The sequence below is a fragment of the Gopherus evgoodei genome, chromosome 1 (genome assembly GCF_007399415.2).
Source record: "Gopherus evgoodei ecotype Sinaloan lineage chromosome 1, rGopEvg1_v1.p, whole genome shotgun sequence".
In the NCBI taxonomy this organism is placed as follows: Eukaryota; Metazoa; Chordata; order Testudines; family Testudinidae; genus Gopherus; species Gopherus evgoodei.
The window spans coordinates 217110103-217253577 of record NC_044322.1 but is presented as its reverse complement, the minus strand read 5'-3'; the positions used below and the strand labels follow the sequence as shown (position 1 = coordinate 217253577).

Below are 143475 nucleotides of genomic sequence, written 5' to 3'. Positions count from 1 at the left end.
TGTTCTATGTTAATGTCTGTATTCCTGACACCTGGTTGCAACATTCCAACATCTTTGCTTAAAGATACAGACAACATTTCTTTAATCCTTTCTGTTTTCACAATATAATTCATTCTACTTTCACAATCCCTCCTTTTGGTCAAGCGCACGCCATGACCAACAATTACTGGGTTCCACAAATTAACCGTTCCTTATCTCTTTGTTCATCAGTGATATTCAAAATCATCATATTAGCACTCTGTTTTGGGGCAGCCATCTGGGTGACACAATTCTGGATACAACAGGAGATTAACTGAAAGCATACAAAAATCACTAAGATTCCGAACAGGATAGTTAGGGCTCCCTGAAACAACCAGTTTCCTATGCCAGAGAAATTGAACAGGTTACTTAGCCACTTCCATAAAGAACTCAGCTCTTCATGAGGAAGATATGCGATTTGTTCTAAGTGGCTATAGCGATCTATTACCTCATTGGTATTGTATAAACATATAACATTGTTTTCCAGTGAGAGCACAGGTCCCTCCTTTGGCCGCCAGCACTATGTCCAATGCAGGAACTGCCAATAGCCTCTTCCAGGTGTCATGACTGTTCCATATTGTGTTAAACGGACAAGGTCCTCCAGTGAGGTCTGGGGAATTGAGCGGGATAGCCAGGACAGGAACACCAGTTTGAGAGTGGACTGGGATGTGGCTGCAGACCCAGCATTTAGAAATAATAAGGGTCTGAGCTATCCACACTTGCTGCTGGATAAAAGAATTGTCATTGTGGACTCCCCAGACCTTAAGATACCAGCAGCCGAAGAACAGGCACCACCAGAGGCGCATGTTGGAGGCAGGGCCCTTCTGGTTCTGACAACCTCAACTGAGGGAACTGCAGTCACAGTTTTATGTCCACCAGGCAGCAGGCGCTAAGCTCACTACTGCTTTTTCTTGGGCCTTGCTTTATGTAGTCATCTGCTTCTGGCAACCCTTACGAGAGCGTAGATTGTAAGTTATTGCAGGCTGTTCCTCTACGTCTTCTTCTGGAGTCAAAAAAATTGACTCTGCATGGTCCTGAGGTGGTGGTTGGTTCACTGGGGGTGGTGCATTCTTACACTGCGAAGCATGTATCCACTCTGAGATGCCAGACAGTTTAACAGCTGTCCCTTGACTCTGGCTGTAACAATGGTCTTCACACCTTGTCTTTTCCCGATGCATACATTCCTCATTCACACAAAGATTGAGAATACAAACAGTAGTATTTTATATAGAACAAAAAAAAGCATTGCAAATTAAACCTTGCTAAGTTTTACAATTGATAACTAAGACAATTTACATTGAGACCCAGGCCTTCAATGTTTCTCTAATTTACTTAACACAGACACAATAGAGAATCCTGTCTCTTACTACCTAAATCTTAAAACAAAGAGTTAGAGAGGGCCCAATTTGTAATGCATATGGGAAAACAGAATCTTATAGTCCCAGGGGGTCAGTTCTTTCTGCTATTTAAAAAAAAAATGGCTAGCAGGATGAAATCAAATTATACTTTAGTTCTTATGGGACATTATAAAAATCCTGCTCCTACATATCCCCCTTTTGACACTAAGATTATTAATCGCCAGTGTCACTTCTTATTTAGTCCACGTAATAGAAAATACTGGGAGGTGATTTGGGCCTATGGCTTTAGCTTTACATACATTTGTTTTATCCACCAGCACATTTTAAACATTTCAATTAAACACATACAATTTAACACCAAAAACAATTAGGGGTAGTAACATTAATATGCCAGTAGTTGTGGGAGACCATCCAGAAAATATGTTATACCAATGGTAAGCTGTTATGCTTTTCTGCAGTGGCAATTCTTAACATGTCCCCATTTGCGTGTATAATATGAATAGTCCAGTTTTCCACATTTTTGTTTTTATTTTATTTTTATTTTTTTTACTAGGAACTATGTTACCTTTTTACCTTTTAACAGATGATTGGTAACTGTTTGCCATTCAATGCCAAGATTGATAGAGAACTCAGCTAAATCAGTGCTTACAGTAAGCTGAGACTCTTTTGTTGTTGTTGTGGCAAATAGTAAATGTGATTATTGGTAAACACAGTACTTACATTACATTTACATTTGTCTTCTGGTGAGTTGCTAACACTTTTTAAACACTTTTCCCCAAGAATTAACACATACACATAGTCCATTATACAGTACTTTGGATTATCTGAAAGACAAAAAGAACAGTTTTCTACCCCTTTTGGGATGGCATTGATTATTGCTTAAAGATTCCATTCTTTTACAAATACCCTTCCTGACTGCAGGCAAAACAGAGGAATTATCCCATATTTTCCTGTGTTTTTTTTTTTTTTAATAGGCAGGCCAGGTTTTAATGGCTTCTACATTTTAAGGGTTATGCAAAAATTATTCCACTGTTTAGTTATTAAATTCATGAGGTGGTGTACCTCAAGTTTTGCCTCTTATATAGCAGACCGAGTTTGTAATGTTTTTCCTGCTGTGTTAAGCTTATTCACAGGTAATAGCTGAGAAGCATCATTACCATATTACTTTAAAGGATTTTTCCAAAAATCATACACACTACAAGTTGTTACAGGGGTACTCACTAACATTAAAGTTATTTTAATGTTTAATATTAACAGTAACATTAGCGTCAAATCTATTACAGGTATCTTGTTATACCATGCCTTTTATGTAGGCAGTTTGTTTGCTGACCAGGTATGTTCTTTATTTGCAGCTTCGTTTGTGCTGGCAGTTCTCACCTTTCTTTATCAGTTAGGTAATTTGCATCAACACAGGCTAGGCTTTTGGATTCAAAGCCATCAGCAGAGCTCAGAGACTCTGTCTTAACACACAGGGATCTGAAAAAGAAAACACAGCCTATTGCGGCTCTTTTTGGAGCCCTAATAGGATTTTAATTCAGCAGCATGTTTCATTTGCATTTTTTTTTTACATCCCTTTCTACAATATACGCTGCACATGTCCTACGGAAAATGCACATTCTTTCTATACTATAACTTTTCAAAAACATTAGCCATATTAATTTTTACATAAGGTATAACTGCTTGTTTTGTTTTTACAGAGTTTTCACGTACTTTTATTAAAGTGACAGTCTGATTACACAGAGTCATTTTAAGGCTCAGTGTTTTTAACATTGCTTCTTTTTGTTTTGTGCACCTCACCTCTGCTGTTGCTTCAGAGGGTCACTGTTAATTTCTTATTCTGTCATTACAGCTCTTATCTGCTATTGTTACAAAAAAAACAAACCAACCAAACAAAAAGACTCCAGAATCTCTACCTATTCTCCTGATTCTGACTGCCCTATTGCAGCCATGACTTGGTCTTTATTTAAAAACATTTTAATTTTTGTAAAGAATCAAGTTACCCCTTAAGGGTTAAATGCTAAATCCCAAAGCCAAACAACACTAATTACCTGTGTCTTGCAAAAAGGTCTGTCAGTTTTGCAACTTTGAATTAAAGAGTCAAATGAATTTTTAGTGGCATTAAAAACAAAAACAAAATCAATTTATCTTACACCTACAAAACAGTAGTTTTACAAACCAGATGTGTTGGTTTAGATTCTTAGAACTTTACATATTTTCACAGACAAATAGATACATACACATTTTCTTTTCCTTAACATTTTTTTTTACACTGCTTTGTTTTTGCATAGCTGTATATATATATATGGATTATTTACAGGCACTCTTCTGGAAAAGGGCCCATTTTCCCTTCAGAATGGCTGCAAAGAAACCAAGAATTCTCTCTCTTTAACATGGTCCTTTTTAACATTTTCCACAAAATTTAACTGCTTAATTCTCTCCAGCCTCTATAGAGTTAACTTTTACTCTCTTTCCTTAAATCACTTGTTTATGTCCCAAAACGACACCTTTATCACCTCAGATTTCACCATTTTAAGTATTGTTCCAGGGGTTCATGCCTGCACTTACTACTTTTCTTACTCCTGACACTATTCCCTTAGGGCTTTCAACCTGTTTCTTTATCTGTTGCTTGCCTGCTTGTCTGGGCCCGATCCTGCTTTTTTATTTTTTTTTTAACCATTTGTGAATGATATTGTGGTCATTTCACAATTTTGAAAGAAATGTTCAAGGAAAGGGACCAGGAAGGGTGGGGGCTAGTTGAGGAGCTCCCCCCGCCCCCAGTCTTGCTGAATTGGTAATGGGACACTATAAAAAATCAGTTTCTGAGGCAGACAACAAAGGGGAACAGAACAAGGGACTTTTTGTCCTTTTTACAATGAGATGGGAGTATGAAGGGGTTTGGATCGATCCGGGATTTGGAGAACGGGGTAAAGGGGAGCGCTCGGTCTAGTGGTGGGAGAGGAGGCTTTTAATAAAGCTTTTAACTTATTATTTTAATAAGTGAGAGAGGCCAGTTTTGATTTTGTCCACCTATGATTTGCCTCTTCCCACCACTGCATGAAACAATTAACCTCTCCTTTAGCCAATTTAGTTTTAGGTTGGCCGAGTTTGTCTTTTAAGACGTCCACTCAGTCTTTGTTCCAAGATTTTAACAGTGGCCACTGAGTTTTGGGATCCCCCTGAGTTAGCCTAGACCATTTTCCCAGAAATTTACAGGAGTCTGGACTCTTTTTACAGGAGTCTGGACCCATCCTAAATACATAAAATGAGCCGGCATTCATTTAGGGAACTGTCCCGACTTAGACGTCTGGTTACCAGTACAGGAGGACTTTCACACACCAATCACACAAGAAGGAAATTCAGGTTCGTCAGAGCGATGCCTGCTGCAACACACAAAAGGAGCCCACAGGCTACTGCCTCAATTGCCCTTGCTTTCACACTAAGGGTTTTACCCAAGGTGTGGTGCGGCTGCAATTGTACAGATTTCACTCACTCAGACCGCGGGGACAGGAACCCCTTGGTCGGCCGATCCCCAGACAGAGACGGCACCCAGACTCAAACACTCCACAAGAGGACAGATAGACACAGAGACAGGACAGTCCTCAGTCCGGACAAAACACAGAAATAATTACCTGACCAGATTCCTGATGTCAGATCCCGGGATCCCTACCAGAACAGAGTGGGAACCAACAGGTTCGATGGCGTAGACCTCACTGTGGCTGTGCGCCTTTCCGCTCTAGTGGGGGACCGCTTGGGCCAAACGCCCAGGTGCCGGCTGCCATGGTCATCCCACAAAAACAGTCAGGAATCACACAGCCCCAGTGAAGACGGTTGCCATCTCGGTGGAACCTCCAAATTGTCAAAGTTAGAATCAGGACTCACAATTTGTCAGACCACTCTGTTTTATTAGCACAGCGCTCTGCCAATAACATTCAGAATATGTGAGCACCCATGCAAGGCTCAAACAGTCTTATTTATACAGATAAAAGAGCGGGAATTAGACAAAGGGACAAAGATACCAAAACAGTAAAATTCACCTGGGGCACAGCATGCATATCCTATTTCCTTACTAACTGTTATCGATCTAAGGCTAATGCTTCACCAATTGCCCTAAAACGGTGCAATTGTTCTATGTTAATGTCTGTATTCCTGACACCTGGTTGCAACATTCCAACATCTTTGCTTAAAGATACAGACAACATTTCTTTAATCCTTTCTATTTTCACAATATAATTCATTCTACTTTCACATTAGCTTCTTCTGATTTTCTGGAAGACAAAAAGAATATGATTCTACCAGGGCCGCCCAGAGAATTCAGGGGGCCTGGGGTCTTTGGCAGTGAGGGGCCCCTGCTTCGGCGGGGGAGGGGCCTTCCACTCCGGGACCTGCCGCTGAAGTTCCCCGAAGACCTGCGGTGGAGCCCCCCGCCACCGAATTACCGCCAAAGAAGATCCGGGGGCCTGGGCCCTGAAAGAGTTTTCTGGGCCCCTGGAGCAAGAGAAGGACCCCACTCCAGGTGCCCCGAAAAACTCTCGTGGGAGCCCCTGCAGGGCCTGGGGCAAATTGCCCCACTTGCCCTCCCCTCTGGGCAGCCCTGGATTCTATCCCTTTTGGGGTGGCAGATTCTTGCTTAAAATATTCCTTTCTTTTACAAATACCTTTGTTGATTGCAGGCAAAACAGAGGAATTACTCCCATATTTTCCTGTGTTTGTTCTATAGGCAGGATGGATTGCAATGGCTTTTACCTTTATCAGTTAGGTAATTTGCATTAACACAAATGCTTTTTAGCTTGCATTTGGATTTAAAGCTATCAGCAGCTCAGAGACTCTGTCTTAAAAGGGACACAATCAACATTCACCAGAGTTTTGATTACTTTTAACTTTTAACTCCTGCTTCCAAAACACACAGTTATTTGAAACAGAAAACACAACCTTTTGTGGGTTCCTTTGGCAAAGTGACAGTTTGATTACACAGAGCCACTTTAAGGCTTAGTGTGGGGCATGGTCTTTCTCTCTTTAACTACAGCTCTTATCTGCTATTTTGTTACCAAAAAGCATATTTAAAATCTTTTCCCATTTTCCTGGCTTTGACTGCTCTGCTGCAGCCAGGACTTTCGTCTTTATTTAAAACAGTTTAAATTTTTGTAAGCATTGAGTTATCTTAAGGGTTAAATACTAAATACAGTACCAAAGTTGAACAACACTAGTTACCTGTGTCTGGCAAAAGCGTTTCTTGGTTTTGCAACTTTGAATGGAAGATTCAAATGGATTTTAGCGGTATTATTTAAAACAACACCAATTCATCTTAAACCTACAAAACACCAGGAGTGTTCTTTTAGCAAATTTGACTAACTTGTTTATAGTCAAATGATTTCACTTAGATAACCTCTTTGCCTGGATTATTTACAGACATTCTTTTAGAAAAGGGCCCATTTTCACTTCTGCATGGCTGCAAAGAAACTAAGAATTTTCTTTTCATAATGCCTTTCCTTTTTAACATTTTTACAAAGTTTCTCTGCTTAATTCCCTCCCGCCTCTTCAGAGATAACTTCTCACTCTCTCTTTTCCAATTTCTTTAACTGTTGCCTGCCTACTTGTCTGGGCCCGATCCTGTTTTTCTCATTGAACCGTTTCTTTCCATGGGCACAGGCTTTGTTCCACTACCAATTTAGCAAGGAGGCTGGTCTCTTTAACTAGCCCCCACCCCTCCTGGTACCTTTCCTTTTCATAATTACCCCATGTGGTGCTCTCCTCGTAGTTGGGGGTGCCATACCATACGTATGACCTTCCCATCCCCTCCACCCGCTGGACCTCTCCTCAGTCTTAATGAGGGCCGCTATAGGGGTGCAACAAGGTTCTGCCCAAAATTGAGGATGCTCACGAAAGGAGAGCTCAAAGCCCTCACAAGGGTCACCCAAATCATCCCCCATAAGGCTTGCCACCTGGACCGAACGTGCAGCCAATTGACGTTCTAACTGCTCAGTTTTCTTTTTGTGTCAAGCACACTGCCATTGGGGTGTCTGCTGAGCCTAGATGGTCAAATCTTTGACAAGCCTCTGAAGGACTGGTACTTGTTTAGCCAGTGCTTCCAGGCGGGTGTGTTCTGCCTTTTTCGCCTGGAAGTCCTGTCTCAAGGCTTGCAACTTGTCCTGGGCATAGGCCTTAGTTGCCGCCTGGTTAGTGATCTGCGCTTTCAGTTGCTCAATTTCCCTCTCCTCCCTTCCCCGCCCCCAGCTGTCGGATACACACCTCTTCCCTTCTTCCCAACTCCTCTTTCTGTCCTGACAACATCTGATACCACATGGCTGCTGCGGTCCAAATTAATCCCGCAGCTGCCCCAAGGTTTTTGCCCTTCTGCTTTTCATACTTGGCATACAAGTCTAACAAATTCTGCCAAGAATGCACACTGCTCTGAAGCTCCATCACAGAACCCCAGAGGTTATATCCCACCTTGGTGAGAACCTTCTCCAGCTGGGAGAGGTCCTCACTCCCCTTTTAAGGAGGCAGCGGGGTCCCGTCCCTCTTTGCCGCCTCCACCATGGCTCAGGCATCAGGTCCACCTGCCTCCCATGACACCAGCTGACCTGGCAGCCAGACTACCATGTCCACACTCCCAAATGCCCATATGTCTAGGCTTGAACCCATCACTGATGCCATTGCCCACCCTACCCTGGAAGTCATGAGACATTAGAGGTCTCAGAGCAAAGATGCAGTTACAGCTGTACATTGGTGTGCATGGTGTGGGGTGCATGGGGAGAGCGCTGTGGAATATTATTCACAGTGAAAACCTCCTCCCCATGGCACAGTGACTTTTATGGGGAGTCCAGAAGCTCTGAACCCACTTCCATGTCACTCTTGTTGAGAGGATTCATTCTTTGGCTTTTATTCAAATTAAGACACATTGATGCTCTTCTGACCCTTCTCCTCTCTGTGCGAACCCATGTGTCAGGCTTGGGACAAAAAAAAATGTAAATGTAAAGGCTTTCCTGTGGTGCTTTATAGTTCCACAAGCCCCCTGTGAAGCAAGGAAATGTATTCCCCTTTTTAAAGGATAGGAATCTGAAGTAAGAGAAATGAAATTAGTTGCTCAAGGTCACACAGTAAATCTATGGCAGAGTGGTGAACAGCTCCATCCACATACCTGATTCTCAATATAGGACTTTTACATATGACCATCTGTAAATTACATGGATGACACTGGCTATGCTCTTGTTTATTCTTCACAACAGTAATGACTAGGGGCTGGTTATTATAGTTCTCTTTTTAGTGAAGCTCTCAATACGGCATCTCTGCTGTAGCATGTTTGCTGTCTGAGTTGAGCAACCACCATTACATCACAGCTGCCTTATACTCTTCATGGCCCCGATTCAGCAAAGCACTTCATCACAGAGAACTGACTTATGTGCTTAAAATTAAGCCTGTATTTAAGTGTTTTGTTAAATGGGATCTTACATTTAGCATAATCAGTGGATTTTAAACCGGTCCCATTGTTGTTTTTAAATCCCTTTATGTTGTAGGCCCTAGGTGTATTCATGTTATCTCCCTCCTTGAACTTGTTTTTATTTAAACCTAGATTGTGCAACACTGGTGAGCCCTCACTCACACTCCTGCGGCCAGTATAGTTGTCCCACTAACTATACTGGCCTCACTGAAACTGCTCCTGTGACTTAGGGTTCAGCAATAGCAGGAAGAGAGATGAAAACTTTTCAAACTTATGTTAATTGAAACATATTTTTTCTGAATCAAATGTTCATAAAGCTGTTTCAGTTTTGTTGTAATTTTTAGTTTTTTCAATTTTTTTCACAAAATCTGGAGACGATGATTTGAGCATAGTGCCATTAAATGAAAAAGAGGTCACTTTCCATTTTACTTTCAATTTCTCTTTTGCCTTTGAGAACTTTGAATTGGCCAACTTGGTCACATATTGTTAAGTGTTATGTCTTCCTTTTTCCTGATTAAATGAGTATAACAATAACATATAAGTGGAGTGTGCAATTAAATTGCTCAACAACTGTCTTTGTGTTCTAAATCAGCCTGCATTGTCTTCATCATCACACACATCCATAGTCTGTTACTGTGGGCCCATGAGCCATACTAACAGTGAGTAGTTAGGCTTCTGGCTTGAGCTTCCTGTGACATTATCTGATTAAAATATGACCATGTAGATCATTGTCGCTAGCATTTTTATACGATTGCAACAAAACTTTTGCAAAGTATGTCATGTATGGTATCCATGAAAAAGTTATAGTTTGCTGAATATGATTGTCCTGTTTATATGCTGTGATGTTATGAGTATAATACAATATCTCATTGAAAGGTGACGGGGCCAGAAAGAGTTAATTAACTCACCTCACCAACTGACCTGACCCATGAGTGAACCTTAAGAATTGGTTAGCAAGGTATGTAAATGAATAGAGCTTTGAAATGCAAGTCTGCATTGTTAGAGGTAGAAGGGGAGATGTTTGCTCAAGTCTTGGGATGTCAGCAAACAAGTCTTGTCTATTGCTATAGTTTTAATTCAAAGATCAAAAAAGGAATATTAGCATTTAAGATGATACTTGAGTGAAATAGTATTATTGTCTCTGTGTCTCTTTGAAGGTTGTGGTAACCTGTATCTGAACTGTTTAATGGATAAATTACTCGGTGCTAATTGCCAGGATGTTTGGGAAAAGGAATTAAGCCTATTGTTTTCTCAGGCCAAAAGGCTGCTGGAAATGTATAAGAAGCCTGGGACACGATCCTTCTTCATCTCAGATCTGCTTTGGGTTTCAAGAAGGGGAAACCTTAAGCCACAAGGATTGAGATCCCCAGTCACTGACTGGAGTCACCCTGAATATGGACATTGGACTATAACCTCTGGACTATTTCTAAAAGGACTTTTGGCTACTACAAGCTCATCTCTACTATGTATCTGAACTTCAAGAATTGAATTCAAGTCTGTATGTGTATTAATCTTTTAACCAACACTCTCTCTCTTTTCTTTTCTAATAAAATATAGCTTAGTTAATAAGAATTGGCTGTGGGTAAGATCTAAGTTGTAACTGGACCTGGGTATGTGGCTGATCCTTTGGGATTGGAAGAACCTTTTCTTTTATATGATGAAGTAAGATTTTTAGGAATCATCATCATATCTGACAGGTGTGTCTGGACGGAGGCCTGAGGCTGGGCACTTTAAGGGAACTGCGTTGTTTGGACTTCTAAGTGACCAGTGAGGTACTATAGAAGCTGTTCTGTGCTGGCTTGGTAAATCTAAGTATTGGAATAACCACCAGCGTTTGGGGTTTGTCTGCCCCATTTTGTTTGCAGTTCACCCTGATTGAGTGACCTCAGCTGGCTCCCACAGGCAGCACCATCACATATGCACGTATCACTTTTATAACTAATGTTATGAATATTGACTGTATACCTGTATTTCAAGTATGTTTGCTTCTGGGTAACATCCACAAGGTATTTAGCCAGCACATTGTGAAGGGACTATTCAAGTTGAATGTCCCATCAAAGAAAACAACTCACAATGGACTATGGAAGAAGCCTACCCACACCTGATGGACTTTCCTGAGCTGTGGACGTTCTGGCTAGAATATGGATAATGACCTCTGCTATGACTCAGCGAAGCATGCATGGATATGTGACTTGTCCATGTGACTCTAAACTCCATCTTGTTACCTATAATTTTCCACAAACTAGAACAATGGCTTTCCCTTGACATGGCAGAAGCTATAAAAGGCCCTGTAAACATCTCCCTTTGGCCTCTTTCCTGCTCAAACCTCTGGACTATGAACTTTTACTAATGAGGACCTTCCAATGATTTGGGAGCAACCAGAGACTTAACAAGACAGCAGTTTATGCCATCATTGCTTCAAGCCTGATCCAAGAACCTTGCAATTATTGTATGCATTTGATTTCTTTAGCCAATTTTAACTCTCACCTTTTGTTCTTTCTTTTTATAAATAAACTTTTAGATGTTAGAGACTACAGGATTGGCAACAGTGCAATTTTAGGATAAGATCTGAGTTATATATTGACCTGGGTATGTGGCTGATCCTTTGGGATCAGAAGAACCCAAGACCAAGAATTTAAATGGCCCTTTGTTCAGCAATAGCTGAAACAATAGAGGTGACTCCCCAAAACACACGCCCACATGGCAAGGCTGGGAAGAAGCTGTATGATACGGCCTGAAGTGTTGATATAGCAAATGCAGGGGCTGGGGCATTAATTGGCGGCACTTTGTGAGTGACTGTGTTTTTGAGATAAGCAGAACTGCAGGAGAAAATACCAGAGAGCAGAAGCAGTAGCAAAGCCAAGGACACAGCCAGAATAAGCACTGGGAACATGGTCCTGAGAAAAGCCTAGAGAGAGAGAGAGAGAGAGGAAAGGGGGCTTGGAGCTGTGAGCAAAGAAATTGTCTCTTGTGTTATTCCTGCCATGTTCATGGAAAAAGGACTTTGTACATTCCTTGTAAATAAACAGGAATGTATCAAAGAAATACCTGACTCTATCTCCTAACAAGCCACTAAACCCCAAAAATAGAGATATTGCAAGCATAATGCTCCCTAAAGCAGAGATGCACAACTCCACCCACCTTGCTCAAGACTGGCTCTTTGCAGAGTGACCAACAGGCAAGAGGGTATCAGACAGTTTGCTTCAGAGGTCCCTGTAACAGGTTAGATCACAGAAACCCCCTTGGGAGCTGCCAACTGATGTGCCAAGACTACTTCTGCCCCTGCTTTCCTGCCCCATCAGCTTAGAACTTCAGTGCCCTTCCTGGTTTGAGCCAGACTCACTAGCCTGCTGCAAACCCAGACCCAGATCTGAATCACATCCCCTAACAGCTATAGGCTTGACTGAAAGCAACTTACAGAAGTGTTCCTGTCTTTAACACTCAGATGCCCAACTCCCAATGGGGTCTAAACCCAAATAAATCCATTTTACCCTGTATAAATCTTATGCAGGGTAAACTCATAAATTGTTTGCCCTCTGTAACATTGATAGAGGCTGTTTGCCCACCCAGGTACTAACACATACTCTGAGTTAATTAATAAGTAAAAAGTGATTTTATTAAATACAGAAAGTAGGATTTAAGTGGTTCCAAGTAGTAATAGAACAAAGTAAGTCACCCAGCAAAATAAAATAAAATAAAACATAAATCTATGTCTAATCAAACTGAATACAGATAATCTCACCCTTAATGATGCTTCGGTAAGTTTTTTCCTCAGACTGGACACTTTCCAGGCCTGGGCACAATTCTTTCCCCTGGTACAGCTCTTGCTCCAGCTCAGGTGGCAGCTAGGGAATTCTTCATGATGGCTCCTCTGCTCCCTTTGTTCTGTTGCACCACTTTATATATCTTTTGCATAAGGCGGAAATCCTTTGTCCCTCTCTGAGGGCTTGTCTACATCAGAAAGTTGCAGCGCTGGTGAGGGAGTTACAGCGCTGCAACTTTGAGAGTGTCCACATCTGCAGGGCATCACCAGCGCTGCAACTCCCTGTTTGCAGCGCTGGCCGTACTCCCGTTTTGTCTCGGGTGTAGAGGATCCAGCGCTGGTGATCCAGCGCTGGTAATCCAATGTAGACAGTTACCAGCGCTTTTCTTGACCTCCGTGGAAGGAGGAAGCCTCTGGTAATCAAGCTGGTTTCCTTTCCCGGTTTGGAGCCACCCAGCAAACCGCAGGGAAGGAGACCTGCTTGCTCGGGGTTCCGGGACCGAGAGAGCAAACCGGGAAAGGAGACTAGCTTCGCCGCGGTTTGCTCTCGCGTTCCCGGAGCCAGCCAGCAAACCGCAGGGAAGGAGACCTGCTTGCTCGGGGTTCCGGGACCGAGAGAGCAAACCGGGAAAGGAAACCAGCTTCGCCGCGGTTTGCTCTCTCGGTCCCGGAACCCCGAGCAAGCAGGTCTCCTTCCCTGCGGTTTGCTGGCTGGCTCCGGGACCGAGAGAGCAAACCGCGGCGTTCCCGGTTTGCTCTCTCAGTCCCGGAACCCCGAGCAAGCAGGTCTCCTTCCCTGCGGTTTGCTGGCTGGCTCCGGGACCGAGAGAGCAAACCGCGGGGAAGCTGGTTTCCTTTCCCGGTTTGCTCTCTCGTCCCGGAACCCCCCTTGAAGCCGCCCAACAGCGCTGCAGTGTGGCCACATCTAACACCACTTGCAGCGCTGGTTGCTGTAAGTGTGGCCACTCTGCAGCGCTGGCCCTATACAGCTGTACTAATACAGCTGTAACAACCAGCGCTGCAAAATTTTAGATGTAGACATGGCCTGAGTTCCCAATCCCTCCTTCTCAATGGAAAGACACCAGGTTAAAGACGGGTTCCAGTTCAGGTGACATGATTACATGTCACTGCAAGACTTCAAGCCTTCATTCCTCCCAGCCTGACTCACAGGAAGGCTTGCCTGCAAACAGAGTCATCCACAGTCAATTGTCCTGGTTAATGGGAGCCATCAAGATTCAAAACCACCATTAATGGCCCACACTTTGCATAATTACAATAGGCCCTCAGAGTTATATTTCATATTTCTAGTTTCAGATACAAGAGTGATAGATTTATACAAACAGGATGACCACATTCAGTAGATTGTAAGCTTTGTAATGATGCCTTACAAGAGACCTTTTGCATGAAACATATTCCAGTTACATTATATTAACTTATTAGCATATATTTATAAAATCATATAGAGTGCAACGTCACAGTCCCTATCCTAAAAACAGGACCTGGAGCCTCCTTACAAGTTAAGGTTGTAGTTCGTAACTTTAACAGTTTTCTGTACACTGCATAAGGAATGATACATTCTAAGTGATCCTTACTGATCACACAGGTTGTCCAAAGGCTTGGGTTGATATACAAGGACACATGGGTGCCATTTTGAGTGCCCTGCCAGCCTCAGGCCAGAATTAGAACTGATTTAAAAGGCACTAGTGCTGATACACAACTGCAAATTACATGCAAGTTCACCAGACTTGCTTGGCCCAACTACTTCTCAGGGGTTCCCTGTCCAACCTGTGACTTTTGTGCAGTGACAGGAGCTCTCAAACGATGAATTCTGGTTACCTATGACATTCTTGTTGTGGTACTCAATCCTTACAGGATGACACTGGAAACAGAGAGACAACCAGGGCCTCACAAAATGCTAGGAAAGAGCCTGCATGTTGGTTTGGTGGTACAGGGAGAGTCATGCAAGATACAACTCAAAGATCCTTCCGTTATACTTACAAAATAAACCAGCAGGATTTTATTTAAAGGATAAGGCAGTATGCCGCATTTATTATGAATACAGAAAAAATTAGAGTAAACAATGCAATCTGTTATAGCTATAACATTTCTCTCACTCCCATGTTTACTTACTTACACACAATGTTTTGCAAGGTTGTTATAGTTACCAGCCTAGAGGTTGCTCATGCCAAGTCACTGGCTAGGCGGCCTGGACACAAGGGTGAAGCAGAGCCTTGTCAGATGCGCATCCGATGCTCCTGGAGGTTGGTTGCAGAATTAGACCCAAAGTTCTTAGTTTTCAGGGTCTGTTTTTATAGGGATTTATTTTTATTTAAGTCTATAGGGTTTTCTTTGTTATGATGTTTTTACATTTGAAGTGATAATTAATCACTGTTTTTATGTTTGAAGAGATAGTCCATCATGCGGATGGCACAGCAGTGATGGCTTGTTATTATTTTGGTTTTTGGTTTTTTGGCTCCCCTGTCCTTGGGGCAGTTGGAGTGGATTCTGGTTTGCCCTTGGGGTTATTTGGTTATTTTACCCAATGCATTTTTGGCCTGTTGGAGGTTTTTTTTAGATGTAGTGTTATTTATTAGGCTGGCACTTTAACCTTTTATTACTTATTTAAACATTTAAACAAACATTCTCAATTACATTTTATTTCACGTAACATACCTTTTACACTTTATTATCTAAGCATTTTTTAACATAACTATTTTAAAATCATTGGGGCATGACAGACTCCAATGAATTTATCCGTGCCACTTGTTACACACGAAAAGAAAAAAAGAAAGATAGGAATTCAAGAGTGGAGAACTAACAAATCTTGTTCTTGAATTCAGAGAAACATTTGTAACAGCAGCTGTAATTTTATCGCTTTTAGAACACCTTTTGCCTCTGGATGTGCTCCACAATTAACATAGGCCTTGTAAGCTGGCAGGCTCCAATTAGCACAGTCTTAGCAGGCTGATTGAGAGACATATTTCTTTCTAATGGTCAGGCCAAATCCAGGGTCTGAATTGGACCATGCTTTTCCATAACATAAATGTATTAATTGCTATTTTAATTTAACACTTCCCTACCTATTGTGTTACTCGATAGCTATGAAACAGAACAAGAGCTGATTGGAAAACCATATTTCTGGTGAAAATTTTTGAGCAAGAAGTCTTCGTTCTAAATTTTTCAGTACATAAATATTGGTTTTCTGCGGAAAATTTTGAACTGATGCTAAGCAAATGTGCTTGTTTCAAATCAATTTGAAACAAAATGAAAATTTGCCCTTTTGTTTTGATTTTTTAAACCAAAATGCTGAAATAGAACAACATAAAGTCAAGATGAAATGAAAATTGTCAATTTTATATTTTCTGTGGGAAAACAAATTTTTCATCAGAATTGACATTTTTCTGTTAAAAAAATGTTTTTGACACAACCATCTGTTTTCGACGGAAAACTTTCCACGCAAACAATTCAATCATCTCTAATTAGACTTGTATGAGAAAAAGGGATATGTCTGAGCCTAATAATCATTGATGTTCTAGATTTGCAGCACCATTGTCAATAGGTCATACAAACATTAAAAGCCATCTCCTCTCATTTTGGTATTATGGAGAAAATAATCACTGCCGATGGGCCACAATTTGCCATCTCTGAATTAGATGGAATCTTTTAGTGGTATAATGAACAGGAGTACTTGTGCACCTTAGAGACTAACAAATTTGTTAGTCTTCAAGGTGCCACAAGTACTCCTGTTCTTTTTGCAGATACAGACTAACACGGCTGCTACTCTGAAACCTGTCATTAGTGGAATAATAAGAATATAGCAGTAGAAATATACTACTGACCACCTGACCAGGATGGCGATTGTGAAATGTTCCAGATTAGAAAGGCTATAAAAATAGAATATTCAATAATAATGGGGGATTTCAACTATTCCCATATTGGCTCGATATATGTCACTTCAGGATGGGATGCTGAAATAAAGTTTCTAAACACCATTAATGACCACTTCTTGGAGCAGCTAGTCCTGGAACCCACAAGGGGAGAACCAATTCTTGATTTAGTCCTAAGTGGGACACAGAATCTAGTCTAATAGGTGAATATAGCTGAACTGCTCAGTAATAGTGACCATAATGTAATCTAACATCCTCGTGGGTGCGAAAATACCAAAGAAGCCCACTACAGTAGCATTTAACTTCAAAAAGGGGAACTACACAAAAATGAGAAAGCTGCATGGAAACTATTTAAAAACACCATAATAGAGGCTCAAACTAAATGTATACCCCAAATTTTAATAAAAACAGTAAGAGGACCAAAAAATGCCACCATGGCTAAACAATAGAGTAAAAGAGGCAGTTAGAGGTAAAAGGGCATCCTTTTAAAACTGGAAGTAAAAATCTACAGAGGAAAATAGAAAGGAACATAAACTCTTGCAAGTCAAGTGTAAAAGTGTAATTAGGCAGGCCAAAAAAGAATTTGAGGAGCAAAAGGCACAAAAACTAATAGCAAAGTTTTGTGTAAGTACATCAGAAGCAGGAAGCCTGTCAAACAATCAGTGAGGCCACTGAACAATCAAGGTCTAAAGGAGCACTCAGGTAAGACAAGGCCATTCAGGATAAGTTAAATGAATTCTTTGCATTTGGTCTTCACAGCAGAGGTTGTGAGGGAGATTTCCACACCTGAGCCTTTTATTTTAGGTTACAAGTCCAAGGAACTGTCCCAGATTGAGACATCCATAGAGGAGGTTTGGGAACAAATTGATAAACTGAACAGCAATGAGTCACCAGGATCAGATGGTATTCACCCAGAAGTTCTGAAGGAACTCAGATATAAAGTTGCAGAATTACTAGCTGTGGTATGTAACCTATTGCTGAAGCATACCTCTTTATCACATGACTGGCTGGTAGCTAATGTGATGCCTATTTTTGAAAAGGGCTCCAGAGGCGTTCCTGGCAATTTACAGGCTGGGAAGTCTAACTTCAGTGCCAGGCAAATTGGTTGAAATGATAGTAAAGAACAGATTTATCAAACACACAAATGAACACAATATGTTGGGGAAGAGTGGCTAGTAGCCCAGATGGTCAGGGATGCAGCCCTGTGCTGCTTTGGGTGTCCCTAAACCTCTGACTGCCAGAAGCTGGGACTGCGTGATGGGTTAGATCATTTGATAATTGCCATGTTCTATTCATTCCCTCTGGAACACCTGGCATTGGCCACTATTGGAAGACAGTTTACTGGGCTAGATGGACCGTTGGTCAGATCCATTATAGTCATTCCTATGTTCTAGCTTCATATCCATTCAGTCCATGAATCAGGACCCGCAAAAGCATGTGATTGGCTAAAAAAATCAGGAGATTTCAAAAAATAATGAATTCTGGGTCCTTTTTCTTTGCCTCTTGCGTTCTGAGTGTTTAGAGGCCTTGCTCGAGGGGTCCTGCTATCACATGCTTTTCTGCAGCCAGGAAAGCTAGCAACTTGCCATTTTTAGAAACAAGGCCTTTGCTTTTCAGAGCTCCAGGATTTGGGGCTTTCATTAAAACACCAGATAGCATTAGATTTGAGGTGCAATCATGAGTGTTGGCAGTACTGCTGCTCAGCGAGACTGCTACCAGCTGGTATCCACAGGCATGGAAGCCATGTGGCCACGCTGGAGAGAGGATCTGTTTCCACTTTGGTTGGGGTCTTTCCTATTCACTGCTTTCTGGGTTCTTTTGATATTGGTTGCAATGAATGCCAGGAACTCCCCAATGTCTGCAGCCACGGGGACCGTGTGGACAGTGAGGGCAGCTATATCTGCATCAGTCGCAATGGGTTCAAGGCCACAGGAGAGTAGACCATGTGCATGGGTCAGTGCAGATGGCTCGGCAGCCCCATGGGCTGCTCTCTATTGCTTGGCAATAGATTTAAGCCCTTTCCAAAGGAAGTGAGAGCTTTCTAGGCCACTGGTGGATGAGCTTGCATGGGGAGGGTGGGCCATGGCACATCGTAAGGCAGGCAGAGAGCTGGGACATTGCATCTCCTCAGCCCCAGGTTTCTGAGTACTCATGCTCACCTAAGCAGCACCATACTGCTGCCCACACCATGAGCAGCACTGACTGACAGCCCCATCCCAGGCAAACGAAGACTCAGCCCCTGATATGCACTGATTTTCCCTTTTCAGATATCAATGATTGTGATCTGCAGCCCTGTGGAAATGGCACATGCAAGAATATAGTCGGCTCTTACGACTGCCTGTGTTTCCCTGGTTTTGAGCTGACACACAATAATGACTGCTTGGATGAGAGACTCCAGTGTCACACACAGTCACTGCTCTGTGGGCATGAGAGTCAGGTATCACACAGTCACTGCTGTGTGGATGTGAGAGTCAGATATCTCACAGTCATGGCTGTGTGGACATGAGGGTTGGTTGTAAACAAAGTGGCAGCTATGTGGGAACAAGGGTTGGCTGTCACAGCTGTGTGGGCATGAGGGTCAAGTGTCACTCAGTCACAGCTATGTGAGAGTAAGGGTCAGGTGACACACGGTGATAGCTATATCGGTGTCAATGTTGGGTGTCTGAGTCACAGCTGTGTAGGTTGGGTGTCACACATTCATGGCTGTGTGGGCGTGAGGGTTGGGTGTCACACACAGTCAGTTGTATGAGTGTGAGGGTCAGGTATCGCACTGTTACAGCTGTGAGATCGTACGTGCTGGGTGTCACACACAGTCACATCTATGTGGGTGTGCGGGCTGGGTGTCACACACTCACCCTGTGGGTTTATCCCATTGTACTTTTCTCTCCTGCTCTCTGGAGAGCAGAACGAGGCAAAGAATCTGCCTCTCTTTGAAATTCACTTACCTTAAATAATGTGGGACCTTCAGGCCAAAGTAGGTGAACAGCAGTGAGAATTTAAAGCCACTTGATGGCGCCAAGAGTCCATCCTCTGCAGAAGGACAGTAAAATTACTAAGGTACTGCTGGGCAAACAGCTAGGAAACTTTCAGAGATAAAGAAATACTGGAAAGGTATGCTGTGGGGTATGTGGGTGCGGGAAGGGCAGGGATATAAGGAAGGACAGAAACTTTCCTGAAATAGACAGCAGTGAGGGTTGACAGAGAGAAATTACAAGGAAAACTGTCTTGTTTTCCTGTCAGTTACAAAATTAGCAGATGAGAGGAAGGCATTACAGACCCTACAGCTGGGGTCTTGTTCCTCCTCTCCCTACCTTCCCCTTCCCCAGGATATTGGTAAATGCCTTAGACTTAAGCAGGAATATTGGTATCCTGCAGGGGAGAATTGGGCCCTTGGATGTCTGGACCGTTTAATACTGTCTGCCATAAAATCTTAACTGAACAATGAATTCCAACTTGCAGTCACAGGGTTTGAGAATTGGCTAAATGATTGTAAAGAAAGAGCTGTGATAAATGGCAGTGTATCAATGTGGAGCATGGTATCAAAGAGGAACCACAGGGAGCAGTATTGGGCCCTGTCTTATTTATCATCAGTCATGATCTGGAAGGGTGAGCAAACACAACACTGAAATTCACAAGTGTTACTCAGATCAGGAGGAACAGCAAACACTAACAAGGACTGGAAAAATTGTTTAGAAGAGACCTAGACAGCATAGGAGCCTGGGCAGAAAACAACAGACTAAGAAGCAAATTGGAAATATGAAATTAATACATTTGAATGGGGTTGGGACATACACAGTGGAAGGAAGGAATGTGCAAAGCTGTGATACTGAGAAAGACCTAGAAGTGATAAGACACCAAATAGATTCTATTTTTGATCATCCAGAAAAGTACTAGGCACCAGATAGACATGACTTAGCAATGTGATATGACTGCAGTGAGACAATCCTGTTCTGAGCTGCACATGCAAAGGCATCATGTCTATATGGCTGTGATACACCTGCATCTAGAATACAGTCCCTGATTCTGGGCACTACTTCTCCCACAAAGATACTGACAAATCAAGGTGTTCAAAGAACAGCAACAAAGTGATCATGTGCCCGGAGGAAGTGAGTGAGGGAAGACTGAAAAAATTGCTGAATATATGTCTATGACATGCTAACTATGTTTAAAAGACTATTGAGGCTTCACAGTCAGGCACTCAAATTAGGAAATGTCAGAATTAAGCTTTCCTGTGCAACCTTATTTTGGCTCATGTGTGTATGTATTTTGGCACAGTCTTTATTTGCATGATTGCATATTCTGTTTTCCACAGGTCCTGCTTCATTCAGTGAACAGGATGGATGATAAGGAAACATAACTGAACTTTTCCCTCCAACCATCAGAGATCGTTTAAGGGACTTGGGTTTGAGTTTTGGATGGTTGGGTTCATTTCCTGTTTTATATTAAACTATTTGCCCTCAGCCCAGGTCTTAATGTGGGGTCACAGAGTGTTTTGTTTCACTATCTGGGCATAACCTAAGATAGTGAGCTACTGGTAGAAAATATATACAAAGAGCTAGCAAATTCCAGCACTTAAAGCAACAGTAAAGCCACTTGATGCTATTCCTGGCATTATGCCACATACACTGAGGCCTGGTCTACACTACTTGTTTATACCGATTTTAGCAGCTTTAAACCGATTTAACGCCGCACCCCTCCACACTATGATGCCCTTTAAATTGATATAAAGAGCTCTTTAAATCAGTTTCTGTACTCCTCCTCAACGAGAGGAGTAGCGCTAAAATCGGTATTATTATATCAGATTAGGGTTAGTGTGGCCGCAAATCAATGGTATTGGCCTCTGGGCCGTATCCCACAGTGCACCACTGACCGCTCTGGACAGCTATCTGAACTCGGATGCACTGGCCAGGTAGACAGGAAAAGCCCCGCAAACTTTTGAATTTCATTTCCTGTTTGGCCAGCGTGGAGCTCTGATCAGCACAGGTGACCACGCAGAGCTCATCAGCACAGGTAACAATGCAGTCTCCTGAGAATAGAAAAAGAGCTCCAGCATGGACCACACGGGAGATACTGGATCTGATCACTATATGGGGAGAGGATTCAGTGCTAACAGAACTCCGTTCAAAAAGATGAAATGAAAAAACTTTTGAAAAAATTTCCAAGACCATGAAGGAGAGAGGCCACACCAGGGACTCAGTGCAATGCAGAGTGAAAGTGAAGGAGCTCAGACAAGCCTACCAGAAAACCAAAGAGGCAAATGGAAGGTCTGGGGCAGGGGCAAAAACATGCCTCTTCTATGCTGAGCTGCATGCAATTCTAGGAGGCTTCGCCACCACTACCGCCCCCCCCGGTCCTTGGATTCCATGGTGGGGGTTGTAATCTCAGCTATACCTGAGGATTATGCGGACGGGGAAGCTGAGGAGGAGGAAGAGGAGGACGAGCTTGCAGAGAGCACACAGTACTCTGTTAGCCCCAACAGCCAGGAGCTTTTTCTGACCCAGAAGGAATTACCGTCCCAGCCTTCCCAAGCCACTAGCCCAGACAGTGAAGCCATGGAAGCGACCTCTGTTGAGTGTACCCAGGGCCGTCCTTAGGCATAGGCAGAATAGGCAGCTGCGTAGGGCCTCACACTGCCTGGGGGCACCACTCTCCAGGCAGCCCAGACAGTGTAGAAGCAGGGCTGCTGGGTCCTAGAGAGAGCCGAATGCAGCACAGTCTGAGGAATGAGATTGGCTGCTGGGGTCTCTGGGAAGGGGAGGGGATAGGGGTTGGGGAAGGAGTTCACCTGTGAGTGTGACTCTTTCCCCCTGGCTGAGGTGAGGTGAGGCAGGCTCTGTGGTTCGGGAACCAGTATCCTTTGTTGTGCCCCATAACATCCATTCTTCTCCCCCCCTTCCCCATGGAGCACCCCCTCCTTTCTCCCTCCTCCCCAGGAACAGCCCTCTCTCTCTCCTCCCTCCCCTCCGTCAGGGCTGGGTTGGGTGAGGTGCTGGGGGATAGGTGGGGGGAGGGCTGGCTGGCTGCCTGCTGAGGAATGAAAGTGAAAGTAACTCACTTCCTGGGCAGCGAGCCAGGATTGGAATGTCACACAGGGCTGGGTTGGGGTTAGCCAGATGTGTGAAAAATCAGGACAAGGGGTTGGGGTAGGGTGAGCAGATATCCCTATTTTATAGGGCCAGTCCTGATATTTGGGGTCTTTTTCTTATATAGGCTCCTTTACCCCCCCCCCGCCGGCCCCCACTGCTTGTCCTGATTTTTCACACTTGCTGTCTGGTCACTCTAGGTGGGGGTAATTGGTGCCTATATAAGACAAAGCCCCAAATATCAGGACTGGCCCTATAAAGTCAGGACATCTGGATCTGGCCACCCTAGCTGGGGAGCGCCTCTCCCCGGGCTGGCAGCTGCCAGCGATTCGTCTCATCCGGGTGGAGCTGCACAGGGCAAGATGAGCTGCTGTGGCTCCATGGGTGACCTGTCTGAGATCAGATGCTGTGCTAACTTCACCATGGTCCGTAAGGCTGGTGGTGGTGCCCATTGGCGTGTGATTGCACCTGAGGGTTTGCTGCTGCTGTTGCCACTCTGCACCAAAAGAGGTGGATTTTAGGGTCTATTGCAGCTGTTGGACCAGCAGGCTGGGGGGTGAGCCAAGCATGAAAGCAGTACTGTGTTGCCATTTAGATTGTCATTTAACAACTTTGTTTGCCAAAAATTCTTGCTAACAATCCTGAATCCAATTTCAATATTTTTTTTTTTAAAAAAATCAATATCTTAGCCAAAAACAGAAAATTAAGTTGTTGATAATTATTAGTGACAGGTTTGGTTTGAGGCAGGGAGTGGGCCAGTTTTCATCAGAGAAACAAAAAATGTTGACTGACTTTCCTATAGCCTGTTACTCCTGATAAGAACCCTCCAACAACTGTAATATGCTCATCTCCTTACTAGTGTATAAAGCAGGGGTCGGCAACCTACGGCACACATGTCAAAGGTGGCAGGTGAGCTGATTTTTGATGGTATGCAGCAGCAGGCTGAGTGGCTCAGCCCATCACTGCTCTGGGGTTCCAGCTGCTGCCCTAATGCCAGCTGGAATACCAGCCATCGGCCCCACTCAGCACCTGCTGCTGGCCTGGGTACCCTCAAGGAACCCCAGGCTGGCAGTGGACTGAGCAGGCCAGCTGAACCACTCAACCTGCTGTCAGCCTGGGGTTCCATTCACTCAGCCGGCAGCGGGCTGAGCGGGCTGGTGGGCTGAGCAGGGCCGGTGGGGGGTTGAGTGGCTCAGTCTGCCTCCAGTCTGGGGTGCCAGCAGCACTCAGCCTACTGCTACTCCAGGGTTCCGGCTGCCGGCCCCTTGCCAGTCAGGAGCTCAGCCACCAGCCCCACTCTGCCTCCTGCCAGCCTGGGTGAGCAGAATCCCAGGCTGGTAGCGGGCTGAGGGGGGGTTGGTGGCCGGGATCCTGGCTGGCAGGAGTTGGTGGTCAGAACCCCAGACCAGCAGCAGGCTGAGCAGGGCCTGGGATCCTTGTCTAGGGTTCCAGCCACCAGCCTGCTGCCGGTTTGGGGTTTCATTTACTCAGTTGGCAGTGGCCTGAGCAGGACCGGTGGCCAAGACCTCAGATAATAACAATAGTTTATTTATATAATATAGACATAGAGAGAAACCTTCTGCAAACATTAAAATGTATTACTGGCACGAGAAACCTTAAATTACAGTGAACTTGGCACACCATTTCTGAAAGGTTGCCGACCCCTGGTATAGAGTGACCATATGTTGTACTAAGATTCTCCTGCTTTTTTTTTTCCCTGTGAGTCAGTATAACTTTTGCCAGCCCAGAAGTTGGGCAGCCAATGTTTTACGTTTTCACAATGTTTTCTCCAACTTTCATAAAGTAAATACATAGGCAATATGAGTTAAAAAGGCCAGGGACACTTCTTTGTGAAGAATCTGTACAGCAGATCATGCCCATAGATGATCCAGAAAAGAAATTTGAGGTTGAATTTTTTAATGTTGTGATGGATAAAGCAGTATCTGCTGTTGATGAAAGGTTTAATACCTTGCAAGTACACCATGAACAGTTTGGATTTTTGTATGACATAACTAAATTCAACAAAATAGGAAAACAAGAGCAACTAATGACAAAGTGCAAGAACCTAGAGAGCCTCCTGAAGCACGGTGATAGTTTTGATTTAAAGGGACTTGAAATGTATGAAGAATTGAGTACACTGTCATCAATGCTGCCACATGCAAAATCGGTGATGGACATTGTACAGTTTATTCATACCTGCAAACTTGTTGACATATATCCTAATGTGTACATTGCCACTCGTATTCTACTGATAATTCCTGTAACAGTAGCATCAGGAGAACGGAGTTTCTCAAAACTAAAGCTCATTAAAAACTATCTATCTCCGCTCTACCATGAGTCAGGAACGCTTAACTGGTCTTGCTATTCTTGCAATCGAACAAGACACGACTTTGTCTTTGTCATACGATGACATTATTACTGATTTTGCAGCCAAAAAAGCCAGAAAGATTGCTTTTAATTAAAAACAAATCTTTGTTTCAATACCTCTTCATATAAATTTCCAATAAATTTTTGATAAATTAAAAAATACATATTATTTGCATCATTCTGTCATATCAGAATTTTTTCTATAGTGCTGCTTCTTTAGTGCTAGTCCATCAGCATTACAGTGTGCTTAATTAAGTTAAACTGGTTTTAATAACATGAATGTGGCAAGTTTTCCAATACTGTAAGCTTATGTTTGTGTTGCTAAGAGCAGATCAGGCACAGGGGACCAGTTTAATAATCTCGCCTAGGGCACCATAAATCCTAAGGCCGGCCCTTAGTGTACCTTTGGTGAGTGTACCTTTGTAAATATAAAACAAGGTTTAAAAGCAAGCTTTTTTTAATGATTGATTTGCCCTGAGGGCTTGGGATGCATTCGCGGGCGGTAAAGTTACTGGAAAAGTTTGTTAACATGTCTGGGGATGGAGCGGAAATCCTCCAGGGACATCTCCATGAAGCGCTCCTGGAGGTACTCCAAAAGCCTTTGCAGAAGGTTTCTGGGCAAGGCAGCCTTGTTCCATCCACCATGGTAGGACACTTTACCACGCCATGCATGTAGCAAGTAATCGGGTATCATTGCAGGACAAAGCATAGCTGCGTATGGTCCCGGTGATTGCAGGCATTCAAGAAACATCCGTTCTTTATCTCGCTCTGTTATCCTCAGCAAAGTGATATCGTTCATGGTAACCTGGTTGAAATTCAGGAATTTAACTAAGGGGACAGAGATGGCCTTTTTCCTACAGGGGTGTTTGCCTGTTGCTTACAAGAAATCCTTCCTTGCATGTAGCCAAGCAGGGGGAGGGGAGGAAGGATAGTGCTGAGCTTTCTCACGTTTGGCTAGCAGGAATCTTCCCAGCTACCAGCCAGGCAGTGGGGGGGGGGAAGCGGGTGATTACCAGTGATCTTCCATGATACCAGCCATGCGGTGGGGGAAGGGGATAAAGCGATCATCCTAGAGAATTGGAGGGGGAGTGGGGGTGGCTTCTGTGAATGGAAGTGAAGGCTGCTGAAGCCGAAAGACAATGGCTTACCATGGCCACATGCAAGCTGAATTCTGATGCCCGGACCTGCGTCTGTGAGATCTGTAACACCAGAGCCCAGACACTCAAAGTTAAGATGCAAAATGCGACCTTGTAGTGAAATCACATGTGCTGTGTAAGGTGAATAGTGTTGTTCACTGTGAAAGAGTATAACCATTGTTCTGTAAAATGTATCTTTTTAAATACTTCTCTCCCTTTTTTCCCTCCCTCATGCAGCTGCACATTTTTCAAGCCTCCCTACTCCATCCCGAAGGCTAGCTCAGATAAGGCAGAGGAAGAAGAGGACGCGAGACGAAATGTTCTCTGAAATCATGGAAGTAACCCGCAGTGAAAGAGCTCATCTGAATCAGTGGAAGGACGTGGTATCAAATTACAGGAAAGATGCCAGTGAATGTGAGGACAGGAGAGACGCTCGAGATGAGAGGTGGCGGCAGAAAGATCAGAGGTGTAGGCAGGAAGATCAGCAGTGGCGGAATGAAACGCTGGGGCTGCTGCGTGATCAAACTGACATCCTCGGAGGTCTGGTGGAGCTTCAGGAAGGGCAGCGAGGTCACAGAGTGCCACTGCAGCCCCTGTGTCACCACCCTCAGTACTCACCATGTTCCATATCTTCCTCACCCAGACGTGTAAGAACACGTGGGGGAAGGCTTTGTGCACCCACCCACTCCACCCCCGTGGACAGCCCAACCAAAAGGCTGTCATTACATTGAAATGATTTTAGTGGCCTTTTCCTTCCCTCCTATCCTCCTCCCAAACCGCATCCAGGCTACCTTGCCAGTTCTCTCCCTCTTTTTATAATGAGCTTTTTAATAAAGAATACATGATTTTTAAACGATAGTGACTTTATTTTCTTAAGCAAGCTGTAATTGAAGAGGGAGGGTGGGTTGCTTACAGGGAATGAGTCAATCAAGGGGGTGGGGTTCATCAAGGGGAAACAAACACAGCAGTCGCACCGTACCCTGGCCTGTGATGAAACTCGTTTTCAAAGCTTCTCTGATGCGCATCGCTTCCCAGTGTTCTCTTCTAATCACCCTGGTGTCTGGCTGCGCGTAATCAGCAGCCAGGTGATTTGCCTCAGCCTCCCACCCCACCATAAAGGTCTCCCCCTTACTCTCACAAAGATTGTGGAGCACACAGCAAGCAGCAATAACAAAGGGGACATTGGTTTGGCTGAGGTCTGAGTGAGTCAGTAATGTGCGCCAGCGCGCCTTTAAATGGCCAAAGGCACATTCTACCACCATTCTGCACTTGCTCAGCCTGTAGTTGAACAGCTCCTGACCACTGACCAGGCTGCCTGTGTATGGCTTCATGAGCCATGGCATCAAGGGGTAGGCTGGGTCCCCCAGGATAACTACAGGCATTTCAACATCCCCAATAGTTATTTCCTGGTCTGGGAAGTAAATTCCTTGCTGCAGCATTTTAAACAGAGCAGTGCTTCTGAAGACTCGAGCGTCATGAACCCTTCCTGGCCATCCCACGTGGATGTTGGTGAAACATCCCTTGTGATCCACCACTGCTTGCAGCACCATTGAAAGTACCCCTTGCAGTTTACGTACTGGGTGGCCTGGTGTGCCGGTGCCAAGATAGGGATATGTGTTCCATCTATCGCCCCCCCACAGTTAGGGAATCCCATTGCAGCAAAGCCATCTACTATGGCCTGCACGTTTCCTAGAGTCACAACCTTTTGTAGCAGCAGCTTAGTGATTGCTTTGGCTACTTGCATCACAGCAGCCCCCACAGTAGATTTTCCCACTCCAAATTGATTCCCGACTGACCGGTAGCTGTCTGGCGTTGCAAGCTTCCACAGTGCTATTGCCACTTGCTTCTCCACTGTGAGGGCTGCTCTCATCTTGGTATTCTGGCACTTCAGGGCAGGAGAAAGCAAGTCACAAAGTTCCATGAAAGTGCTCTTAACGCATGTAAAAGTTTCGCAGCCACTGCAAATCGTCCCACACCTGCAAAACTATGCAGTCCCACCAGTCTGTGCTTGTTTCTCGGGCCCAAAATCTGCGTTTAATGGGTAGAACCTGCCCCATTACCAGCAGGATCTCCAAAGCGCAGGGGCCAGAGGTTAAGGAGAATTCAGTTTACATGTCCTCATCACTCTCGTCGCCGCGCTGCCATAGCTGTCTCCTCCTCCTCGCCTGGCTTTGCAGTTCATGGTTCACCATAGACTGCACGAGAATGCGTGAGGTGTTTACAACGTTCACGATCGTGGTGTTGATCTGAGCGGGGTCCATGCTTGCAGTGCTATGGCGTCTGCACAGTTCACCCAGGAAAAAAGGCACGAAACGGTTGTCTGCTTCTTTCACTTGGGGAAGGGTGAGGCTGTACCCAGAGCCACCTGCGACAATGATTTTGCCCCATCAGGCACTGGGCTCTCAAACCAGAATTCTAAGGGGCGAGGAAGACTGCGGGAACTATGGGATAGCTACGGGATAGCTACCCACAGTGCAACGCTCCAGAAATCGACTCTAGCCTCGGACCATGGACGCACAACGCCGAATTAATGTACCTAGCGTGGCTGCGCGCAATCGACTTTATAATATCTGTTTTATAAAACCGGTTTATGTTAAATCGAATTTATCTCATAGTGTAGACATACCCTAACTAGCTAAGACCCAAAAACCCTGTTGTTCAGACTCCCAATAGTTGGCTGGCTATGGCTGATGAAATGGCAACATAGAGAAATGACAGCCTTGTACAGGAGCCGTGGACAGGAAATTCCTGAACAGGTCATATCAGAGGGGTGGCTGTTTGATAAACTTGCTGCTAGAATTTCTGGAGTGTCCTTCTGAAGCTGTGAAAACACCATATACACAGACACACTTCTTACAGTGCTAAGGACCTGAAAGTGAGTCCTCAGCTCTCTTTCTTCTTCTCCCCCTGCTGTGACTTCTTCCAACTGTTGAACCCAACTAGAATTGTCATCCCCAGTGCAATCCCCCTCTCCTAATGCTGGTTCTCTCCATCTCCTCAGCACAATCTCTGTCTCAGGCCTCGTCTATAGAGGTTGCCCCAATTTCAGATACTGATGACCCACCTTTGGTGTAGCTGCGCCAGTGCAAACCCCTAGAGTAAGAAGGCAAGGTGCAATATTTGATTTGATGGAGCTTGAAATGGGTACACTCCATTGGTGTAAATTGCCTCTTTTCTTGTCTACACTTTGGTTTTACACTGGTGCAGCTGCAACAATAGTTGGAATGGGGCAAACAGCAATGGAGTAAAGGCCTAAGAGAGCAAACACTCTGGTAAAACTAGGTCAGGAGAGAGTTCTCCACCACCCCCTTCATTCAGCCTATCTGCCAAGATTGTTGCTATTCCCTCCTGCTTTTTGGCCTTTCTTACTGAGACACCAGCCCCATCTGCTGCTTTTGCTGATACCAGATTCCAGCCATGTACGACATTTGCCATCTTGGCCAATGCCAGGGCCTGAACCTGGGACTTGCAAAGATTAAAGCACATATATTGACAGCTAGAGTTAGGGTGACCAGATGTCCCGATTTTATAGGGACAGTCCTGATTTTTGGTTTTTTTCTTATATAGGCTCCTATTACTCCCCACTCTCTGTCCTGATTTTTTCACATTTGCTGTCTGGTCACCCTAGCTAAAGCTAATGATCAGGCTCAGTAATTGCAGCAGTAACAGCTACATTCTCTGTGGCTCAGCCATAAGGGGAGATGGTAAGAGACACTGACTAAAAGACATTGACTTGTTGCATCTGAAGAAGTAGTTTTTTACCCACGAAAGCTTATGCCCAAATAAATCTGTTAGTCTTTAAGGTGCCACCGGACTCCTTGCTTTTACTGACTAGTGGATTACCTATGAACAGTGCAAGAAAGTTTTGCATGATATTAGTGATTTGTGTGTTTAGAAACAGTCCAGGCATTCAAAAGGTTTCAATGTCATCCTCTGTGATTTATCTCCTTATTTAGATGTTCCAGTCCCAGTATCTCCTATAGGACACATTAAAACCAAATAAAAGTGGCGTTGTCTTTTTTACCTAGTGCTCTGTCAAGGAATGGAATACACTGACCAGCTAAGGCCCTTTCACTGAGGTCACCAAGAAGCAGCTGGAACAACTTTCAGGTTGCAGGACGCATTGTTTTAATCCGGGATGGGGGCTGTGGCAACGCTAGCCCAGAAGATGGCACCCAGGAGCCATGCATAACATTGGAGCAAAGGTCGGGTGGAGGAACGATCCCGGGAATAGGTGGCTGGCTGCCTTTAAGGTGGATTTATTTGCCTGCCAGATGTGAAGTCTGTAACCAGCCCCTTTAAAGAGCAGGTAAAGCAGCAAGTGGGTAGGGAGAGAACTGGCTTCTCCACCCCTCGCTTTGGTCTTTCATCATAACTCCGGGCCAGGCAGGCAGATTTTGCAATGTGTGCGCTCCCATCAGGAGGCTCCAGGAGCAGTTCACGCACAGGGAGCAAGTGCCAAGTGTTTAGGGCCTGAGCCAAGGAAGCAGAGACCCAGAGTGCAAGGGGCTGGGAGCAGGGCTTCCTCCCCGGGGACTATGGAACTGAGATCCCCTGGCAGCAGGACAGGTCTCTCCACTGGGCTCTTTCTCCTGCTTTGTGCTTTCCTGCCTCCTGAGACAGCTGGGAAAGAAGGTAAGGATAGTGCCTGGCCTCCCCTATCCCCCGGGAGCTGGGCAAGGCTCTGCCTCCAGCAACAGGAAACCCTACGGCTTGGCTGAGAGAGGGGTGGGAACAGAAGGTTCCTTGGGAGACCTGGGGATGTGGGGGATGGGAAGCAGAGACTTCTCGAAATAGAGAGGGAAGGAGTTGTAAAATTAAGACAGGGAATTGTGTGTGTGGAGGGGTGTGGGAAGACTGACAGGTGGGGTTTGCTCAGGAAACTAACGTCTGACTCCTTTTCTTTGTGACTTTGTAAACTATTTTCACACTCCAGGTGCTTGGGGAAACAGTCATGTTGCTGCAACTTCAGAGAACTGCACCTGCCTTCCCCCCAGTCAGTTTTAAGCACAACACCTTAAAGCATTTGTAGGTCCAGAAAGGATTTTTCTCCTTTTGCATTTAACACAAGCTCTGGGGTTACACGTTCAAACACAAACCAAATGAATAAATCCACTCCCCCTCTCCCTGAGGAATCTCTCTGGGGACTGGGGGGAGTTAACATTTTCAAAAATAACAGTTTTTGTTTGATTTGTAGCTCTTGTGGAGATTTCTGCATTAGAAAACCCATCAGTACTGGTCTCCCCTTCCACTTCCTTGTGGCAGGGCGAGGAACCTGTATGGGGGTTCATCTACTCTGCACAACTTATCTACCCTGCCCTGTGCCTTCCCTTTGATCCCTGTCTTCCCCCCTCCCATTTCTCTTTCCTTTCCACCTCTTGGCCTGCCTCTGCTCCACTTCCCTTTCCTGCTTAGCTCCTTCTCCCTCCAGTCCCACTTAGCTCCTTTTGCCGGATATAGAGATAGATACTCCTAGACAGTGTGGTGCTTGTGACGGATTCAGACCCTGCGTAGAACAGGGTGTGGGGGAATGATTCTCTACCTTTCTGAGAGGTTAAAGTGAACTTGTGGAACTGTCTGACCCTCCTTTACACTACCTGTCTCTGTCACCTTTCTCTGCACATTTGTATGAGGGGCTTCAGTGTTCTCCTCTCCTGGAGTTGCTCTTCCCCTAGCACTCAGCTAGAAGAGCCATCCACATCTGTGTGGATTAGGATATGGGCCTCTCTCTGGCCCTGCTCTGGGCTTTATACTGGATGCTGTTCTCAGACACACTTTAAATAGGGTTCCGGATAAATAAGTTTCTAGACAGGTTTGACTGTATCTGTCACCGAGAGGGCTAGATTGGATTAGAACCTAAATTGGGCTCCAAGTGAACTCCAGGAACTGGCTTATCTGTTGGAAGAATACTTGGTGATAACATTTTGGGGACTGGATAACTTGTTCAAATACATCTGCCATGCCCCCTTCACTAACAGTTCACCTGCCTCAGACTGTTTTGGTTTGGTTGTGGCTGTGATCCCTTTCTCAAGTCCAGACCCTAGAACATGTGTAGACATGCCCTGAGATGCTTTGAGCTGGGGTGTAAATTGCAGCTTGAGGAGACATATCTCTGCTGCTTCTGATCAAACTAGAGCTCTAAAAATAGAATGAGTCCACAGCAGCAGGAGGGGCTAGCCTCCCCGAGTATGTACCCATCCAAGGCACCAGGCATGGACTCAGGGCAGCTACAGTATATGCCTAGAGTCTCTGCTGGAGGGGTACTTGGGTCAGCTAGCTCCAGATGCCAGCCATGGCAGCTACCTTTTTTTTTTTTTTTTTTGTAAGCACACTACTTCAATCAGAGCCTGTGCAGGTATGTCTCCTTGCCCTGGGGATCGTGCCCCCAGCCGAAAGGATAGACATACCCTAACAGGACTCATCTACACTGGTCGTATCCCCTGACTATGTTTGGGTCCCAGTGTGGATGGGGCCCTTATTTCTTTTGGAGAGATTCTCTCCCTCACTATATGCCACCTAACAGTGAGACTTCCACATGTTAGGGGATGGGCAGCCAAGCTCTCTGTCCCACCAGTGTGCCCTCTGTCCCCTAATATCTTAACATTGCAAGTCAGTGGCTCAACACTACCTTCCCTCCCCCTCCATGCAGCATCCAAATTATGAGCCTTGTGGGTGGAGACCTGCCTTGCTGGTGCACTGTCCATGGGGGCAGGCAGTGCATGTATGTGTTCCCACCACAACTCACAGCAACTATCCTGTACTAGCAGATGGCACTCCAAGGCAGCATGAGCTTCCACACAGCTGGGTCCTCTCCTTGCCTAGAAAGTTCTTAAATCTCTCTTGCTCACTACTGTATTTTTCTCCTCACCCTACCCTTATAAAAACTGTCTCTTTCCCCTCACTTTATCCTGCCCCTTATTTGTGTGGGGTAAATATTGTGTCCTCTAGGAAGTGACTGGAGTGAAGAGCACCTCGTGCAGATAGGATTTGGGACTTCCAGTACTATGGAAGTGTTATCACCGCAAAAGTCCCAGAGGGAATAGAGTGAAGAGGGGAAGAAGAAGAGAAGGGTACAAGTATTCATGGCCCTATCTCTGATTCTGGGCCATGCCCTGCTTCCTCATTCCACTCATCTCTTACACGCTTTCTCCTGGACTTTACACTCTGCTGGCTGTAGAATCATAGAATCATAGAATATCAGGGTATGTCTACATCTACAATTTTGCAGCGCTGGTTGTTACAGCTTCGCCGCGGTTTGCTCTCGTGTTCCCCGAACCCACCTGCAAACCGCAGGGAAGGAGACCTGCTTGCTCGGGGATTTGGGGAACGCAACCAGTGCTGCAAGTGGTGTTAGATGTGGCCACACTGCAGCGCTGTTGGGCGGCTTCAAGGGGGGTTCGGGGAACGCGAGAGCAAACCGGGGAAGGAGACCAGCTTCGCCGCGGTTTGCTCTCGCGTTCCCCGAACCTCCCTGCAAACCGCAGGGAAGGAGACCTGCTTGCACGGGGATTCGGGGAACGCAAGAGCAAACTGCAGGGAAGGAGACCTGCTTGCACGGGGGTTCGGGGAACGTGAGAGCAAACCGGGGAAGGAGACCAGCTTCGCCGCGGTTTGCTCTCGCATTCCCCGAACCCCCCTGCAAACCGCAGGGAAGGAGACCTGCTTGCACGGGGGTTCGGGGAACGCGAGAGCAAACCGCAGGGAAGGAGACCTGCTTGCTCGGGGGTTCGGGGAACGCGAGAGCAAACCGGGGAAGGAGACCTGCTTGATTACCAGAGGCTTCCTCAGGTATGCTGGGATACCTGCTTATTCCACGGAGGTCAAGAAAAGCGCTGGTAAGTGGCTACACTTAATTACCAGCGCTGGATCACCAGCGCTGAATCCTCTACACCCGAGACAAAACGGGAGTACGGCCAGCGCTGCAAACAGGGAGTTGCAGCGCTGGTGATGCCCTGCAGATGTGTACACCTCCTAAGTTGCAGCGCTGTAACCCCCTCACCAGCACTGCAACTTTGTGGTGTAGACAAGCCCTCAGGGTTGGAAGGAACCTCAGGAGGTATCTAGTCCAATCGCCTGCTCAAAGCAGGACCAACCCCAACTAAATCATCCCAGTCAGGGCTCTGTCAAGCTGTGAAAGCCAGGGCTGTGTCAAGCCAGGCCTTAAAAACCTGTAAGGATGCAGATTCCACCACCTCCCTAGGTAACCTATTCCAGTGCTACACCATCCTTCTAGTGAAAAAGTTTTTCCTAATATCCAACCTAGACCTCCCCGACTGCAACTTGAGACCATGGCTCCTTGTTCTATCCTTGTTCTGAACTGGCAGGCAACACTGATCTAGTTAGGGGCAGCAAAAGAGAGATTCCGGCTCTTTAAATGGCACTTTATCACCCCTAGTTCTTTCCCAGTCCAATTGGATATGGCCCTCAGAGTGAAGCTAGTGGAAATTGACAGGGCATCTTCAGGGATTTTTCTCTGTGCTGCAAAAGTGTAATTCTCAGGCCAGGTTTATACTAGGAGAGCTTTGCTGGTATAGCTGACCTGGAATAGTGTGGATGCAGCTTACACCAGCAAAACTATTCTTTGCTGGTATAGTTTATTCCTGGGCACAATCCACACCCCAAGACAAACCAGTAGACTTAGCAGGATTCAGGCTTTATTTTTTGATCATTTAGATGGATAATAGCAATGTTTATTTTTAAGCAGTTTTTCAATGCTTATCAATTTAAATTTTCACAGTAGTAGAAAATCATTGTGGGGGGAGGGGTCAGACAATAATTATTTAGTGACAATAGATGTTGAGATGCAAAAAGTTAAAGCTTTATAATTGCTAAAACACACATTGTCAACATCACATAGCAAAATATAAAAAGTAAGTCTCCTGAAATCAAACTCTAGTAAATTCTCAAGCAGCATTTTTTTAGTTTGCCTACGTGAACATTTTGATTATCAATGGAAATATTTTTTCATCTGTTTGTATGAATTGTGACTAACATTGACCAATAAAAATCTAATCCTTCCAAGCCTAAAAACAAGCAATACATGGAAGAGTGCAGTTCTGCTGATATAACTATCTACACTAGGGGCTTTTAGGGAACACTCCTCTTCATACCTTGGCCAACAGAGCCAGCAAAGTTTTATAGTGTAGGCCTGGCCTCAGAATTGCCAACTACAAAAGCATTCAAAAATCATGAGCCAAGGCTCAAAAAATCATGAGACTGGCTTCTATATCCCAAGACTTTAGGGTGCACTCAGATGACATTTTCATTTTTTTCACAGCAGCCATGAGGGATGGAAAATAAACTGAAAGCAGGATTCTCACCTAATCACATGCTTTCCAGGAGTCAGGACACTAAGAAAAACACCAAACAGCTTGAGACTCATGAGAAAACCACGAGAAGTGGCAATACTGCATTCTGCAGCCCTTGCACACTTGCTGAGTTAGCTACTGCACGAAGCAGTTGAGGCAGTGCATTTGTAGAGGAAAAGGATGAAAGGTGGTGGTCATAGGATGCAAAGTCAAAGGAGAGAAGATAAGTTGAACACTGTGGGTATGAGGGATGGGAGATGGAAGGTTAGTGAGGGAGATATTGGGATATGGAGGGAAGTGAATGCTGAGACAAAGCTTGTAAATTTCTTTCTTATTCCCGTCCCTGAAAATGGAGGAGATCTTTGAGTTAAAGATCTCCCCATAGAAATACAGAGGGAGAGGAGAGAAACTGGGTGGTTGTGGACAGTCAATACTAAAACACAGCTGACAGAAACACTCCCACTGGAGTCTCAAATTAGGGCTGATACTGTCCTGTATCTGTCCTGGATAATAATTAGTTAATGTTAGTACAGCCCTTTGCACTTTCAAAGCACTGATAAACTTTTCACTGTTATAGGTTTCAGAGTAGCAGCTATGTTAATGCGTATCCGCAAAAAGAACAGGAGTACTTGTGGCACCTTAGAGACTAATAAATTTATTCGAGCATAAGCTTCTGATGAAGTGGGCAGTAGCCCAGGAAAGCTTATGCTCGAATAAATTTGTTAGTTTCTAAGGTGCCACAAGTACTCCTGTTCTTTTCACTGTTATATTTTGCCATAAAGAAAGAAAGCTCTATAATGTCAGTAGGGAAAAGAAAACCAGAGTAAAGACTGCAGGAGAGGGAGAGAGAATGGTGTTTGTCTCTCTGCAACCAGCTACATCTGGGCTGAATGCAAAATGACCGCTTCCCCTGCAGACAGGAAGACTCCTAGAAACTTAAATACAAAAACAAAATAACAGTTGGATGGCTCCATATGTAGGGGAGATGATACATCCATAAACTAGCTGCTAAAGGCTCCTGGTTGCTGTGACTGATGCAGTGGAGGTTACACTCTTCATGTGGTCTCTTTACACTGTACCTTCCCATGACCCTCCTTCCTCTCCTTCCCCAGCCTTGGCTAGTTCCCTGAGGCAACACTGATTGATCTTTTGTGGTGGTAATTTGTTCAGTCACTTCAGCACTTATCTCTTTTCATCCCTCTGTCTTTGCTTCTTCTGTTCTGAAGGGAGATTCTTGGAGAGGATTCCATTACCAGGCCACTTTGGGGGCATTGCATTCCCATTTTAATTTATCCCAGCGTCCGGTACCCATTTAAGGGAGTAGGGAAGCACTGAGAGGAAGCCTACTCTGATAGGCTTCACGAAGGGCTCCTCTTTGGATTTTTGCTGCCTAGGTTTGTGGATTGGAAAGAATTTTGGGTAGCTGCAGTGTTACTGAGATCTATGCTATCTTTCCTCTAGCTGTGCTGTTGCGTGGGTTGAGGGAAAAGTGTGGGTTTGGGCACAAAGGCAAAGATTCTTCATGCTCTTTTCCTGGTTGGAGAAGAAAGAACTGGGGAGAGATGATGTGGCTATGAATTGTGGGACAGAACTGCAGACATTGCTGAATGACCTGGATACGGTCACAGTGAATAGAATGGGGAAAGTCAAAAGCAGTAGTGACCTAAGAAGCAGTGACAGAATGGGAAGGCTCTCTATGTCTGTTCCATAAATTGTGGGATTTGGGTTTCTCATCCTTTCCTTCTGGCTTGCAGTGAATCTCCTGGACACAAGCACTGCACAGAGTGAACTGGGCTGGCTTCCGGATCCTCCAGAAACAGGGGTGAGTACGATGCTGGGGAAGGAAGGGCAGAACTCTGGAGTATTGTCTGCCATGGAGAGAAATCAAGGGTTAATTCCAAAAGGGGACTCTTAGGGCTTGGCTGTACTTGCGAGTTAGAGCACATTAAAGCGCCCTAGCTCACTACCCATCCACACTGGCAAGGCATGTAGAGCGCTCTGACTCTGCAGCTGGAGCGCTCCTGATACTCCACCTCAGCGAGAGGAATAAGATTTGATGTGCCCCCACTGGAGCGCTGCAGTGTTGCATTACTGCACCCCCACTGCAACGGGGTGTTGCATTACTGCACTCTGATCAGCCTCCGGAAACATCCCATAATCCCCTTAAGTCAAGTGGCCACTCTTGTCATTGTTTTGAATCACTGCAAGAATGTGGATATGCCCTTCGAAAGCTCCATTTTTGAGGGTCGGCTGCTTATCTGCTCGGAGACAAAGCAACCATTAGTGTGGAATGCAAAATGCAGTGTGTGAGAGAGAGAGGTGGAGGAGAGAGGTGGTCTGCTGCTGTATGAACTTACAAGGTAGCATGCTGACATGGTCTCAGCCCCCGAAAACCCACTCTCTCTGCCCCCACATACACACAACACACTCCCTGTCACACCTCACCCCACCCCCAACCCCCATTTGAAAAGCAAGTTGCAGTCACTTGCATGCTGGGATAACTGGCCATTATGCACCGCTCCGAATGCTGTTGCAAGTGCTGCAAATGTGGGCATGCCAGTGTGCTTTTGTGGACAGACTACAGCTCTTTCCCTACTGTGCTCTCCGAAGGTGGGTTTAACTGAAAGCGCTCTATATCTGCAAGTGTAGCCATGCCCTTAGTCTTAACCTTAGTCCTGCCTTGCAGATCCCCATAGTATTTCAGTGCTGGGCTCCCCACACAGCTCTGCCAATGCCCCTCAGTCCTGCCCTGCAGCCCCCCTGCTATTCCAGTCCTGGGCTCCCCTCACAGCTCTGCCATCGCCGTTCAGTCCTACCCTGCAGCCCCCCTGCTATTCCTGTGCTGGGCTCCCCACACAGTCCTGCCAATGCCCCTCACTCCTGCCCTGCAGTCCCCCTGTTAGTCTCGTGCCATGGATCCCATTACTAAGGAAATATAATAGTTACTTTTTAGTGATTATTGGCAGTTGGTATTTAAATAAGAAATCTTTCAAATGGATTCATATGTTGAATCTAAATACAGAAGGAGGAAGAATAAAACTGATGTCCTATCTTGTCTCCTGAGTTTCTCTGTCCCTTGTTGCAAGTGCAGTGTGTGCTTCCCACCCCCATTGAAATACCCATGACAGAACTACTTCCATTCCTAATGATTTTGAGGAATCTTGAACAATTTGAAAATAAGTGGGACTCTCTGTTCACTCCCTCTCGGGGGCTTACTGGTTGTAAACTGAACATATTGAATCATTAATTGACTGTGAACAGTCAGTTGAGAGACTGCCCCAGGGAGAAGCAGTATGGTCTAGTGCAGTGGTCTCCAACTTTTTTTATGCCCAAGATCACTTTTTGAATCTAAGGGCAACCAAGGATCTACTCCCACTCCTTCCCCGAGGCCCCACTCCTTCCCCAAACTCCGCCCCACTCACTTCATTTCCCTGCCCTCCCCCCCCCCCCATTGCTCACTCTCCCCGACCCTCACTCACTTTCACCGGACTGGGGTATGGGGTTGGGGTTCGGGAGGGGGTGCAGGCTCTGGGCTGGGGCTGAGGGGTTTACAGTGTGGGAGGAGGCTCTGGGCTGAGCCTGGGGCGTGGCGTTGGGGTACAGGAAGGAGTGAGAAGTGCAAGCTCTAGGAGGGAGTTGGGGTGCAGGAGGGGGCTCCAGGCTGGGACAGTGTTAGGATGCAGGAGGGAATGCAGGATGCAGGATCTGGAAGGGAGTTTGGGTGCAGATGGAGGCTCCAGGCTGGGAGAGAGTGTTGGGGTGCAGAAGGGGGTACAGGATGCTAGCTCTGGGAGGGGGCTCAGGGCTGAGGCTTGGGGTGCAAGAGGGGGCTTGAGATGCTGGCTCATGGAGAGGGCTCAGGGCTGGGGCTTTGGGTGCAGCCTCCCGCCAGACAGCATTTACCTCTGGCAGCTCCCAATAGGTGGCAGAAGCAGTGAGGCCAAGGCAGGGTACATGCCTACCCAGGTCCCACACCACTCCCGGAAGAGCCAGCGCACACCTGCAGTCCCTGGGGGAGGGGACGGAGGGCACATAGCTCCATGAGCTGCTGCTCTCTGCAAGCATTAATGGGAGCAGCATGCAGAGGGAGACCACTGGCTGCAGGGCCATGCTGGCTGCTTCCAGGAGCAGCGTGGGACCAGGGTAGGCCTTAGCTGCAGCCACATGGCACCGCTGGAGATCACGATCGACTGGGAGATCCTCTAGGATCGACCAGTCAATATGACTGACCTGTTGGTGACCACAGGTCTAATGAATAGAGCCTTAGACTGGAATTCAGGAGACCGGGGTTCTAGTTCTGCTTGTGCTACTGGCCTGCTGGGTGACCTTGGGCAAGTCATGTTGCTCTCTGCCTGAGTTTCCCTATCTGTAAAATGGAAATAGTGATACTGGCCTCATTTTTAAAGTGCTTTGAGATCTATTATTATTACAAATCATAATATGACTCTTCCAGTTGCCAGCACTACAAACTCTGACCTGACATTTACACATCTCACAGAGTGCTTGGTTTTCTTCAGCTCTTATCTGTTATGTACAAACAAAGCAATCATGTTGTGATGGGTTGGATGTGCCAAGACTACTTCTGCTCCTGTTTTCCCTGCCAGCTCAGGACTCCAGCACCCTGTCTTGCTGAGTCAGACACTCCCGTCTGCTCCAACAAAGATCCAGGGCCTGAATTACCTGCCCCAAAGCTGCAGGTTTACCTGAAAGCAGCTAACAGAAGTGTGCTTGTCTTTAGCACTCAGATGCCCAACTCCCAATGGGGTCTAAACCCAAATAAATTCGTTTTGCCCCGTATAAAGCTTATGCAGGGTAAACTCATAAATTGTTCGCCCTCTATAACACTGATAGAGAGAGATGCATAGTTGTTTGCTCCCCCAGGTATTAATACATACTCTGAGTTAATTCATAAGTAAAAAGTGATTTTATTAAATACAGAAAGTAGGATTTAAGTGGTTCCAAGTAGCAACAGACAGAACAAAGTAAGTCACCAAACAAAATAAAATAAAATGCACAAATCTATGTCTAATCACTCTGAATACAGATAATCTCACCCTCAGAGATGCTTCAGTAAATTTTTGACTCAGACTGGACACCTTTCAGGCCTGGGCACAATTCTTTCCCCTGATACAGCTCTTGTTCCAGCTCAGGTGGTAGCTAGGGGATTCTTCATGATGGCTCCTCTCTCGCTCTGTTCTCTTCCACCCCTTTATCTTTTGCATAAGGCGAGAATCCTTTGTCACTCTCTGGGTTCCCAGCCCCTCCTTCTCAATGGAAAGACACCAGGTTAAAGATGGATTCCAGTTCAGGTGACATGATCACATGTCACTGCAAGACTTCATTGCCCACTTGCCAGCACACACAAATACAGGAAGACTTGCAGGTAAAACAGAGCCATTTGCAGACAATTGTCCTGGTTAATGGGAGTCATCAAGATTCCAAACCACCATTAATCCTTCACACTTTACATAATTACAATAGGCCCTCAGAGTTTTATTTCATATTTCTTGTTTCAGATACAAGAGTGGTACATTTATACAAATAGGATGATCACACTCAGTAGATTCTAAGCTTTGTAATGATACCTTACAAGAGACCTTCTGCATGAAGTATATTCCAGTTACATTATATTCACTTATTAAATTTCTATAAAACCATATAGACTGCACAACATCACACATGTGCTGTCTGTAAAATGACTTTTGTTTTAGATCAAAACTAAATAAAAAAGAGAACAAAAATAAAGACTCTACGAAAAGACGGCATGGGTTTTTTGTCTTCTCCATAATGTCTGAACTGAACACAAAATAGCAGATGCCTTCAGTAGACTACCAGAAAGTTAAAGATGCACTATGCATAAAATGAAGTGCTGCATAGCCACATGTCATTACCACAGGAAGGGTGTCACTAGTTGGCACCAAGATAATATCTTCATCTGCATAGGATAAGCCTGCATAGCCAGCTTTGGTAATGACTATCCAAAGAGCAGCAATGAAAATAATGTCCCTTCTCTATGTTTCTCTGGAGCTGGGAATAGTTACAGGGCATGACAATTCCTATGCAATAACCCCAGCTCCATCAGTGAGATCCCAGTTATATCAGTATAAATGTGCTTGTATCAGTATAACTTATTCCAGTTTAAGAAGCAGAATAAACTAGCAGAACTGCATCCATACTAGGGCTTTTACCAGTATTATTATTTTGTTTAACCAAAATAGTTATGCCAGTACACTTCTCAGTCTTTCCCCCTGCCTTGACACCATCATGTGGCTTTGACTAATATAGTATTCCCAGCTGGCTAATGGGGAGTACTGAATCCAAATGTTCCACTCCAGTAGGTTGGTAGCAATATAAACCCCACTTTGGACTCTTGGACACTGAAGAAAAGGTATGCAGCCCCAGCTGTTGAAAGAAAAGCCTAGGATCAGGCAGCAGGGAGTGAGGAGTGCCAGTTTTGAGTTAGGGGATTGGGCAGATGGAGTGGTGTAGAGAGAATAAACTCTGTCTGTTAGTGGCAAAGTAATTTTTTGAGTAGGTGTCACAATGTTTGGTGTGGGAGGGGGAATTTCCCAAAGCCCCAGCTGCTTGCATCAAGAGAGTGCATGAATATCTCACCTTCCATTTAAAAAAAGTTTCTAGCCCTTGTGGTTGCAGAGAAATGCTGGAGAATGTGACCCGCTTGTACCCTAAAGGCTCAGAAATCAAAGGCAAAGAGAAGAGACCATATATTTTGAAATTTCATTATATCTGGGGCCTGACTCATGATTCTTGAACAGAAGGGGTTGGCAATAATAGGTTCATCTGTACGTATTGGGCAGCAAATATTCTTAGAGCACTGAGAGATCCAGGTTGCCAGATGGGTTTTATGGAGACTCTTACAGAACAGGCAACAAACACAAACTGTCTTTTTAGCCTGCCTGCTTGCAAAATGGCCTGTACAGTACAGCAGAGAGTGATAGTGACTTAACTGCAATGTGCATTCAAAAGACTTCCGTGGTTGTACTGGAGTTACTAATAGAGGCCTAGTGAGATAGGAGAGGTGAGAGGCTATTTTGAAAGGGCATTGAGCTCAGACTTCCTGAGACAAGGTACTCTATGATTACTGCTCCATGACTGTTTGATTACTTTTCATTTATGGAACTCCCTGATCTCTGACCTGTATTGGTTTTCAACCAACAAGATTGCAGGGATTTGCTTAATCATTGTGCTGTTATTTCTCAGTAACTGTAATGTGATTAGATGAAAAGTTGCCACAAGCACAAAAACAATGGGCAAAGGCATCCCTTAAAAATTAGAAGTTAAATCCTACTGAGGAAAATAGAATGGCGCATAAACTTTGGCAAGTCAAGTGTAAAGGTATAATTCGTCAAACCAAAAAAGAATCTGAAGAGCAACTACTTTTTGAGTCTTTAGGTAACAGCATACTTTAAAAAAAAGTATATCAGAAGCAGGAAGCCTGCCAAATAATCAGTGGGGCCACTAGATGATCAAGGTGCTAAAGAAACACTCAAGGAAGACAAGGCTGTTGCGAAGAAGCTCGATGAATTCTTTGCATCGGTCTTCATGGCTGAGAACATGAGGGAGATTCCCAAACTTGAGCCATTCTTTTTAGGTGTCAAATCTGAGGACCTGTCCCAGATTGAGCTATCAGTAGAGGAGGTTTTAGAACAAACTGATAAATTAAAGAGTAATAAGCCACCAAGACCAGGTGGTATTCACCCAAGAGTTCTGAAGGAATTCAAATGTGAAATTGCAGAACTTCTAATTGTAATATCTAACCTATCATTTAAATCAGCTTCTTTATCACTTGACTGGAGGATAGCTAATGTGACACCAATTTTTAAAAAGGCTCCAGAGGCAATTCTGGCAATTGTAGGCCGGTAAGCCTAACTCCAGTACCTGGCAAATTGGTTATAACTATTGTAAAGAACAGAATTATCAGGTACATAGATTAACCCAGTTTGCTGGAGAAGAGTCAACATAGCTTTTGGAAAGGGAAATCACGTCTCACCAATCTATTAGAATTCTTTGAGGAGATAAACAAACATGGACAAGGGTGAACCAATGGATATAATGCATTTGGACTTTCAGGAAGCCTTTGAAAGGTCTCTAATCAAGGTCTCATAAGCAAAGTAAGCTGTCATGGTCTAAGAGGGAAGGTTCTCTCATGGATTAGTAACTGGTTAAAAGACAGAAAAAAAAGGGTAGGAATAAATGGTCAATATTCAGAATGGAAAGAGGTAAATAGTGGTGTGTGTACTGGGACCAGTGCTGTTCAACATACTCATAAATGATCTGAAAAAAGGGATAAACAATGAGATGGCAAAATTTGGAGATGATACAAAATTACTTAGGATACTTAATTTTAAAACAGAGTTAAAAAGTGATCTCACAAAACTGGGTGAATGGGCAACAAAATGGCAGATGAAATTCAATGTTGATATATGAAGTAATGAACATTAGAAAACATAATCTCAAAATGATGGGCTCTAAATTATCTATTACCACTCAAGGAAGAGATCTTGTGGATAGTTATTGTGGATAGTTCTCTGAAAACATCTTCTCAATGTTCAGCGGCAGTCAAAAAAGCTAACAGAATGTTAGGAACCATTAACAAAGGGGTAGAAGATAAGACAGAAAATATCATAATGCCACTATATAAATCCATGGTATGTCCACACCTTGAATACTGTGTGCAGTTCTGGTCACCCCGTCTTAAAAAAGATATATTAAAATTGGAAAAAGTACAGAGAAGGACAACAAAAATGATTAAGGGTATGGAACAGCTTCTGTATGAACAGAGAATGAAAAACAGAGACTTTTCAGTTTGGAAAGAGACAACTAAGACGGGATATGACAAAGGTCTATACAATCATGAATGATGTGGAGAAAGTGAATAAGGAAGTGTTATTTACACTTTCACATAACACAAGAACCAGGGGTCACCCGATGAAATTAATAGGCAGCTGGTTTAAAATAAGCAAAAGGAAGTATTTCTTCACACAACGCACAGTTAACCTGTGGAACTTGTTGCCAAGGGATATTGTGAAGGCCAAAACTATAGCAGGGTTCAAAATAGAATTAAATAAGTCGATGTAGGACAGGTCCATCAATGACTATTAGCCAAGATGGTCAGGGATGCAGTCCCATGCTTTGGGTGTCCCTAGCCTCTGATTGCTAGAAGCTGGAAGCAGATGACAGGGGATGGATCACTTGATGATTGCCTGTTTTTGTTCATACTCTCTGAAGCATTGGCATTAGCCACTGTTGGAAAATAGGATACTAAGCTATATGGACCATTGGTCTGACTCAGTATGGCTGTTCTTGCTGGGAGAAATTTTCAGTTTACTTTGTGGATAAAGTAGCAAGAAATGCTTGCTGCCTCTATAGCTAAGCAGACAGAAGACAACTTGAAAGCTCCAGGTTATCCACCACTGATGAGACCTTTGAAGATTTATTGGTGGAGGCAATGAATCCTTTCTTTGCTCCTGTATAGATGTTAGCTTTCCAACATTCTTTATGCCGCAAGTCAACTTAGCTTAGGCCGCAGTTTCACCACAAGGTTCTCTAACCATCACCCCTCTCTTGTAACTATTTCAGAGTTAATTGTCTTTTCTCAAGGAGTTTTATCAGAGGGTTTAGAAATATATTGTCGTGTCTATGAGTTTCTGAGCTAGTGAATCCAGTAAAGCATTGTGAGGTCTGTTGTGATATTCTCACATGCTAAAGACAGATCCCTTGAATTCATCAGGACTCTTTAAATCAAGTCCTTTGTTATTTGTCTTGACTTTTCTCCTAACACTCTAAACTGTACAGATTGGCATGGGGTACTTGAACTGACATACTTCAAGAATGACTGAATTGATCCAGTCATGTGCTGTGTTATCTGTTATGAATTCATCTGGAATCCTAAAAGTAAGCAAACTGATTTACAACACATTTATTATCCTGCTACTTGGTGTGTTGTAGAATAACACAATTTTAAAAACAACAGTAATCTTTTTATTTAACACAAATAGATTTACATCAACTTTGGATCAAGGGTTATAGTTTTTCTTTCAAAAGTTTACAACTGAACATTGACTTAATTCAGCTTTGAAACTTTATTATGCAGAAGAAAAATGCTGCTTTTAACCATCTTAATATAAGTGAAACAAGCACAGAAACAGTTTCCTTACTTTGTCAAAGCTTTTTTTAACTTTCATTTTATTTTTTCAGTAGTTTACGTTTAACACAGTACCATGCTGTATTTGCTTCTCTTTTTTTTTTTTGACTTTGCTGCCTGATTGTGCACTTCTGGTTCCAAATAAGGTGTGTGTTTGACTGGTCAGGTTGTAACTCTGGTGTTCATAACTCTGAGGTTCTACTGTAGTTTTCTTTTGACATCCGGTAATAAGGGTGTGGACCTCATCCCAGTCATCTGAACCCGGTCAGAGTCACAAGGTGGTGAGCAAGTCACTATCGCTCATTCCAGCCATTACTGTTGTGAAAAGTTATGGCTTGATGCACGAATTACTGTGTGAAGTTGTCTGGCCTGAGTTACACAGGAGGTCAGACTTGATGATCTCAATGGTACCTCCTGGCCTTGGAATCTATGAATAGGACAACTTCAGCAGTAGACAGAATTGTCAGATTTTCTATGCCGCTGTTAGTCTGGTGTTCAGTCCCAGGCATTGCATAGACACTGCGTCGGTCAATTATTTTCTTCTGGTGGTAGGCGAAGATCAAGGATCCATGACCTGTCAGCAGCCTTTGATACCATTGACTACGAGGTATTTTTTACATGCCTGCTGACCTTGACAAGGGTAGACAGTGTCCTTCTAAAAGTGAGTCAATCCTTCCCTTTCTGAGAGGTCCCAAAGTGTAGTGTTAACTGATTTCTCGTTTGCCTTGAGGGTGCTCTCAAGCAGGATATGGGAGGGCAGTATAATCACTCCTGCTCAATAGGCAGACACTGTCATTAGGGGAGATAGGGAGGCAGTGTGGGCTGTGCTGCCTTCCCTATACAGCTAAATACCAGCTCTGTGCCTATTTCATCATACCTAGACAGTGCAATTAATCAGCTTTCTCAGTATCTTCCTGAAATAAGGGCTTGCAGAGGCTGGCCATTTGGTAGCTCATTCCAGATAAGACTGAGATAATATTGATAGATTGCAGGGGAAATAACCTGTGAAAATTCTATACCTAGTATTTGTCTGTCCCCCAGCTGATGAGTCTGTCTCCATGTGGCTCTGTGTGGAAGAACTAGCTCAAGGGGTGTGTGTAGGTGTGGGGTTCACTAAGAAGTCCTGGGTGAGGTTGCCTCCTGTGACTCCACTTGGTGTTAATGTACGGGGCTTGTCCGGTTGGCAGCTCCTTCATCTGAACTAAGTTTGCAAAGAAGGTACAAAACCTGGAATAAAACACTGGCAGGTTTTTGTTTGACTTGCAAAATCAACAGCAACTGGCTGTGGAAATGGAAACACTTCTGCCTTCTCACTCTTCCATTCCTGCTGCTGCTCACCTGCACCAAGTGGGGGAATGCCAATGTTCTTCCTCAGAAGAAATCTTCAGCTCAGTGAAAAATGAACTGCCTTTGCCATGGGCTGGGGAGGCAAGAGGTACTCTACACTAAGGTACTCACTGTAGGGATGAGAGGAGGATTGACAGAAGCACAAGTTGGGAGTGGATGAAAGAGCCATAACTTGAGTTCTCTCTGGTAAATTGGTAATTATTGTGTCTTGGGCTAACTAACTTTGGAGATGAACTTAGAAGCCCAGGATACAGTCATTACCCCATAAACAAGAAGCACTCAAGTTCATAGACTCATAGACTCATAGACTCTAGGACTGGAAGGGACCTCGAGAGGTCATCGAGTCCAGTCCCCTGCCCTCATGGCAGGACCAAATACTGTCTAGACCATCCCTGATAGACATTTATCTAACCTACTCTTAAATATCTCCAGCGATGGAGATTCCACAACTTCCCTAGGCAATCTATTCCAGTGTTTAACTACCCTGACAGTTAGGAACTTTTTCCTAATGTCCAACCTAAATCTCCCTTGCTGCAGTTTAAGCCCATTGTTTCTTGTTCTATCATTAGAGGCTAACGTGAACAAGTTTTCTCCCTCCTCCTGATGACACCCTTTTAGATACCTGAAAACTGCTATCAGGTCCCCTCTCAGTCTTCTCTTTTCCAAACTAAACAAACCCAATTCCTTCAGCCTTCCTTCATAGGTCATGTTCTCAAGACCTTTAATCATTCTTGTTGCTCTTCTCTGGACCCTCTCCAATTTCTCCACATCTTTCTTGAAATGCGGTGCCCAGAACTGGACACAATACTCCAGTTGAGGCCTAACCAGCGCAGAGTAAAGCGGAAGAATGACTTCTCGTGTCTTGTTTACAACACACCTGTTTATGCATCCCAGAATCACGTTTGCTTTTTTTGCAACAGTATCACACTGTTGACTCATATTAAGCTTGTGGTCCACTATGACCCCTAGATCTCTTTCTGCCATACTTCTTCCTAGACAGTCTCTTCCCATTCTGTATGTGTGAAACTGATTGTTCCTTCCTAAGTGGAGCACTTTGCATTTATCTTTATTAAACTTCATCCTGTTTACCTCAGACCATTTCTCCAACTTGTCCAGATCATTTTGAATTTTGACCCTGTCCTCCAAAGCAGTTGCAATCCCTCCCAGTTTGGTATCATCCGCAAACTTAATAAGTGTACTTTCTATGCCAACATCTAAATCGTTGATGAAGATATTGAACAGAACCGGCCCCAAAACAGACCCCTGCGGAACCCCACTTGTTATACCATCTAATTAATCTAAGTTATCATCTAATTAATCCATTGCTATGAAGAAAAGAGCTGCAGTGGCACTCCTGCAAGGATACTGTGTTTCACCATTGGCACAGAATTTCAGTAGCTAATCCTGTACTAAAAAGGAGATGACAATGTTGTCTAGCAATTTCTGAGAGGTGATTAACCCCTTTATGGATGTTTGTGCAACGTGCTTCTCGCTAGTGCTCTGTAATGGCACATTTCACTAAACTTCCTGTATAACCAGACTCCTCTGTCTTCTCCTGCTCTGTATTCTTCCAAGTGTACTGGAAAGTGTTTGCTTTCTTTTATAATTGCTGACAATGTGCTTGACCCTGTATGAGACACACCATGGAAACTCTTTGCCCTGAAGAATTTGCTTCTTTTGAGGCTGTGTCTGATAGGCTGTAAGTGAACTCTTATGTAGTGCATGTGTGGAATTTCATTATTCCACATGCTGCACCCAGTACCACTCCAACAGGAGAGGTATCAAAAACTAAAATTACAGGCAAAGTGGAGGTAAAATGCTCTAACACATGGGCACACAAGACTTTCCATGTTCCACTTTGGCCACAGGAATACCAGATCTCAGGATGTACACTTGGTATTGAGTCAGTCATGTTGTACCAGAGCAGCCACATGTGAAAATGAGTTTTCCATAGTAGCTTACAAATCCTAGAACAGTCACAGCTGGCTAACTGTAGATATTGCTCATAGCTTCAGGGTTGGATTTCTGTGCTTAATTCCTTCAGCGTTGAACCTGTTCCTGACATAGGCTACACCAGGGGTCTCAAACTCAAATGACCACAAGGGCCATATGAGGTCTAGTCCATTGGTCACTGACAACTCCCACCCTCACTGCCCCAGGCCCTGCCCCCACTCCACCCCTTCCATGAGGCCCCGCCCCTGCCCTGCCTCTTCCCACCCCTTCCCTGCCCCTTTCCACCCCCTTCCCCAAAGTCCCCACCCCAACACTGCCCCTTCCCTGTCACCAGGGGGTACAGGAGGCATGCAGGATGCAGCAGGGGCTCAGGGCAGGGAGTTGGGTGCAAGAGGGGTGCAGGGTGCGGCAGGGGGCTCAGGGCAGGGAGTTGGGTGCAGGAGGGGTGTGGGATCCGAGCTCCAGCCCGGCACCACTTACCTAGTATTACTTCCAGGCTTCCATCTTACTACCATAACAAGAACACTAGCTGCTTTCAGATCACTGGTCCGTAGTGAAGACATAAACAGCTAATGCACTAGTTGCACCATAGGGTGACCTTTTTATTTAACTTGCACTGGTCATTGTGGTGGCCAAGTCCATTAGAGACCTTTCCCACAACCAAATGGAAAAATATCCTCTTGCTCCTAGTCTAGATGATGGAAAAAGCAAGAGTGAACAAATGCCTCTTGGATGCTGATCCACAAAGGTACTCAGAGTTAGGTCCTAAATCTAGGGTTAGGTGCCTAAGACCCACTTTTAGGCTACTCCTGCTGAACCAGTAGGTCCCTAAATTCACTTGGCACCTAACTTTTCAGGGTAAAAGTTCCCCTGGCGCCTAAGTTTTTGCCTCTGGGCATGCGTAATGCTGCCTCACTTTAGCCATCTGAACGCCTATCTCCCCTCTGATCCCCAGAGCAATCCTTGAACCAGGGGAAAACATGCCCATCTTGCATATGAGGTCTGTTCTGATGAGGTGCTGCCTACTGGCTCAGGTCCCATTCAAAATTCACCAGCAGGAGGCACTGCTGCTCACTTTATAGTTTTTATCCCAGAGGTTACAGCACTCACCTGGAATGTGGGAGATCTGGGTTCAATTCCTCCCTCTGCCTGAGGGGGAGAGAGGATTTGAAACATGGGTCTCCTACCTTTGAGGCAAGTGCTTTAACCACTGACCTATGGGATATTCTGATATGGGATTTCCTTGATCTCTTCTGTTAAAGTTCCACCATGGTTAAATAATTAAAATATGATTAGAGAAGGCGGAATGAACATGGAGTCTCCCACCTCCCAGGTGGGTCCCCTAACTACTGGACTACAGAGTCACAGTCTCTCTCTGACCCAGTGACTGTTTCACTGTGAATAATTACTATTAAGTCAAAAACAGCTGTGTAAATGTTGCTTAGACATTGTGGCTCAGGCTGGCGCTCAGGCTCTGAAGCCACCAAGGCACATAGTGGGATATGTATGCAAGGCTCTTTCTCCTCTCTGAGGTGTGTTGGGGTTTTTTGATGGGGATGGGAGGTTGATCTTTGCCTGCAAAGTAGGCCAAAGTGGATCTATGTAGCAGGGGTAGATGTGTGTGTGAGAGAGACAGAGATCATGTGGGAAGGTGGTGAGGGACATTGTAGGTCAAAGTCAAGATGATCTGAGAGAACTCAGACTTGTCATGACAACTCGTTGGGCTTGGGCTATGACCTATTAGATAAGTTATCATTGTTCATCTAGACCTCTCCCTAGGCAGTTAACAGTGTTGAGTCCATTATCAAGTCTGGTAGAAATTTGGTTTCTGAATTCTATTTTTGCCAAATAGAACAGAGCCTTTGCCTCTTTCCGGGGCTTAATTTATAATGAAAGAAGTGCTGTGGCTCAAGCACTTTTTTACACTCAGAACTGATGCAGCAAGCCCAGTGGTACTGGGGCTAATTAAGCACTGCCTCTTTCTAAGAGTGTTTGTTTATAGCTTTACCTGACCCTAGAGCTCAGGACACAATTTACATTTTCTGCACATACCATTTTGCAAATTTTTTTAAAATGGCAACAAAATTTCCAGTGTCTGTTTCCATTTGGCTCTTTATGCCTTTGTGGGCACCGCCCAGATATAATTTTTTGCACACAGTCTGTACAACTTGTGCTTATGTAGTTCCCATACCAGTCTTTCTCCCCCCCTACCTCCCCACCCTCCACCCCTGGTCTCCACAGGTCATGTTGTGGGCTCTTGGGAATGTAGAGAACTGTCAGAAAGCAAACTGTCTAACTTCTCTTAGAATATTGTGGGCTGCAGAGCTTGAGAATAGTGCCCTAAATTCCCCTTAATGGCATTACACCACTCTGGCCCCATATCTGGGCCATGACCTGCTGACTCCCATGTTTTGAAGGGTGATCCTAATTCCACATCCATTCTTGATCTGCCTCCACTGTGATAATACCAGTTCTAGAATGTCTTTAAACCTGAATATATCCAGTGCTAGTCCTCAGTCAGTGAAAACAATGGGCTGATCTCTTTACAAGTCTTACTTTCTGGCTCCATGTTGCTCTATGATCAGAATTTTCAGTATGCCTGTGTAGAGCAGCATTATGCAGTTCGTAGATACTAAGGCCAGAAGAGACCTCTGTGATCATCTAGTTCAGAAGTTTTCAAACTTTTGTACTGGTGATCCCTTTCACACAGCAAGCCTCTGAGTGCAACCCCCCCTTATAAATTAAAAACACTTTTTGATATATTTAACACCATTATAAATGCTGGATGCAAACCAGTCGGGGTCCTGACCCCCAGTTTGAGAATCCCTGATCTAGTTTGACCTCCTGTATAACACAGGCCATAGGACTTCCCTGAATTAATTCCTCTCTGAACTAGGCTAGAGCCATATTTTTTTTAGAAAAACATCCATTCTCCATTTAAAAATTGCCAGTGATCAAAGTTAAATCATTAAATACCGTGTCTAAGGCTCTCCCAATTATTCGCAATGGCCAGAGTTCAGATTCAAGACCAGTCTTCTCCAAAGGCTGCCTTTGCTGATTTACTGCTCAGCTCACTGCTAATAATCCCCTGAACAAATTTACCTCGCGGCGATTCTCCTGACATAAAATCACACTTGCCCAGGGAAGCCCGAGCCTGTTGTGCTGCTTCTGCCTGTCTATGGGCACTAATGGTACTTTTGCTAAAATAGCTATCTTAAGAGCTATTCATTCACTTAGCACTCTGATGGTAACATTAAACCTGGTTTATCCTGGATTTGTCCTTTAGCTGACCAAATGCCTTTGGGCACAACAATGGCAAGAACTTGGCTCTCTTTCTGCATTGTTCTTAAGTTATTTAGCCAAGACTTGCTTAATTAGGAGTCTAAAGGTAGGTGCCTAAATAAGAGGGCTGATTTTTCAAAAGTATGGAGTACCCAATCACTTCTTTTGATCCCAGGTGGAGTGGGTAAGGTGCTTAGCCCTCTTTGAAAACCAGGTCCCTAATGTTAGGATGCTGTCTTGAAAATCTCGGCCTTGCTTCTAAAAACTCTTAGATGCTTCTCATGAGCTCTAATGCTCTCTGTAGGATCACAAAAGCATGATCCAGACTCACTGCTAAAATGGTCCTTTCTCTGTTTTTCCCTCTCTTCCTAAAGCAACATCAATTCTTTTCCTCATTGCCAACCTATGGTGATTGGAGCAATGGGGTAAAGAGTGTGGAGATGAAATGGAAAGATAACAACTGTATTAGAGGAGATTAATTCAATACCACCAGCAGGCAAGCTGGAAGGGCAAGTAGTTTAGAGTGATTGAGCCAAATTTCACCCACACAATTCTGCAAGGACATTGAATTAATAAGCATTGCATCAGAGGCACAAACTCTGATTGGCTGCTGATGTTCCAAGGACATGACACTGCTGCCTAGCAACTAGTGAGCTGATTAACCCTTTAATCAATGTTGCATACTTCACAGTTCGCTGAATTTAAATGTTGAACTGATTAATGGGGAAAATCGTGGGTGTTAATAGGTGATGGCTTCATTCTGCTTTGCTTTATCTATCAGGTCTAACTTGTGTAGGGTCTGTTGCCAGTTTCATTGTTATTTGTTTGCAGATGGCGTGAACTCGGTAGTTTTGTCCCAAACTTTGGGTAAAATTTTCAAAAGCACCTAAGGGCCTAAGTCATATTTGAAACTGTTCCCTTTGGGGTACACTTGACATTTGGGCTACAATAGAAAGTTTTGGAATTTCCCAAGCATATTTGTCGCTGAAGCCCCCTCCCCCCTCCTCCCAAGCATCTTCCACGGGACTGTCATCCAGTCCATGGGAGTCTTTACATAGATCTCATTTTAGCTGAGTGTTGTCTGTAGCTGGACCATGGCCTTTCTTCACTTATCCTTGTAACTAACTTCCTGTGCTTTAGAACATATCTTTTTTAACCTTTCCAGCCACTGCCACCCTTCCCTTCCCTCAAACATGTATGCAGAATCACTAAGCCACCTTATGGTACTCATCTGAAATGCTGTACTTAAATACCTTGCCTGTGGCAAACTGTGCAGCGCAGTTGCTGGGCCTCATATTCAGAGATTCCTCGGCTAATAGAGACCATTGTGATCATCTACTCTGACCTCCTTTATAAAGCATACTCATGTATTTTCCAACAGACACATGCAGGCATACAGCCATACTGTTTACCAGGGGTCGGCAACCTTTCAGAAGTGGTGTGCCGAGTCTTCATTTATTCACTTTAATTTAAGGTTTTGCATGCCGGTAATACATTTTAATGTTTTTTAGGTCTCTCTCTATAAGTCTATATATTATATAACTAAACTAGTGTTGTATTGTAAAATAAACAAGGTTTTCAAATTGTTTAAGAAGCTTCGTTTAAAATTTAAATTAAAATGTTGATCTTAGGCCGCCGGCCCGCTCAGCCTGCTGCTGGTCTGGGGTTCTGTTCACCTAGGCCAGCAGTGGGCTGAGCAGGGCCTGTGGCTGGGACCCCAGCTGGCAAGGGTCCAGCAGCCAGAACCCCAGACTTACAGCGGGTTGTGCGGGGCTGGCAACTGGGACCCCAGACCAGCAGTGGGCTGAGTGGCTCAGCCCACTGCTGCTCAGGGGTTCCATCCACCGGCTCCTGCCAGCTGGGATCCTGGCTGCCGGACCTGCTCACCCCGCTGCCAATCTGGGGTCCCAGCCCTGCCCACATACAGTGGGTACCGACCTTCTCCCTGGTTCTGGCCCATTCTCTTCCTCTCTCTGCACTGAGCTGAGGGTGGGAGTGGACTGAGGACAGGGCTGGGGTTGAAGGGTCTGGCCAGGAGCTAGAATGAGGGAGGGGGCTCAGGGTTGGGGCAGGAGGTTTGGGTGTGGGCAGCTCCCATTTGGTGTGAGGAGTGCAGGTGGGAATGTGAGGGTGTGTGTGCAGGAGCCCCTGTTTGGTGCTCAGGGTGGGGGTGGGGATGTAGGGGGTGCAAGAGTCAGGGTGTGTGGTGGGGGGTGCAAGAGTCAGGGCAGGGTGGGCTGGATGTGTGTGGGGGTGCCAGAGTCAGAGCTGGGATTGGGGGGACAGTGAAGGAGTCAAGCAGAGGGCTGGATGTGTATGAGGAGGGTACATGGCTCAGGGCAGGGGCCTGGAGGGTATATGGAGCACAGGGTTCAGGGCAGAGGGCTGGGTGTGTGTGAGGGGGGGTCAGGGCAGAGGGCTGGGGGGATATGCCCCTATTCCACCCACTGCCCCCACTTCTTCTCTGCAAACCTCAGGACTCTCATGCCCCATCCAACCCTCCCCTGCTCCCTGACTGGCCCCTCCAGAGACCCCCTGCCCCTAACCACCCTGCCCTGGATCCCACCCCCTATCCAACCCTCCCTGACCCCTGACTACCCCACCCCTTATCCAACCCTCCTGGCCCTGGACCTCTTACCATGAGGCTCCTAGCAGCATGTTCTGCTCCGCGCAAAAGCAGACACGCTGCCCCATAGGAGCGGGCACCCCCACCCCTCAGAGCACTGTGCACGCGATGGCATGGCTCCAGGGGAGGGGGGAGTGTGTCTGCCTCCCCGTGGAGCCAAACACTGCCCACGGGAGCGTGCAACCCCGGCCCCCAGAGCTCTGCGCACGCGGTGGCATGGCTCCAGGGGAGGGGGAATGGCAGGGGAGGGGCTGGCGACTTGCTGCGCTCAGCTGGGCGCTCCAGCCTAGGAGCGTGGACCCCGCGGCTTGCTGCGCCAGGAGAGTGAGCCATTTGCCCACCCCTGCATTAGGGTGTGCCTGGGCACACCCAGCATACCCTGTGCACACACCCATGCTTCTGACCCCTGCCCCTGTGGGGGGCAGGTGGAGGGTGGAGAAGAGCGGGCTGGGCTGGGCAGGATTTTTAATGGCACGTTGCTCCGGCAGGCAGCAGCGTGCCGTTTAAAATTGGCTCACATGCCACCTTTGGCACACATGCCATAGATTGCCAACCCCTGCTGCATACAGAAAACCTTCCAAAAGCCTGTTTCAGTGTAATGAACTTGAAAAATACATCACAATGTTCCCATGTCTCCCATCCACCCACCCATCCCCGTCCTCTACCTCATCATGTCTCCAGAGTTAAGTTCAAATCTATACCATTCTCAGTGTGTTTGCCTCAAATGGTGTATGACATTATGAAAAGCAGCAAAGAGTCCTGTGGCACCTTATAGACTAACAGATGTATTGGAGCATGAGCTTTCATGGGTGAATACCCACTTCGTTGGATGCTAAAGTTCATGCTCCTATACGTCTGTTAGTTTATAAGGTGCCACAGGACTCTGCTGCTTTTTGCAGATCCAGACTGACACAGTTACCCCTCTGATATATGACATTATAGTTATTGCTTCTCCCTGGGCTTTGCTGTTTCTCTTTATTCTTCATTTTCTTGCGCCTTCAAAATATTCCAGCCTCAGTTTCTTCTGTCTCTTTCAATGTCACTAGTGAGACCTCATCTGGAATACTGTGTGCAGTTCTGGTCTCCCATGTTTAAAAAGGATGAATTCAATCTGGAACAGGTTCAGAGCAGGGCCGCCCAGAGGACTCAGGGGGTCTGGGGTCTTCGGGGGTGTGGGGCCCCCGCTTCGGCAGTAATTCAGCAGCGGGGGGGTCCTTGTGCTCTGGAACCTGCCACTGAAGTGCCCCGAAGACCCGCGGCCGAATTACCGCCGAAGTGGGACCCGCTGCCAAAGAGTTGGGTCTTCAGCGGTAATTTGGCGGCGGGGTTTTCTTCTGCCCCAGAGCAGAAGGACCCCCTGCCGCCGAAGACCCAGAGCAGAAGAAGCTCCGAGGGCCCAGGCCCCGCAACAGTTTTCCGGGGGCCCCAGAGTGAGTGAAGGGCCCTGTTCCAGGGCCCCTGAAAAACTTTCGTGGGTCGCCTGTGGGGCCTGGGGCAAATTGCCCTGCTTCCCCTCCTCTCCCCTCTCCCTGGGTGGCCCTGGTTCAGAGATGGGCTACTAGGATGATCCGAGGAATGGAAAGCCTGTCGTATGAAAGGAGACTCAAAGAGCTTGGCTTGTTTAGCCTAACCAAAAGAAGGTTGAGGGGGGATATGATTGCTCTTTATAAATATATCAAAGGGATAAATATTAGGGAGGGAGAGGAATTATTTAAGCTTAGTACCAATGTGGACACAAGAACAAATGGATATAAACTGGACACTAGGAAGTTTAGACTTGAAATTAGATGAAAGTTTCTAACCATTAGAGGAGTGAAGTTCTGGAACAGCCTTCCAAGGGGAGTAGTGGGGGCAAAAGACATATCTGTCTTCAAGACTAAGCTTGATAAGTTTATGGAGAGGATGGTATGATGGGATAGCCTAATTTTGGCCATTAATTTGGCAATTGATCTTTGATTATCAGCAGTAAGTATGCCCAGTGGTCTGTGATGAGATGTTAGATGGAATGGGATCTGAGTTACTACAGAGAATTCTTTCCTGGGTGCTGGCTGGTGAATCTTGCCCACATGCTCAGGGTTTAACTGATCACCATTTTTGGGGTCGGGAAGGAATTTTCCTCGAGGGCAGATGGGCAGAGGCCCTGGAGGTTTTTCGCCTTCCTCTGCAGCATGGGGCACAGATCACTTGCTGGAGGATTCTCTGCACCTTGAGGTCTTCAAGCCTCGATTTGAGGACTTCAATAATTCAGACATAGGTTAGGGGTTTGTTACAGGATTGGATGGGTGAGATTCTGTGGCCTGCACTGTGCAGGAGGTCAGACTAGATGATCATAATGGTCCCTTCTGGCCTTAAAGTCTATGAGTCAGGTTTGCAGTTATTTAACCTTTATGGTCTTCCTCTTTCCCCACTCCCACTACCTTGATCCCTCAACCTACTTTTCATCCATTCTTAGTCTCTGTATTGCTAAAACACAGCCCTGTGGTACCCATGGTTGCTCCTGGACCTCTATGGCAGGGAACATGACTTGTTTGTGCCAGTGAGAAACAGTCACTGTGACAAACTCTCAGCCTTAGCGATTGTTTGATTCCTGGTAAATTCCCACACAAACAGCAGCAGCTCACTGAACACTTCACAGACAAGGGACATAACAGTGAAATCCTTGCTGATCTTAAACACAAAAAAGAAGCCTACAAGAAGTGGAAGATTGGACAAATGTCCAGGGAGGAGTATAAAAATATTGCTCAGGCATGCAGGAGTGAAATCAGGAAGGCCAAATCACAATTGGAATTGCAGCTAGCAAGGGATGTTAAGAGTAACAAAAAGGGTTTTTACGGGAATGTTTGCAACAAGAAGGTCAGGGAAAGTGTGGGCCCCTTACTGAATGAGAGAGGCAACCCAGTGACAGAGGATGTGGAAAAAGCTAACGTACTCAGTGCTTTTTTTGCCTCTGTCTTCATGAACAAGGTCAGCTCCCAGGCTGCTGCACTAGGCAGCACAGCATGGGGAGGAAGTGACCAGCCCTCTATGGAGAAAGAACTGGGTCAGGACTATTTAGAAAAGCTGGACGAGCATAAGTCCATGGGACCAGATGCACTGCATCCGGGAGTGTGATTACAGAGCCATTGGCCATTATCTCTGAAAACCCATGACGATGCGGGGAGGTCCCAGATGAATGGAAAAAGGCTAATGTCATGCCCATCTTTTAAAAAGGGAAGAAGGAGGATCCAGGGAACTACAGGCCAGTCAGCCTCACCTCAGTCCCTGGAAAAATCATGAAGCAGGTCTGCAAGGAATCAATTCTGAAGCAGTTAGAGGAGAGGAAAGTGATCAGGAACAGTCAGCATGGATTCACCAACGGCCTGACTAACCTAATTGCCTTCTATGATGAGATAACTCCCTCTGTGGATGAAGTGAAAGCAGTGGACATGTTATTCCTTGACTTTAGCAAAGCTTTTGATACAGTCTCCCACAGTATTCTTGCCCTCAAGTTAAAGATGTGTGGACTGGATGAATGGATTATAAGGTGGATAGAAAGCTGGCTAGATCGTCGGGCTCAACAGGTAGTAATCAATGGCTCCATGTCTAGTTGGCAGCTGGTATCAAGCGGAGTGCCCCAAGGGTCGGTCCTGGGGCCGGTTTTGTTCAATATCTTAACGATTTGGAGGATGGTGTGGATTGCACCATCAGCAAGTTTGCAGCTGACACTAAACTGGGAGGAGTGGTAGAAATGACGGAGGGTAGGGATAGGGTCCAGAAGGACCTAGATAAATTGGAGGATTGGGCCAAAATAAACCTGATGAGGTTCAACAAGGACAAGTGCAGAGTCCTGCACTTAGGACGGAAGAATCCCATGCACTGCTACAAACTAGGGACCGGGCGGCTAGCCAGCAGTTCTGAAGAAAAGGATCTAGGGGTTACAGTGGATGGGAAGCTGGATATGAGTCAACAGTGTGCCCTTGTTGCCAAGAAGGCTAGTGGCATTTTGGGCTGTATAAGTAGGAGCATTGCCAGCAGATCGAGGGACATGATCATTCCCCTCTATTCAACATTGGTGAGGCCTCATCTGGAGTACTGTGTCCAGTTTTGGGCCCCGCACTACAAGAAGGATGTGGAAAAATTGGAAAGAGTTCAGCAGAGGGCAACAAAAATGATTAGGGGGCTGGAGCACATGACTTATGAGGAAAGTCTGAGGGAACTGGGATTGTTTAGTCTGCAGAAGAGAAGAATGGGGGGAGGGCGGGATTTGATAGCTGCTTTCAACTACCTGAAAGGGGGTTCCAAAGAAGATGGAGCTTGGCTATTCTCAGTGGTAGCAGATGACAGAACAAGGAGCAATGGTCTGAAGTTGCAGTGGGAGAGGTTTAGGTTGGATATTAGGAAAAACTTTTTCACTAGGAGGTTGGTGAAGCACTGGAATGGGTTACCTAGGGAGGTGGAATCTCCTTCCTTAGAGGTTTTTTAAAGTCAGGTTGGGATGATTTAGTTGGGGATAGGTCAACTCTGATATTCTCTGATTCTATAAACAGGACTAAGGGCAAGTCTACACTTAAAACTCTGCCGTGATGCAGCTGCACTGCCTTAGTGCTTTCATGACGGTGTTGTAAGTTGATCGGACAGCTTCTCCCACTGACATATCTACCTCCTCTCAGGGAGGTGGATTAACTATGTCAATGGGAGAAGCTCTCCTGCTGACATAGCACTATCTGCGCTGGATGTTAGGTGGGTATAAGTGCGTTGTTCAGGGGGTGTGGATTTTTCACACATCTGAGTGATGTAGTTATACCGATATAGGTCTGTAGTGTAGACCAGACTAAAGGAAGGAGCTACCCATAGCTGCTGCAGACTATCAGAATAAATAATGTATGATTTCCTGTGGAAAGGTGGCTTTCAAATAGCCAACATGATGCTGAATCTGAGCTTTATTCCACCAGTGTAAATCAGGAATGATTTCCCTGAAATTGATTGAGTTACATCAGTGGAAATGAGAGCCAAATTAGGTCCCTGGGTATAGTAAGGCTGTGCAAGTTTCAGCAGCAGCAGCAGAATCTTTGTCTTTCAGATAAGACTTTGCTGCAGGTAATATGTATCTGTTACCAAAGTATAACTTCCTCCTGAAGAAATAATGGTTCGCCAACCTCTCCTGTGCTGCCTGCTGCATGAAAACTGTCCTCAAACCATCTCTCTATTATGGGGTCTCTTGTCTCTGCCTGTGTTTCCAGATGTTCATCAGATAGGTGCCATTGCAGCACCATGCTGGCTGAAAGGGTTAAACATTAATCATTTATGTAAGCAGTCTTCCAGTTTCCTTGAAAGAATTGAAACATATTTATGAAAAACAATAAGCAAGAGGAGAGTGTTTCTACAAGACTGCAACTAAAAACATTAGTCTAGATTGTCACTGACAGATTTACACAATTAATAAACCATCCAGTAAATCTTTTGCTTTCTTTTGCAGCATAGAAAATGCTTATTTACTTTAAAATTCCCCGTGAGCTAGCTGCCAGCCCAGACGCTAACTGAATGGTGTGGCAGCTGTGTGTTTCCATGCACAAGGAGTAACCATATACTTTAAATGGGTTATTTTAGACTAGGATTAAGAAAGAAAGCCCTGTGATTGACCCTCCCACAGTGAGATTCTGTGACAGACCCATGTCCTCACCCACTCTACTCTCCAAGCTGCTGTTGCCTTTATCGAGGGGGGATACGCTGGAGTCTGATACAATTTTCAGGGGCAGATGAGAGGCCCTAGACATACTGACTACATACCCATAGGTTTCAGTCAGGTTTGTACTTGGCACCGTGCAGCCGCTACCCATGCTGCCACAACTACACTGCTATTTATACTCATGGTAACTAAATGAGAGCCAGCATGAAGATGTGTACATAAGCAGGGTTATCACACCCCTAGCTTGTTGTGTAGACATAGCCAATACCCAGTCTTGGTTTACAAATTGCCAGTGATGGAGATTACACCACAGATGTAATCCATATTATTCCAAAGGTGATTACCTTCATTGCTAAAATTTGGTGTTTTATTTCCTGTCTGAATTTTTCATGCTTCAACTTCCAGCCACTGGATCATGTTACACCTTTCTATGCTAGATCGAAGAGCCCATTATCAAATATTTGTCCATCTGTAGGTACTTTTAGACTGTGATCATTATTCATTAACCTTCTCTTTGTTTAGCTAAATAGACTCCAGGAGCTCAATCTCTCACTAGAAGGCATATTGTTTAATCCTTTAATAATTCTCATGGCTTTTCTCTAAACCCTCTCCAATTTATCAACATCCTTCTTGAACTGTGGACACCAGAACTGGACACAGCATTCCAGCAGTGGTTGCACCAGTGCCAAATACAGCGGTAATATAACCTCCCTACTCCTACTTGAGATTCTCCTACTTATACATCCAAGGATCACATTAGCCCTTTTGGCCATAGCATTGCACCAGGAGCCCATGTTCAGGGGAAGTGGTGAGTCATTGTCAGCTAGACCTGAGTCAGACCCGGATTGCAGGTCATATTTATTGCTCCATGCTCACAGTGTTAAGGCAGGCTCAGAGCTCTGAACCAGAAGCAGATTTTGTTCATTGTTCAAGGCCTTGAGGTTGCTCAGGATCTGAGTCCCAAGTCTGCAGAGACTTGGATTTTGTGGGTCTGTTTTATTGCATATGTAAGTGTCATATGTCTCTTCTCTGTATAACATGAGTTTGTTTGTGTGTGTTTTCATTTCTTTTCTTTTCCTCCTGGGAGCAGTGGAGCGAGGTGCAGCAGATGATAAACAGTACCCCCATCTACATGTACCAGGACTGCAGCGTGCTCTCGGAGGGCGACACTGATCACTGGCTCCGGACCAACTGGATCTACCGGGGTGAGGCAGCCTCCCGCATCTACGTGGAGCTAAAATTCACTGTGCGTGACTGCAAGAGCTTCAAGGGTGAAGTAGTGACCTGCAAAGAGACCTTCAATCTCTACTATATGGAGTCAGAGCAGGACGTCGGCATCCAGTTCCGTCGCCCCCTGTTCACCAAGGTCAGTAGCAAAGGGGTTGGGGATCCTTTTGATCCCTCCGCCTCAAACTAAACAAGATGGGCTGGCCAGATGGGAGACCTCCAAGGAAATCAAGGGTCCCATAGGGAGCACAGGAAATGCTCTTTTGCTGCTGCCTCAGCATGATGGTCAGGGCCCTCTTTGCTGCAGGAGGTACCAATTGTCAAATGAGTTGTTGAATAGAGGGACTGAGAATATTTAATGTTGATGGTAATGCTTTGCATTTACTTATCCAAGGACTGTGAAGGGTTCTAACAAACATCATCATCCCCATTTTACAAATAGGGAAACTGAGACCAAGAGAGAACAAGTGACTTGCCCAAGGTAATAAAACAAGTCAGGACAGATAAAGAAATAGGATATAGGTCTCCTGATGCCTAATCCCCTGCTCTCATCACTGGTCAGAAAAGAGTGCATAGCATTTTCTTTGAGGGTGGAGGCAATGGTCTCATTGGCTGGACCAAATTCTTATTTGTGTCACTACACTCTACCGCCCTATGTTTCTCTTGCAGTTTCAGTTGGATATGGTACTTGTTGTCCCTTCTGCCCCAAAAGCAGCTGAATTCCAGTGAAGAGACTCTCAGCTTTCCTGTAAACAGTCTCGCATAATCAAGGCCCAGTGTGTTTTATGGCAAGCCATAGACTTATATTCTTTGGCAGTCCTCCCCTCTTCATTCTCAGCAACACATCATGATAAATTCTTCTTGAAATTTCTGCAGAAGCTTCTAGTAAACTCAAGCCCAGAAAGTTGCACTGAATTAAACAGGAAAATGAAAAATGCAAGTATTTTGTAACTTAATTTGGGTTATTTATTTTGATATTAAATTCATGTTTTTCTATTCATTCCCGCTGCCCTCACTTTCTGGAGATTTAGGCAGTTGGGGATTTTGATAGGTAAGAGGAAATTGGGGCTTCCAGTACTAAAGAGAAGGAGATCATCATCACCCAACTCTTATTCATAGATTACAAGGCCAAAAGGGACCGTTGTGGCCTCCTGTATAACACAGGCCTTTGAACGTCCCCAAAATAATTTGTAGAGCAAACCTTTTAGAAAAAACATCCAGTCTTGATTTTAAAATTGTCAGTGATTGACCAAGATCCTTGATAAATTGTTCCAGTGATTAATTACCCTCACTGTTCAATTTACATCATATTTCCAGTCTGAATTTTTCAAGTTTCAGCTTCCAGTCATTGGATCATATTATCTCTTTCTCTGCTAGAATGAAGACCCTATTATCAAACATTTATTCCCCATGTGGATCCTAATAGACTGTAAACAAGTTACTCCTTAACTCTTGGTTAAATAGATACACTCAAAGATCTCAATCACTATAAAACTGGTTTTCCAATCCTTTAATCTTTCTTGTGGCTCTTCTCTGAATCCTCTCCAATTTACCAACATCCTTCTTGAATTGTGGGCACATCTGGACCCACGGAAAAGAAGCCCTCAAGGAATTCCACCATGATTTTAACAATTTCCATCCCACCATCAACCCGAGCCTAGACCAATCCACACCAGCAGTCCATTTCCTAGACACTACTGTGCTAATAAGCGATGGTCACATAAACACCACCCTATACCGGAAATCCACTGACTGCTATACTTACCTACATGCCTTCAGCTTCCATCCAGGACTCACCACACGATCCATTGTCTACAGCCAAGCTCTAAGATACAACTGTATTTGCTCCAATCCCTCAGACAGAGATAAACATTTACAATATCTCTGTCAAGCATTCTTAAAACTACAATACCCATCTGCTGAAGTGAAAAAACAGATTGACAGAGCCAGAAGAGTACCCAGAAGCCACTTACTACAGGACAGGCCCAACAAAGAAAATAACAGAAAGCCACTAGCCATCACCTACAGCCCCCAACTAAAACCTCTCCAGCGCATCATCAAAGATCTACAACCTATCCTTAAAGATGATCCCTCACTCTCACAGATCTTGAGAGACAGGTCAGTCCTTGCTTACAGACAGCCTCCCAACCTAAAGCAAATACTCGCCGGCAACCGCACACCATACAACATAAACACTAACCCAGGAACCTATCCTTGCAACAAAGCCCGATGCCAGCTCTGTCCACAAAGCTATTCAAGTAACACCATCATAGGACCTAATCACATCAGCCACGTCATCAGGGGCTCTTTCACCTGCACATCTACCAACGTGATGTATGCCATCATGTGCCAGCAATGCCCCTCTGCCATGTACATTGGCCAAACCGGACAGTCTCTACGCAAAAGAATAAATGGACACAAATCTGACATCAGGAATCATAACATTCAAAAACCAGTGGGAGAACACTTCAACCTCTCTAATCACTCAGTGATAGACTTGAAGGTGGCAATTTTACAACAAAAAAACTTCAAAAACAGACTCCATAGATAGATTGATGACCTCGAATTAATATGCAAATTAGATACAATTAACTTAGGTTTAAACAGAGAATGGGAATGGTTGGGTCATTACACTAATTGAATCTATTTCCCTATGTTAAGTTCTCTTCACATCTTCTATGAGTCATCTCAATTATCACTTCAAAGGTTTTTTCTCCTGCTGATGATAGCTCATCTCAATTGATTGGACTCTTCCAATTGGTATGCATACTTCCACCTTTTCATGTTCTCTGTATGTATAAATATCTCCTGTCTGTGTGTTCCATTCTATGCATCCGAAGAAGTGAGCTGTAGCTCATGAAAGCTCATGCTGAAATAAATTTGTTAGTCTCTAAGGTGCCACAAGTACTTTTGTTCTTTTTGCTAGCACAGAACTGTATACACTATACCAGTCATGGTCACACCAATGTCAAATACAGAGGTATCATAATGTCTCTGCTCCTGCTCGAGATTCACCTGTTTAAGCATCCCAGGAACACATTAGCTCTTTTAACCATAGCATCACACTGGGAGCTCATGTTCAGCTGATTATCCACCACAAGCCCCAAATCTTTTTCAGAGTCACTGTTTCCCAAAACAGAGTCCCACATCCTGTGGGTATGGCTTATGTTCTTTGATATCTACCATGTTTCATCAGTAGATCTCAAAGCACTTTAAAAAGGACAGTATCATATTCCCATTTTACAGATGGGGAAACTGAGGCACAGAGCGGTGAAGAGGGTTGCTGAAGGTCACCCAGCAGGCCAGTGGCAGAGCTGGGAATAGAATCCAGGTCTCTTGAGTCCCAGTCCGGTTTTGTATTCATTAGGCAACACTCCCTGCATCTCCTCTTTCCCTCCCTCTTGGGGCAGAGGCAGAAGTGATTTGAAATTTTTTTGTGGAATTTTAACACCTACTTCCTTACAACCAGTTTTACGGCAACAGCTGTCCTAATTCCCCACCCCTCACATCTGCTGTTGCTTCATCCATAGATAGCAGTTGAGCCCACTTGAAGTTTCTGGTGAGCTGATTACCAATTAACTGCAGAGATGTTTCAGGCTGGGGTTTTAAGAGGAATCTAAGGCCTTGTTTACACTAAAGGGAAAAGTCTATCTAAGCTACGCAATTTGAGTTACGTGAATAGCATAATTCAAATTGACGTAGCTTAGATCTACTTATACTACGTGACGGCAATGGGAGACACTCTCCCATCGACTCTCCTTACTCGTCTCGATCAGGTGGAGTACAGGAGTCGACGGGAGAGCGATCGGCAGTCGATTTAGCAGGTCTTCACTAGATCGACCGCTGTTGCATCGATCGCTGCAACATTGATCCTCCTGTAAGTGTAGACAAGCCCTAAGGGAGTTAGGTGTCAAACTCCCAATGACTTCAGATTTGCCTCAAAAGCCTGTGTGCAGGAGCGATGCCCATCTAGCCAGGGACTGGAAACACACCCATTGTCCCCTGTGGATTATATCAACAGATGGGAAATATCAAAGGCACATGCAGGACTGCTCACAAGCACTGGACAGATGAAGAATTGTCAGCAGCAGTTTATTCAACATATAATTTCAACTAAACAAATCCAAAGACTATCACTGTTTATTAGTAGACAAATTGATAACAGAAAAAGAAACAATCCACCCCAGAAGAATGACTTCTTGCTGTAGTTTGTAAGTGTGCTGTGTCAGTGCCCAAAGGCCAACTGAGATCAGGACCTGTTATACTAGGTGCTGTACAAATAATGAATCAGTCACATGGCTCTTGAAGAGAAGCTAAGTGCAGAGCTGGGAGGAAAGAATAGAAATGAAGCTTGTGAGGCAGATGGGGGACGTCCATAGGAATTATATAAAATGAGGGAAACAATGGAGAACGAGTGCACTGGTTTGATGTGTTCATGCTTAGTCATCCACATGCAAAGATGGGCAGATCCTGGAGTCCAGAGCATCAGGGCTACGGAGAGGCCATAGAGAAAGGAGTTACAGTGAAGACTATAACAGGGCATAGGTTTTCTTCCCCCACACTTGATCCTTGATCACTGCAACAACCCTTCAGACTCTCTTCTTATAGTGTCCACTCCATAGAATTTATTCAAGTTGCCTCCACCAACACTTGTGCAGTGCAGTAACAGCAATTATAATATCTATATCCCTATTACCTGTTTTTCAGGGCCCTGAAAGGAAAAGAGACCTCCTTTTCTTGGGATCAGCTTCAGTCTGGGCATAGCTAGGCCTGTCCTCCCCTCCTGCTAATGCTTCCTTCCTGCCTTTTATCAAGAGAGTCAGCTGATGAGCCAGTTAGTTCCTTCACTCACCCAGATTCCCCATCTAATTAGCTAATTCCTCTATTTTCCTCAATAAACTGTCACTGGGGAAACTAATTGAGGCTACAGGGATCAGAGTGCTGGCCTATCTATTAGGCATCAGCACTTTTGTCACGGGCTTTGGGGTGAAAGATGCATAACAAATGTAACCTTGGAGGAAGATCTTCCGGTGCCATAGATCTTGATTCTTCCTCTTCTTTTCAGGTCAACACAGTGGCAGCAGATCGGAGTTTCACAAGCCGGGACATTGAGTCAGGCGTTATGCAGCTGAATGTGGAAGTGTGCCCCATACGGAAGCTGTCTCGGCGCGGATTCTACCTGGCTTTCCAGAACTCTGGGGCCTGTGTGGCTCTGGTCTCTGTCCGGGTATATTACAAGACCTGCCCAGAAACAGTGGTGGGACTGGCCCACTTTCCACAGACACTGGCAGGCTCAGAGGGGCTCACAGAGGTGCCAGGGGTCTGTGTAGAGGACGCAGCCGAAGAAGCAGGTTTCCCACCCAGGATGCATTGCAGTGCTGATGGGGAGTGGCTAGTGCCAATGGGCCGGTGCCTGTGTGCTGTTGGGTTTGAGGAGGCTGACAGAAGCTGTGTAGGTAAGTGTGGAAGGGGACAGTCAGGTGCAAGGGGAACGATGGAGAGATGGAGATCTGGGCAGTGAAACAATCCAGCAGTGTTTGCAGGGGGGTGAGAGGTGAGTTATAGTCACCTGACCAAGAGCTGCCCTAAATGCATTTGACTTTGCTACTGTCTCTCTCTATCTGTCCCCATCTCTCACCCCTGCTGGCTGTGCCCTGTCTGTCTCTCAGTGATTCAGTTATTCTCTCTTTATTTCTCTCTTTTATTCCTGTCCCTGTCAGGCGTAACAGTTGCACACATTCTTCCACTCCCTCTTGGTCTCCTTCCAGCAGCACTTCAGGTCTGGAGCTGGTTTCTGGGAGCTGTAAGTATATGAATGACACTGACTCACTCAGCAACTGGCTCCCAACTCTTAAATGGCAGCCTTGTTCTCTGGGGTGCAGCAGCTAGGTCAGGATAGAGCAGATGGACAGATCAGCTCCTCTGTTCCCCATGGCCAGGAACTTGGGTGCATGGGTGGGAAGGGTCAGAGCTCCTCCTGTATTGTGCACACGCATTCCCTGAGTGGAAGAGAATTCTGCTGTGTTGGAGAATGAGTATAGCGGCCCCTGCACGGCCCAGCTCAGCATTCAGGCAGAACAAGCGCATGAGAGACCATGGGCACACCCACTGTATTGGAGGGGAGTCTGAATTGGGCCCATCATAGCAGTAGATTGAGTCTCCCCTTGGCAGCAAGGGGAGAGAAGGTGCTGGTAGACCGTCTTCCAGCCTGTAGCAGCTGGGAGAGAAAGAGGATGTGTTGAGCCTATGTGGATGGCACATTGCTGATCCTATATTGCTCATGGGGGTGGTGACTGTGCCCAGGCAGTTACAGGGCCCACAAGTGATACATTCCTGCTCATGTGCTACATAGTTGCAGCTAAGGGAATGAAGAGGAAAGGGAGAATTGATGGGAGCCTAAGTGCACAGGGAGTCAGGCAATCCACAGTGGATTCTTAGGGGTCTGTAGGGGCCTTGAGCGATTCCCTGTCTCCCTGCCTTGCTCTCCCTCTGTTTGCTGCACTGTGGGGACTTGATCTCTGGATTGCTGATGCCTCTGCACTTCAGCCTTGCTCTGGGAGCTGGTGAAGGGTTAAGGGAGACTTCCAGCATGAGATCCCTGCCCCTCCCCTTTGCTCTCCTTCAATGGCCCAGCAAGTTTTTCCACTTAGCTGTTGCTTCTGAATTCTCCCCACCCTCCTGGGAGCTGAGCACACTCTCCTGGGAAGGGGCAGGGAATCCATCATGCCTGGGCTGGTTCTCACCGCTACCATGAAGTGGGACGGCCTCCAGGTCCTGGCTACTCCCCCTCCCAACCCAAATATAGCTGAAGCCAGATGTGTCCTCCAAAGGGACAGCAGGGATCAGGGTAGTTGCCCCGAGGGTGGAGGGTGGGGTTTGTTTGAGGGAATGGCAAAGCCTGAAGTGGCTTCTTGTTGGTGGATGCAAAGAAGGAAGGGTAGGTCTAGGGCACCTGTTTGTCTTCCCACATCTCCATTCCAGCTGATTTCCAGTGGCAAGGGGCCAAGTGCTATGCAAAGGATCAGAACTAATCTAGATCTCTCGCTGAACCCACCCAGTGCGGCAGAGGCAGGGATCGGGGTCTGACCTTTCCCTTTGGAAGGAGGCAGGGTCCAGATCAGAGCTCTGTCCTGGCATGGGGATGAGGAGGACTCAACTCTGGCTTTTGTCCTCTGATGGGAAGAGGGCTAGAAAGGCAGGGAGAGTCTTTCACTGGGATGGGATGGGATGGAATGAGAGTGGGGGGAGATCCAGCTGTGACCGGTACCCTCTGATAAGGGAGGAGGGCATCGCAAGGAAGACATCTCTGACCTTTGCCTTGGAATAGGAGGATGAGGAGGGATAGTAATTGGAGTGTGAGGGGGTCCCATCTGTGCACTAGTTCAGAAAACTGCTGGGTGACTTTTCAGGTACCGATATCAGAGTGTAAAGCCTTAAGGGGTCTAAGCCTAGGCACCTCACCCCCTTGCACTCACCATAGATCTATGCTCATGTGGGGATAGACGGCTCTGCATCCCAAAGATGTTGCTTGTGGGCACTGGTGGCATAGCTTTCCCAGTGGCCAGCCTGTACCTCTGGCATTAGCTCCTTGCGGTAATACAATTAATTATGAAGGTGCAGGATGCCTCTCTTTGCCCAAGCCTTCCAAACCAGTTGGGTCCCCTGGTTTCCTAGCTGGCTGGCAAAGCAGCAGGGAGTATGTGGGTTGGTCTCTTATTACTGAACTCTTGATTGTCTCAGCTTACTCTTTGTAAGGTGCCCAGTCACCCTAGTGACGTGCACCAAATAAATACTTGTAATAATGATGAATGAAGGGCAGGGCAGCCGGCTCTGATCTTTGCCCTCAGGAAGGCGGTCCTGGTCTTTTGCCTTTCGCAGAACCTGTTTTCCCCATTTGATTCCTTCAGACTTTAATTCCAAACAACAAAGCTGCCCAAACGCTATGGGGGTGCACTGGGAAGGCAGGGAGAACAGGCAGTTGGGGATGAGGAGGAGGGGCAGGGTACAGGAAGTCTGGGAATGGCTCAGCTGACGTCTCTAACGGGGAGTCACCTCCCATTCTGGGTGCACTGAGGGCAGAGACTCTCTGTTCCTCTTCCTGTTTGATGAGCCCACAGAGGCCTTGTTAAAGATAATTGCTGGGTGGGACGTGGCGGCAGCGATGGCAACAGCGCTCTGGGCCAGTCCCACACTCTGTACCGCCCACACAGGGGAGGGGTGCCTCATTTTCTGCTAATGTGGCGGGGTCACCCCAGTTTGTATCTGATTTATTTGAAACTTGTTCCCTTCTCATATCCTCCTTCCACATGTGAATCAGAATTCTCGGCTCTGGATGGGGACCTGGCACAGCTGCACCCCAGACAGAGGCAGGGGAACCTTGCTTTGAATGGGGGGCAAGGTTTGGGGCTGGCATGTGTGCCAGGGAGTTTGGGGTAATAGGGGTGGGAGGGCAGCAGTGGGGCAAACTCTCACCTGGGCCTCGGACACAAATGGTAAGTCGAGGAAATGGCACAGTTAGAGTGGCTGCAGCAGCTCAGTATCGCTCCCCGCCAGCCCCCTAGAGCAGCCCCTCACCCACCTTCCTGCTCCCACCTCACCTGCTGCTTTTAGACTACCTGCAGAGGTTCCTCCCCTGGAGTGGAAACAGCTCTCACCACATCCCTGAAATGACATGGCTCTGGCCACCCCATCCCACCTAACCTATCTCCAGCCCCCACCTCCTCTGCACCAAGGGAGCCCAGGCTGCCCCTTCTCACAATGCATCCTCCCCAGGGACAGAGGAAATATTGTGGGGACCAAAACATACATCAGGTCTCACAATATTTCCATTGCTGCTGCACTAGCCTGTCTTCCTCCCCTAGTTCTGCCACCCCTACCACCTTGCTTAACCCTTTCCTGGCATCCAGCCACCCCAGCCCCCAGGAACGGTGTGTGCAGGGGTCCCTGAGGACACCTGTAAGGGAAGCAAGCTTCCACATTCTGTGCTGCAGTAAGAATCTGCCTTCCTGGTGTGGTGCTGCCCCTTGCTGGCACTTGTTACCATTGCACCTTCCATCTCACCTGGGTTCATTCCCTTCTCTCCAGCTGGCTCGATGTGGTGACATAATCCTGTCTGTCTGGCATGCCTCTACCCTGTTAGAGCCTGGGTGTGTTCTCTCCCCTGCTCTTCAGCACACCCTCCACAGGCTCATGCTAAAATTTCCCACCTTGTTTTCATACCTTTAGAAGCAGCAGCCCGCTCTGTCTAGCTAGGTGGTCCTCATCCAGGGCCATCATTTCAGAAAAATGCAGGGAAGGAGAGGAGAGTGCCAGCATCCCTGCTTCCGCCTTCCCGCTGAGGCCGTGGCAGCTTGTGGGGGGTTAGTGGGCTGGTCCCATCCTGGTGGAGGGTGGAGAAGTAGCTGGCTGGTCCTATCCTGAGGAATGGGCAATGACGGGGCGGAGGGGGTCCTCACAAATGGTTGGCCTGGCACAAGGATCAGGGTCCAGCTTGCTCCATGCTCAGCTCTGGCCGTGGTTGCTGCTGCTTCCTGTCTGGCTGGTAAGACAGAGACTTTCTGTTCCTCTTCCTGTTTGGCCAGGCCCAGACGCCCTCTGTCATGACACAGGGACAACTGGACCAAATCTGCCGAAAAGTCTGGGAGCTGGGGGGAAGCAAGATCAAATGCCCTTTCTGCCACATACCAAATGATGCTTCATCTCCACCCATTGTCTTCTGATGGGCTTGCCAACTGTCACCAACACCAGCCGTGCTGGGCAGGAGAGAGGAGAACAGTGGTACATGAGGAAATATATCAGGACAGCGTAAGGGGAGGATATAAAAACACACTCATGCCACTCCTTAGCTGTAGCACTTGGAATCCCCTGGAGGCTGTTGCTTCACCAGGCCCTGTCCAATCCTGACAGCCCACCTAAAGTCCTTGCCACCTGGGGAAGGGGGAGAGAGACCCCCAAAGCTGCTTGATGGCAGGATTGCTGCAGGTGACGAGAGGATGCAGATGATATTGCTGGATAAGTGAGAGTTCAGAGGGAAGGAGGAAGTCAGGGCGGAGGAAGTCAGGTTTCTGGGGTAAAGTCAGAATGTAGAGTGGGTATCCCCTGAAGTGGTTGTTCTCCTCACTTGGTTTCCCCATTTAGCCCTTGCTCCCCCTAGCAGCAGGGACTGGGTATATATCCATCTCTACATACCTGGCAGGCAGTGTGGTTCAGTAAGCATGAGGAGACCTGAGTTCCATTCCTGGCTCTGCCACTGACTTGCTTGCAACTTTGGTAAAGTTACTTCCCCTCTGTTCTTCAGCTTCCTGTCTGTCTGGTGGGGTGATAGTGCTGCTGCTTCCCCAGGTTTGTAAAGGGTTTCAAGGTCCCTGGGGAATAAGCATTACAAAAGTGCTTTTGTCCTTCCAGTGCACGAACAAGAGGAGGTCTGTAGGGTTGGGTTGAGAGTTGTATGCTGAGAGGGTTGCCCCTTTTGCTGTGTTAGTGATCTGACTAGGGTTTGCTTAGAAGGGTTTTATTGTCGTATAGATTTTTGGGGCTCGGGCTGGAGGCTGGGTCTAGGATCCTGCATGGTGGTCCCAGACATCAGTGTGTAATGATACAGCTCCCAAGCCCAAGCCCCATGAGCCTGAGTCAGCTGGAATGGGCCAAGCGCAAGATTTTAATTGCAGTGTAAACATACCCATAGATGGCTTCCTGGCCTGAAGCAGACTTTTTCAATTTGCTGACAAAATCAGAACATTTTCGGAGCTGAATATTTTTTCAGTTCACTGGCCGAACTGACAAATCAGTTATTCATTCAGCCCTTGCCAGGGTTCCATGCTCGATTCTTCTCTGGATCTGTCAGCACTCTTTAATACCACAGGGCATGTAATTTTGTTGATTCAGCTACAGATCCTGGCCAGTAAAGATGGGCTCACACTTGAATGGTTCTGCTTTTTCCTGAAAGATGACAAGAGAGTGCTGTTGGGCAAGTGCTTGCACGTCCTCAGTGGTTCCCTCTTCCTGCACTCTGCAGGCTTCACTCTTTGTGGCTTACCTGCTCAATGTGTATCCACAGCTGATGGGTGAGGCTGTGATACTCTTTGGGTCATGATACCACTATTATGCGACTGACATGCAAGTCTGTGTCATCAGACCTGAATAGTGTGGTCTGCCTGCTCTCCCTGGCCAGACCAGGGGTGGATGGAAATAAAAGGCTGAGGCTCAGTCCAGTGGTGTCAGATGTTAGGGAGAAGCCTGAATTTGTGGCAGAGAGAGTGCCGGACCCTGTTGTTGAAGGGGGTATGCCTGCCCTTTGTCAATGAGCTCCTGGATCCTGGAAACATTGTTGGGTCGCTCAACTGCTCCCCAGTTTCCAAATAGCATTGGTGCCATGGAGCATCTCTTTCCATCTCCTTTGAGTCAGATGATTACAGTCATTTCTGTGGTGAAAACCTCACCACGGTAACCCATGCCTGTGACCTCCCTATTGGGTGACTGCAAGTGCTCTTCGTTGGGCTTCCCTAGAAGACTCCTGAGATGCTACAACCAATGCAGAATACAGCTGCCCCCTGACTTAGTGGTTTTGGCCATAGGAAGCGCATGGCACATCTTTTTTGAAGTCTACACTGGCTTCGTGTCCAGCTGCATCCAAGTGTAGTCCAGGGTGTTGACATTGATCTAGAAATTCCTACATGCCCCGAGGCTAGCTAGGCAATGCATTGCTACAGCAGTCAAGATCAGCAAGGCCACCCATGCTCACAGTCCCTAGGCTTAAATCCGTGGTGTCAGTGGGCACCTCTCATTGTTATGGATTTCCCAGCCCAAAGAGAAACCCTGTATGTCCAGTGAGACTTTTATTTTACATTAAGGGAAACAAGCAAATAAGAAAGAACAAAAGGAAGGTCTTCATGGGAATGTGGGCATTTTTTTGGTACCAAGCTGCATCAGATCTGCCTCACAGTTGCTCTTCGGGACAGGCAGATGCCCCAGAAAGGTAGAGGAGTAGTGCAAGAAACCTAAGTGCTAGCAGTTCCAAAGCTGCCTACACCACACTCAGCTCAGGTGCAGCCCAGGGTGGCACAGCCAGGTTTGGTGTAAATCTTGAAGGGACAGGGAATGTGCTGGATGTATGTCAGGAGGAGTCTCTTTGAGGCTAACCAAGTCCTAAGTGTTCTGTTGATTTTTACAGGGACCTCCCACATGCAGTCTCCAGCAGCCCTGATCTTCTATTACCTATCCCTGGAAGCAGGAGAAAGGGAGGAGTACCAGGGCTGTGGAGGTGGAAGATGAGGGAGCCAGGCAGGGTTGGCTGGTTACTTCCCACTAATCCTATGCTTCCCTGTTGTTTGTGTGTCCGCAGCCTGCCAGCGAGGATTCTACCGTCACTCCCCAGAGACTGAGCACTGCCTCAAGTGCCCCCCAAACAGCTCATCCAGTGCTACAGGGGCCACAGCCTGTCCCTGCAACCTGGGCTTCTACCGGGCACCCACTGAGAGTCAAAGTGTTGCCTGCACTCGTGAGTCAGTGCTGGGGGAGGAGAGCAAGGGGATGTGGAGAAGAGGAAGGGTCAGGGGGAGAGAGGAGGGGGGAGATCCAGATGCAGAGAGAGAGGATGTTGGTGCTGTGGAGAGGGAAGTGCCTTGTGGGGTGGGAAGAGAGGCAGGTCCTGAGCCGCATGAGGGGAAGGGAAACTACTAGACCAGTTTGTACATTGAAGCCTGTATGCTGGATCTAATTCTCTCTCCCCAACTCTCTGCAGGCCCCCCTTCTAGTCCCCGCAATGTCAGCTTCTCCCTGTTGGGGACGCAACTCTCTCTTTGGTGGCAGCCACCCAGCGACCATGGTGGGCGCAAGGATCTGACCTACAGCGTCTCATGCCAGCGCTGCTCTGTCCAGGCATGTGAGCCATGTGAGGCTAGCGTGGTCTTCTCCCCCAGTGCCTCAGGCCTCAACAATACATCCATAGATGTAAATGGTCTTGAGGCTTATACCAACTACAGCTTCACTGTGATGGCACGTAATGGTGTCTCAGAGATCAGCCCTTTCCCCCAGCGGGCCTCCCCTGCCATCTGGGTCTCTGTCGGGCATGCAGGTGAGTCACCAAGGTGGGTAGGGGAGCGATTTCAAGGCAAGAGAAGAGTCAGTGTGGGTCTCTGAGCCTTCTTCATCTTATCTCTCTCCTTATGCTGCACCCATCAGCCTGGTACCTGCCTTCTGCCTATTGACTGAATCTCTTCTAAGGTGCCTGTAGCTCTGGCATCTCAGCTCTGTCACTGTCTTTGTCAGTCACTTTCCTGTTCTGTTTATAAACCAAAGTAGTGGCTGTAATCGTTCAGGAAAAGCAGTACGTTCACCAGGCTCTTTGCAGACATGATGGGGCCCAAGTCTTCTCTCAGTTACACAGCTGCAAGGTGATGGGACCTGCTCCCACGTAACAGAGCAGAACTGGGCCTGTAGCGTGAGACACCTCCCTGCCCGATATATGCAACAAACAAACCACAACATCTTGGTGCAAATAGAGGCTTTAAACACACTGAAGTCAGGACATTCACAGGTGCAGGTTCCCACCTCACCACTTTCTTCTACACCAATGATGATGCGAGATATGGAAAAAGTGTGGCGTGGCTCTTGGATCCCAGGATAATTCACAGTACTGCCATTAGAGGGTCATGTTTTCACACCTAAACAGAGCATGTTTGCTCTGGACTAACTGAGAGATGATAAATATGGAATCTCACAATGGCATTTCACTGTCACTTGTCAGAGCCGAGCTGCACCTGTATGGTGTTAAGTGCGGGTGTGTTCATGTTACTGTAGGAGCCCTAGCTTTGGAAATTCCTTTCTGCATTTTAAGTCTTCACCTTGATGCTGCATTAATAGAGCTACTGTGAGTGTGGATGATGTTTCGAAAGTACAACAAAATCACAGCTGAAGTGCTCTGGCCATCAGCAGTGATTTACTACTGGATCCCTGGCTTTCCCTCAGGCACACCAGAGAAGGATGAGCTGAATGCAGTACTGGAGGCTCAGCAGGGGCAGCAATGGGAGAAGCTGTAATCTATGCGAAGGAACCACACAGCCTGGGAGGATGGAGGGGATTTGGTTTGTGTTTTCATCTGATTCTGTTTCATGCCATTGCTCTCCCCTGCAGCTCCAGTAACAGTGTCCCACCTGACCCTCACCCAGCGTGACGACAGCAGCCTGTCTGTGTCTTGGCCAGCCCCACGACACCGCAGCCGGAGCTCAGTGCAGTACGAGGTCATGTACTTTGAGAAGGTGAGAGGCACCTCCTCTCTGCTCCTTACTTGTGTCTCTTCTGCTCTTTGTTTGGGACACACAGAAACTTCCCTCCTCTAGAAGTGTAAATAATATGCTGGAAGTCTAAATTATAAGGTGGATGAACTAGAGTGCCTTGTTTTAAACGAGGATATTGATATAACAGGCATCACAGAAACTTGGTGGAATGAGGATTATCAGTGGGACACAGTAATACTAGGATACAAAATATATCGGAAGGACAGAACAGGTCGTGCTGGTGGGGGAGTGGCACTGTATGTGAAAGAAAGCATAGAATCAAATGAAATAAAAATCTTAAATGAACCAAACTGTACCATAGAATCACTGTGGATAGTAATTCCATGTTCTAATCATAAGAATATAGCAATAGGGATCTATTACCGACCACCTGACCAGGATGATGATAGTGACTATGAAATGCTCAGGGAGATTAAAGAGGCTATTAAAATAAAAAACCCATTAATAATGGGGGATTTCAACTATCCCCATATTGATTGGGTACATGTCCCCTCAGGATGGGATGCAGAGATACAGTTTCTTGACATCTTAAATGACTGCTTCTTGGAGCAGCTTGTCATAGAATCATAGAAGATTAAGGTTGGAAGAGACCTCAGAGGGTCACCTAGTCCAACCCCCTGCTCAAAATAGGACCAACCCCAAATAAATCATCCCAGCCAGGGCTTTGTCAAGCTGGGCCTTAAAAACCTCTAAGGATGGAGATTCCACCACCTCCCTAGGCAACCCATTCCAGTGCTTCACCACCCTCTGGTAAAATAGTTTTTCCTAATATCCAACCTAGACCTCCTACACTGCAACTTCAGAACATTACTCCTTGTTCTGTCATCTGCCACCACTGAGAACAGCCTAGCTTCATCCTCTTTGGAACCCCCCTTCAAGTAGTTGAAAGCTGCTATCAAATCCCCCCTCACTCTTCTCTTCTGCAGACTAAATAAGCCCAGTTCCCTCAGCTTCTCCCCATAAGTCATGTGTCCCAGGCCCCTAATCAATTTTGTTGCCCTCCGCTGGACTCTTTCCAATTTGTCCACATCTTTTATGTAGTGTGGGGTCCAAACCTGAACACAGTACTCCAGATCTGGCCTCACCAGTGCTAAATAGAGGGGAATAATCACTTCCTTCCATCTGCTGGCAATGCTCCTACTTATACAGCCCAAAATGCTGTTGGCCTTCTTGGCAACAAGGGCATACTGTTGACTCATATCCAGCTTCTCGTCCACTATAACCGCTAGGTCCTTTTCTGTAGAACTGCTTCCTAGCCATTCGGTCCCTAGTCTGTAACAGTGAATGGTATTCTTCCGTCCTAAGTGCAGGACTCTGCACTTGTCCTTGTTGAACCTCATCAGTTTTCTTTTGGCCCAATCCTCCAATTTGTCTAGGTCCTTCTGGACCCTATCCCTACCTTCCAGCATGTCTACCTCTCCCCTCAGCCGAGTGTCATCCATTAACTTGCTGATGGTGCAATTCATCCCATCCTCCAGATCATTAATGAAGATATTAAACAAAACCAGCCCCAGGATTGACCCCTGGGGTACTCTACTTGATACTGGCTGCCAACTAGACATGGAGCCATTGATCACTACCTGTTGAGCCTGGAACCCACAAGAGGAGAGGCAATTCTTGATTTAGTCCTAAGTGGAACACAGGATCTGATCCAAGAGTTGAATATAGATGGACCGCTTGGTAATAGTAACCAAAATATAATTAAACTTAACATTCCTGTGGTGGGGAAAACATCACAGCAGCCAAACACTATAGCATTTAATTTCAGAATGGGGAACTATATAAAAATAAATAAATAAATAAATAAGGAGGTTAGTTAAATAGAAATTAAAAGGTACAATGCCAAAAATGAAATCCCTGCAAGCTGCATGGAAACTTTTTTAAGACACCATAATAGAGGCTCAACTTAAATGTATATCCCAAATTTAAAAACATGGTAAGAGAACCAAAAAAGTGTCACCATGGCTAAACAGCAAAGTAGAAGAAACAGTGAGAGGCAAAAAGGCATCCTTTAAAAAGTAGGAGTTAAATCCTAGTGAGAAAAATAGACGCGCATAAACACCAGCAAATTAAGCATAAAAATATAATTAGGAAGGCCAAAAAAGAGTGTGAAGAACAGCTAGCCAAAGACTCAAAAAGTAATAGCAAAAAAAAAAATTATGTACGTCAGAAGCAGGAAGCCTGCTAAACAACCATGGGGCCACTGGACAATCAAGATGCTAAAGAAGCACTCAAGGATGATAAGGTCATTGCAGAGAAACTAAATGAATTCTTTGCATCGGTCTTCACGGCTGAGAATGTGAGGGACATTCCCAAACCTGAGCCATTCTTTTTAGGTGACAAATCTGAGGACCTGTCCCTGATTGAGGTGTCATCAGAGGAGCTTTTGGAATAAATTGATAAACTAAACAGTAATAAGTCACCAGGACCAGGTGGTATTCACACAAGAGTTCTGAAGGAACTCAAATGTGAAATTGCAGAACGACTAACTGTAGTCTGTAACCTATCATTTAGATCAGCTTTTGTACCAAATGACTGGAGGATAGCTAATGTGACACCAGTTTTTAAAGATGGCTCCAGAGGTGATCCCTGCAATTACAGGCTGGTAAAACTGACTTCAGAACTGGGCAAACTGGTTGAAACTATAGTAAAGAACAAAATTGTCAGACATATAGATGAACATAATTTGTTGGGGAAGAGTCAACATGGTTTTTGTAAAGGGAAATCATGCCTCACCAGTCTACTAGAGTTCTTTGAGGGGGTCACCATGCATGTGGACAAGGGAGATCCAGTGAATATAGTGTACTTAGATTTTCAGAAAGCCTTTGATAAGGGCCCTCTTCAGCAAAGTAAGCTGTCCTGGGATAAGAGGGAAGGTTCTCTCATGGATTAGTAACAGGTTAAACAAAGGGAGGAATAAATAGTCAATTTTCAGAATGGAGAGAGGTAAATAGTGGTGTCCCCCAGGGGTCTGTACTGGGCCCAGTCCTATTCAACATATTCATAAATGATTTGGAAAAAGAGGTGAACAGTGAGGTGGCAAAATTTGCAGATAATACAAAATTGCTCAAGATAGTTAACTGAAAGGCAGACTGCAAAGAGCTACAAAAGGATCTCTCAAAACTGGGTGACTGGGCAACAAAATGGCAGATAAAATTCAGTGCTGATAAATGCAAAGTAATGCACATTGGAAAACATGATCCCAACTATACATATACAATGATGGGGTCTAAATTGGCTTTTACCGCTCAAGAAAGAGATTGTGGAGTCATTGTGGATAGTTCTCTGAAAACATCCACTTAAGGTGGGAGGGATAGCTCAGTGGTTTGATCATTGGCCTTCTAAACCCACGGTTGTGAGCTCAATCCTTGAGGGGGCCATTTAGGGAACTGGGGTAAAAATCTGTTTGGGGATTAGTCCTGCTTTGAGCAATGGGTTGGACTAGATGATTTCCTGAGGTCCCTCCTAACCCTAATATTCTATGTGCAGTGGCAGTCAAAAAAGCAAACAGAATGTTGAGAATAATTAAGAAAGGGTCTAGATAATAAGACACAAAATATCATATTGCCTCTATATAAATCTATGGTGCACCCACATCCTGAATACTACATTCAGATGTGGTCACCCCAAGTCAAAAAAGATATGTTGGAAGTGGAAAAGGTTCAGAAAAGGACAACAAAAATTATTAGGGGTATGGAACAACTTCCATATGAGGAGAGATTAATAAAACAGACTTTTCAGCTTGGAAAAGAGACGACTAAGGGGGGATATGATTGAGGTCTATAAAATCATGACTCGTGGAGAAAGTAAATAAGGAAGTGCTATTTACTGCTCATAACACAAGAAGTAGGGGTCACCAAATGAAATTAATAGGTAGCAGGTTTAAAACAAACAAAAGGAAGTATTTTTTCACACAGTGCACAGTCAACCCATGGAACTCCTTGCCAGAGGATGTTGTGAAGGCCAAGACTATAACAGGGTTCAAAAAAGAAATAGATAAGATCATAAGCAAGTTCATGGTTCATCAATGGCTGTTAGCCAAGATGGACAGGGATGGTGTCCCCTAGCCTCTGTTTGCCAGAAGCTGGGAATGGGTGACAGGACAGATCACTTAATGCTTACCTGTTCTGTTCATTCCCTCTGGGGCACCTGGCATTGGCCACTGTCAGAAGACAGGATACTGGGCTAGATGGACCTTTGGTCTGACTCATTATGGCAGTTCTTATGTTCTGTTTCCGTGTGTGTGGTAGGCTGTCCAAGTAACCTGTTTTCTGGCCCCCGCAGGGAGAGGATGCACACTACACAGTGAAGCAATTCTATGAACCCAATGTGACCCTGAGGGACCTGCAGCCGGACACAGCCTATCTGCTCCGTGTGCGCTCCATCACACCCTTAGGCCCTGGCCCCTTCTCCCAGGAACAGGAGTTTCGCACCCTCCCGCCAGGTGAGGCACAGCTACCCTCTATCTGACTGGTGGGTTGCAGGGGCTTCTCACTTATGGCCTAGGTTCTTCCCCCAGCACATACAGTTGTGGAAGGAAATAACTGAGGAATAGCACTTTTGAGATTCTTGTGATTTGGGGCCAAGTCTTGCTGCATTTCACCTGGTTCCTGAGCATGATTCTGATTGTGAACTCATCTAAAAGCTGGAACAAGGTAGGTGAAGGAAGGGAGGTCTCCCTGAAAGCAGAGTGTAGCGATTAGTGCTGCAGAGAACACATGATAGGGGAGGTACCCTGACTCTCACGGGCCTCTCACCTCCACTCCCAGGTCAGTGCAGGATTGTTCCCTACATCCCACGTGAGGGGTCTTCCTCTCCATCCCTTTCAGAGACAATTACACACACGCACAGATCTCACCATAATGTCCTGACATTCAGCCTAAACTTTGTCTTCCTTAATGTCACACTGCTGCCGCTAGCTCTAACATTTTCTGTTTGGTTTTTGAATTGTAATGGTCTACCTAGCATTGGTTGTAAGTGAAATATTGTCTCATCCTTCATTCTCCCTTAATTCTCCTTTGTCCAGGAACTTCCTGTTTTTCTTTCTCTGGGTGTTTCCCCAAATGTCCCACTAGTTACATTTTCTAAAGAATAGTGGTATCATTAGAATTGGGTGAAAAACAATCATTAAAAAAAATCAAATAATAGATTTGAGAGGTTGTGTCAGGTAAGTGATTCAGTGAATATAATTCACCCAACTCTCCTAGTCACTTAGCCCTTGTTGTGATAAACATGCGGGGACTGTTACGGACTAGAATTGCTCGGCCTCAAGAATCTGAATGGAGAAGAGAATTTGCTTTATTCAAACAAACAGGACACAAACCCCAGTGCAAGACAGAAACTAAGAACAATATTTTAAAAACAGGAGCCTTCAATTAGGCTCCCAAGTCCATAATTAGTCATCTGTTGGATTTTCAAAAGTGCTCCGTACCCAACAGCTACCAATGAACTAATTGGCCTCAGGACCAAGCTCAGAGTTTGATGAATGTATGCAGAAAGTGGAGGAAAATGTCCATTTTCCAGGACAGATTGCATGAGTGGGGAATAAGGCAAGTTAGACTCCCTTGGAGATTGTGTGCCAGGCTCCCTGACTTCATTCCTGAGCAGAACAAAGGGTCTAATACAAAGTGGGTAGGTGCAAACAGGTGAGAAGGAGGGAGTGGAAATATTTGGTATCTGAAAGTGTTTGGAAAAATAATTCAATTGGAGCTGAATATCAGGATCTTAACTGGAATTCATCCAGACATCCATTTGAAAGTGAATTTTAGTTCATCCACCGTGTGAAATAACAATAATAATGATATTTGGCCCAAACCTGCTGGCTTTTACACTCAGAGTGCCAAGTGGCTATGCGCTATGTACATGGGTAATAATTATACACTGGGAGTCAAGTCTGGCTGATGGCCACACCCCAGGATGTGTCAGCGCTATTCCTTCCCTTCTCCCATTCCCATGTTCCTTCAAATGACACTACTGGTATTTCCATCCACTTGTAGTTCTATGCTATTGCCCAGCACTAGGGAGGGCAGATGGCCACTGCTCGTTCAGCACCATCTGCTAGACAGGCTGGCTGTTACATTCTCAGTCACCACAGCCTGTGGAGGGGAGTGCTGGTCTTTTGCTTTTGTGTGGGGAAAGCATGTGACTGTCGTTCTGTCCCACAGACACGGGGGCTCCATCTGACGGGGTGCTTGTCTCTATTGTCTTTGGAATCCTACTGTTTATTGGACTGGTTGTGGGAATCTTCATCTTCACACAAAGGTAAACTCAACCCTTTCTTGGATGAAAAGAGTGGCGGGGTAGGGAGGGCTGGGTGGTATGGTAAGGAAGGAGCTGTGGAGAGAGAAGCCAGGCAATGTGGTGGTGGGGCTTGACTGTTCACTGAGGAACAGAACAGATAGAAGTTGGGGTAACTGGTTAGAAAAGGAAGGGGAGATGGGAGGCCATGGCCAGGTGGAAGGAGACAGCTGGGGTTTGACAGTGTACTGAGGGACTTGGCTGTTTGCATTGACAATGTGCTCATACTGTACAAGGTGACTTGCAGGGCTGGCATGAGGTTTGCATGATAGGTCTGTGGGGTTGACACTCACTGCTGACAACCAAGAAAGGAGCAGTGGCTTCCCACTGTCCTATTTCCTCTTGGACATTGCCCCTTTGTGATCCAGCACTGTGATGGCATTATGTCTTTGTCAGGATGCCATTTTATGCACTTCAGGGGGACAAAACAGGTTTGGGGTGGGGGACTCCAAATTCTAACCTTGGCCCTGCCCACCCCCTACCATAGAAAGCTGATGATGTCTGCTCTTGTTTGGATGTGAAGGAGAGCTCTTTCAGGAAGAAGGAAGCAGGAGCTGATTAAGTCTGCGACATTTTAGCCGCTGAAGATTGTAAACTTCATAGTCTAAACTAGAAGAGCAGGGGGCCAGGACTGAGGCACAAACAGCAGAGCTGTTTGAGGCCAGTAGTCCTGTGCATTTTCACAAGGGCCTATGTACTGTGAGCTGCAGAAATTGCAGAAACTCCACCCCCTATTAATTATGGGTCTACCTCTCCTGGTTGCAAAGAAAATCTTGAGAATGTGAACCATATGTAAGTGGTGCAGCATCTGGGTCTGCAGACAGCCTGAAAAATGGTTACTCACCTTTGTAACTGTTGTTCTTCGAGATGTGTTGCTCATATCCATTCCAACTAGGGTTTGCATGAACTGCATGCACAGCTGTCGGAAATTTACCCTTGGCAGCACCTGTCAGGTAGGCTGTGGAGTCCCCTGGAGTGGCTCCTTCAAGGCACTCAATATATACCCAAACTGACCCAGCGCCTCCCCAGTTCCTTCTTGCCAGCTACTCTGACAGACGGAGGCGGGTTTGGAATGGATATGAGCAACACATCTCGAAGAACAACAGTTACAAAAGGTGAGTAACCATTTTTCTTTTTCGAATGCTTGCTCATATTGATTCCAGTTAGGTGACTCCCAAGCGTTACCTAGGTGGTGGGGTTGGAGTGAAGCAATGTGGACTGAAGTACTGCTCTACCAAAAGCTGAATCGTCCCTGGCATGCCAGATGATGGCATAGTGTGAGGCAAAAGTATGCACCAAGGACCAAGTCGCTGCCCTGCAAATTTCTTCGATGGGTACCTGGGCCAGGAATGCCGCCAATGAGGCCTGGGCCCTAGTGGAGTGAGCAATGAGAGCTGGGGAGTGAGCGATGAGAGCTGGGGTCAGTACACTGGCCAGCTCATAGCAAGCGTGGATGCAGAACATAATCCAAGAGGAGATCCTCTTAGAGGAGACCGGGAGACCCTTCATCTGATCTGCCACCACAACGAAAAGCTGGGTTGATTTCCTGAATGGCTTAGTGTGCTCAGTATAGAAGACCAAAGCCCTGCAGACATCGAGGGAATGCAGCCACTGCTCCCAGGGACCAACATGAGGTTTAGGGTGAAAAAACAAGCAAGAAAATGTGCTGGCTGGTGTGGAAGGCTGACACCACCTTGGGAAGAAAGGCCGAGTGAGGTCTGAGCTTCCTTATGGAATACCGTGTAAGGTGGTTCTGAGGTAAGGGTCTTTAGCTTGGAGACGCACCTCGCCAATGTGATGGCAACAGGGAAAACCATCTTCCAGGAGACATACAAGAGGAAGCATGTGTCCAGAGGCTAAAACGGGGGCCCCATGAGCCTCAAAAGGACCAGGCTAAGGTCCCACATAGGGACAGGCTACCAGATTTGAGGATAGAGGCGGTCCAAGCCATTGAGAAAGTGAGCAACCATAGGATTGGCAAGATGGCTGCAAGGTGAACCTTCACAGAGGATGCCACCAGGCCTTGCTGTTTCAGGTGCAGGAGGTATTCCAAAATGAGGGGCACCGGTGCCTGGTGGGGTGGTGTGCGGCGCTGGTCGCACCAACATGAAAACTGCTTCCACTTCACCAGGTACGTGGCTGCACCAGGTACGAAGGCTTCCTGCTGCCCAGTAGTACTTGTCGTACAAAGTCCGAAAACAGAAGGTCTGTAGGGTTTAGCTATGCAGCATCCATGCTGTGAGGTGGAGAGACCGCTGGTTGGGATGACAGAGGCAACAGGAACGTCCATGGACAGTTCTAAGAGCATGGTGTACCAATGCTGCCTGGGCCATGCCAGAGCCACCAGAATCACTCTTGCCCCATCTCTGTGGATCTTGAGCAGGACCTTGTGCACAAGGGGAAATGGAGGGAAGGCATAAAACAGGTGACCCATCCAGGGGAGCAGCGGCTGTGATGGAGCCTGGGCAGCAACACTGGAAGGAGCAGAATGCTGGGCACTTCTGGTTGCTGCGGGAGGTGAACAGATCACCCTGGGGAAACCCCCACCTTTGGAAGATGGCGTGGATGATATCCGGCTGGAGAGACCACTTGTGTGACTGGAAGGACCTGCTGAGGCAGTTCGCCAGCGTGTTCAGATCCCAGGAAGGAAGGAAGGACGCCACCAGGTGAATAGAGTGGGCTATACAGAACTCCCACAGTCGAATGGCTTCCTGGCAGAAAGGGGAGGAATGGGCCCCTCCCTTGCCTGTTGATGTAGAATGTGGCTGTGGTGTTGTCCATGAGAACTGCCACACAACAACCCCGCAGGTGCTCCTGGAAGACAAGCAAGATGCACTGCCATCAGCTCCCAGACTTTGATATGGAGGGAGAGTGTGGACGGGGACCACAGGCCCTGAGTCCAAAGGTTTCCAAGATGAGCGCCCCACCCTAAGACTGATGCATTTGTGACCAGGGACAAGGAAGGCTATGGACTGTGAAAGGGGTCCCCTTCGCACACCACCCAGGAATCTAGCCACCAGTGGAGGGAGGCGAGGACCCACTCTGGAACAGTGACCACCAAGTTCAGGCTGTCACGCCTCAGGCAATAGACCGAAGCAAGCCAGGCCTGCAGCAGCCAGAGCCAGAGCCTGGCATGCCGGGTCACATATGTACACAAAGCTGTGTGGCCAAGAAGACTCAGACAACTTCTTGCCATTGAGGACAGGAAGCTCTGACGACCTCAAGTGAGGCCCGCGAGAGCTTGGAAATGAGAGTCCAGCAGGAGGGATCGCACCTGAACGGAGTCCAGAACCACCCCGATGAACTCTATTCTCTGAGTCGGTTCCAGGGTCGATTTTGCTGTGTTGAGGAGGAGACCCACCTGAAGAAATGTATCCCTGACCAGGCGGAGGTGGGACTGCACCTGTTCTCTGGTGCGGCATCGGATCAGCCAGTCATCGAGGTGAGGATATACTTGCACCCGCTGTCAATGGAAGAAGGCAGCCATAGCTGACATACATGTGGTAAACACCTGGGGGGCCTGTGGAAAGGCCGAAGGGAAGGGCCGTGAACTGGTAGTGTTCACGGTTGACCACAAAGCAGAGGAAATGTCTGTGCGCTGGATGAATCGCTATGTGGAAGTACGCGTCCTTCATGTCGAGGGGAGCATACCTGTCTCCAGGATCAAAGGGAAGGTATAATGGTGCCCAAGGAAACCATGTGGAACTTCAACTTTACCATGAATTTGTTGAGCCTGCGCTGGTCCAGAATGGGCCGGAGGCTCCCTTTGGCCCTTGTCGTTAGGAAATATCAGGAGTAAACCCCCCTGCTTCTTAGTTCCCTTGGAACTCCTCAATCGCCCCCATGGCGAGGAGCACCTGAACCTCCTGAATAAGGAGTTGCTTGTGAGAAGGATCCCTGAAGAGAGACAGGGAAGGAGGATGGGAGGGTGGGAAGGAACAAAATTGGAGACAGTATCCCGCTTCCACCGTGTGAAGGACCCAGTGGCCCGTGGGCTAGTGGGTTTCCTCCTGCCATTACACCCCCACCGTCTGTAAAATCCTACCTCAGCTGAGGATGATAGGAGTGCTGCTATGGCTGCTGAGGCTTGAAGTGTTTCCGCTGGGTTGCCGGGGTGTGCATACCCAGGGACTTCATGGTCATCCTTGAGTCTTTAAGGTTTAACAGCCTAGAGTCGATCTGTTCTGTGAACAGACCCTCCCCATCAAAGGGGAGGTCATGCAGCATCTGCTGAACCTCCGGAAGACATGATGAATCCCAGAGGACAACGTACACACAGACTAGTCTGCAGCGTCCAGTGAGTTCTGCAAAGAGGTCCCTGCCCCTGTTTGCTCTTGTCAACCAGGGCCCCAAACTCCTCTCTGGACTCAGGAGGCACAAGCTCCTTGAACTTCAGCATGGAGTTCCAGGAGTTAAAATTGTAATGGCTCAGGAGCACCTGCTGACTGGCAATCTGGACCTGAAGCCTCCCCGTAGAGTAGACTGCGTCCAAACAAGTCGAGGCACTTAGCTTCCTTCGACTTGGGTGCAGGGGCTGGCTGACCATGTCGCTCCTTCTCGTTCACAGCCGCAACCATGAGCGAGCAGGGCTGTGGGGGGGTGAACAAGTAGTCATACCCCTTCAACAAAGTACTTGCGCTCCATTCCCTTGGTCGTAGGGGGAGTGGAGGCTGAGGTCTGCCAGATGGTTTTGGCATTAGTCTGGATGGTCCTGATGAGAGGCAGGGCCACCCTTGACAGGCCTTCTGGGGCCAAAATGTCCACCACAGAATCTCCGATTACATCACCTCCTCAGCCTGCAGGTTCATATTGCATGCGACCCTGTGCAGGAGGTCCTAGTGGGCACGGATATCGATCAGAGGTGGCCTGGAGATAGAGGTGCCTGCCACAGCCTCATCGGGGGAGGAGGAAGTGGAGGCTATGGGGGGAAGAGGGTCATCTTGACCCCCCTGCAGTGTGGGGGCCTGCTGTCCTGTGTCACCAAACTGAGGGCCCAGCTCAGAGATTGAAGTTGGAAGGGGTCCTGAAGTAGGAAGAGTGCACACCACCTCTTCCATATCCCCCTAGTAGGCCGACTGGCAGCAGCTTCTGGCACCCTTGGCTCGGAGGGGGCTGATCGGGAAGCCCCAGACGGTGCACCCTGTGCTTGGTGGTATGCCCACAGAGTCCAGAATGTTCACTGGGTGGGTCCCTGTATGGGTCCCTCTCCATGTCCCTCCTATGACCCCGCCCCCACATTAAGGTGGCCACGGTCCGACTGGCCATGGTCCGAAATCCTCGAACCTGTGTCTGATCCCAAGGAGCGATAGCCGGAGCACGAGGGCCAGGGCGATCTGTGACAGGTTGGATCACAGAAAACCCCTTGGGAACTGCCAACTGATGTGCTGGGACTACCTCTAAGCCCATTTTCCCTGGCAGCTTGGGACTTCAGAACCCTGCCTGGTTTGAGTCAGACACACTAGCCTGCTACAAATCCCGACCCAGGTCAGAACAACATCTCGCAACAGCAGCAGGCTTAATTGAAAATAGCTTAAGAAATGTTCCTGTCTCCAATACTCAGAGACCCAACTCCCAGTGGGGCCCAAACCCTAAGTAAATCCATTTTACCCTGTGTAAAGCTTATACAGGATAATCTCAGTGGTGAGCTGGAGCTGGTTCGCACCAGTTCATGGAAACCAGTTGGTAAATTTAGAAGCCCTTTTAGAACTGGTTGTCCTGCATGCACTTCTAAATTTATCAACCAGTAAGTTGAAGTGACCCAGGCACATAGCTGGGGCAGGAGGGGGGGCAGGGGAGCGGCCACTCCCCCTGAGCGCTTTATCCAAAAGTGGCACCTTAGGCTTCGACCCTGTGGGTGCTCCAGCTTTCTGCTCTGCCCCCCGGCCCCAGCTCACCTCCGCTCCACCTCAGCCCCACTTCTCTCCGCCTGCTTCCCACAAATCAGCTGTCCTCACAGGAAGCCTCGGAGGGGGGAGAAGTGGTGCGGCAGCTTTGCGCTCAGGCCCAGTGAGGCGGAGACAGAGCAGAGGTGAGCTGGGGCGGGGGGGCTGCCCCTGCCACAGCAGGTAACCCGGGGTGGGCACACAGGGGAAGTGCTTCCCACCACAGTTCACCTCCACTCCGCCTCCGTCTTCCTGGGCCTGAGCGCAAAGCCGCTTCTCTGCCCTCCCAGGCTTCCTGTGCGAACAGCTGATTCATGGGAAGTGGGGGTGCTGCAAGCTCAGCCTGACCCAGTGCTCCAGGTGCTGCACGGCGGTGATGTGGCCCAGCTCCAGCCGAGCAGCGTGGCTGTAGCTCCGCCACCCACCTCCAGGCAGTGTGGTAAGGGGGCAGGGAGCGGGTGGGATTGGATAGAGTGCAGGAGAGTTTGGGGGGCTGGTTGGGGTTTGGGGGGAGGATAGGGGTCGGGGCGGTCAGAGGGCAGGGAATGGGGGGTTGAATGGGGGCAAGGGACCCGGGGGAGCAGTCAGGAAGGAATAGGGGTTGGATGGGGTGGTGGGAGGCAGTCAGGGGACAGGGAAGGGGGGTGGATGGGGTAGGTGTTCTGGGGGGGAATCAAGAAACGTGGGGGGTTGGATGGGGCAGGAGTCCCGGGGGGCGAGGGTGGGACACGTCTCCCTTGTGGGGTGAGGAGGGAACCGGTTGTTAAGATTTTGGCAGCTCATCGCTGGATAAACTAATGAATTGTTCCCCCTCTGTAACACTGATAGAAAGATATGCACAGCTGTTTCTCCTCCCCCCCCCCTCGTGTCAATACACACTCTGGGTTAATTAATAAGTAAAAAGTGATTTTATTAAATACAAAAAGTAGGATTTAAGTGGTTCCAAGTAATAACAGACAGAACAAAGTGAATTACCAAGCAAAATAAAATAAAATATGCAAGTCTAAGCCTAGTACAGTAAGAAGCTGAATACAGATAAAACCTCTCCCTCAGAGATGTTCCAGTAAGCTTCTTTTACAGACTAGTCTCCTCCTAGTCTGGGTCCAGCAATCACTCACACTCCTGTGTTTCTGGCCTTTGTTCCAATTCCTTTTAGGTATTCTTTGGCATGAAGAGGCTATGTCTTGAGCCAGCTGAAGACAAAATGGAGAGGTCTTCCAGGGGCTTAAGTAGACTTTCTCTTGTGAGTGGAGCCCCCTTCCTCTCTCCTATGCAGAATCCAGCCGCAAGCTGCAGTTTTGGAGTCACATGGGCAAGTTACATGTCCATGAATGACTCAGAACTTTACAAGTGGCAGCCATTGTTCATGTGCTACCTGGAACATCCCAAGTAGACTTCTTATGTGGATTGGAATCATCCAAGGTTCCACTGTCCATTAAGTGTTTCTCGACTGGGCACTTAACTTGCAAATTCCTTTCTTAAGAAGCTGATCAAATGCCTTACTAAGGCTACTTAAAACCAAACAAGTACACAGCCAATATTCATAACTTTGAATACAAAAATGATACATGCTGTGACAAAGTTTTCCGTCTATAGCATCAGAGGGACCTTAATTAGAGTCAGGTGCTTAACAGCCTCACCTGACTCTTATCAGGTTAATTGGAGTCAGGTGTTCTCATGAGCCTGGAGCAGGCCCTGCTCTGATCATTCAGGGAACAGAAAACTGCTTATCCTGTGGCCAGTATATCTTCCTTCTACTACTCTGCTGTTCCCAACTGGCCTGGGTCTATCACAATGCATACAAATAGGATGAATATGTTCAGTAGATCAAAACCTTTACAGAGATATGTTACATGGCTTATGTAGCATAAAACATATTTCAGTTATGTGATACATACATTCATAAACATATTTCCATAAAGCCTTATGGGCAGCAACATCACACAGTGCTGAGCGGATCTGCATCAGTAAGCATCGATGGGGAGACGTGGAACAGTGCCATGAAGCTGTGGAGCGGTGCCAAGACCTGGATCAGTACCGGGACCTGGATCTGGAGTGGGGCCGAGAGGACGAACGGTGCAGAGATTGGTACCAGGTTCAGGATCTGCTCCGCGATGGCTACCAGCGGGCAGAGCGACCCCATGATCAGGAACGGCGATGCAAGCCACAGTGGTGCCACAAGTAGGGCTTTAAACTAGATTGACCAGGGGAAGTAGACCAAAGCCCTGAGGTAAGTGGGCAAATAGGATACTGGGAGGAAGCACGAGCAGGAGAGTGCAAGAGGGGTGGACTCCTGTCTCATACTGAGAAACGGGATGATTGGCAAGTTATCTTGAGTGCCTATACACAAATGCAAGAAGCCTGGGAAACAAGCAGGAAGAATTTGAAGTCCTGGCACAGTAAAAGAACTATGATATGACTGGAATAACAGAGACTTGGTGAGATAACTCACATGACTGGAGCACTGTCATGGATGGATATAAACTGTTCAGGAAGTGCAGAAAAGGTGGGGGAGTTGCATTGTATGTAAGCGAGCAGTATGACTGCTCAGAGCTCTGGCATAAAACTGCAGAAAAACCTAAGAGTCTCTGGATTAAGTTTAGACGTGTGAGCAACAAGGGTGATGTCATGGTGGGAGTCTGCTATAGACCACCAGACCCAGGGGGACGAGGTGGACGAGGCTTTCTTCCGACAACTAACTGAAGTTGCCCTGGTTCTCATGGGAGACTTTAATCACCCTGATATCTGCTGGGAGAGCAATACAGTGGTGCACAGACAATCCAGAAAGTTTTTGGAAAATGTAGGGGACAATTTCCTGGTGCAAGTGCTGGAGGAACCAACTGGGGCAGAGCTGTTCTTGACCTGCTGCTCACCAACTGCGAAGAATTAGTAGGGGAAGCAAAAGTGGATGGAAACCTGGGAGGCAGTGACCATGAGATGATTGAGTTCAGGATCCTGACACATGGAAGAAAGGAGAGCAGCAGAATACGGACCCTGGACTTCAGAAAAGCAGACTTTGACTCCCTCAGGGAACTGATGGGCAGGATCCCCTGGGAGAATAACATGAGGGGCAAAGGAGTTCAGGAGAGCTGGCTGTATTTAAAGAATCCTTATTGAGGTTGCAGGAACAAACTATGCCGATGTGTAGAAAGAACAGTAAATATGGCAGGTGACCAGTTTGGCTTAACTATGAAATCCTTGCTGACCTTAAACACAAAAAAGAAACCTACAAGAAGTGGAAGATTGGACAAATGACCAGGGAAGAGTATAAAAATATTGCTCAGGCATGCAGGAGTGAAATCAGGAAGGCCAAATCACACTTGGAGTTGCAGCTAGCAAGGGATGTTAAGAGTAACAAGAAGGGTTTCTTCAGGTATGTTAGCAACAAGAAGATGGTCAAAGAAAGTGTGGGCCCCTTACTCAATGAGGGAGGCAACCCAGTGACAGAGGATGTGGAAGAAGCTAATGTACTCAATGCTTTTTTTGCCTCTGTCTTCACGAACAAGGTCAGCTCCCAAACTGCTGCACTGGGAAGCACAGCATGGGGAGGAGGTGACCAGCCCTCTGTGGAGAAAGAAGTGGTTTGGGACTATTTAGAAAAGCTGGATGAGCACAAATCCATGGGGCCAGGTACGCTGCATCCGAGGGTGCTAAAGGAATTGGTGGATGTGATTGCAGAGCCATTGTCCATTATCTTTGAAAACTCATGGCAAATGGGGGAGGTCCCAGATGACTGGAAAAAGGCTAATGTAGTGCCCATTTTTAAAAAAGGAGAGAAGGAGAATCCGCAGAACTATAGGCCAGTAAGCCTCACCTCAGTCCCTGGAAAAATCATGGAGCAGGTCCTGAAGCAATCAATTTTGAAGAACTTAGAAGAGAGGAAAGTGATCAGGAACAGTCAGCATGGATTCACCAAGGGCAAGCCATGCCTGACTAACCTAATTGACTTCTATGATGAGAACTCCCTCTATGGATGAGGGGAAAGCAGTGGATGTGTAGTTCCTTGACTTTAGCAAAGCTAAATCCTTTGATATGGTCTCCCAAAGTATTCTTGCCTGCAGGTTAAATAAGTATGGGCTGGATGAATGGACTATAAGGTGGATAGAAAGCTGGCTAGATCGTCGGGCTCAACAGGTAGTGATCAATGGCTCCATGTCTAGTTGGCAGCCAGTATCAAGCGGAGTGCCCCGGTGTCGGTCCTGGGGCCAGTTTTGTTCAATATCTTCATTAATGATCTGGAGGATGGCGTGGACTGCACTCTCAGCAAGTTTGCAGATGACACTAAACTGAGAGGAGTGGCAGATATGCTGGAGGGCAGGGATAGGATACAAAGGGACCTAGACAAATTAGAGGATTGGGCCAAAAGAAATCTGATGAGGTTCAACAAGGACAAGTACAGAGTCCTGCACTTAGGATGAAAGAATCCCATGCACTGCTACTGACTAGTGACCAGGTGGCTAGGCAGCAGTTCTGCAGAAAAGGACCTAGGGGTTACAGTGGACGAGAAGCTGGATTTGAGTCGACAGTGTGCCCCTGTTGCCAAGAAGGCTAATGGCATTTTGGGCTATATAATTAGGGGCATTGCCAGCAGATCGAGGGACATGATCATTCCCCTCTATTCGACATTGGTGAGGCCTCATCTGGAGTACTGTGTCCAGTTTTGGGCCCCACGTTACAAGAAGGATGTGGAAAAATTGGAAAGAGTCCAGTGGAGGGCAACAAAAATGATTAGGGGGCTGGAACACATGACTTATGAGGAGATGCTGAGGGAACTGGGATTGTTTAGTCTGCAGAAGAGAAGAATGTGGGAGGATTTGATAGCTGCTTTCAACTACCTGAAAGGGAGTTCCAAAGAGGATGGATCTAGACTGTTCTCAGTGGCACCAGATGACAGAACAAGGAGTAATGGTCTGAAGTTGCAGTGGGGGAGGTTTAGGTTGGATATTAGGAAAAACTTTTTCACTAGGAGGATGGTGAAGCACTGGAATGGGTTAGCTAAGGAAGTGGTGGAATCTCCTTCCTTAAAAGTTTTTTAAATCAGGCTTGACAAAGCCCTGGCTGGTATGATTTAGTTGGAAATTGGTCCTGCTTTGAGCAGGAGGTTGGACTAGATGACCTCCTGAGGTCCCTTCCAGCCCTGATATTCTATATATGACTGTCACCTGATGGAGAGCGGTGCCAGGACTCTGAGTGGCGCCAGGAGCGGAACAGTACCGCAGCTCAACCGACAGTGCTGATGGGTGAATCAATGCCAACTTGCTTCGAGATGTGTCGACCACAGAGGCACTGTGGTGTTGGCATGGAGCTGAGGGGACCCCAATGCCATCATAGCAATGAGGTCCCTCGCCGCCGCAAAGGCGTCCAGGGTAGAAGGTAGCTGGACTTCTACCACACTACGGGTTGGGGAGTCCAGTGGCAGTGGACTCAATGGATCCCCCCGCAGGGCCAGAGTCAATGGTGCTGGGAATACGGCCTTTGCTCCTGGGAGCTCCCCTCTGGGACACACCCCAGTGGTTGACTCCAGGGAAGCTGGTCATGGTGTAGGAGAGCCACCCTTTTCCAGCTTCCAGTGCCGCTTCTGATCAGGGGAGTGGGAGCAGTGCCAAGCTGATGTCGCCAGTTGTGGTGCCGGGAAGCGTTGGTGCTGTGGGTCTCAGTCAGAGTCCAACTCCACTACTGCCACCTCCACTAGTGCCGCTGGGGCACCGCGCTGAAGGAGGCTGAGGACTAAGAGCTGTCTTGCTGCTTTAAGCAAAAGTTACTCTCCTTTTTAGTCCGAGAACTAAACCCTTTGCAGATCCTGCAATTTTCGGCTTGATGAGCCTCCCCCAGACACTTCAGACAAGAGTCATGGGGGTTGTCCATTGGCATGGGCTTAGAACAGGACCGATAGGGCTTGAATCCTGGAGACTGGGCATAGAGCCCTAGAAGAAGGGTTGGGGTGGAGGGGAAAAGCCCCTAATCTGGCTAACACGAACTAAAAACCAAAAATAAGAACTATAAACCAAACTAACAACAACTACCTAGAGAGCTAGGGAAATGTGGAGAGCAAGCAGAGCAAGACTCTACAGTTCCAACAACTGTCACGGGCAGTAAGAAGGAACTGGGGAGGTGCCAGGTCGGCTGGGATATATATTGAGCAACATGAAGGCACCACTCCAGAGGGCTCCACATCTGACCCGACAGGTGTTGCTAGGGGAAAACTTTCCGACGGCCGTGCACACGGCACGTGCACACCTAATTGGAATCGATATGAGCAAGCACTCAAAGAAGAACAATGGCTCTGAGAGGTGTGAATTGCTGTTTCTACTAAGGGAGTATTAGCTGTGACAATTTGTTCTTGTTATGCAATAATTTACGTAGCATGGGTAACTTATTTCACTACTGATCACTTCAGCAGAAACATACAGCTAATATGCATATCCATGATCTCAACCTCCCATATGCCACCTCCCACAGCTGTCCTCACGCCAGTTCAGCTACTAAATTCTCCAGCTTCTCTATGATGCCATTATGTGTTGTCACTAGAAGGACCTGTGGCACACTGAAAACTAAAAGTATGGGGACAATGTATATTAATGGATTTTTATCTCTAAGTAACTTCCCTGGGCCCTGTGCAATGGTATTGTTCATTCCCATGTGTAGTGAGTTAAAACCTCAGTTTTAACTGTAAATGAAGCTGCTGCAGTGTTTCCCACCTTCGGCATCGGAACACAGGGAAGTGGGTGCAGCACTTGGATCCACACTGCTGCAGAGTGCATGGAGCCCTAATCCTGACCAGCTGGGGAAAGGACTCTGAGACATCTGCTCTTGTCTTTGCCTCAGTGTCCTGTTGCCAGGTCCAGCTCCAGGCACCAGCACCCCAAGCACTTGCTTGCTGCATGTCCAGCTCTTCAGTGGCAATTCGGTGGCAGATCCCCCAGTCCCTCTCGGAGGGAATGGCCTGCCGCCAAATTGCTGCCAAAGAATGAGGTGGCATGGTAGAGCAGCTGCCGAAATGCCACTGATCATGGCTTTTTTTTTTCTTCCGCCGCTTGGGGCAGCAAAAATGCTGGAGTCGGCCCTGACTGTTGCTCAGTTAGTCATTCAGGTTTGATGATGACTGTCTGTCTGTCTTCCAGGAAAGCCCGTTGTCACCAAGCACGGCCAGACTATGACATCTCAGCCTTCGACCGAGGTGAGGTCCAAAGCCAGGAAGGGAAGGGGAGCTCTGCTGAGAGAGAGGGCAGCGAGTCCAGGGGGAGGTCTGGGGTGAGTCAGAGATTCTTAATGAGAGAGACTGGAGGGCCCCGGCTCTGGATGAGCTTGCTTGGCTTTCAGCACTAACTTTCTACATTAGTTTGTCTCTTCCCTTATGGCGCTGGTTTTCCACATACGATTGCCAGCTGTTTCGCCCAATGCTCTAGTTGGGAAGCGAGAGCATCCTGTCTCTCAAGAGAGTCCCAGGACTCTTGGTGACAGGGTATTTATTTCTCTCTGTTTCTCTTTGCCATAGAGGAGAAGGTCTGGTTGAAGCCCTATGTGGACCTACAGCCCTATGAGGACCCAAGCAGGGGGGTCTTGGAGTTCACCAAGGAACTAGATGTGGCCTATATCACCATGGAGAATGTTATTGGGGAGGGTGAGTCTCATTGGGGCTGTCTCCATGCCCTCATTCCTGGGTTCCCTCTCACGCCTCCCCTTGTCTGCCGCCCCTATTCCTGTGTTCCCCAGTAACCTCCTGTCTCTGATGATGCCACAGGGGAGTTCGGGGAGGTCTATCGTGGCACCCTGCGCCTGCCAGGGAAGGAGCGTATTGTGGTTGCTATCAAGACCCTGAAGTCAACATATTCGGACTCTCAGTGGTGGAATTTTCTGCGTGAGGCAACAATCATGGGCCAGTTCAATCACCATAACATTGTGCACCTGGAGGGGGTCGTCACCAAGCGTAAGAGCCCATGTGGGATGGGCAGTGATGGGCACCACTGTGCGAGTCCAAGGTGGGGGTAGAATGGCCATATTTCTGTGAGAGCCAGAGGAGAAGAGGGTGCTGCCCACTAGCCTGTGTAGGGAGGAGAGCAAGACTGTCATCCTATTAGCCTGTGGCAGGGAGAGATGTAGCTCTTTGAGAGTTAGGGGACACGAACACGATAGTCCCCATTAAGGATGGTGGGGGGTGAGGAAAAGGGATGTGTCTCCTGTGGGCATTAGGAGAGGAAAGGTGTGAATTCATCTCTGGAGGTGTGAGGGGGGAAGGCAGGGAGCTGGCTGAGGCTGGGCTCCAAGTTGGGGGTGTGGGATGAAGGGCACCACAGGGTGAACAGGAGGTGAGGAGTCATGCTGCTTTGTAGATAAGGGAGTCGGGTGGCTCACAGTGGATCCCGTAGCAGAGAGGGGTGCAGTGTGGGTGATGCTCTCTTTTCCTTTTTCCCCAGGGAAGCCGATGATGATCATCACTGAGTATATGGAGAATGGTGCCCTGGACACGTTCCTCCGGGTGAGGGACCAGAGTTTGTAGTGTGTTTATATGCTGTGGGCACTTGCCAGCCATTACAGGTGCAGAGGGGCAGGGATACTAGGCTGTCTTGGCCACTTCCACACAGAGAGCTCTGTTCGCTGGGAATTGCACCCACAGCTGCACAGCTGAGGCTGGATCCCATTCAGATTGTTTATTGTCCAGGGGGATGAACTGCTGGGGAATGAACTGCAGATCCCTGGTTACGATTCCAGAGAGCTCTCCTTCCTCCCTTCTGTTCCTCTCACCTGTGATGTTCGCTAGTCCCCTTGCAAGCTGGTAAGCCCACTAGCCAAGAATCTGCAGACTCCAGTGACCTGATGGACCTGTTTCTTTCCCTGTCACCCTGTAGGAAAACGAGGAGAAGTTCAGCTCTGTACAGCTGGTGGTTATGCTGCAGGGTATTGCCTCAGGCATGACCTACCTTTCAGACCGCAACTATGTGCACCGAGACCTGGCTGCCCGCAACATCCTGGTAACTCACAGCCTGCAGTGCAAAGTATCTGACTTTGGCCTGTCCCGGATATTGGAAAACGATGTGGAGGGGACGTACGAAACTAAGGTGACATGGCAACAACCTGTGTGAAGGCTAGGGCCCTTCAGGGTCTTATAACTTCTAAATGGAGTTATTGTACATTGTGGGTAGAGAGCCTTCTGGATTTCATACTAAGGGAGACCAGGCCAGGTGAAGATTTGGATGGGAAACCTGCTAGGAGGGGTGTGGGTGACTCAGAAGACGGTGCTCTTCCCTCTGGAGTAAGTATGGGCCTCAGTGTGGTGCTGGCCAGCACTGTGCTGGAGGGGGCTGTCTTTTAGGTGAGGCGTAAAACCAAAGTCCTGACCATATGCAGTCAGTTAAGAGCCTGTGTCACTTCGTATAAACTTTGGGGATTAACCGTGGTGTCCTGACGAAATTCCAACCTGGATGGTTCTATGATGCCTCCCTAGCATTCCCCCTATGGAGTCAGTTGGATAAAGGAGGCTCCTTCATTTTTTCCCCAAAACTATGTCACTCACTATTAAAAAGTTGCCTTATTTAGCCCAGAGATGGCTGCATGTGTGGATGAAGTGAGCACATTGTTATATGTGGAAGGCACTGCACTCTGGGATCCTCTGGCAGTGAACAGTGCTGAAATCTGACCAGATGGTAACCGCTAGCTATGCTCTGGCCCCTCTCTGCAGGGCGGGAAGATCCCCATCCGCTGGACAGCACCGGAAGCCATTGCCCATCGGATCTTCACTTCAGCTAGCGATGTCTGGAGTTACGGCATTGTCATGTGGGAAGTGCTGTCCTTTGGGGACAAGCCCTATGGAGACATGACCAATCAGGAGGTAACAGGGAGGGAGAGGCTGCGGTGTTGGTGTGGAGGTCATATGCTAAGCAGACAGGGCTGGGCCTAGGCTGAATGGAATGGACAAGGCACATAGGACCAGCTACTTCGGGGAACCCATTGTCTGCAATGCCTGCTGTGGCACCCCAGCCACTCTAGGAGTAGCCATTGCCACCAGTGTTGCTAACCCCTGCCATATAATGGGGGGATAAACTCTTGTTATACTGCTCTCATTCATGTTAGTGGGGCGAGGAAACAAAGACCCGGCCCTCGGGAGTGTCACACCTGTATTTCCCCCACCCCACATGGAAGTCTGGTCCCAACAGGGTTGGTTAAGCAAGGACTTCTTCAGCTATAATGCTATATTAAGATAAAGGATGGCTTACTCTGACCTAGGCCACTATGAGTACAGAGAAAAGCTCTTTCCCCCCTTCCCCTCTGTAAACCCCTCTCAGTCTCCTCCTACCCAGACTATCGTTTTGTAGTATTCTGGATAATTATCTTACCTTGTTGTCCCTATTCCCCACTCCCCAGCTCAGCAAGGTTATCCTGCTGGATTCTTCCTCAGAGACTGTTAACCCTTTCCCCACCAATCCTGGGACAGGACTATAGACTCCCATATCTCACATTTGGAAAGATGAACATGTGTGTATGGAGGTGGGGGCACAGTGACAAGTGTCAATTTAAACCCCATTGTACCTATCAATGTTCTTCCTGGCCCCTCCAAGCATCCTGATCCCTCGCTAGGCTGTCCAGTAACTTTCCCACACACCTGTTTATGAAGTGACCCCATCTGCTTTTCATTGCACAGGGCTCCACAAAATTCTGTGACAATCGCCTGGACTTCCCTATGGAGGCATTCTGGCTCCTCTTTGATAATCTCTGTGGCATCTCTACTATGAGTAGAATCTGGTCACAAGTCTCTCTGCCCTTCTGTGTGTAGGTGATGAAGAGCATAGAAGATGGGTACCGACTCCCTCCCCCTGTGGACTGCCCATCCATCCTCTACGAGCTCATGAAAGGCTGCTGGTCGCACGATCGCATGCGACGGCCCCGCTTCCAGGAGATCCAGGGCCAGCTAGAACACTTCATCTCCAGCCCCCATTTACTCCGATCTGTTGCAGACTTCGACCCCAGGTAGGTGGTGCTGGGCTGGAAGGTTCCACAGAACTGGGAGAGAATGTAGTTGGTTCCTGTCTCCAGCATTGGTGCTTCCCCAGAGGATGGAGCACTGACAGCGTAGGGGAGAGGAGCCTCCAGGCTATATGTGCAGGACATGGAAGTACTGTCTCTTTGGTGTCACCACTGGACACTGTTGGTGAGTTAGGGCTCAGGGAGTGTAGGGAGCAGACATACCTGCCTGGCCCCAGCAGAGGGTATTCTTGCTCTTTCGATAAATTCCAGTTTTAAGGTGCTGGCATTCAGTTCAAGGTAGTTGCCTTGATGATAACTTTTTGTCCCCAGGGTGACGCTGCGGCTCCCCAGCTGCAGTGGGTCTGACGGGATCCCTTATCAGTCAATCCCAGAGTGGCTGGAATCCATCCGCATGAAGCGATATATCCTCAACTTCCGCACCGCTGGTTTGGACACCATGGAATCCATCCTGGAGCTCACTACTGAGTAAGCAGAAACCACTGTGGCCCTCCTGGGCGGACCTGACTCCCCTTCGGGCCAGGAGGGCTTGGGGCAAAACCCACACTAAATTTATGCAGCCATCCCTGTGGTATCTGAGCACACCTCCAGAAATGGGTACACAGATTATCCAAGGGGATCATAGCATCCCCTTCCTGCTCCCTGGAGTCACAAAGAGAGGGAGCTTTCCCCTTTCCCGGAAAGTGATAAAACTGACTTATCCAAATCCCCTGGAGCTTGTTCCATAACTGTAGCCCTCCCCTTCCTCATAGGCTCTGCCAGCTGGTGGTCTTCTCTGCTCTGCCCTCCTGGAGTCTGAAATATAATGGCTATAATGTGTCCTCCCAGACTGCCATCGGCCACAGGCAGCTGCTCTTCTTGAGCACTGAGAGGCAGTCTCCTGAGTGAGCCTGCTCCCAGCCCATGTAGGGCTTTGGAAAGGAGGAGCAGGGGCTTGCATCAGACTCTGAACTGGCTAGGCAGGGAAGGCAGAATGTGAGGCTCCGTAGGGACATGTTCTCCAGTGTCTCTCTCAGTCAGCTGGCCAGCCACTCTGTCCTCTACCATCTTTAGCTTCTCAGTGGCAGTCAGTCTGCTCCAGGTACAGCATGTCTGTCCTGTCTCTATTGCCAGGAAAGGGGCTGTCTCCTGCTCAGAGCCAGAGGGGAAGGTACATCCAGAAGCAGAGCTGAGTCTAGCAGGACTCCCCCTACCTTTGAGGACAGATTCCTCTGCAGGCTCTGCCAACTGACAAAGTCTTCTCTGCTCTGTCCATGTGGAGCTTGAACCAGGTGCTGCTCATCCATGCCACCTAGACAGCAGGGAGCCCATGCAGTTGATGCTCAATAGGAAGGAGTCAGAGCAGGCTGCATGGGTGGCACAGCCCTCATGCTTGTAAGGAGATGTCAGGAAATGGAGGGGTTGGGGCCAGCATGCATAGCACTAGGGGAGTATGGTAAGTACATAATTTAAGGAAGTATCTGCCCACAGGAGGGGCAGGAGTCACAGGAGCGGAATGTAGGAAGAGGCTGGTTTATTTGGGGGAGGGAACAACAACAACTGTATCAGGTGGATTATTTACAGCAGTGACATTTAGGTCCAGTGCCATGGGTGTCCATCTTCCTCCCTCCACATCCCACATCGTCATGCCAAGAAGACAGAGCTGGCAGGAAGAGTAAGCTGCTGAGTGTGATGGCAGCAGTGACGTGCAGCCCTGCAGCGGGCTCACAACATCCATTGACTACAGGGAAGGGCACTGGGGAGCAGCAGCTCTAAGCTAGAGGCAGGGAGAAGTGCCTGGACCTAGGAACAGATCACAGGGTTTGATTTCCACAGAATGAACGGTAGCTGTGTGCCATTCCCTTCCCCCACCAACAAGGAGCAAGAGCAGTGAGTCAGCTGATCTTTCTCTTCTCCCTCCCCCAATCTCTTTAAGGGACTTGAAAAAGATGGGGGTGTCACTTCCAGGCCACCAGAAGAGGATTCTCTGTAGCATCCAGGGCTTCAAGGAGTGACCGGGCCTCAGGCCCTCAAGCTACCAACATTCCCAAGCCTATTGGGTATCACTTGGAGCCATTCCCATGGCAGTTGTTTCCAAGAAGAGAGACTGAGGTGATCAAAGCAACTAACAGGATAAAAAGAACTCTCCTGCAAAACCTGGCTCCTCTGCTCTGCCTGCTCCATCCATGTGTGTGTCTGCACTGAGGTTGCAGGTTGCTATACATACACCAGAGCCAGGACACCGTTTTCAGCTCCAACACTTGACATTCTCTGTATGATATTCTGTGCAGCACTGAAATAGCCCCTGCAGCACAGACTGAGGTCTGAGTGGTACAGAGGGGGAAATCTTTAGGGATGCACAGGCACATGGAATGATGCCCCTGTTGAGAGGCAAGAGCTGAAGAGAAGAATCTCTGGGGAACCTACACAGGGGCTGGGGCAACAGAAAGTCCCATCCCTGCTTTCCCCGCTACCACCTTTGTAGCATATGTTCCCCATTGCTGCAACAGTGCGTCTGCCTTCCCCATTTGATTGTTATGGTGGAAACAGGTACAAGCAGCTGCAGAGATCAGGATAAGGATTCTTAACTTTCTTTGCAGCAAGTATATCTGCCAATAATGCTAAGTAACGATATACTCCTTCCCCCACTATACACCACCCCCTCCTCCCTGTGAGGGAGGAAAGAGCCTGAAAAAGAAGGAAATGGGGTATCCTACTCTTGCTCATGTGCGTCCCAGTTTCTTTCATGAGACAAAAGCAAGGTTAATGCTGAAGCAAGGCTATTCCCACCCCACCATGTGTGGCCTGTATCTCCCCTTCTCCTGTCACCTGTTTTCTTCTGCAGCCTGTTCCAAATGTGCTCCAAGGGGGAGATTGTTCCTGTGTGGAAAAAAATATGGAATTTTTAAGTCTCAGTGCTCAGGGGGAAGGCATGGTGGCCTGTAACTTTTTTTGTAAATAAACTGGTGGCAGAGGTGGGGGCTCTGTAGCTTTCCTTGACTAGTATGTGTGGACTATATGGAGCTTTCCTTCAGCAGCGCCCAGATGCAGGGTGAGCTTTGTAAGGGCCAACTATGCTGGGCATAGGCTATCTCTTGTCACACTACTCAAACCTTAGCTGGCTTATACCTTCTCCTGTTCCCCAACAGGCACTCAACCCCAGGAGTCCCTCACACTAGTGGGGCTGGATTTACTGCCGTATCTATTAATACTGCACCACTTGTGTTGGTCCTGGGGATCTCCCAGCTCCAGCCCAAACTGGCTGCCCTGGCACTGTAAGATCTGACAGACATCAGCCATGCAAGCACTCAAATGAAACCCATGTAGGCACTCCCAGCTGCTGCTGTGGAAATGACACGACTGTCAACTCTGCAGCCACACTGCATGAGAGACCCTGTTCAAGGGAGACAGACACCAGAATGTCAAATCCTTCCCAGGAAAATGCCTACCCCCACTGAAGCGCATTTTAATTACAGTAGTGATAAACAATGCAGGTTGCTGAACAGGAGCCCCAGGCTGGAGCCCTTTCCAGACACCATTACTCCTGGCTCTGTGTTTAGAAGACAGTCTTTCCCCCTCCCTCAGATTAGTTGTGCAGCTGATCACAAAAAAAAGAAAAGTTATCTGCTCACATAAGGCCCCCAGTCCTTATTAGTGCTGCGGGAAATCTGATTGCTCTTGGCAAGGTCATGAGGAAGAGGGCTGCTGACCCAGGGTGCTAGTGGCACATGGGCCATGGAGAGAGGAACAAAAGTGCTGTATGCTACAGGAAGAGATGTTGAGAACTCAAGCTAGACTTTTGCCTTCCAAGTCCATGCAAAATGAAAGGCAATAAGAGGGTGCAGGCCTCCATCTGGAACAGCCATTGTTAAAGCTTTCATCAGTTTTTAAGCAGCAGTGTTAAGTCTTGCTGATTTTCAGCTAGGGCAGTTTGACCTTATTGACCTAAAACTAAACATTTGTCTTAATAAACTGGAACATAGCCGGCTGATGAGATAACCTACTTGCTGTAGATTCAGAAATGTGATGCAGCCTGGTTTCTACTCAACACCAAAAGTGGCAGAGTAAACACAGGGACAAATAGTTTATTGGCACAGCAATAGCCACATTTGTTCACCATCCCCAAGTTCAATAACAAATTCCCTACTACCATCCTCTCTTATGCTGTAATCCTAGTATACATTGGGGTACAATATCTACATGGTCACATACTATCTTTCCCTAGGACCCTTCCCTCATTCAGTGCACAAGAACAATGGTGCTCAGCCACTGAGGGTATGTCTACACTACGAAATTAGGTTGAATTTATAGAAGTCAGTTTTTCAGAAATCATTTTTATACAGTCGATTGTGTGTCTCCACAAAAAAATTCTCTAAGTGCATTAAGTCGGCAGACTGCAGCCACAGTGCCAAGGCCAGCGTCAACTTCTGGGGCATTGCACTGTGGGTAGTTATCCCACAGTTCCCGCAGTCTCTACCGCCCATTGGAATTCTGGGTTGAGATCCCAATGCCTAATGGGGCAAAAACAGTGCTGTGGGTGATTCTGGGTACATGACCCCTTCCACCCACCCAGTCCCCCACCACACACACACATCCTCCGGTGAAATCAACAGCGAACAATCGTTTCACACCTTTTTTCCTGGGTTACCTGTGCAGACGCCATGCCACGGCAAGCATAGAGCCCCCACAGCTGACCATCACCATAAGTCTCCTGGGTGCTGGCAGACGGAGGACTGCATTGCTACACAGCAGCAGCTCATTGCCTTTTAGCAGCAGATGGGATGTTATGATTGGTAGCTATTAGCATTGTACTCCTGGCTACTCTTTTAGCTGACCTCAGTGAGGTCAGTCAGGAGCACCTGGACAGATATGGGAGTGACTCAGCCAGGTCATTCCCATCTTCTGCCAAGCACCCAGGACATGACCCTGGCTAGTAGTCCTACTACACTGTCTTCTGCCACCCAGCCAGAAGATGATGATGTCTAGAAGTTGTAACACAGCATCTTCTGCTGAGCACCCAGGAGATTATGATGACTAGGAGTCAAACTGAATTGTCTACTGTTAGCCTAAAGATGTGAAAGATAGATGAAGTTGATCAAAACAAGAAATAGACCTGATTTGTTTTGTATTCATTTGCTTCCTCCCTCCGTGCCTCCATGAAATCAAGTGCCTACTAAACCCAGGGTTTTGAGTTCAATCCTTGAGGGGGCCACTCTGTGTGATCGTTGTTTGTGTTTCTTCTTGATGCAAAGCCACCCCCTTTGTGGACTGTAATTCCCTGTAAGCCATGTCATTAGTCGCTCCTCCCTCCATCAGAGCAGACAATTATTTCGCACCTTTTTTCAGCCCAGAGACCATAGCACTGGGATCATGGAGTCCGCTTAGATCAGCACAGCAATTATGAGCACTGTAAACACCACGTGCATTATCCTGGAGTATATGGAGAACCAGAACCTGCCAAAGCAAAAACAGTTGAGAAGGCAACGGCAGTGCAGTGACGAGAGTGATGCGGACATAGACATGGACATAGACTTCTCACAAAGTACGGGCCCCAGCAATGTGCACATCATGGTGTTATTAGAGCAGGTTCATGCTGTGGAACGCCAATTCTGGGCCCGGGAAACAAGCACGGACTGGTGAGATCGCATAGTGTTGCGGGTCTGGGATGATTCCCAGTGGCTGTGAAACTTTCGCATGCGTAAGTTCATGGAACTTTGTGACTTGCTTTCCTCTGCCCTGAAGCGCCAGAATACCAAGATGAGAGCAGCCCTCATAGTTCGCTAGCGAGTGGCAATAGCCCTCTGGAAGCTTGCAATGCCAGACAGCTACCAGTCAGTCAGGCATCAGTTTGGAGTGGACAAATCTACTGTGGCGGGCTGCTGTGATCCAAGTAGTCAATGCAATCACTGAGCTGCTGCTATCAAGGGTAGTGACTCTGGGAAATGTGCAGGTGATAGTGGATGGCTTTGCTGCAATGGGATTCCCCTAACTGGTGGGGCGATAGACAGAACCCATATCCCTATCTTGGCACCGGAGCACCAACCCAGCGTGTACATAAACCGAAAGGGGTACTTTTCAGTGCTGCTGCAAGCACTGGTAGATCACAAGAGATATTTCACCAACATCAACGTGGGATGGCTGGGAAAGATACATGACACTCGTGTCTTCAGGAACTCTGCTCTGTTTCAAAAGCTACAGGAAGGGACTTTCTTCCCGGACCACAAAATAACCATGGGGGATGTTGAAATGCCTATAGTTATCCTTGGGGACCCAGCCTACCCCTTAATGCCATGGCTCATGAAGCCATACCCAGGCAGCCTGGACAGTAGTCGGGAGCTGTTCAACTATAGCAAGTGCAGAATAGTGGTAGAATGTGCATTTGGACGTTTAAAAGCGTGCTGGTGCAGTTTACCAACTCAGATAGACCTCAGCAAAACCAATATTCCCATTGTTATTACTGCTTGCTGTGCGCTCCACAATATCTGAGAGAGTAAGGGGGAGAGGTTTGTGGCAGGTTGAGGCAAATCACCTGGTTGCTGATTACATGTAGCCAAACACCAGGGCTGTTAAGAGTACAGGACAGCACCATGCACATCAGAGAAGCTTGAAAACCATTGTCATGACTGGACTGGCTACGGTGTGAAAGTTCTGTTTGTTTCTCCTTGATGAACCCCCCGCCCTGTTGGTTCACTCTACTTCCCTGTAAGCTAGCCGGCCTCCCCTCCCCACTTCAATCAGTGCTTGCAGAGGCAGTAAAATCATTGTTGCTTCACCTTCATGCATTCTTTATTAATTAATCACACAAATAAGGGGATAACTGCCAAGGTAGCCCAGGAGGGATGGGGGAATGAGGGAAGCACCAGGTTGGGTGGGGGAGGAGGGAAGGACAGACAAGGCCACACTGCACTTTAAAACTTCAATAAGTTTCAAAGTGTTTAAGACCAGCCTTCTGTTGCTTGGGCAATCCTCTGGTATGGAGTGGCTGGGTAGCTGGAACCCCCGCCCCCCCACCGCATTCTTGGGCATCTGGGTGAGGAGGCTATGGAACTTGGGGAGGAGGGCCGTTGGTTACACAGGGTCTGAAGCGGTTGTCTGTGCTCCTGCTGCCTTTCCTGCAGCTCAACCATACACTGGAGCATATGAGTTTGATCTTCCAGCAGTCTGAGCATCGACTCTTGCCTTCTGTCAGCAAGATAACGTTGCCTATCATCTTCAGCCCACCACTTCCTCTCTTCAGCTCGCCACCTCTCCTCATGTTCATATTGTGCTTTCCTGCACTCTGACATTGTCTGCCTCCACGTATTCTGCTGTGCTCTGTCAATAGGGGAGAACAGCAGCTCAGAGAACACTTCAGCCCAAGTGCGTTTTTCTCGCCTTCTAATCTTTGCTAGCCTCTGCGAAGGACAGACATTTGTAGCTGGTAGAGGAAAAGGGAGAGTGGTAGTTAAAAAGACATTTTAGAGAACAATGGATACACTCTTTCACGTTAAACATTGCTGTTCACATTACACAGCACATGTGCTTTCGTTACAAGGTCGCATTTTGCCTCCTGTATTGAGGGACTGCCTGTTTAGTGAGAGAGATCACTCACGCTTCACCTCTCTTCCCACCTCTCCTCCCATGTGGCTAACAGCAGGTAACATTTCTATTCTGCCACAGCCAAACAGGAATGGGCACCTCTGAATGTCCGCTTAAGAAAAGCACCCTATTTCAACCAGGTGACCATGAATGGTGGCACTCTCCTGAGGATAACACAGTGAGATAAAGAACGGATGTTGTTTGAATGCCAGCAAACACCGGAACCATACACTGCCATGCTTGGTTACGCAATGATTCCTGACTATATGCTACTGGCCTAGTGTGGTAAAGTGTCCTACCATGGCAGACAGAATTAGGCTGCCCTCCCCAGAAACCTTTTGCAAAGTCTTTGGGAGTACATCCAGGAAAGCTTTATGGAGATGTCCCTGGAGGATTTCCGACCCACCCCCATACAGGTTAACAGACTTTTCCAATAGCTGTACTGGCCGCGAATGCCAAGGTAAATTAAATACGCTTGCTTTTAACTCATGTGTAATATTTACAAAAGGTACACTCATCAGAGGTCCCTTCTCCGCCTACAGGGTCTGGGAGCAGGCACTGGGTGGGTTCGGCGGTTACTGGCTCCAGGTCCAGGGTGAGAAATGCATCTTGGCTGTTGGGGAAACCAGTTTCTCTGCTTCCTTGCTCTGAGCTATCGTCTTCCTCGTCCCCAAAACCCGCTTCCGTATTGCGTGATTCTCCATTGACAGAGTCAAAGCATAGGGTCGGGGTAATGGTAGCTGCACCCCCTAGCATGGCATGCAGCTCATCAAAGAAGCGGCATGTTCGGGGCTCTGATCCAGAGCAGCCATTTGCCTCTCTTTTTTTTTGGTAGGCTTGCCTCAGCTCCTTAATTTTCATGCGGCACTGCTGTGCATCCCTGTTATAGCCTCTGTCCTTCATGCCCTTTGAGACTTTCTAACATTTTGGCATTTCGTTTACTGGAACGGAGTTCAGCTGGCACGGATTTCTCTTCCTATATGGCCAGCAGATCGCGTACCTCCCATTCGGTCCACGCTGGAGCTCTTTTGCGATCCTGGGACTTCATCATGGTCGCTTCTGCTGATGAGATCTGCATTCACCTGCACTTTGCCACACTGGCCAAACAGGAAGTGAGATTCAAAAGTTCACAGGCCTTTTCTGGTCTACCTGGCCAGTGCATCTGAGTTGAGAGCGCTGTCCAGGCGGTCACAATGGAGCACTCTGGGATAGCTCCCGGAGGCAAATACCTTCGAATTGCATCCACACTACCTCAAATTCGATCCGGCAGGACCAATTTCAGCACTAATCCCCTTGGAGGTGGAGTAAAGAAATCGATTTAAAGAGCCCTTTAAGTAAAAATAAATAAATAAATAAATAAATTTTTTAAAAGGGGTGGGGGCTTCATCGTGTGGACAGGTTGAGGCTTAAAGCGAGGTAACACTGCTAAATTCAATCTAAAACTGTAGACCAGGCCTGAGGCAGCTATCCAATATCTCTTTCCTTGACTGCAGGAACAAATATTCATTTCCTCATGGGCTTCTTCAACAACGTCAGAGAGCCTCCCACACAACTGAATGTAACTTCCCAACATCTGAGAGCTAGAGATAAGATAGCTGAGGAACTAACAAAGGCACAGAGACAAAGTTGTGTATGACCACTATTTTAAGTCCCATTTGATGCACCAACCATCCTCTGCTCCCATTGTCTCCAACTTCACTTGAGAGCATTCTGCACTTTTGAGAAGTCAGGTTATAGGTTTTTCATAGTGGCCTCCAGAAAATGAGGAGCATACAATTACCAACCTTGCAAAACCTCTGGTTTAAGTGATTTGCCCAGCAGCAGCTTGAAGTCTATGTCAGACACAGAAAAACTGCCTAGTTTCCAATCCAGGGGCTTAAACACAAAGTCATCTTTTTTCATGCAATCTTCCAACATGATAGGCATCCCACAAGCAACCCTTCTTCAGCCACTATCTATCCTTTATAGTGGATGGGGGAGGGAGAGAAAGTATTATGTAATGGGATCATGAGCTTGTGCAATTTCTCAGTTGCCTTCAGCTGTAGAGTGAAGAATATTTGTCTGCCCCTTGGGTAAGGACATGTAGCCTTGTTTAGCCACAAGGGTTATGAAGTATACAGAAATGTTAACACCAGGCAGTAGAAAAGGCTATAAGTGAGGCCCTGTTCCACTGACTTCAAGCCTAGTGCATCTTCCCCTAAACAAAGGGGTACTGAGAGCCTATGCACTTGGAACATTCTGCAAATTAAGGAACACCTGTAGAGTAAGTTGCACTGAGCTTGGGCAAATGGTGAGATGGTCAGAGGCACAGATAACTTGGCAAGTCACAGGTACAACAAAAGACAACTTCTCTCAACATGATAGGTCAGTTTTTTAATTCCTACTCTAACCTATGGAGGTGTTACCGCTGATTTTGTTTTACACACATTGCCAAAGTTACATTCTCCCTACCCCTAATCCCAGAAAAGCTTGAACTGCTTGTGCTCTGACAAAAAAACAAAACAAAAAAAATCTCAAAGCCCAAGCATGGGAAATTTCAGGCTTAAAGAGTTGGGCAATTTTTAGTAATTGAAAAACAGAGTTTATTATGGGAAGTGTTTGACAACCTGAAACTATAGGGAGTGCTGTGCAATCCACCTACAATTTTTTATTAAACTGAGGAAGATAGTCAAGAAATGAAAGCCTCTCTTTTGAGAATTCCCCTCACCTACCAAAATGTTCATGGGGAAAAAGAAATTCTCTACCCCAATTCTTCTTAAGGTCACCAACAGGTTTCAAATAGATCAGTTCAGATTGGTTGAAAATAGTGGTGAGTTTTATTTTTTAAACACAGGAGAGCAAGCTTCCCATAAGCCATTTTCAAACTTATGGAGCAGAAAGATTTTTAAAAACCCTTAAATTAAATTCAAAGACCAATCAGTTCTCAAAATGCCCCTCCATCAATCACAGGTTTAGTTGGCTAGGAGTACATTCCAGTTTGGTGGGAACAGGAGGAAAGAGCAGGCTGCAGTTCCATACCACCTTTCCAAAAAGGCACACTAGTCCAAGTTCTCCCAACACAAGATTATAGGATTTCAGGGTTGGAAGGGACCTCAGGAGGTCATCTAGTCCAACCTCCTGCTCAAAGTAGGATCAATCCCCAGATTTTTGCCCCAGATCCCTAAATGACCCCCTCAAGGATTGAACTCACAACCCAGGCCAATGCTCAAACCATTGAGCTATCCCTCCCCCCTTCCACTGCTCCAATTTGAGGGGCTACTCATCAGTTTCATGTTGAGCAAAATTGCTTCGATAGCAATCAAAGGCACTTCTAGGACTTGTATCCCTGTTGGCTACAATGGTGAGGAATTAGTGCACTAAGAAAAACAAATGCAATTCCATTATCTGTCACTGGAGTATTTATGTTGTACTCAGAAATGATAATGGCACATCCCCAGAATTCCAGGCAAGCTAGGCAGAAGCACAGCAGCATGAAAATACCCCCAGACTAAAAATAGGGGGCACAACCAAGCAGCAACACCTGGTGGAACAACACTAACAGTCAGTAGTACAGTGGACTCCAACCTTTTTACACCCCAAGATCACTTTTCAACCAAGGATCTACCCTTCTGCAAAGTCCCACCCTGCTCGCTGTCCCCCACCCTCACTTTCACCGGGCTGGGGTAGGGATTCGGGACGGGATGCAGGCTCTGGACTGAGCCAGGGGCAGTGGGTTGGGGTGCAGGGTGCTGGCTCTGCGAGGGGGAGGTCAGGTCAGGGCTGGGCCTTGGCCTCCAGCCAGGCAGCACTTACCTCCGGCAGCTTCCAGTCAGTGGCAGGCACAGTGAGGCTCTAAGGCAGGGTCCTTGCCTACCCTGGCCCCACACTGCTCCTGGAAGGGGGCAACATATCCCTGTAGTCCTGGGGAGTATGCATGTGGCTCCACATGCAGCCTCTCTCTGGCAGGGAGAGCTGCAGGGTGCTTGCAGGCAGGAGCAATACACAGAGGGAGACTCCTGTTCCCCCCGCCTCCCCGAGGGCCGCTGGCCACTTTTGGGAGTAGCGTGGAGCCAAAGTAGAGAGTCTGCCTTAGTGGCAGCCACACTGGACCACTGGAGATCATGTTCTAGGATCAACCAGTCAATTATGAGTGACTGGTTGGTGACCACTGCAGTAGTAGATGCAGTATCCATTTTGTCTAGCTTGTAGAGTGATCACTGCCCCAAACCAATTGTGAGACTAGTTTTCCTGGAAAAGATCCAGTTTGCCATCTGCAAAATTGCATTTTTCAGGCCAGCAGTGCACGTTTTCTATACTCCTAATCACTCTCCCATGCCATTTCAATGGGATGGAATATTATGCTTCACTTCTTGTCCTGTTGTGCAGTTTCATGTATGCAACAGCTAGGGTGACCAGATATCCCTATAAATATCAGGACTGTCCTGATTTTTATAGGGATTTGGGGCTGTGTCTTATGTAGACACCTATTACCTCCCAGCCCGTCCCAATTTTTCACCTGTGTGTGGTCATCCTAGCAACAACTACATTTAGGTATTAGGTCATTGGGCCAGTCTCTGTATGCCAACACAAGCACTTCAGCATCTCTATTACAGGAAGCATGCCAAAGAAACCAACAAGAAATATTGCTGGTTTAAATCACACAAGAAATCCAGAATTAGATTTCCTATTGCCAATTTTATTGACCCCCAGCACACACCACAGGTGTATTGCAGAAAGGCTTTTGTTAACTACACACACACCCCTGCTACATGGTGGACATATTATACCTGGACTTCAGCAAGGCTTTTGACAGTCCCACATGATGTTTTGATAACTACGCTAGAGAAATGCAGGATTGGTAGAACTACTATTAAGCGGATAAAAAAATGGTTAAACAACTGCAAAGAGTAACTATTAATGGAATGATGTCAGGTTGGAGGGAGGTCTCAAGTGGGGTTCCAAAGGAATCTGTTGTAGGTCCAATGTTAACATCTTTATTAATGACCTGGATGTAGGTATAGAGAGCACACTGATCAGGTTTGTAGATGACACAAAGCTGTAAGGGGCAGCGGTTTGCCAATTCCTTGGAGCTAAAATTCAGAGATTGTGATAAATTGGAGGATTGGGCTATAGACAACAAAATGAAATTCTACAGAAACACATGTAAGGTGCTAGACTTAGGGGAAGAAAAACCGAAGGCACAAATACAGAATGGGGGGAAATAGTCTTGGCAGCAGCACTGCTGAGAAGGATCTGGGAGCTGTGGTGGGTCACAACTTCAGCATGAGTCTGCAATGCAATGCAATAAAACCCAACAAAAAACTGCTAATACAGTTTTAGATTGCATTAACAGAGGCATAGCATGCAAGTCACAGGAGATGAAAGTACCACTCTAATTGCCACTGGTTAGGCCTCAGCTGGAGTACTGCGTACAGTTTGGGTCACCAATGCATAGAAAGGATGTAGAGAAACTGGAAAGGATCCAGAGGCATGTGACAAAGGGATGGAATGCAAATCATACGAGCAAAGGCTGAAGGAACTGGGTATGTTTAGTTTGGAAAAGAGGAGATCAAGGCTGGGGAGGGGGGATTTGACAGCCATCTTCAAATACTTGAAAAACTGCCATTAAAAAAAGATGGAGAAAAGTTCTCTTCTGCCACAGTCAGGACAAGAGGTAATGGAGTCAAACTACAGCAAGGAAAAAAAAAACCCTTCCTCATTGTTAGAACAGTAGGACAATGGAACAGGCTGCCTAGGGAAGTTGTGGAAGCTTCTTCACTGGAGGTTTTCAAAAGGAGTCTGGATAGTCTGTCTTGGATGGTCTAGATGCAGTAAATCCTGCATCTTGGCAGGGGACTAGATTAGATGACCCTTGCAGTCCCTTCTAACCCAATGGTTCCATGGCAAGTTTTATGATCATGGGATGTATATGTGACACGCAATAGCTATGTATCTATAGACTGCAAGAGAGTCTTTGGCCTTTAAGGACTCAACCACTGGAACTAAGGCCTTGTCTACACAACAATTGCTTTGCCGGTATATCTATCTCAGCAAGACACTAGAGGTGCCGTAAACCTGAAAGTTAAACTTAAGCTAATTTCAAAACATTCAGGCAGTGATAGTTTTCCGGTGCCCAGCTTAGATGTGGACAGATCTTTTAGGTCAGTTCAAGAGCAACTTGGGAATCTACCTCTCCTGTCCCTTCCACACATACAGACCCCCCAATATATTCACCAGCTACCCCTTTAGCTTCACCTTTGCTGCACCTATTGCAAGTAAAATACCTTTGTGCAGAACCTGGGGAACAGGCTGAACATGAGCTTCCCCAGAGCAATATTTGAGTGATATCATATACAGGAAGGGCAACCAACCATCAACAGGAAAAATGGCTAGACAATGTTATCAAATACACATTGTAAACAAAAGGACAATATTTCTCTAATCTCTTTCACTTCTAGTGATCTTGGGGGTTACTTAGAATAGAGATGAAGCATTCAGAGGGAAACACGAGTTTCAAATTGGCAGTGTTGCTTTCAACTCTCCCACCCTTGTTTCCTGCCACCAGAAACAATGAGTTTTATTACAAGCAACAGGTTACATTCGATATACATAGGCTAGGTTAAGATGATGTTGAGCTTTCAAATGCACTAAAGTTGGTGAAGCATGTTTCATTGTGCATATGATCTCACAACTCAGCAATATGACTAACATTATGGGATTGTAACAGGAGATGCTTGTAAGATGCATATGTAATGCGCACACACCTTACAGTGCTCAGTGCACAAACCAGAAGCCTTCAGCACCAAAAGAACTCAAGAGCACCTCCCACAGCTCTAGAAGTATTAAGTCAGCTGTAAATAAGTATCAGGCAGAAGAGATTACGCATATGTGCAAGACCAGGCAAAATAAGAGGTACTGGGTTTTCTGACAGTGACAGTCCGTCAAATAAAGCATTTATATACACTTAATGCACCAAGGCATCGCTAGCAGTAGATGTTTGTGAAGTGATGGAATGAATGCAAGAATGTGTGTGTAAAGCAACAAGCATTATTTCCACCTGATTCTTATTCAGGCTAGAAAGGCCTATGAATTAGATACACAAACTCTTGCTTGCTAGAAGCATCAAGCATTCACATGACCACAAAGCTGCTAGTGGGATGCCTCAGCTGTCAGTTGCTTCTCAGTTTGTGAGTGATCTTTGGAGAGATAGACAACAGTTGCCTCTCTATTAATGCAATTTTCTATTTGCATTAATAGTTTTGACTTTCAAGTGCCAGAACTTTATTCGTACTCACAGTATGTTCAGAATCATAAAAATAAGGCAACTTACATACTGTACTGGTTAAACACAAAACATGTTGCAAGTGAGAGGGAGACAAAATGTGGTTCTACTCAGAAAAATTACTATGAGAAATTGGCCCCTCCTCATTCTCTACTGCTACACCATGTGTAGCACAGTCCCAGCTACATACTATAGCATCTAAAGACTGTCCCGCTTTTCACTCCTGAGTGCTGCAGACACTAGACAAAGCTAACAGGTTAGGTGCCTATCTCTGCTCAGGATTCACGGCCACAACCCCCTCTGCTGGGGCTAGGCAAGTGGTGGTTTTGTTTTTTAAACAGACAAACAGTGAGATGGTGGTGCTGTTCCTCCCCCTTTATGACTTTTGCCCCAGGGGTTAGAGCACTCACCCAGGCTGTGGGAGACCCAGACTCAATTGCCCCCTCTGCCTGAAGTGGAGAAGAAACTAGAACTTGTGTGGTCCCATTCCCATGCAAATACCCTAGCCACTGGTCTATGGGGCATGCTTCTCATTCTCTTGTTTGAGCTGTTCTGCTCTGTAACTTAAGGCCATAGAGAGGACTCCTCCATAGACCAGTGATTAGGGCATTCTTTTGCAGCGGGGCGTGGGGGTGGGTGGAGAGAGACAGAACCCAAATTTAAATCCCTTCTCCACATCAGGCAGAGGGGGAACTGAACCTGGTCTCCCACATCCCAGCTGAGAGCTCTAACCAGTGGATTAAGAATTAGAGGGGACACCACTACTACTCTCCCCTCCCACCATTTTGTGTGGTGTTTGGCATGCTTGGAGAACTCTGAATGGAACAGGCCCCACAGGCAAGATAAAGTAGGCGTTCCTCCACCTGAGGATCCCACTGGTGCTTAAGTGTGAGATAAGCACCTGGGCACCTCACCCAAGGAGGCTGTGCACATGCTCATTGGCAGAAACTTGGCACCTAAGGGACTTTAGTAGAAGTTGTTGAGGTGCCTAGAGGATTAGGCAGTAGTTGAGTGGAGATTTGAAAATTGTGTCACTTGGGCTAGATCCATAAGATTTAGGTGTCAAAAAGCAGAGGATACAACAGCAGCATTGTGAAAGAGCCCAGAGACGCTATGGTACTTCCAAAGAAGGACGTGCATTCAGGGTTGGGCACCATTCAATTCTGGAGAAGGTCCAGAGAACGAACAATTAACTTTATCAAAAGTATGGGGAGCTTTAGGGTCAGATATTCAGTATTAAGGCTCTTAGAGATGCATCAACAGAAGTTAGGTACCTAAGCAGGTGTCTTATCTGCATCAATATATGTCTAAATACTTTTGAGCTAAGAGCCAGATTTTCATAGAGAGTGTTTGAGCTTGTCAGCTTACGCAGTTTGAAGAGGAAGCTAATAATAGAGGGTGGGGAGACCCAGCCCTTCTCATTGCCAATGCAAAGGCAGAATCCATAGCCCCAGGGTTCAGGTGAGGAATGGGGAAGTGACAGCATTGCTGTCCCAGCAACTCTCCATCTCATAGCTGTATGGTGGTGGAACATGGTGATTCTTGTGCACAAGGTTGGATTAACAGACCAAAGGAGAAGATTTCAATAAAAATGTTTTATTGTATGCACACAGTGGCTGGAAAGTACAGTATCCAAAATGTCCTTTCAGTCAGAGAGCAATTCCAGCCCAGGAAGAGGGGATCGCCCTAGTGACAGGCAGAGCTCATTAGGACATTGCAATTATCACTGCAGCCTTCCCAATAACAGTGAGCAACCCCTATTGGTACCTGGGGAGACATTCCTCCAACCTTGTGTGGTATGAGAGTCACTGCCAGCACCCTGGGGCCATTCCCTGTGGGGGCTGCCAGCGCCCAGTAATGAGCTCTAGGAGTCCTTTGTGTAAACACAAATCCTTTCGATAGTCTGCTATGCCAAGCGACTGGGCCAAGCACCAAGGAAGACACTGAGTGAAAGGAAATGGGGAGTAGAGACCTTCTGAGAGGGGAGGAAGAGGGTTCCAAACCCCGTGAGAGGCCTCTCCCCAGGCTGATAGGTTTATCTGGCAGGGGAAAATGTTAGACAGGATCAGCCAGCTCGTGAAATATGACAGAGGCAGGAAAGCTATAACCTAGATTAAAAACTCTTTCCAACCCAGGGAGCAAGGCTGCCCACCAAGTTCTGTCTCCACTCTTCTCAGAAATACCCATATCTAGGAGCATAGGCATGAGAGGGAGACAGCAGAGAAAGGAGCACTGAAGAGACGGGCACTTCATCTCACAATGCCAAATATATGTACTGCTCCATGGAGCAAAGATACCTTTAGCCTCAGACACAACCACTAGGTAGTTCTGCCTAGCTCTACCAGGCAGAGCTGAAGGAGTGAGAGTACAGGGTTGGAGAGGCCAACTTATTTCCTCCAGGACTATTGAAATGTCCATTCTAGAGCAATTTAGGGGAAACAGGAATCTCCCACACTCCCCAGTCTGGAATGCACTGGGACCAGGAAAAGCAGGCATTGCAGAGGGGGAGCCTGGCATGGAGTAGGGGATATGGGGTGGTGATCCCTGTGTGAAGGAAGGATCACTGCCAGGGTATATAAGTAGGAATGTGCCCTGTGGGGCAAAGGGATTGGACCATTGAGAGCAGGTGAATGCAGGCCATTGGTATGGGGGAGGAGAGGTATCGAAGGCATACCCCACTCCAAGCCCCTCAGCGTGCAGCTTTGGCACGAGTGGTGTGACACTTCATACACAGTACGTGACCATCCAGGGGGAAGCAGCCGTTCTCATCTGCCTCAATAGACAAGGGCCTCTCACAGTCCTGGGGTGGGGGAAAAAAAAAAAAAAAAAAAAAAAAAAAAATAAGAAGATGACAGGAAGTTCAGTGACAACACACACTAATGTGAACAAGACACTGGGGGGGCGCAGGGGGGGAGACAGATGCACACGGAAGGTCCTGTGTGCGGGCTGACAGGCTTGAGAACAGGACAAGGCCATAGTGAGACATGGACAGGAGATGGATATAGGGGAAATGGAGGGAGATTTGGAGGAGAGGCTGGTTACCTCGCACTTGTAGCACTTCATGTGGAAGTTCTTCTCCAAGGCCACCACACGCACTGTCTCATCCTTTCCAGGCTCTGGCATGATGGGCTCACCACAGACTGAGCAGCGGGGGGCATACTTCCTGCAGCACACAGAGGAGAGAGAGGAGACACTGACAACTGCAGCCTTCCCAATGGGGATCCAATCAAACACTGCAGAAGAGCAGAGAGGCAGCCGAGCAGCAAGGGTGGGGGGGAAAAAGGACAACTCCTCTCTTGGGAGGCTACCTGCCTGTGGGGCTGGCTCCTCCTCTGGCCAGATGCCTCCTGCCTACCTGTGATAGTCATCCACACAGTGGGGCTGATTGGCCTGATCCACAATGAAAGAGGCCCCCTCAAGGGGGGTCTGGCACACCACACAGGTGAAGCACTGGGGATGGTATGAGTTGCCTGTAGCCTTCAGCATCCGGTCTGTGATGGTCTGTTTGCAGACACTGCACTTCTCCAGGGTACCCTAGGGAGAGAACAGGGGAAGGGAGCCAGAGCCACAAGCAGCCCAACCCATCAGTATCCCTGGACAGGAAGGGTAGCCTTCCTTCAGGCAACTGAGGGAGGGAAGACTGGGGCGGGGCAGCCACACAGGGCACTGTGCCCACTCACAGCATAGCAACACCCCCAAGCCCATTCCCCTTCCAGCACAGCAGTGCCCCACACCATGGGCCCCTCCATCACTCACAGCATAACAGTCCTCACAGAAGGGCTTCTCATCCACATTGTAGAATTGCTGCCCTTGCAGCTGCTTCTCACACTTGAAGCAAGTGAAGCACTCCACATGGAAGAGATGGTCAAGGGCACGCACAGCGGGCTGAGTTCGCGACAGGGGCCTCCGGCAGAGGCCACAAAGCTCTGCCATAGGAGGGAGAAGGTGGTTAGAGAAAAGGGGGATAGCCACCACAACCCAGACTAATACCCAGCTTCTCCACAGGGGGACCTCACTTGCCAGCACCCACCAGAAGTGGAAGCTTCCGCATGGGATGGGTGCTCCATATCCTTCATGAGTTTCTGGGTCAGCATCTCCAGCTCCTCCACCTCTTTCATGGTCAGGGAGGAGTTTCCCCTGGGGGGCTCTGAACCAGTGACCACAGGAACCCTGTGCTGCAGAAAGACAGAAGACGACACTCAGCGCCAGAAAGCACTTACTGGAGGATGCGAGCCCTCCCTCCCCCCATGTTTGTGCCCCTTTCCCCACTGCCACAGTATCTCTTAGGAGCACCCTGCAATGCCTGCCCCCTTCCCAGGTATCTCTGGGGAATACCCTTCTCCACTATTGCCTGCCTCCTCCCATGACATAAGACACAATGAAGTCTCTTCCTCAGCTGCTCCCTCTCAGATGAGTACTAACTTTCCTTATGTTGGAGGCAACCCTGTTTCCACCCCCTCCCCCCCATCCCCAACACACTCCCGGTCACAAGCCATCTGGAGCATGGATCTGCTCCTTACCATGTCCCGTGAGGCAGCAGGCTGTCCTGTGGGATGTGGCTTCTCCTGCACCTGAGGTCTCTCCCGCTGCTGGGCATAGGTGAAACTGGGAGGCTGGGGCCTTGGAGCCAAGCCCATAGCTGAAGGGGCTGTGAATCGGGTCTGAGCGGGGGGAGTGGCAGTAAATCTCATGGAGTTTGTGGGGACCCCAGAAGCACCAGCAGCTGGTTTGGATCCAAATTTGGGAGAGCTGGCAACAGTGGGTGGGGTAAATTTAGGGGCAGGCTGGGCTGAGGGAAGAAGGGGTGCAGATGGGACTGGTGCTCTGGACTGTGTTGCTGGGGGGTCTTTATGCTGTTGTGGGGCTGCCCAAGGTGCTGGTGCAGGGACCACATCCACTTCAGAGGGTTTTGGCGTGAAGCCTCCATTGGGTTTTGGGGTGAACTTGGGGGGGAGAGATGCAGGTGCTGGGGGATCTTTAGGTGCAGCCATGATTTCTACATGGCCTTTAGGGGTAGAAGATATTTCCAGGGGAGCTGTGGATCCAGGAGACACCTGCATGGAGAAGAGATAGGGAGAACAGACAGCCAATCAGTATTATGCAAGTGATTATCCACCATGCTTTGCAGAGCATATTGATGCACTTCAGTGTAAGGCCCTTGGAGAGTCTGCATCACTGCTTGAGGCAATCCCCAACCTCAGACACACACTGAGCTCATCCACTCCCACAGACTGAAGGGAGGCTACAGCTGCCTTTCTTTCTCCTCCCTGACTTATATCCCACCTCATCTATCTGGCTATTCCTGACTGTCTTGCAACTGAGAAGTTTTCACCCTTCCAGCTATGCTCCCTCCCTCTATGGTTTATCTATCCATTTCCTACTTCAGTAATGGCCTCTACCACACAGTCCTCATTCAGCCATCCCCTCCGACTCCTTAGCCCTAGTGAAACTAGCCTACCACCTCTCCCCTTCAACATGACCCATCCAGAGAATGCAATGCACCCTGGAGGGCAGCTCACCCGGGATTTGAAGGGATCATTCTTCTCCATGTCATCCAGCATGGAGGACAGCGAGTCAATCTCCAGATCAATGCTACTCATCTTTCCACGCACCTGTGTCACCAACCAATGGGGGAGGAAGGAGCAATAGGGCGTGTTACGTGACTCACTCTTATCAGGAACAGCTGCAAACCTGGGGACATCCTCTATCCCACCGTAAGGTTCCCTACCCCACAGTCCTCTGCTGGGACAGAATGCTGTTGGCCTGGGATCACAGCATAATCCTACAACTGATTTTGGGCAACAGGAAAACTAGAGGGGATGGTGAGGGTTAGGTACATGCTATGCAAGCACTGTGGGCAGTACAGAATGCAGGCCCAGACAGATGGTGCCACAGCAGTGACTTCCCCAGGAACAAAGCACTTTGAAAACACTGAGGAGGTGCCGGAAGTGAGAGCGCTTCTCTGCTCCCAGCATCTTCCCAGTGCTGAGGTGTGTCTGCAGAGATGTTGACTCAAGGCCATGCAGCCCTTTCAAGTGCCTGCACATGTTCAGAACACAGGCAACTAGAGAGTGGCCCACCTAAGAAATGAACCCCAGACCAGCTATGGCTATACTTACCTGTGGGTCAGGCACCCCAGTCACAAGCCCCTCGTCAGCCATGGGGGGAGGGGGAGAAGGAAAAACCTCTTCTGGGGCTGGGGGGAAGGGCTCTTCGAATGGCGGTGGGGGCAGTGGGAAAGCACTGGTTGTGGAGATGCCTGTCTCCTCTCCTGGAGGGGGTGGAGGTGGCAGTGGCAGCTCTGCAGGGAAGAAGAAAGTGGGGGGAGGGAGGAGAAAAGGGGACAGGTTTTGACCATGCTTCTCCAGCAACATTCAGACAAAAGATCAAGTGCTTTCCAGACCAGGGACATAAGAACGACCAAACTATGGAGTCGCTAACTCCCATCCCACAACCCTGGCATCACACAGAGACCATTCCCAACATATTTGCCATTGCATAAAAGAAACACAGTAACTGTGCACCTTTGAGAGTTACCAAAGCATTTGATGCATTTTATACTCAGTCTTTAAGGTCAGGAGGGACCATTGTGATCATCCAGTCTGATCTCCTGCACATTGCAGGCCACAGAAACTCACCCACCCACTGCTGTAATAGACCCATAACCTCTGGATGAGTTATGGAAGTCCTCGAAATGCAGTTTAAAGACTTCAAGTTCCAGACAATTCACTTTTTACACTAGTTCAAACCAGCAAGTGACCCATGCCCCATGCTGCAGAGGAAGGTGAAAGAAACCCACAGTATCTGCCAATCTGACCAGTGGGAAAATTCCTTCCTGACCCCAAATATAGTGATCAGTTGTTAGACCCTGAGCATGTGGGCAAGCCCCACCAGCCACACACCTGCGAAAGAATTCTCTGTAGTAACTCAGAGCCCTCCCCATCAAGAGTCCCATCTTCAGCCATTGGGTATTTTTGGTACTGGCAGTTGCTGATGGGGCATATGGCCTATCATCCCATCCCCTCCCCTCCATAAACTTAACTCAATCTTGAAGTTAGATTTCCCCTGCCCCTCCCCCACACACAGCTCCCCTTGGAGGGTTATCTAATTTCAAGCCTAAACTTGTTGGCCAGTTTATACCTATTTGTTCTTGTGCCAACGCTGGCTCTTAACTCCTCGCCCTCCTCGGTATTTATAGAGAGCAATCATCCCCCCCTCGACCCTTCTTTTGGTTAGGCTAAAGAAGCCAGCCTCTTCGAGTCTCCTCTCATAAGGAAGGTTTTCCATTTCTCAGATCATACTAGCAAACCTTCCCTGCACCTGTTCCAGTTTGAATTCATCTTTCTTAAACGTGGGAGACCAGAACTGCACACAATATTCCAGATGAGGTCTCTAGTGCTTTGTATAATGGTATTAACACTTGCCTGTCTCTACTGGAAACACCTCACCTGGTGCATCAGCCTTTTTCACAGCCACATCACATTGACAGCCCATAGTCATCCTATGATCAACCAATACACCCAGGTCTCTCTCTTCTGTCTCTTCCAACTGATACATCCCCAGCTCACAGGAGAATTTCTTCTTGTTATTCCCTAAATGCATGACCTTGCACTTTGCATTACTAAATTTCATCCCATTTCTATTACTCCAGTTTACAGGTCATTCAAACCTTGTATAACATTCTGGTGGTCCTCTGTGTTGGCAATACCTCCCAGCTTTGTGTCACCCACAAATTTTATTAGCACACTCCCACTTTTTATGCCAAGGCCAGCAATTCGTGTTAAATAAGACTGCACCCAAGACCACTCCCTGAGGAACTCCACTAGTCATGCTGGAGGGAGGTTACAATTCACCTTTCAGTATGACCAGCTGTCTACCCTTTACCCACCTTTCAGTTTTCATATTAATCCCCATCTTCTCCAGTTTAACTAGTTTCCCCATGTAGAACCGTATCAGGTGTCCTACTGAAAGCCAGGCGGAGTAGATCTGCATTTTCTTTGTCTAAAAACTTGGTTATCTTCTCAAAGAAGGATATGAGGTTGGTCTGGCACGATATACCTTTTATAAAACCATGTTATATTTTATCCTAATTATTTTTTACAAGAAGTAGGTCTTCTTTGAGATAGCAATTTAAAAAAAAAATCAGTTATGGCACATTGTGATGGGGTGTGCATACCCCACAGTGTGCTGGAAGGGATTAACACCACACTATGGGCAGAGGAAGTCCTGCCCCTCATACCATACTGGGCATGCTCCAAGTGCTATGCCAATATAAAAGGGAGCAGTTCAGTCTGGACTGACTGCTGGAGAGGGAGGACCTTTGGTGGAGCCTCCAGCTGAGAAGCCACCACAGTCCTTGGCTGCAGGAGCCGGAGATCCCAAGAACCAGACTGGATCGGTGGCTAATGAAGCCCCAGGGAATTACCTGTGCTGAAGAGCCCAGAGACCCTGATAGCCCACGGACTACAGCTTCAGGAAGCATGGTAGGAAGTGACTCAGGGAGAGTGAGCAAGTGATATACCCCCCCACACACACACCTGTGTGAGGTCAGCACCTGTGTTTCATTGGGATTCTGTGCTGACCCAGTGGTGGACCACTCCGCCACCGATAGGGTCCTGGGTCGGGGTCCAGTGGAGCCAGGTGGGCCCAAAGCCTCATTACGTGGGTCACCACCCCCTGGTAGCAGCCCCTTGAATAATGGCCACTAGGCCATGCTGCCCCAAACCCAAGGGCTATTGCTTTCACTCTGGCCCTTGGACTTGTGTGTGGTGAGGTATGAGACAGTCAGACAGTAACCGCAGTGTCCACACCCTCACTATCCACTCTGGCAGGGGATGGGGTGTGCATACCCCACCATGCATGTTCACCCTTATTTAAGTTTCTCCCTGTTCTCCTGCACATGCTCCTCCAATGCCTGATCCTCTCCCAGTAGCAGGTGACCTTCCATTTCCTCTTTTACTCCTACATAGCAATTCCCATTAGGGCACAAGGTTAGAGTGCCTATTCCTCATTTCCCAGTACTTTTGCAGGCACCCAGGCTTGTTGCAATGAAGAGCCTAGAAAACTATATAGATCAAGCCAAGCAAAAAGCATCAAATAACTTGCCAGCAAGTACACATGGAAAACAGGTTCAGGAACTGGTGCATTAGACCAGTGGTTTTCAACCCTAGTTACATGTACCCCTGGGGGTATGCAGAAGTCTTTCAGGGGAGTACATCTAGGTATTTGCCTAGTTTTACAACAGGCTACATAAAACGCAATAGCAAAGTCTGTATGAAATTTTAGTTTGTACTATGAGTTGTTTATACTGCTCTATATACTATGTACTTGAATTTCAGTAAAAAGCAACAGAGTGTGTGTCTGACAAAGTGGGTATTGACCTACAAAAGCTTATGCTCCAATACTTCTGTTAGTCTATAAGGTGCCACAGGATTCTGTCGCTTCTTACAGATCCAGACTAACACGGCTACCCCTCTGATACTTTACATTTCAGTTTAATATTTGTTGATTTTAATTGTATGGTGAAAAATTTCAGTACTAATGTGCTATGACTTTTGTATTTGTCATTTTGTTAAGCAAGCAGTTTAAGTGAGGTGAAACTTGGGGTACACAAGACAAATCAGACTCCTGAAAGGGGTACAGGAATCTGGAAAGGTTGAGAGTCACTGCATTAGACTATCTGGCCCATCACACAAACCACACACTAGGGTGCAGTTGGAAGCCACTATTCTTTTTCTGGTAGCTGAAAGAAGCATTGCCTTTGGGGTTAAAGTTTCCCGTGCCTGGTCTCCACAAGGACTTGAGAAACTTAAGACACCTTCTTGACAGAGATAGAGATGAAAGAGGAAGGGACCTACAAGTCCGGGGATCATACTCTGGTAAAAAGCTCAATTCTCCTCCAGTTGTTGAGGTTCTTATGAAGCAGATGTCCCTGGGCCCAGCTTAGGGGATCCTCTAGCCAGCAGAGATGAGAAGTTTGTACCCTCTTTTCCTCCCCACCTTCTAGAAGCAAGGAGAAATCTCCTTGCATTCTCTCCTCCCCATAACCCAAAGCTACAAAGGCTTCTGGCTGCTGCTGGGAAGGGGAAGTGTCCACTGCTATATCCCTTACCCTAGATCCAGTGCCTCTATTGCTGCTTATAGTTACCCCTGACTAGCAGCATGAAGTTGACCTGATTATTGTCCATTCCACTGCTGGATACAGAACTCTGAGCAGGAGCAGCAGAAGTGAAACTGTCAAGCCTTGTTGGTTTTGACCTGCTACTACTTTGGAAAGTTAGACTCAATCATCAGCAATATGCTGAGTCACATTTCGGAGGTTCTCTTCAAAGCTACAAGGGATAGGATACACTCTCAAAGCTGAGCACATAAGATTTCCTTTTAGCCAAGGTACACCATGAATTCGGTGGTATGCAGACTTCCTCTCAAGCTGCTCTTTCTCCAAATTTCAGACTTGATTTTTTTTAAATGAAGGCAAACTGTTATGGTCGCAAAGAAAACCACGAAAATGTGAAACAAGCATAACCGTAGCAGCACGGTCTGCTTGAGTTTGCAGAGAGCCTGAAACAAGGACTCAGGGATGTAGGCACTGCCCCATTCATCTAAGCACTTGTTAAAGGATCAATTGGTATTGAAGTTAACTGTCAACACTGTTAGCTCTTTCTCCACTCAATGTATGTAAAAAAATGAAAGGAAGTACTATGCATGACAAGCTCATTTTGGCACTATAAGTTGGGAGATACCACTTTTTCCCCCCACCCTGTTCAAGGAGCAGGACCCAATGCACCCAGAAGAGCTCATGGAGGGAGCCAAGTACAGAAAGCCCCGTGGAACACAAACATTCTGAACATCTGCACGGTCTATTGATAGCCATCTCATTTTCTCCTCAAGTGGGCAGAGCTTATTTTTGTACCTAGAGCATGAAAGAATACCATCACCTTCACCCCAAGCCTGCAATCTGACCCCCAACTCAGGGAAAGCTTCCTACTTGCCACCAGGAAATGGAATGGTCAAACCTTGGTTGCACATACACCCCACCCCACCACCACCACCTGAATGGAAAGTTTGAGCAAAGTCCATTTAGCTGTTTCAACTCAGGAAGGAAAGAATGCTGGAAGATTGAATGCAAAAAGAAAATAGTTGCTCAAACAACACAAAGCAGTTTGCAGAAGTGGAACCAAGATCTCCAGGATGGTGGGTGCAGTATCAGCACAGATTATAAATTAGTCACTAAAAGGGCTTCATACCATTATTCATAAAGGATTAATGGTTAATTATTGCACCTGCACTAACTTGATTTTAATCCTCAATAGTAGATACGAGAATTCTTATAGCAATACTAACTTGCCATGTTGCACAGCAGTAGCATTTGTCTTCCCATTTAACATTATACTACTAGTATTTTTTGTGTAATACTGGTTATGTCTGTGTGTCTGTCTGTGCAGCATGGCTGAGTTTCACAGACTTTAAGGCTAGAAGAGACCATTAAATTGTCTAGTCTGACCTCCTGTATAAAAACAGGCCACACGTTGACATAGTTAAGCACTGCATTACATGATCTTGTATTTATTTTCCACATTAACATGGCATTCTCTCTTTGCCTCTGCTATGGAGAGAAAGTATCTCCACAATTAAGCTTCAAAATTCACAAACCAATCTGCATGAAGTTTCTCTTTGACCTCTTGCCCTTAGACTTTTGTTGCAAGTTTGAGTGAATCAGACAGGGAATTTAGATATAGGGAAGTTATGGGGGAAAAAGAAAGTTTGCCAACATTTGGAAGTCTAGGGGTTTCTTTGGAATATTATATTAACCACTGTTTGGGCTAGAAATTCCCAGCTGGCCTGATGTTTTGTCTGCTCTCAATGAGAGTCTGATTGTTTGCTGTTGGAGTTTTATGGTAAGGGCTTTTGCATCTCCCAGTAGTCCAGGAGCTCCTTTTTAAAAGTCTTAAAAATAGCCAATACTCTCATGATCACCCTGCCATTTTCAAGCAGCCATCTTGTTCGGACAGAGAAACAGACATCTAGTGGACAAAGCAGAAAGCTAGTCCCAGCCTTGTCCCAATAGGTGGCACTAATAGGGCAGCTTTGGATTTATACAACTCCTTTCCAAGGACTTGGTATGTGATTTACAAACAGCCAGACTCAGTCACTGACCAAATGAGTTTCACAGCCCATGCAGTGGATATTATCCCCGTTTCCCAGGTGGAGAAAAAGGGTTTGAAGCAGTGCCTAGTCCAAGTGAGCCAGTGGCAGAAGTGGGAGCACAAAGCTCTCTGGACTCCCAGTTCAGAGATTAATTAATAAAGCTACATTGATGCTTAAGGGTGAAATGACTTTTATAATAGGCAGTTTCCTCCTCAGTAAAATGGGGAGAACGGGTACCGCACAAAGCAGTACTAAGGATTTAAAAAATGTAACCTTAGTTTCCTAGCATATAGCACCCTTAAAAACACACACACACACACACACACACACACACACACAGAGTTCTGTTCAAGTTCTTTCCTCCCTCCCCCCAGCCCACGCCCAGGTCTGTAGTACTGCATTAGGCATATAACTCAATGAACCACCATCTATCCAGTCACCTCCATGCTTCCATGCAGCATAGCATCACCAAGGGGCACTGGGATCACTACTGACTCAGAAGGAAGAAAGCACACCCCCAACTTTCTTATCTTCCCATCAAGAAACTGCTTCATTCTACTCTTGCTTAATATTCACAACTGGACAACACCACAGCTTCTTGGAGCTGGCACAGCCACTGACCTTGGTAAAGAGCAGCCACAGGATAGGCTGCTACCAACCTAATGTTTCCCAGTGTAGTCAGTGTCTCTTACTGCAATGACAGACCACACACTGCAAGCCATCATCTCCATGGACATTCTGAGCTGGCTGCAGCACACTCAGCCCAGAAGTTGCATACATCTGAAGAAATACTGAAGCCACAGAGGGCTGAATTCAGGAACAGGGACTGAGCGTTTAAGTAGGGCAAACAAACAGAAAAAGCTCAGAAGGCAAGAGAAAAAGTTCCCCATCTCAGTTCCTCATTCTGACCGCCAAATAAAAGCTAGTGGGGGCCTAATCCTGCTCTCATTTTACCAGTGGAGTACGGTCAGGAACAGCACTGAAGTCAATGCAGATACACTGTCAAAAAAAATAAAAGAGGGGGTATGGGGGTGAGAGAGAGGCAGGCACCATCCACCTCCTCTGTGACTTTGTATCTTAAGCAGGATTTAAAGACGGTGTTAGAATATCAACTAGCTTGTCTGCTAGACTTTAACTTAACCAGCTAGCAGACATTAAAGTGGACATGGTCTTAATCACCATCTTCTAAAAGGCGAGTGTAGACAACATCACACCACCTATTCTAGTCAAGACAAACCCAATGAGCACGTGGTGATATATAAGGATGCCAAGGAGAACACGGGTAGTAACAATACTCCTAGTGGCTTGCACTGGCCAGGTCCAGCATGGGGGCCGAATCACCAGGTGGCCTCAGAGGAGCAAAAAGGGGCCCCCCCGATAGGTATCTGGAGCTAAAGTAAAAGCCACATCGGCACAAGAACCCTGCCCCTAAGGGGAGGGGGGACACAATCAACACAAGAGAAAACAAAACCCAGGGAGGCAAACCGCTATGTCTCAGTTCCTGTTTATGGCACCTCCCATCTGCCCCTGCAACTACTCCACCCACTCAGGCAGGGTATGTACAATGGTGAAATGGCAGGAAATGAGTGAGACCAAAAGAGAAGAGCTTTCACAATCTGAGACAAGCTACAGAGTGCGGTGAGGGATGAATCACAGAAATGGAAGACAGTGTGAGCTATCCCCATAGTGAGCCAAGCTGGGGAATTCTCCCCTGCAACTTAACCGCCCCCTACACTGATATTTATGGTATTCCTACAGACTCTGGTGAGAGACCAGAATTTCTCTTTCCCTCCACTCCCCTTTCCTCTTGAGGAATAAGATGCTATGAACTTCTAGATCAAGGTGGTCAGAATAGTTTCCCCATGTTTTGTCCTCCCACACACACACACACACCCCTTTGTATCCCACTCTGGAGTCCTGCTGCAGTCCCAGCATGAGCACCCATCTACTATTCGTAGCAAGTTTTGTCCCCTCCTTCCTCCCTTATTCATTGTTTAGGCCAGGCACAGACCATACGCCCTGAGGATGCAGGAACGCACGTCAGCTCCCACAGATGGAGCGAGTAAAACCTTATGGATCTCACATACCTTCAGCAAGCAGAGGTGCTGCAGCTGGTGGGATCTCCCCCACTTTCCCTATCTGAGCACGTTGGGCACCAGCCCCAGACAGCTGGGGCAGTGGCAGCTCTGAGGCATTCCCAGGTACGGCACCCCCAGCTCTGAAGGGGTTCACTTTGGGCTTAGGGGCAACCACTGGTGCAAACTTCTTCTGTGGGTTGTAGAAAGTTGGGGTGGAAATATTGATGCTGACTGTGGAAGTCATTCGAGTTCCTGGGCTACCAGATGATGTCATCTTGCTGCTGGCTGCTCAGCACCTGGAGGACAGAAGGAGAGTGGAGACATAGACATGAGATCAGACATGACCCTGCAGAGGAAAACCAGGGCAAATGAATCTGGAGAAAGGGACAGCAGGAAACAGAATTGGAGGGTGGGTGCACCTGAGTGAGCTCAGAGGGGCATGAGAAGAGCTTGAGGTGCCCCCAGAATTGGGAGACAGAAATATGTTTTGAAGCAAGAAATGCTGTCTGACCTTGAGGCAAACCCTGAACAAGCACCTCTTCTCCTCACTGGGATGCAGGGAAAGAACAACTGGTCAAAGCGCCAATAAACTCTCTCCACCTTCAACCCTTTGCTGAATGGGGTTAACAAACATGGAGTGGGGGGGGGGAAGAGGGGCAGTAATGATAAACCAAGAGAAGGACAAAGCTGGGATCAATGCAGAAGAGAACTGTTAAGAGAAGCCAGCCTTCCGCAGATGGCTCAGATCCCCACACCTCAGACTGGAGACCCCACACACCAAGACGCAGCTTTAGCACCCCTTGCATCACGCCACCACCTCTGCCCTCCTGAAGCCCCAAGCCTGTCACCAGCCAACTCTGTCAGTCCACCTCTCCCAATCCTCTCCTCCTGCAGCCTCTCTCCTCACAATCGCACCCCCATCCTTTTACCTGTAGGCCCCCAGCCCCCTCTGGTCAGTGGGGAAGCTCCAACAGCTGCAGCACAAGCAGAACAAAAGGAAGCCTGGGGGATTCCATAGTGTCACACATTCCCTAGCCAAGCCCTTTGTCTTGCTGTCATTTCTGTCTTGCTGTCCCTTCCTGTCGTAGCAATAGGCAAGAGCTCCTACAGCGTCCTCAATGGCTGCCCGCCCTGGCCCTGCCCCCGCCCCTTCCTGCAGGAAGCAGCTCCTGGATTCAGCCAGCCTCACTGACACATTCCTAGAGTCACTCCCTCCCAGCCCCTGCAGTATAGATGCTGCTCTAAAGCCAGCCCATCCATGGCCTGGCCCCCTTGGGGTGCAGCCTAGTACAGCACAGCAAGCAGCACTTTCCTGTTTGCCCCAGAATATGCTCACAGCTCCATCCTGCCGATGGTATCTTACTAGGGTCTAGCTGGAGTACAGCAAGCTGCATATTTCCACTCCCAGGATCAAAGCCCAGCCATGTCCTGAAAAGCAAGTTCTCTAAGTTGTATGCGGCAAACCTGAAACTCCCCCCATCTCCCTCCCTTCCCCTCCCCCATCCCAAACCACCACTCAAGTTGCCCTCAGGATGTTTCCAAACTCACAACAGGCAGGAGCGAGTGGCAATCTCCTAATAAGAGCCCACATTGCTAGAATTTCCCCCCCATGCTGGTGTCCAGGCCAGAGAGGCACTAAGTTTATCATGCTGCCCACACACAATAACGCTCCCAAGGGTGCATAGGCACGGATGCCAGCATTTGGGCTTAGTTTGTTTTGAACAACATTCTTCTACAGTGCCAGCCGCTGCACAGTCAGCATGGTCTATGACAGGCTGCTGTAACAACCCCAACATGTAAATAGTCTTCCTGCTGCTATTCCACGGTGCTGCTATCACTGAGGAGACCTACGTGGGCCACTTACCCATATAAGTTCTTTCAAGTTGTGGGGTGCTCAGATCTCAGATATTTGCCTTAGTTGTTATATTGGAACCAATCCTCACCAGCCCTCCCTCTCCTGGTCATACTTACATCCAGCTGAGGGTCAGGGAGGGAAGAAGAGTCATCAGCATTGACTAAGGGCTAGTCTACACTAACATTTAAATGCTTTAACATTGCTTTGGCACGACCACCTCCACAAGGGGCACAGCTCCCAGTACTGGTGCACTGTCTACACTGGCACTTTACAGCACTGATACTTGCTGTGGGCGAGGGGGGAGTGATTTTTCACACCCCTGAGCATGAAAGTTGCAGCATTGTAAAGTGCCAGTGTAGACAGGCCCTAAGTGACTGAAACCACAAGATGCCATTTCTCCCAAGGTCAGGCACTGGGTGTATCAACCATTCATAAGGGTGCTGGGGAGTAGATTACCAAATTTTAAGCCCAGAAGGGGCCATACCACCATTATTGAGACCTTCTGCATAACAGACCACAGACTCTCACCCAGTGATTCTGCTTCTTACTAAGTTCTGCTTGAGCTAAAGCATATCATTTTGAAAAATATCCAGTCTTCATTTAAAGACTCCAAGTGATGGCAAATACACCAGGTACCTTGGTAAACTGTTCCAATGGTTAATTACCAGCCACTGGGCCTTCTTATGCCTTTACTTGCTAGTTTAAGTGCCCTCTGCCATTAAAAATCCTCTCCCCTTATAGGAACTTGAAGATCACATCCTACTCACCTCATGATCATACTCTTTTATGGGGCTGGTCTTTAAAGAGATGGATTGTGGGACATCAGCTGCTTCATGTAGATACCTAGCAGCTGTTCCCATCTCCCTGACCCCAGAGCAGTCCTTTTCCCCATATGCTCTGTCTAGGCTGAAGCCTCTCTCTCCTCACAGCAGCCTCTCTCCTACAGCTGCCCCTGTCTGTCCCAAGTTCTGCTTAAAAAGCAGCAAAAAGGCATATCTTCTGTTTGTCCAACCACCACCCTATAGCCTAGAGGGAAGGGGAAAATGCAGCTGCCAGGGACTGAAGCTTCCCCCGCAACATGCCTTTAGACTGACCTACCTCTCCTCCCCTTATGCATAGAATCATAGATTATCAGGGTTGGAAGGGACCTCAGGAGGTCATCTAGTCCAACCCCCTGCTCAAAGCAGGACCAATCACCAGACAGATTTTTGCCCCAGATCCCTAGATGGCCCCCTCAAGGATTGAACTCACAACCCTGTGTTTAACAGGCCAATGCTCAAACCACTGAGCATGCTATGTGTAAGCGGGGGAATGGTCCCGCTATTGTGGGGAACTTTCCTGGCTTCTGCACTACCCCGGTGAAGTGGGCTGGCGAAAGGATCTGAGTCCTCGCTCCCACTTCCTTTACCCAGAGGCCTCCCTGCCCTTGAGGACTCCCCTTCCACTCTCCTGTCTGGCAGAGTCCTCATAACCCCAACAAGGCTGGGCCCAGGATTCCTGGGGGGCTCAATCCCCAACCCTGCTGTGGTCATCTAGGACAGGAGCTAGGGTGTCCCCACTCCAGGGTACTCTTTGCACTGCGCACCTCCCTGACCCACTGATCACATCATACAATTTAAAGCAAATACAAGTTATTTAATTAACAATTAATTTAAAAAAATAATAAGGAAAAATGGAAAAGGTTAAAGGAAAACACATCACCCTGCTCTGTGTCTCCGGAATGTCAGGGCAGTTCACAATCTGTTCCTTGTAGGTCCGAGGCCTCCTTCTCAGGCCCTGGCTGTGCTGCAGGGACGCTGCAGGTTGGACACTTGCTCTGGCGGTCGCCACACACTCTCAGGCTTTGGGTGGCAGAACCCTTCTCCCCAGTGTAACCCCAGCCCTGTCAGGGTTATGATCCCCCTCCAAGTCTGGCCTGCAGAGCCTCTTGGCTGAGGCGTCTCCCTGTGCTGGGCCCACTGCCCAGGGTCCCCCTCGCTCTCCCCAGCTGCTCACCACACCCGGCTCCAGACTGCTCCAGCCCCAGCACGGCTGCTGCTGCTGCTCTGCCTTCAGCTCCCTGGGCTGCTTTTCTGGCTCCAGTTGCTACAGCTCTGCTCCCAGGGCAGGTCTGCTCTGCAGGCTGCTTCTGTGACTCTCTCGGCTCTCACCTGCTTCCTGAGCTGCTTGTCTGGCCCCTCTGGCTCTGGTTGCTGCAGCTCTGCACCGTGGGCAGGTCTGCGCCCTCTGGGCTGCGCTCTGGTTTTTTGGGCTGCAGCTCTGCTCCTAGCAGCCTTAGCTCGGCCCCACTCTGTCTGACCCAGGCAATTCCAGCTCACACGGAGGATGGGACCCACCCTGGCCTTCTGTCTCTTTGATTAGCCTGCCCACCCTGTCAATCAGGCTGACCTGGAGCATTGGCCTCTCGCCATTGTTCCTGGGGACTGTCAGTCTCAGGGTCCTGATTTGCCATCAATCCCTCCCCTTTTAGGGCTGGGAGCTAGCAACCAAATGCCCCCACTGAATGTTAGTAAGGGAATAACAATTCCCTTACATATTGTTCCCCCAGTTCTACTGGTACCCATCAATCCTGACCTGCAGCTCCCCAATTATGAACTATGCATTAGTAGAGTCCTGTTATTCAAGCATACAAAAATTATTGAGGGAGTGTCACATAGGCAAGCCTGAGCCTAAATTAGGGTTATCAAACCCCAAAGGAAGATATTTCCTGACATCTACAACAATAATCAGAAGACTCCATGTAGCTGTAGAGGCAGATGACACCAAAACCTCAAGCAAGGACTATTAGCTATCCTATGCATGACCCCTCTCTACTGATTAGGGGCAGAAATTAAGATTTAGATCCTTTCACTGGCCACAGTTGCACTGGTTACATGAAAGCAATCCATTTTAAGGGCATCACAGACTGCTTTGTTTTCTGTGTAAGTGCTGTAGACCCCTGACCTAAACCACACCTACTAGGTGACCCACCAAAGGGAAAACCAACCAACTCTCAGTCTTAGGCTCCTGCCTTCATGACCTGAACTTCATGGCCCAGTCTCCAGAGCATCCCACCCTTGAGTAGGGAAAGGAACATGGAAGGGAAGACCCACTCTAACATCCTCCAAAATGATTCCTTCCCTATGAAGCAGTGGTTCACGGCCCTGTTTTTATGGGGTCACCAGGGTTGGCTTAGACTTGCTGGGGCCCAGGGCCAAAGCCCAAGCCCCACTGCATAGGGCTGAAGCTGCAGCCTGAGGGCTTTAAGCCCTGGGTGGCAGGGCTCAGGTTATCGGCCCCTTGCCTGGGGCTGAAGCCCTTGGGCTTTGGAGCTCAGGTAGGCTTAGGCTTCAGTTCCCCCCTCCTGGGGTCATGCAGTAATTTTTGTTGTTAGAAGGGGGTTGCAGTGCAATGAATTTTGAGAATCCCTGCTATGGATGCTATCAGTTCACACCAAGCAGGGAGTAATGGGGGGAGGCAGGGGGGAAGAAGAGAGATCAGTTTCAGAATCACCACAATCCAGTAATTCTGGCATTGCACCCACAGAGTCACCTGCCTCCTCCAAATGGAAAGTGGAGAAAGGGGGTGTGCTATTAAAAATATGAAGTGAAAGAATCAAGCTGGTTTACTTCAGTTTGAGGATTTTTTTGGTTTGTTTAAATTAAAAAAAACCACACACACACACACACACACACACACACACACACACACACACACACACCACTCGCATTTTCACCCCCTCAAACTCTGGTTCATCCTGCAAAGTTTGCTTGGCTGGCAAAAAAAAAAAAAAAAAAGTTACAAAGCCCCAGAAAAAAAATATTTTTTTTCAAGCAGCTGATGTCTGCCTGCTCAACCCCCACCCTCTTTCTTTACCCAGTGACCCCCCCACACTTCCCTTCCCCCACCAGTGAGTTCATTCCAGTCACTAAACCCTGCATGCAAGGAATCGGACCGGGGAAAGGGGAACTTTTAAAGCTACAAACCAAGCCTAGAGTGATCATTCACATAAGTAAACACCCCCCTTGCCTTCTTCACTGCACAGCAGGAAAGAAACATGCAAACATATTTCAAACTGCAGACAGTCAAATTTTGCAGGCAGGCAGGCACAAGTTATCTTCAGATCCCCGCCCAGGAAGGTAGAGGAGTTCCCGAAAGTGTTACGGATTCTTTCCCCACCTAAACACATCTGGAAAAAGGCTCTGGGGTCTCACGTACACACAAGAGAAGAGTGTCTCAACTCAAACCAGCCAGCAGAGCCCCTTCTCCTCCCCCACTGCTAAACCTTTAGCAAAGAAAGGAGGCAACTTGGAAGGTATTTCTTTTTCACGGGGAGGGGAGGGGAGGGGAGGAACCTACCCCAGCCAACCAAACAATTTTTCAGGCTTTCAAAAGTTTGAGGCTCCCCCGGAAAATAAGTCGGACACACAGAGACGTCAAACGCATCAATTTAACGCTAAGAACGGCCCAAACCGTGCAACCAGCCTAGACCACAAAACACAATAGCAAGTTCAGCCTCTCAGCCCCGTGGGTGTGGTAGGAAATTGGGGGTGGGGTTCCCTGCTACACAAACATGCATTTAGTTTCTAAGCATAAAGTTACAATAAAACTAAGAGGCAAGAGCTTCACCCAGGACAAGCTCTTTTCCAAGGGAAGCGTGGGGGAGAGGACTCACCTTTGGGGAGAAATTGAGGAAGAGAAGGCTGGTGCCCCTTGGCATAAAAGTTTGCTACTGCTGGAATGCAAGCCCAGCTTCACTCCTTCCTCCCCGTGGCTAAGTGTCCCGCTCTCTCTGCCCCCTGCACAGCAATCTGGACTTGCTTCACTTGCCTGTCTGCCAAAAAGGGGGAGGGGGGAAGAGGAGTGGCTCTAGGTGGAGTTACAGGACCCAAGGACTTCCCTAGGATCTAGCAAAAGGCCTCGCCCAAGCAAAGCTGTTTGACCATAAAAGGAGAGAGGCTGTGTGAACAGCTGAGCTCACTCACTAGGGAATGTGGCAATGAGGTAACGGGGAAGCTGAATGCACTAGCCAGGGCTGTTGAGAGAAGGGGGAGCAGCAGCGCTCCCACTCTTTAAATCAACATCTCGTTACCCTCCGCCCCCCTTTTCCTCTGTGTTTTCAGGGGCGGGAGGTGTCAGCTTTCTCTCCTAGCGCTGCTTGTGGAAGGCCCATATTTCATACCCTTTCTACTTTCTGTTCCTGGATTCCCTCTCTTGCCCCTCACCCCCCGAGATTTGCGAGGCCTCTCAATCCTGTTTCCCGGCCCCTTCCAATCACTCCTGTCTTCTTCCCAGCCCCCAGCTTAGTCAAAGCCCCTCAGTTTAGGCTTCCCCTTGCGGGCTTGTGTTTTATCTCTTGCCCCAGCGTGGGGCTGCCGCCTTCTTTTTCCTCCTTTTTTCAGCAGCTGGTGTTTCCCTGCCTCAACTCCCCACCCCATTCCTTCACCCAGTGACCCTCCCCCTTTTCCCTCACCCGCCAGTGACTTCATTTCCACTAAACCCTACATGTAAGAGACTTGGCAGCTCTGGTGAGTCAGGGTCCCTCTCCGTCTCTTCCCCACCCCCTCCCCACAGCAACCAGCTGCAAGAGAATCTGACTCAGATTTTCCCGATCCTACAGACACTGTTTAAAAAAAACAAAAAACAAACAATACTGCAAATAATGTAATTCCTCATGTATGCAGTACTGGACAGGCCCTTATCTCAAACCCCAGCACACAGACCACTTAGCTCCCTGGTGACATGCTCTTACAGCCCTGAGGACCCCACACAGCTCTACTGATGCCCCTCAATCCTAATGTAACCATGACGCAATCCTCTGGCTAGTCCAGTTTTGTGCTTTGTAAATTGTATGTACTGATCTGCAGGATCCACATTATTTCCAAATCCATTCCAGTATTACCTATTAGATTTTGTTTTTAATCTGAGTATGGATACCGTGTTTAGTACTGTACCTCACCCAGAAGAAGTTCTGGTCCCTGCACCAAGGAGATAAATTTCAATTTTAAATTATCTTTGGTTTTCTTTTTTCTCTTTTCCTGAGCCCTTCTTTTTATAGGGCAGCCTCCCTAAGCAGGAGTGGCGCCAGAGTTTCTGGCAACCTAGGCAGAATTTGGGGGAGCAGCATTTTGTCTGCTCCCCACAGGGTGCGCAGAAGCTTCTGGTTCCACTCCCATTGCACTGCCGAAGAAGGACCCTCCGCCGAAATGCCACAGGTGACAGCGGCAGTCATTGAGCTGCTCAATTGTCTGCCGCTGTTTTCTGCGGCACATCGGCAGAAGGTCCTTCGAAGGCGCGACAGGAGCAGAACGGGAATCTGTCGTGCGCCCCGTGGGGAGTGCACAAAATGCCGCCCCCGGAATCCTGGCACCCTAGGCAATTGCCTAGGGTCACCTAATGGAAGCGCCAGCCCTGTCCCTAAGCCTATTTTTTCCAAGCAGAGAGCCAAGGGGGAATTACTGTTTTTTACCTAATCACCATACTTTTGCCTTGGAATTGTTGCCAAATTTCCAGAGATTATTTATTTATTGCAGTGCTCAGAGGATTTAGGACATATCTACAGTGGGGTATTTATCCACCAGTTACACTGATGTAGCTGCCACAGTGCACAACCCTAGTGTTGCATGGGACTTTCATTGGCCCAGCTTGTCTGGGGTAAAAGGCACCAGTTCAGACACTTTGTACCAGTGTAAACGGGGATTTGAACTAGGGATTTGTACTGATGTAGCTATGTTGGTGTAGCTACAAGTGTCTAAAAACTCTAGCACAGACAAACCCTTAATTGCATGTATCATCTGAAACATGACACCTCCACTACTGTGTAGCCTTGAGCAAGTCACTGCACTTCCCTGTGCCTCAATTTTCCTGTCTGTGAAATGGAACTAACTATACTGACTTATCTCTTATGCAAGTGCTGAGTACTGTTGTTATGATACTACAAGTGCAGACGTGTCAGGAGACCCGTTTACGGTCTGGTTGTCCCCAGACACAGTTCATGCACCATGCAATTTTGTAGGATATTTGAGCTAGCTATGATAACAGAGTTCCAGCCCAAGCTGCTCTGACTGCAAGAGCATAGAACCCAGTGTGGTAGTGGCAGTGAGATCTAGTGCATTAGGGCACTGGATTAAGATTCAGGAGATATGAATTCTGTTACTGGCTTTTGCTGGTGACCTATTCTGAGCATGTTTTGAGCATTTGTTTTGTCTTCCACCCTTTGTTTGTCTCATCTTCTTAGACTCAGCTCTTCAAGGCCAGGACTGCCTTGTACTATGTACCACGCTTAGCATAAGAGGGCCATAATCTCATTTGGTTCTCAAGGCACTACTGGAATATGAATAAACTATATAATAAAAGCTTCCAGGAATGTTGATCTGGAGCCTAAAATGTCTGTTGAATCCATGTGAAGTTATAAAAGCAGCTACAGATGTGGTCGAGATCTCTCTTTGTTCAGGATACCATCGATTTCAATCATCACAGAGTTTTTCAGTCTGTTACAGTCTTATTTTTAAATTCTCAGCCATTTTGCCCTTATGAATTACATCCATGCAGTGTACATTACAGTAAGGCATGTATCTATGCCATGCTGAATGTCCTACACCATTGTTGCATGTAATGGTGTTGTAGCCATGGTGTTCCCAGGATATTAGAGAGACAAGGTGGGTGTGAGGTCATATATTTTATTGGATCAGCTTCTCTTGGTAAGAGAGACAAGCTTTGGATCTTACACAGAGCTCTTCTTCAAGTCTTAGGCCTTGGCTACACTCACACTTTACAGCGCTGCAACTGGGGTGTGAAAAAACACCCCCCTGAGCGCTGCAAGATACAGCGCTGTAAAGCATCAGTGTAATCAGGGCAGCAGCGCTGGGAGCGTGGCTCCCAGCACTGCACGCTACACCCGTAAGGGATGTGGTTTACATGCAGCGCTGGGAGAGCTCTCTCCCAGCGCTGCCGCTCTGACTACACTCACACTTCACAGCGCTGCCGGGGCAGCGCTTTGAAATTCCAAATGTAGCCATACCCTTAGAAACTACAGTAACTCAAAGTCACTGCTAAATACAAGGTTTGAAAGATTATTTAGCATAAGTAGGTAACACATATTTCAAGGGATCATTCACAGTGAAGTGACCTGTTAACATTCCTACAGTCACAGTGAGGAAAAGTAGGGGGAGGAGGGTTAGTGGGTTACAGATTGTTGTAATAAACCATAAATGCAGTGTCTCTATTCAGTCCATGATTTTTAGTGTCTAGCAAAGTTATTAATTTAGGCTCCTAGGCTCATCTTTTGAAAGTGTTATGCAGGTTTCCTTTGAGGCTAAGGACTGCTAAGTCAGATACAGGGTGATCACTTTGTGAAAAATGTTCATCCACAGGTGATCTGGTGTTATAGTCTTTTCATTTTCTTGGGTGAGTTCATCCAAGAGTATAGTGTTTGTCTGGTTTCACACATAGTTGCTATTAGAGCACTTAGTGCACCAGATGAGGTACACAACATGTTGTGATAGGCAGGTGTAGGTGACAATAGGGTGGGGTGGTATTTCTGTATTGAAGCAAGTCAGGGCAACGGATTCTTCCTAAAAGTGGAGCAGGTATAAGATCTTGCCCCCGCTGTGGCCCAGCCCTGCCCTTGCCCCTCCTCTTCCCCTGAGGCCCCACCTCCCAGCCAACCCAGAGCCAGGCCAGGAACCATGGACCCTCCATCTGTTCAGGGTGGGAAGGCCTGAAAGCAGTCCCTGGCCTGTGTCCTTGCCCCCTGCCCAGGGCAGGTGGAGGGTCCACAGCTCCCCACCACTACCCACATGGCTCTTACCCCAACTCGACTCTGGCTTCTGGCCTGGGGCAGGGCTTCAGGGGCCGAAGAGCCACAACTAGGCCATGGTAGAGCTACCCAGGCAGCTGTGGGGAGTTGCGGACCTATACCTGCCTGGGTGAGGGGCGCAGCAGCTGGGACATAGTCCAGGGGCTGCTCAGAGGCCCCTCATCCTGGGCAGATGGAGGGTCTGTGGCTCCCCACAGCTGTTTGGGCTCCCCAGGCAGCAATTACCCTGGCCAGACTCAAGCTTCAGACTCGCTGGGGGCGGGGCCTCAGAGGGAAGAGGAAGGACAGGGGGCTGGGTCCATGGCAAAAAGTGGATGGGCCAGGCCTGCCCACTTTCAAAAGTGGAAGGGCCAGGGCCCCTTGCCCCTCCCCGCCATTCCAGTGCCCCTGAAGCAGGTTCTCTTGGGGCATTTGGGTGGCCCGTCCCATGATGCAATCCATAGGCACTGACTCCCATGGAACACCCATGGAAAAAAAAATAGTGGGTACTCAGCACCCACGAGCCACAGCTGTTTGGTGGCACTGCCAAACAGCTGATCTGCGAGACTGACAAACAGCTGTTTGGTGGCTCAGGGAGGGGTTTGGGGGAGGGTGGAGAGCTGTGAGCAGCAGTTGGGGTCTGACCTTGGGGAGGGAGTGGAGTAAGGGCAGGGCCTTGGGGAAAGGGGCAGAGTGTGGGTGGGGCACTTTCTCCCCAGAGCATTCACCAGAGAAGAAGATAGCATGATGGAATGAGCCACCCAAATACCCCAAGAGAATGTACTTTGATACAGAAATATCCCCGTCCTGATCAAATACCCCTAGTTGTCAACTACTACCTCACACTGGAACCCCTGCAGGGTATCATCAAACAGCTATAACCCATGCTTGATGGGGACTCCATCCTGAAAATAATTTTTCATGAACCCCAGCTTCTGGCCTTCATACAGCCCCCCAGCCTCTCCAAGCTCATCATCAAAAGCAAGCTTCCCACAGACCAGGACATGCCAACTCAAAGCAGCACCAGACCCTGCCAGAACAACAGATACAAAATCTGTAGACATCTCTGTAGGGGGATGTAGCGATGCGGGACTCACCCCTGCAACGCCTCTGCTGGTCCGGTATGCGAATTAGCTCTCCAGCCTTGGAGTGCCCTCTGCAGGCCCTGTGTCCCTCCTGGATCCTGGTGAACCTCTCCCTTGGGTGCTGCTCCTTGGCAGTACTCCTACACTCTGGGCTCCCCTCCCAAGGGAATTCCCACCCTCTGTCCCCACCTTGCCTCAGTGTTCACTGCTAGTCCTCATCTAGCCAGGGGCAGCTCTAGGCATTTTGCCGCCCCAACCACGGCAGGCAGGCTGCCTTCGGCGGTGTGCCTGTGGGAGGTCCTCCAAAGCCACGGGACCAGCGGACCCTCCGCAGACATGCAGCTGAAGGCAACCTGCCTGCCGCCCTTGCGGCACCGGCAGAGCGCCCCCCGCGGCTTGCCACCCCAAGCACACACTAGGCGTGCTGGGGCCTGAAGCCGCCCCTGCATCTAGCCCCTGCACTCTGGGGCAGACTGCAGTCCATATCACTGATCATCAGCAAGGGGGGTTTGAACCTGCAGCCTCCACCTACCCCCAAGCTGCACCTCTGCAACCCCAGAACCTTTTCAGGCCTTTGCCTAGCCTTGCAGCCTCAGGGTTTTCCAGGCGGGAGCGCCCGGCTCCCTTGCCCTATTCCCCAGCACTGCTCTACTCCGGTGCCTTACTCAAGTCCCAGGCAGCCAGGCCCTTGCAGGGAGATTAACAGCAGTGGTCACCCGCAACCTCACAGTCTAGCCCCTGTCTCAAGGGCTGGTTGCAGTCTGCTCTGGGGAGAGGGAAGGGGGAGACCCAGGCCCACCCACTACTCTGGGTCCTGAGCCAGGGACCCTGTAGTGGCAGCCTCCCTACCCTCCTTCTCTCCCCTTGTCCAACTGTCCCTGGGCCACTTCCCCTCTGGCCCCTCACACCCTCTAGGCCCTTTCTACCAGGGCCTGCAGTCTGGCAAGTATTGGGCCCTACTACGCTCCCCCCAAGCCTGCCAGTACTGCTCTGCCTGAGGCACTAGTCTCCTGTTCTGGAGACAAACCTGTTCTCACTGCTCCCTTCCTGGGTCGCCTTTATATAGGGCCTAGACTAGCTGTGATGGGCTGGCTCTAATCTTGACCCTGATTGGCTCTCATTAGGCCCTTCTCTAATTGGCTGATGGCCTGCTCAGCCTCTCTGGCCTACTCTAGCCCCCTCTCTCATGGGGGTGGGGCAGCTGCCCCACCACAGAGAGTTTAACATACTTGCACACAAGGGTGAGCTGCTAGCTGCCACCCTCTCATCTGGATCTTACCTGCACTCACAATGCCGCAGGGAAGAAAGAAGAAAACCACAGAGTTACCACCTACATGTCGCCTGAAATCCACTTCTCACCCTGCCGAGTCACCTGGTCGGTTCTGGACCCAATTCACACCATGAGGTCAGGAGCTGCAAGAAATGGTAGAGACCTTGTAAGTCCTCCATACCCCTTACCTGGGACCCATCTTTGGGAGGGAGTAAACCCTTTTATTCACAGTCAGTAGAGTTATAATGTCACCTTTACCGGTTTGCTTTACTTACCTGTGTAGGGAGTCTTTTATAACGTTCCTAGTTTACTTACCTTGTTGAACTGTTGTTAGTTTAATAAACGTACCTGAGTTTTACTCCTGCACTTCCTTGTTAGTTTTTATTTTGGGCAATCTTAAACCCTGATGATAGAGGCAGGTAGGGAGACAAATCTCTCAACTGGTCTCCAGCCATTCGAAAACCAGTCAACATCACCACTGCTACAGCAATCAACACCCCCCACAACACACCTTTCAAGATCCATGGGTCCTACACATGCCTGTCACAATATGTGGTATACCTCATCCACAGAGCCCTACACAGATAAAAAAAATTTATCCGCCTCCGATTCACGATCAGCAAAAATGGTCCACAGATATCCACGGATTTGCAGGGCTCTACTCATCCAGTGCACTAAATGTTCCATTAGCAGTTATGTGGGTGAAACAATCACTGTGCCCTTGAATGAACTCACACAAGAAAATTATAAAAGACAAAAACATCAGATCACTTGAACACTTTTCACAAACAGATCACTTGCGAACCCTCAGTCCTCATCCTCAAAGGAAACCTGCACAAAACTTTCAAAAGATAAGCCTGGGATCATAAAATCATAACTTTGCTAGGGCTTGGCTACACTTGCAGGTGTGCAGCGCTGGGAGTTACAGCTGTCTTCGTACAGCTGTGTAGGGAAAGCCCTGGAGTGTGGCCACACTGACAGATACCAGCGCTGCATTGTGGCCACATTTGCAGCATTTGCAGTGGTGATGGGAGTGGTGCATTATGGGCAGCTATCCCACAGAGCACCTCGTCCCATTTTGGCGCCGTGGGTTGTGGGAAGGGGGCAGAGGGTGCGGGTCATTCTGCTTCCTGTCCCAACGCCCCGTGATGCATCGCTTCACATCCCAGCAATCCCTGTTTTTCTGTCCACATTTGGCGCCATCTTGACTCTCACAATGGTTTCTGTACAGCACGATTTCTGTGGGAAATGGAGCCCGAACTGCTGAGGAGTATAGTATGCTGATGTGTCTTGCCAGCACATCATGTTTGGCAGTTGGGCTATTCCTTAAGATCCAAAGTGACAGTGAGGAGTCCGACGATGATAGCAAGTCGCCTGACGCGTACGACACTAAATTGCTTGTGGCATTCACAGAAATGCTCAGCACCATGGAACGCCACTTTTGGGCTTGGGAAACAAGCACTGAGTGGTGGGATCACATCGTCATGGAAGTCTGGGATGACGAGCAGTGGCTGCAGAACTTTCAGATGAGAAAAGCCACTTTCATGGGACTGTGTGCTGAGCTCGCCCCCACCCTGCGGTGCAAGGACACGAGATTGAGAGCTGCCCTGTCAGTGGAGAAGCGGGTGGCTTTTGCAATCTGGAAGCTGGCAACTCCAGACAGCTACCAATCGGTCGGGAACCAGTTTGGAGTGGGAAAGTCAACCATTGGAATCGTTTTGATGCAAGTTTGCAGGGCCATTAATAGCATTCTGCTAAGAAGAACTGTGACTCTGGGGAATGTGCAGGACATTGTGGATGGCTTTGCACAAATGGGTTTCCCTAACTGTGGAGGGGCGCATATTCCTGTTCTGGCACCACCTCACTAGCATCCAAGTATGTTAATCGGAAGGGGTATTTCTCTATGGTTCTTCAGGAGCTTGCAGATCACCGTGGGCATTTCATTGACATTAACACAGGCTGGCCTGGAAAGGTGCATGATGCATGCATCTTTCGGAACACTGGCCTGTTCAGGAAGCTGCAGGCAGGGACTTTTTTCTCAGACTGGAAGATCACAGTAGGGGAAGTTGAAATACCCATTATGATCCTTGGAGACCCCGCTTACCCGTTAATGCCTTGGCTCATGAAACCGTATACAGGGAAGCTTGACAGGAGCAAGGACCGGTTCAACTACAGGCTGAGCCGGTGTCGAATGACTGTGGAGTGTGCTTTCGGCCGTTTAAAGGGACGCTGGAGGTGTCTTTATGGGAAGCTAGACTTGGGGGAAAGCAGCACCCCTGTGGTTATATCCACGTGCTGTGCCCTCCATAATATTTGTGAAGGGAAGGGTGAAACATTCAGTCAGGCATGGACCTCCGAGGTTCAACGCCTGGA

At 47.5% G+C, this 143475-nt stretch overlaps 2 protein-coding genes across 6 annotated transcripts; one reads left to right on the top strand and one right to left on the bottom strand.

The window, feature by feature from the left end:
• The first annotated feature begins 30441 nt into the window (after nucleotides 1-30441).
• On the top strand, nucleotides 30442-102013 carry EPHA1 (EPH receptor A1). 3 transcript variants are annotated; one of them, XM_030536462.1, is made up of 18 exons: nucleotides 30442-30685; nucleotides 37113-37180; nucleotides 61487-61762; nucleotides 66689-67079; nucleotides 73964-74119; nucleotides 74363-74695; nucleotides 75754-75878; nucleotides 80202-80361; nucleotides 82082-82178; nucleotides 95218-95273; nucleotides 95592-95717; nucleotides 95838-96023; nucleotides 96511-96572; nucleotides 96943-97152; nucleotides 97773-97922; nucleotides 98865-99058; nucleotides 99386-99541; nucleotides 100989-102013. In XM_030536462.1, exons 1-18 carry the CDS (start codon nucleotides 30589-30591, stop codon nucleotides 101065-101067), a joined length of 2922 nt encoding a protein of 973 aa, XP_030392322.1. In that variant the 5' UTR covers nucleotides 30442-30588; the 3' UTR covers nucleotides 101068-102013. The 3 variants fall into 3 exon arrangements, with proteins under 3 accessions (XP_030392322.1, XP_030392342.1, XP_030392333.1); XM_030536473.1 differs by lacking the exons at nucleotides 30442-30685; nucleotides 37113-37180 and adding an exon at nucleotides 62293-62559 and having other exon boundaries at nucleotides 61684-61762; XM_030536482.1 differs by lacking the exons at nucleotides 73964-74119; nucleotides 74363-74695.
• A 13454-nt stretch (nucleotides 102014-115467) lies between these two features.
• Nucleotides 115468-134900, bottom strand: ZYX (zyxin). Of its 3 annotated transcripts, none has more exons than XM_030536432.1 (10): nucleotides 134626-134898; nucleotides 128126-128412; nucleotides 120011-120192; nucleotides 119411-119503; nucleotides 118412-118945; nucleotides 117922-118066; nucleotides 117648-117817; nucleotides 117247-117425; nucleotides 116934-117054; nucleotides 115468-116691 (listed from the first exon to the last, which is right to left on the bottom strand). In XM_030536432.1, exons 2-10 carry the CDS (start codon nucleotides 128388-128390, stop codon nucleotides 116581-116583), a joined length of 1800 nt encoding a protein of 599 aa, XP_030392292.1. In that variant the 5' UTR covers nucleotides 128391-128412; nucleotides 134626-134898; the 3' UTR covers nucleotides 115468-116580. The 3 variants fall into 3 exon arrangements, with proteins under 3 accessions (XP_030392292.1, XP_030392302.1, XP_030392311.1); XM_030536442.1 differs by lacking the exon at nucleotides 134626-134898 and adding an exon at nucleotides 129046-129211; XM_030536451.1 differs by lacking the exon at nucleotides 119411-119503 and having other exon boundaries at nucleotides 134626-134900.
• Between the last annotated feature and the right edge of the window lie 8575 nt (nucleotides 134901-143475).

Bases quoted from the DNA above. Each gene is read 5' to 3' on its own strand.
- ZYX (XM_030536432.1), bottom strand. From the start codon at position 128,390: ATGACATCATCTGGTAGCCCAGGAACTCGAATGACTTCCACAGTCAGC. The intron at 117,818-117,921 runs GTGGGTGCTGGC...CTCCTATGGCAG, and splicing joins TGCGGAAGCTTCCACTTCTG to AGCTTTGTGGCCTCTGCCGG. The intron at 117,426-117,647 runs GTGAGTGATGGA...TTCTCTCCCTAG, and splicing joins TCTGTGAGGACTGTTATGCT to GGTACCCTGGAGAAGTGCAG.
- EPHA1 (XM_030536462.1), top strand. From the start codon at position 30,589: ATGGAACTGAGATCCCCTGGCAGCAGGACAGGTCTCTCCACTGGGCTC. The intron at 61,763-66,688 runs GTCAGTAGCAAA...TCTTCTTTTCAG, and splicing joins GTCGCCCCCTGTTCACCAAG to GTCAACACAGTGGCAGCAGA. The intron at 97,153-97,772 runs GTGACATGGCAA...CCCTCTCTGCAG, and splicing joins AGGGGACGTACGAAACTAAG to GGCGGGAAGATCCCCATCCG.